Source organism: Salvelinus fontinalis, chromosome 17 (assembly GCF_029448725.1).
Source record: "Salvelinus fontinalis isolate EN_2023a chromosome 17, ASM2944872v1, whole genome shotgun sequence".
NCBI classification, from domain to species: Eukaryota; Metazoa; Chordata; class Actinopteri; order Salmoniformes; family Salmonidae; genus Salvelinus; species Salvelinus fontinalis.
In genome coordinates, this window is record NC_074681.1 from 25608381 (window position 1) to 25720991 (window position 112611).

Genomic DNA, 112611 nt, shown 5'->3' on the forward strand with positions numbered 1-112611 from the left:
AAATGCATGTTTTATGTTTCTGAACGATGCATCATGCTGTTTTGTTGACATTATGACCCGGTGATGGTCGATTTGACCCAGTGCTCCTCCCTCACCGTTTTTTTGCACAGTGAGGTGAGGAGCCATATCCCGGTTTACCCCGGTTCAGTCTAATAGAACTCCCACCTTGAGCTCATTATGTAGGTAGCCCAGGTTGAGTAGCTTCAAGGGATGACACTGAAACACTACGCCCTACTGAAAGATGGCATAGGATTGATGGTCATAGGAACAAGCATTAACAATTTCTTTATTCACTTTAAAAAAGTCACAAATTTGACTTTGAGTCAAGTAATGCTCTTGGGCTGATTACTAGCTATAGCCGATAGCTGTTTATGTTCTTTAAAATATGAGAAAAGGATATTTGATTTGTCTATAAATAAGCCTATTATTGTATCCAATGACAAAATAAAACGTCTCTATCGAAATAGCTTACAATTTACTTTAGTTAAAGGGGCAATGCAGTCAAAAATGTGATTTCCTGTGTTTTATATTTCCACACTATGAGGCTGGAATTATACTATGAAATTGTGAAAATTATGATAATACCCTTCAGTGTTTTCATTTTTTTTTAGCCCCTGCCTAATAGGACAACCACAGAGTAGGCACAACTTCCACAAATTGCCATTCTTTCACTTAAACAATGGGGATGAGCCAGAAAGATCTGTTTTAGGCTACACCTACTGGAATTCCTTACAGTTGTGTTGTTTGTAGTCAAAATAAATCACCTGGGACAACTTTAGAGAAGGCTCAACTTGTCCGACTGCTCAGTTCACTTGCCCCAGGCAATAAGGCAAACCTTACTAGGTTCCTGAGTTTTACCTGGTTACCATCAGGTGACCTGTGGTGCCACCTCTGCTGCCTGGTGATATCACTCAACCCATGCAAAACGAGCTAAAATTTCAGGCAGTATTTTCAAACAGCTCTTACAACCAAACTGCAAAGCATTCTAGTAGGGGCATTGCAAAAGACGTTGCTTTTTTTTAACCTGCTATGGTGAACTTCGATTGGTTACTCCTGCCACAATATCAGCTTTCCCAACTTTAGTCTCGGACTGTTCAGCTCCCTCACTCAGTCTCACATCCCAAAGCGTTCCCCCCTCCCATTCCACCATCTCTAGTGTGTAGTCCAGTCAGATGTGAGCTGCGCATTGAGATCTTGAAAATAGAACCAGAGCATCATTTTACACTTGAGTAGAGCAAGCCTCTAATGGACCCGGCGCACTCTGGCCAAGGTTTTGTTGCCATTAATAGTGGAGCCGGTGCGCTCACGCCCATGAATAGGAGCGGCTTGCACTCGGCAAAAGTTACACGCTGACTACACTGGCCACATTCGTGCTTTCGTGCGCGCCATCGCACACATGTTTTTTGGCTAGAGCTTTGTCGAATTTTGGTCCGGAGTCTACAAAATCGTGTTTCTCTACTCCGACTATTAACACTAGAAAAGCTAGGCATCTTCCAATCCATTTCTGAGCCAATTTATTATAACAATGTAATAAATACATTTCATATATGCTAATGCAAAAACTCATCAGTTGGTTGTGTTTGAGGGTTTTAGGTAGGCCTACCTTTAGAATACCAAGAAAAAAAACACCCCATGCTATATGTAAAAACTAAAAAACATAAAACACCACAATTCAAGTGTTAAGCACCATCACAAATAAATTCATTATTATTTTGTTAAGGCAGGTCTTTAGATTATGATTTTTCAGGGGGTGCTGCACCATCCTAAGCACCCCTACTTCCCGCTGCTATGGTTAGACCTACAGTTGATCAGACTGATACAGCATGTCAGATCCTAATATTTAGGTGAAGGGTTGCTACAACTTTTCTGTAAAGAGTTTTTGCTTGTGTCTGGAGTGAGTTATTTTCCCATTTGCTAAAATAATACTGGAAGAAAGTGGAAAGCATGCTCTGCTTTCTGTTGAGGTGCTCCATGCCCGACCCACACTACCTGTGATTTCCGTGAATCTGATTGGTCAACCCACACACGCACACACACACACACAACCTGCAGTACTCTGATGAGAAGGACTAATGCCACGTTCACATGATAGTCGGAATTAGGAAACTCCCAAATTTCTGACTTGCTAACTGTTTGAACGCGGCATGTGTATAACTACAACCAGTTAGCAAGTCGGAAATTTCGACTAGCACGTGAACGCGGCAATATTGCACAAGTTAACAAATTAGAAGGCAAGTTAGTCTAAAAAACAGTAGGCCTATTTTGTTCCTATTTTCAAAGCTTTTGCGTCCACATTTTTTATTAAACCAAATCAAAAGTGCGCTGCCTAGCTTTCAGGTTACACATCCCTCCCATTAGGCTCCATCAATTAGGTTCCTCACTCAGACCACTCCCAGACAGTCCTCGCTAAATTATTTCTAAGAAGCTATTTATGTTTCTTTTTGACCATTTTCATTGAAAACAAGGCAACTGTAAACATGTCAAGGATGCAGCGCCCCCCCACCCTTTGGCCAATTGAGGTATCACATTAAAGTTCAGTTAACTACTATAATTCTCACCTTGAGCCAATCAGTGTAATTGTGTAAATGCCAGATCTCTATGGCAAGACGCATCATTCACTCAAGTTTTGTCAAAATTGGCCCAGTGCTGTCTGAGATATTGCATGTGACTAATAAACATACAAACGAACGTACGGAAGGAGACAGATCCACTGTCCCTTCCCTGATTTCACAGTGGCGGACAACAGTCACAGTAAGGTACTTAATTGTTACCCAGAAATGATTTCATATTGAGATACAAACAGCTGCATTGGACCTTTTAAGAGGCATTTTAAAAGGGTGTTTCTATATGCAGAAACTCTGATGCAGGCATAGGTCAATTCAAAAGTATTTGTAATCTAAAATCAAATCCACTCCCATATGAGATTACTATGACCTTACCACAGATGAAAGTTATAATTATTAGTTATAATAATCTTTGACCGTAGTGTCAGTGGCTCTGCCACATGTGTCACAGTGTTCTCTAGTGGTAAAAGATAATGGCAGTTAACATATACTGGGGACATATCACTATTCTTTGACACTCATAAAACTAGTAGAAGAAAGTAGGTGCTTAACGAAGTGATTTTTTTATTGACATTCGTTAACAGTATATTTGCTTGAATTGAAAGCGCAGCCTGAGAATTACTGCATGTGAGCCCAACAGACAACCAAAGAAGACTGTCGGGCTAAAGACCATCTAGGAGGACATAGTGGGGACAGACAGTGAAACATATAGACCTCAGAGGGTTTCTGAGAACAAAATAATGGTTGTAAAACGTTCACTAGCTGCCATCTCTTAAAGAGGAAATATCATGTGAGATATTTTCAAAATAGGCAACAGATTGATGTTTGAAAATTGCATTGCTTGTTCTTCGCCACACAAAATGTGCATAGCATGAGACACATTTTCAACAGTAACGTAAACATACTGCATAAAAACATAGTGTAGAAAATAAATAAATAAAAATACATTAATAACTCCCTTCAATCTTGTACTGTATATCTGACATTTTGTCATTTCAAAATGATTTCAGGAACATCTTACTGAGTATATTATAAATTGTTATACATTTCCTGTATAGCCTTCCAATTTTATAATTGCAACTATAAATGCACTCACTATATATTCCAGAATCTTAATTGTCCAAGGAAAGGAACACAAGATAAAGTGAACAGATTGGATCAGAAACATAGGTCATGTAAGTACAGTAGTGTTTAATGTAAGTTTCTGGTGTCTCTCTTCTAATATCAAACTACTATAACGATGCACATGAAAAGATAGGACATATACAATTATTGAATTGGTCTGCAATCAACTCAGTTATAGGCTTATGTCTGTGTAACAGTGGCATGTTGTCATATACAGTGTTTTCATGTTAAGGCATGGCATTTGCAGACTATAACAGCTGTCATATCCTATTATGATAGTCGCTATAGCATATGTGCATTAAATGTCAACATGAGGGTAAATTAATAAAGCAACCCTGTGGGGTCTGTCCTAAAGGGTGTGGCATGGCAACCTGGAACTGACAAAAGACACTCCAACATGATGTCCATTTTGAGTCAATTACATTTTCATCATGTCATTGCACATATGGCTGTGGGCAAAGGTAGACATACAGGCATAAACTGAAACAAAATCAAACATGTTAACTCTGCTAAAAAACAAGCGGTGACAGGTCAACAGCATTGTATGCTACTGTATTTCTTTCAGCAAAAACTATATTTGCAAGTGGTGTTACATTTATAAACATTTAAAAATAGAATAGATTTTTGTTTGAATAGTGGTATACATATTTCAGGTGAGCTTACTAAGTGTTAACTCCTTACAAGTGCAACAGATATTCAGGAAGAATAAGATCCAGTACAATCTAAACACTATACCTGCAAATTTACTTCAAATTATCTCTCTCTTGGTGTTTGAAAATGATAACAAAAAACTTCAATATGTCCTGTTGTGTTTTCCATGCTTGAAAAATTCTTGTAAAAAACACATTAAAATATATATTTTTAAATTTCCAAAATAATGTGTGGTGTTATTCACAGTCTACCGTATACAGATGAAACAAATACAATTTGTGATAATGAAACATTCATAATATCCTGACTGAATTGTGTTGAAACAAGAGAAAATGCACCTCATGTAAACATCAAATGGTTTTCAAAATCAAGAGGGGAAAAATACGTTTTCACATGGAGCACATCAAAGCAGTTATTCTTCTGATCAGACATTGGTGATAAAGTGGGTTTCTTCACCTCCCTTCACTCTAATCACTTACAGTGAAACTGTGGTTTGTGTTAATTTCCCAATCAACATCAAGGTTTACATCAATTCCACATATTTAGCGATAACACATCGTTTTGACTTCAGTTACAGTGCAGTATAACAACTAATATCCTTAGAATCCTCGAACAGTCATTTTGCAATTGTGGGAGGGTCTTTGCTATATTTTTGAATCTCTCTTGATATATCACAATGTTCACAAAATCTTGGTAAAAATTATATTTATTTTAAGTTCTTTATGGACAATATGCTTTGGTTATTATTTTAGTAGTAATACCCTTCAGCAGCCATTTTGTCCTTGAGAGATGATGATGAGCCAGTCCTTTGCTGATGTCCTATCCTGGGATAATCCCAGTCACAGCAGTATTTGAAGTAGAATTGCTGAAGTTGGAACACAACGTTTTGATATAATGTTGGTTGTAGTGGTTCTTAACGTGACAGTTTTTGAGGCATTTTTCTCCCTCTTATAATGTGAATTGAGGCATTTCTTTAGTGATAATTGTGGTTGTGATAGATTATGTGACGATGCTAGCTGAGGCTGTTGGTGCAGAGATGGACTAGCTGATTCGTTGGTGTGATTTGTAGAGTCATGGCCCTGAGTACTGTTATAGGCTGAGGCCAAATAAGAGCTATTGCATACAGCTTGGTTACTTTATGCAATATCCCCTTAACAAAGGTACATTGTAACAGGTGAGTAATGCATGCGGTGGTGGTTGGCTTTTCCTTTTTCTTGTACACTGTACATAGATTGTTAAAAAAGAGAAACATACAGTCCTCTGGCTGTTGTATTGAAATGTACAGTAAAAAGGGAGTGTTGCATACAGTAGAATTCCCGGTCCTGAGGCACAGGATTCGACAGTAAGATCGTGACTGCTTTCCAAATGGAACCCTATTCCCTAGTGCAGGGTTCCGCACATGATTTTATTTACATGGACATAAAAGACTGTAAAAACACCAGCAAATCAGCTCCAAGTAATTTTAACTTTGGAAATCTGTTCCAAAGTATTCCCACGCATAATAGCGAGATATTGTGATCATATACAAATATAAGCAACATTTGAAGTGATTGTTTTAGTGAAATATTTATATCTGTTTGGGATTCTTGTGGTCAATTTGCAGTGTACTAATGATTTGTAATTACAGTATGTTCTGGCCCCCTGACCATCCCCTCAAGAAAAAATTGTCCCGCGCCTGAATCTAGTTGATGATCCCTGCCCTAGTGCAATACTAAGGGCACTATATAGGTAATAGGGTCCCATTTGGGATGCACAACGTCTTTCTCCTTCACTCAAGGCCAAAGGTGCTGGTCTCCTCCACAGCGATAAGCAGTTTATCATAGAGCATGGTGTAGGAAAGGTACGGAGGGAGATCCAGCCGGTTGAAGCATGTGTGTGCCCTGGAAGATAGATATACTGTAGATCATCAGCATTAGACAACCACATCAACTGAATAGTTTTTCGCCAAATGCGTTGTATGTGAAAGTTATGCAGGGGTTTGAAGGATAACATAATTAGGAAAGTTTGAATCCAAAGCATGTACAGACCTATAATAGCAGAATTGAATCATACGATTATAGTCTTGGGTAAAGAGTTTACTGTATATTACCTGGGTAGAGCGGTGATCTTGCCCCACTTCTCGATACAGAAGCGTCGCAGGCCATTGCTGCCCCGTAGCGCGGTGAAGCCCTCGTAGGGAACACTGGAGGTGCCCGTCACAAACTGCAGCAGACGCAACCTCTGCTCATTGTTGAAGCGCTCCACTGCCCCCCAGAACCACCGGATCACTATGTGGCTGTCATGGTAGCCTGCAATGGAGAAGGCCAACGGAGGTGGTAACTTGTCCCATACCGGATGTGCAGTAGCCAACTCCTTTATTGTTGCAATGCCATAGAAAAGTTGGCTACAGCATATACAGTTTAGGACCAGGGGCTACAGGGGGGCTGGTTCAACAAGGGAATGTGGCCTGTGTGTTCAGTCCATCTAACAAGATTGACAATTAAATGTGCACCTTATATCACATACAGTTGAAGTCGGATATTTACATACACTTAGGTTGGAGTCATTAAAACTCGTTTTTCAACCACTCCACAAATTTCTTGTTAACAAACTATAGTTTTGGCAAGTCGGTTAGGACATCTACTTTATGCATGACACAAGTTTTTTTTCCAACAATTGTTTACAGACAGATTATTTCACTTATAATTCACTGTATCCCAATTCCAGTGGGTCAGAAGTTTACATACACTAAGTTGACTGTGTTTTTAAACAGCTTGGAAAATTCCAGAAAATGATGACATGGCTTTAGAAGCTTCTGATAGGCTAATTGACATCATTTGAGTCAATTGGAGATGTACCTGTGGATGTATTTCTCAAGGCCTACCTTCAAACCCAGTGCCTCTTTGTGACATCATGGGAAAATCAAAAGAAATCAGCCAAGACCTCAGAAAAAAAATTGTAGACCTCCACAAGTCTGGTTCATCCTTGGGAGTAATTTCCAAATGCCTGAAGGTACCACGTTCATCTGTACCAACAATAGTATGCAAGTAATAACACTATGAGACCACGCAGCTGTCATACCGCTCAGGAAGGAGACGCGTTCTGTCTCCTAGAGATGAATGTACTTTGGTGCGAAAAGTGCAAATCAATCCCAGAACAATTCAAAGAACCTTGTGAAGATGCTGGAGGAAACAGGTACAAAATAATCTATATCCACAGTAAAACGAGTCCAATATCGACATTACCTGAAAGGCCGCTCAGCAAGGAAGAAGCCACTGTTCCAAAACCGCCATTAAAAAGCCACACTATGGTTTGCAACTGCACATGGGGACAAAGATCGAACACCATCCCAACCGTGAAGCACGGGAGTGGCAACGTCATGTTGTGGGGGTGCTTTGCTGCAGGGGGGACTGGTGCACTTCACAAAATAGATGGCATCAGGAGGAAGGAAAATTATGTGGATATATTGAAGCAACATCTCAAGACATCAGTCAGGAAGTTGACGCTTGGTTGCAAATGGGTCTTCCAAATGGACAATGACCCCAAGCATACTTCCAAAGTTGTGGCAAAATGGCTTAAGGACAACAAAGTCAAGGTATTGGAGTGGCAATCACAAAGCCCTGACCTCAATCCTATAGAAAATTTGTGGGCAGAACTGAAAAAGCATCAGGAGGAATGGGCCAAAATTCACCCAACTTATTGTGGGAAGCTTGTGGAAGGCTACCTGAAACGTTTGACCCAAGTTAAACAATTTAAAGGCAATGCTACCAAATACTAATTGAGTGTATGTAAACTTCTGACCCACTGGGAATGTGATGAAAAAAATAAAAGCTGAAATAAATCATTCTCTCTACTATTATTCTGACATTTCACATTCTTAAAATAAAGTAGTGATCCAAACTGACCTAAGACAGAGAATTTTTTGTAGGATTAAATGTCAGGAATTGTGAAAACGGAGTTTAAATGTATTTGGCTAAGGTGTTTGTAAACTTCACAAACACATATTACCCATAAAAACATGTTGGGCTAGATTCCCGTACCCACTACATTCACCATAGTCCTAGACTGTTTTACATTTTTTGTTATTCAACCTTTATTTAACTAGGCATGTTCATTGAAGATTCTCCATTAGCTAATGTCCAGTGATGTGCTTCACTGCAGTCTGCTCACCTCCTCTATACTCTGTGTTGTTCCTCCAGTCATTGAGGTCTATCTCAGCTGTCCCAGCAATGACCAGCTCCAACTCTCTGGCATCGAACACTGACACCAGCCGTGAGTCCACCACCTGGAGAAATATTGCAGGAACATAGAAAATTAAAAATGATGTAGGAGTGTACATACTGTATGTGACTCGTTTCAGGTAACTAGGCGTATGTCGCACATCACTACTTTACAGGAGAGGCATTTGAACATGAGAGAGAGAGAGACAGAGAGAGAGATTGCCACCCGGGCCTGCCTATGTAACTGCTAAACTGCTATCTGACTGTACACTGTTACGCATGATTGTAGCGGGTTTACTAACACGTTAGTTCTAGTAGCTATGTTGACTATGACGTGACAACGATGTAGGCTGTGTGTTAGCACGTCATGATATGAACGTTTGGTTTTCGCCTGGTCACAGACAGCTGATGTGTTGTGCACTGAAGTCAGTCCACAAGCGAAGGGATAAGGTGAGAGGAGGAGAGCGCGTAGATAGTTGCGAGAATGAATTATCTACTGTATATACAACGAGCAAAGTGGTCATGCTGTTTTTATGTGGCTGCTATGAAAGTGAACTGTTTGCATTTGATCAGGGGTGTATTTATTCTGCCGATTCTGTTGAAAAATGTTTCTTAAATGGAAGCAAACAGAATGAAATGGGGATTAAAAAAATACCAACATTTGTCCAATAGAAATTCACATTTGCAACTGTTGGACTAATGATTACACCCTAGATCAGCTAGATGCAGGCAAATCAAATCAAATGTATTTATATAGCCCTTCTTACATCAGCTGATATCTCAAAGTACTGTACAGAAACCCAGCCTAAAACCCCAAACAGCAAGCAATGCAGGTGTAGAAGCACGGTGGCTAGGAAAAACTCCCTAGAAAGGCCAAAACCTAGGAAGAAACCTAGAGAGGAACCAGGCTATGAGGGGTGTCCAGTCCTCTTCTGGCTGTGCCGGGTGGAGATTATAACAGAACATGGTCAAGATGTTCAAATGTTCATAAATGACCAGCATGGTCAAATAATAATCATCACAGTAGTTGTCGAGGGTGCAACAAGTCAGCACCTCAGGAGTAAATGTCAGTTGGCTTTTCATAGCCGATCAGTAGGCAAGAGTGTGCAAGGCGGTACTGAATGTGTCATTGTCTTTCACCTTGATTACTAAAGATTCTCTCGACCTGTGCACCTACATTGTAAACTTTAATTCATAGGCTACTGTAGATCAATAGCAACCTCATGATGGGTACAAGGAAAATGTGAGTATCATGTAGTAGCCTAAACCTATTGATGTTGCATTGAATTGGGCGAATGGAATATGAATGACAGTCATCCAATATGCTGTAATAGAAATAAGGCCATGCTAATAAAATAAATAATCATACTCCCTCGGCACTGGCCGCCACTCGTGTAGATAATACTTTCTACCGCGTCTTTTTTGAAAGATATCATGAAGAAGTACAAAAGCGTTGCTACTGCTCTCCACTTTCTGGAAGAAGATTGTGCCATGCTGACTCTCTGACTCTGAAAATGAATCAGATGATGAGGAAATCTCTGATGTCGGTAAAACATTTTCATTGAGTCAGATATTGTAGAGTCTTCTGATAACAGTGAGGGGGAAGAAAATCAGTGGAATGCCCGATGGAAACAGAGTATGATAGCGAAGGAGATGTTAAAAGTTCTGCTGTTCGATTGCAAATATGCGGAGGGAGTCGAAAAGAGAACACAGAAGGCTGTTGTATTTCATCTTCAAACTAAGGGCAACCATGGCATCTGTGACAGAGAGGGAAAAGCATTCATCCATGTATACAAGTAAGAGTCTAGCTAGCTACAATTTCAGATATTATATGTTTCTAATTTTGTCAGCAAGTTGTTTTCAGTGCAAGTTAAAGCTTACTGTTAGCTAGGTAGCTAACGTTAGCTGGCTGGCTGGCTCGATAGGTAACGTTACATGTATGATCTGTGTAGTAATATTATTCGCATCTCAGAAATCTATTTGTAATCTAGTTATAGCCTAATGTTAGCTAGCTATGCATAGTGGCTAGCTATGACAATCCGTATGGGTTGATATTATTTCCATATTCAAAACAACTGGGAACTCGGGAAATCTCAGACGTATAACTTCAGTGCGTTAAAGACAACTGGGAACTCAGAAAAAAACAAGCTCCAACTGGGAAAAATCATTTTGAACAGTCATCCAACACGGAATTCCATGTAGGGAACCCGGGCCTCTTTTTCTAGAGCCCAGACTTTCCGACCTGAAGATCACTAATGTCATGATTTGACCTTGTATTTTTCCAAGTTCCCAGTTGTCTTGAAAGCACCATCAGGTTCATTGTTTAGCTAGAAGCTATCAGGTAGCTAATGTTAGCTACCTGATAAGATGGCGCCGGAGAAGAAGGCTGACATTTAACGTGCCCCCAGCCGATTGTTTTCTTGTTCATTTATTCGCGTTGATTGTAACTTATTTTTTACTTATTTTGTTCATAATGTTGCCGCTACCGTCTCTTATGACCGAAAATAACTTCTAGACATCAGGACTGCGATTACTCACCACGGACTAGCAGAATCCTTTTTTTCCGTTCATGACTCTGACGAGTCCGAAGCGCAGGATATACTGCCGGCAGGATAAAACAGCGGCGTCTGGTAAGACAAGGGGCGGCGGACTATGTATTTTTGTAAACAACAGCTGGTCCACGATAACTAAGGAAGTCTTGAGCTATTGCTTGCCTGAGGTAGAGTATCTCATGATAAGCTGTAGACCACACTACCTACTGAGAAAGTTTTCATCTGTATTTTTCGTAGCTGTTTTACATACCACCACAGTCAGAGGTTGGCACTAAGACAGCATTGAATGAGCTGTATTCTGCCATAAGAAAACAAGAAAACGCTCACCCAGAGGCGATGGCACTCCTAGTAGCCAGGGGCTTTAATGACGGGAAACTTAAATCCGTTTTTACCAAATTTCTATCAGCATGTGGAACCAGTGGAAAAAGAACTCTGGACCACCTATACTCCACACACAGAGACACATACAAAGCTCTCCCTCACCCTCCATTTGGAAAACCTGACCATAATTATATCCTCCTGATTCCTGCTTACAAGCTAAAATTAAAGCAGGAAGCACCAGTGACTAGATCAATAAAAACGTGGTCAGAGGAAGCAGATGTTAAGCTACAGGACTGTTTTGCTAGCACAGACTGGAATATGTTCCAGGATTCCTCCGATGGCATTGAGGAGTACACCACGTCAGACATGACGTCGTCCCCACAGAGACCGTACGTACATACCCCGACCAGAAGCCATGGATTACAGGCAGTATCCGCACTGAGCTAAAAGCTAGAGCTGCAGCTTTCAAGGAGCGGAACTCTAACCTGGACGTTTATAAGAAATCCTGCTATGCCCTCCGACAAACCATCAAACATGCAAAGCATCAATACAGGACTAAGATCTAATCCTACTATGCCGGCTCTGACCCTCGTTGGTGTGGCAGGGCTTGCAAACCATTAGACTACAAAGGGAAGCACAGCCGAGAGCTGGCCAGTGACACCAGCCTACCAGACGAGCTAAACTACGTCTATGCTTGCTTCGAGGCAAACAACACTGAAACATGCATGAGAGCACCAGCTGTTCCGGAAGACTGTGTGATCAAGCTCGCCGCAGCAGATGTGGTGAGTAAGACCTTTAAACAGGTCAACATTCACAAGGCCGCAGGGCCAGACGGATTACCAGGACATGTACTGTGAGCATGCGCTGACCAACTGGTAAGTGTCTTCACTGACATTTTCAACCTCTCCCTGTCCGAGTCTGTAATACCAACTTGTTTTAACTTCTTTGGGCTGCAGGGGCAGTATTGAGTAGCTTGGATAAAAGGTGCCCATTTCAAACGGTCTCGTACTCAATTCTTGCTCGTACAATATGCATATTATTACTATTGGATAGAAAACACTCTCAAGTTTCTAAAACCGTTTGAATTATATCTGTGAGTAAAACAGAACTAATTTTGCAGCAAACATCCTGTCAGAAAGTGAAAAATCTTAAATCGAGGCTCTGTTCCAGGGCCTGCCTATAAATGTGCTTGATATCTATTAGTATATATTAGTAGAATTCTAACACGGCGATTGCATTAAGAACTAGTGTATCTATCATTTCCTATACAACATGTATTTTTTAGTAAAGTTTATGAATAGTTATTTGGTCAGAATAGGTGAGTGTCAGAAATATATCCGGACATTCTGGGAAAAAGATGCTAAGTTTTCACAATGTATAACCACGGATTTCAGCTCTAAATATGCACATTTTCGAACAAAACATAAGTGTATTGTATAACCTGATGTTATAGGACTGTCATCTGATGAAGTTTGTCCAGGTTAGTGAAAAATTATATATCTTTTGCTGTTTTCTTACGATCGCTAACTTTTGCTGCTGATAAATGGGTTGTGTTTTTGGTTATTGTGGTAAGCTAATATAATGCTATATTGTGTTTTCGCTGTAAAACACTTAAAGAATCGGAAATATTGGCTGGATTCACAAGATGTTTGTCTTTCATTTGCTGTACACCATGTATTTTTCATAAATGTTTTATGATGAGTATTTAGGTATTTCAATTTGGTCTCTGTAATTGTTCTAGCTGCTTCGGTGCTATTTCCGATTGTAGCTGCAATGTAAAACTATGATTTATACCTCAAATATGCACATTTTTCGAACAAAACATAGATTTATTGTATAACATGTTATAAGACTGTCATCTGATGAAGTTGTTTCTTGGTTGGTTCTTGGTTAGTTTGGTTGGTTTTGTGCATGCTACCTGTGCTGTGAAAAATGTCTGTCCTTTTTTGTATTTGGTGGTGAGCTAACATAAATATACGTGGTGTTTTCGCTGTAAAACATTAAAAAAATCGGACATGTTGGCTGGATTCACAAGATGTTTATCTTTCATTTGCTGTATTGGACTTGTTAATGTGTGAAAGTTAAATATTTCTAAAAAATATCTTTTGAATTTCGCGCCCTGCACTGACGGGCTGTTGTCATAAGTGTACCGACACCGGCCTGCAGCCATAACAGGTTAACTTCTTATGGCTGCAAGTCAAAGTGCTGAGTAGCCAGTGAAATCGTGCCCATTTCAAACGGCCTCCTACTCAAATCTTGCTCGTACAATATGAATATTATTATTCTTTTTGGATAGAAAACACTTTCTAGTTTCTAAAAGAGTTGGAATTATTTCTCTGAGTGAAACAGAAGTCCTTCTGCAGCACTTTTCCTGACCAGGAAGTGAAATGTCAGAAATCGATGCTCTTTTCAACTTGATGCCTATACATGGTCTTAACACTTAGGAGTCTGCTGACACTCTATACGCCTTCCTATTGGTGTAAAGAGGATGTCAGAGAATAATTTTTTTTGCTCCTCTTGGTCTGTGGTGGAAAAAAAACTATTTCTTTGACGTGACCGTCCACATCCGGTACTCTGAAGGAAGTGGGATTGACTTCTGTTTTGCCTTGGTAACGAACGGCTAACGTCTCCGGCGCGAATTTTTTTTGATACATGTGACCATATCATTGTAATGTATGTTTTTTCAATATAGTTTAATCAGATGATTGAAACTTTATTCCGGAGTTTTGCCGTGTTCCGTCCTCTGACTGTGTTTACGTTGGAGAAATTTATGTCACTCGGCTAGTGCCAATGCTAATTGAAGAGGGACATTTGCCCTTCTGAATCGAAACAACGACTCATCTGGACAGAGGACACGTTCTTCAACATTCTGATGAAAGATCAGCAAAAGTAAGACCCATTTTATGATGTTATTTCATATATCTGTCGTGCATGTGAACTGGCCGTGGGCGCCCAATTATTTCTGTCTATTGTAGCTACGCTAATATAGCAATACATTTTGTTTGCGCTGTAAAACATTTAATAAATCAGAAATATTGTTTGGAATCACAAGATGCCTGTCTTTCAATTGCTGCAGACTATGTATTTTTCAGAAATGTTTTATGATGAGTAATTAGCTATTTGACGTTGGTGTCTGTAAATATTATGGCTGCTTTCGGTGCAATTTCGGATTGTAGCTGAAATGTAAACTATGGTTTATACATGAAATATGCAAATTTTTCGAACAAAACATATGCTATACAATAAATATGTTATCAGACTGTCATCTGATGAATTTGTTTCTTGGTTAGTGGCTATTTATATCTTTATTTGGTCGAATTTGTGATAGCTCCTGATGGAGTAAGAAACTGATGGAGTTAGAAAAGTTGTGTCTTTTGCTAACGTGGTTAGCTAATAGATTTACATATTTTGTCTTCCCTGTAAAACATTTTAAAAATCGGACATGTTGGCTTGATTCACAAGATGTGCACCTTTCATCTGGTGTCTTGGACTTGTTAATGTGTGAAAGTTAAATATTTAAAAAAAATAGATTTTGAATTTTGCGCCCTGCACTTTGAGCTGGATGTTGTCATAAGTGTACCGGTGTCAGGCTGCCCCCGTAAAAGGTTAAAGGAAGTCCCCTGAATGCTCATTTATTTTCTGCACTATGCAATGATATGTGCAGCAACCATGTAACGCTTTTACAACATACAGAAGAAGTGCACTGGTTATCAAAGGGCCAAGTATTGACACGTTTAAAAAAAAATTGGAGCAAAATTATTGATTATTATTATTTGTGCCCTCGTCCTATAAGAGCTCTTTGTCACTTACCACGAGCCAGGTTGTGACAAAAACTCACACTCATTCTTATGTTTAATAAATGTATTGTATAGTGTGTGTGGCAGGTTTACAATGATGGCAAAAAACAGCATTTGAGAGTGCGCTGACCCTGGTGCTAGAGGGGGTACGCAGCTGAAGGTTGAATGTTTGGAGGGGTACGGAACTATTAAAAAGTTTGGGAACCACTGGTCTAGACAATAGTGACCCATCTACTTAGATAGATGTGGCTGGGGGATGGTTATAGCATTTCTTTCACACGACCCATCAATTTAGACAAGTGTGTCTGGGTAAGAATAATTTAATATTTATAAAATATTTATCTGGGCACTTTCTATTTTTGATATTGCTACTATGCAAATATGCAAGTAACCATTTCACTGTACCGTTTACACCTTCTGTATCCTGTGCATGTGACAAATAAACTTTGATTTTATTTGACATAGTCTGTTTTTGCCAGAGACGATAATGTGAAGAACAACATGACCTGCACCAAAATCAGATTAGGATATAGGCCAAGGAATAGATAGTGTATTTTTGCTACTTCTTTCACCACTTCTATTCTTGAAATCTTTGGTAGTTTACTACACTACCTTACTCACTCTGTTTAGCACATGGTCTCAAATGTGAATCCTTAAAGATATGGGTGGGGCTAAGGCTTAAGAGGGTGTGAAGAAGAGCTCTCCAGTAGGTGTACCAAAACATTCAAGGGCCATTTTCTCAAAAGTGGGGTTACAAGTTTATTAACTTTCAAAGCAGAATTACTTTCCCATTGTTCCTCAACTGCAGAGTATGACATACCATTTTCTAGCTCTGAGTTTCTACTTTTATCCAATATAAAAAACACAATTTCAAATAATTGTTTCAAATATGTAACCTGAGCCGGTCGGGTCACATACAGTATTTAGACACATTGCTCCCATCATTGATTTGTTGATTTCATTTGATAGTCATGTTCTATTGCATTCTAAGAAACTTTAAGAAATCATATTTGAAGTGCAAAGTGAAAACCCTCTTAAATCATAGCAAGGCTGGAAAAACAATAAACCAAATTGGAAATATTGGGGGGAAATCATGCCATGGCCAATGGTTGTTTCCCTGAGAGTGTTTGCTCTACCTCATAGAAGCCTCTGACCAGTGCCTCTGTCTGCTGGACCACTCCTCTCTCCACCCTCCATTTCACCATGCGGTCAATGTACTCCTTCTTATTCTTTTCTGTCACATTAATGTGGGCCCCTCCAGACTTCAGCTCTCTCTCTGTTACCTGCCCACAAAGAGAGTAATATCCATGTAACAATACAGACAAACTTTATAATGGAAAAGTCCCCATGAAAATGTACAGTATATTGAAAGATATACACTGTAAAAAAATAACATGTTATACAGTACTTCAGCTTGCTATGGGTTTATGTGTTTAGACACTGTACGTATTAGTACTTCACACATACCTGTCCGAAGACTTCCTCATTCACAGTGAAGGTAAGGTCCAGCACATCAGTGATGTCATTGTCTTTCATCCACTGTAGACTCTGATGGAACTCCTCATCTAGATACTCCAGATCACTCAGGTCAGTGGCTCTGCACAGGTAAACATATTTATCTCACACATGACCTTCTGTGGGGTTCACTAGCTATTACTGCACAAAGCAATCCATTGTCTTAAAGTAAATTAAGGGGAGTGATTACCTCACTCACTAGCCTGAGGTACATTTGCTTCGTGTGTAAATGTAAAGAATGCTGATTCCGTCAGTTGTTGTAGCCTATCATCATCAACATCCAATCTGGAGAGACTTTTCTTTAGTTATCACGCTAGAAAGTCAATCTGGCTTGACTGTGTTAAGTCTAAAACTACTGGCAACATTTATGCCTGATTGCGCACTAATCAATTCTGGATAATTTTTCTTTCGTGTACGTGGCAGAGACATTTTTCCATATAGAAGAATTGTAAAGGCCATTTCAGACAGACAGAGACAGAAACACAGACAGGCGGGCGTGCAGGCAGACAGACATAAACTCACAGTCTGAGGAGAGCCTTGTAAAAGGGCCGAGTGAAGAAGGCATCCAGGAGATACTGGTGGATCAACGCCAGTCCCAAAATACGCCCACTAAATCGGAACCTGCACAAAAACACACAGAGACAGGTCTCACACACAATTACAAATCCAATGCAATGAAAGTGTTTAGGTCTCATCACGAGACATAAAACCCATTCATTTTCTGTCTCCAATAAGTAAACAAAGAAGAACAAGCCCATGGTCATGTTCATTAGGACAATGGAAAACACTTGAAAACGCTTTGCAACAGAACACAAAAAAGAGTGTTTCTTATTTGACAAGTCAAGGTCGTCCCTCACAGTTAGTCAGTTTTCTTCCCTTTGGTGCCTAATGAACACAACCCAGGATTCATGAGTTTGAAATAAGTTCAAACACAGGACGAACAGATGTCCTCCTCACCATTCCAGATGGTTCTCTACGAAGGCGGACATGGGGCTGATCTGGACGGTGTACGTGTCGTTGGCTGAGTACTCAAACAGGCCGTAGTAGGGGTTGAACAGCTCCTGAGACAGCAGGAAGAAGAACTCTCTGGACGGCCCACTGTAGTCCAGCCTGACGGTGTGGGAAGAGAAGAGACCAGTTATCTGTCAGTAGCAGTCAGTGATGCTAGAAGAATGAAACAGACATGCACTATCCTCTATATAGCCCAAAAACTAGCAGTTCATTCTTTAAAAGATGAGAGGGGGTTCTTTCTTGACATATGCATTACTTTTTCAAGTAACTTAATTGAATTCCATAATTGTAAAGACATGCACTTTCATGCAATGGTTGAACTCCACAGATCAAAGTCCCTCTTTGTTGTAATGTCTGTGTTCAGGTCAATAGAAGCAGCTTTGGCTTACCCCTCCTCTCCTATGAAGGTGATGTAGAGCTTATTCCTCTGTAGTTCCTTGCGTGAGTAGGCCATGACCTGGTTAAAGGTACCCTCCAACAGGTGGTCTCTCCGGACAATAAGCCTGGAACACAACAACATCATAGGATGCTGAGCAACACAGACATGGATATACAATATGGTGCTAATTTGCACACACAACCCTAAAGTTTCTTAGAAACAGTAGGGTTGTATAGAGCTGTAACTATATTTGAAAAGGGTGTGAGTGATCATGTTGCTGGACAGTTTTCCTTACTTGATTTTTCCTGGGCCCTGGCCATAGCCTTTAGCCTCCAGTTTCCTGTAGAAGTTGCGTAGTTTGGCCTCAAAGTCTCTCCGGTACGGGGCAGGTGCTCTCGCTCTCGACATTCCTGTTGACAAGCGCATTCAACTCCATGACATGAGACACAGACCACACCAGGATAACCATCTGTGACGTTTTTATTTGACCAATTCTTGTGAATTAACCAAATGTTCTTGTGTGTACATTTTCAACCCACTATCTCTCCATTTGTCATTAGTGCAAACCCACCTGGAGAACTCTGTGGTGAAGACCCAGGTGAACAACGAGGAGAGAAGCTGAAGCCAGGATGGAAGGAGGGTGGAACATATGACATGATTTCCTCTTCAAACAAGCTGCATAGAGAACCAAAAAGTCACAAAAATGAAAATAATTACAATACTACAACACAAAAAAAAAAATCTGGGGTAATATGAACAGTAGCATCCTACCTCAATAGTATCACCAGGTCTGCATCACAAGCCAGTTTCTCCAGTCTTTGGGTGCCCTCTGTTCTGATGTAGTGGATCTTTTCCCTGCAAGCACACATTACATTATAATCTGGACTAGACTGGGTAGGTGTATTTTATCAAACCTGACATAGAATAGAATAACTTTATAATCCTTATTACTGTGTAACTATTCCTATAATTACAGTGTAACAAGTACTCATTATTACACCGTACTTAGGGTTACTTCAGGGTTAGGGTTGTGGTTGAGGCTGGGGTTAGGGTTGAACCAGGATGTGGACATGAAGCTAGGGTTAAGGTCAGGGTTAGGATTGAGGCTCGTGTTAGGGTTGAACCAGGATGTGGACATGAAGCTCGGTTTAGGGCTGTGGTTGAGGCTGGGGTTAGGGTTGAACCGAGATGTGGACATGAAGCTAGGGTTAAGGTTAGGGTTGAGGCTCGTGTTAGGGTTGAACCAGGATGTGGACATGAAACTAGGTTTAGGGTTGTGGTTGAGGCTGGGGTTAGGGTTGTACCGGGATGTGCACATGAAGCTAGGGTTATGGTTAGGGTTGAGGCTTGGGTTAGGGTTAAACCAGGATGTGGACGTAACGCTAGGGGTTAGGGGTAAGGTTAGGGTTACTGCTATAAGTAATAATGAGTAATTACAAGACTTGTTACACTGTAATTACATGAGTAGTTACACATTAATAAGGGCACTAATGTAAGGCGTTACCCTTTATTTTCCCCAAAGGAACCAATACAGTGGTGAGTGAGAAATATTCACATTCTCTGAATCTACAAGGTCCTTATTTGAAAAACAAATCCAATTCATCCCCTAGTGTTAATCTACCTCAGGGAATGGTTCCTGGACAGGGCTGGCTGGCGCTCTGTTAGAACTTCTAGTATTCCAGGCTGACGCAGGAAGACCACTATCTTCTCATTATAAGCTGTGAGTGGAATTGAGTTCAGAAGACAGACTTACACAACAGAAACTATATGGTAAATGTGAATTATGACTGTGTTCTTTGTGTATGTACAGTACACACCTTGTGGCACTGGGTCTGGGGGATGCTGACTCCGTATTGCTGCCACCACACTGTTCCCTGGCCGTGACAACAAGGCCACACCTCGACTACGGGAGACCTCAGAGGCCTGAAAAAATACATATGAAAAAAGGATCAATTATAAACAAGCAAATACATAAATTCAATTCCATATTTCCATCATTCTAATACATGATTGGCCCCAATTAAACAGTTACTACACTTAAAAACAAGGAAATGTCTTCTGTGTGCTGTTTGACTCTCCTGACCTCTCCTGCGCTGTAGCTGCGTAGTCTCTGCAGGTGCTGCCTGTGGGTCAGGTGGTTGGGCAGGCAACCGTTCTGCAGGGGGATTCTGGGGTCGATGAACGTGGTCGCCCGGCTGTTGTGGTCCACAAAGAAGTTCTGGACCAAAGAGAAGATGTTACAGGTAAAAACTTACCAAAGTTAGAAACACAAATCTAAACACTGCTGGATCTGAAGGCAAATACCAAATCAATAGAATCATTAGTATACTTATTCAGCCCACCCCACCCCCTCATTTTCCCCACATATTTTCCATCTTTCAACCAAGGCACAATCAGCCCTTATGTGAATAGGTGGGTGAGTTATCTGTGGATGAAGTGAGGATCTTTGTCTCTGCACCTTGCCCTGAGGGTCAGTCTTGATCTCCCAGCCCCGGGGCAGTTCCAGCTGGGCGTCAGCGAAGCGGTTGAGGAAGGTGACCAGGTCTCTGTTGTGCTGGTACCTCTCAAGGTTACGAGCATCTCTACGAATCTTCAGGATCATGTGCTTCAGGCACGTACTGCTGGTGAACATGCGATAGGCCCCCTGAGAAGAGAAGAAGAGCTCGGCATGACCATGGGAACTAGAAACACCATATGCAACCAATCTGAACCAAAATGGAAGAATATTCAACATCTGTTACTAAAGACTACAATATGTTACTAAGCATTGATATTGCTGTTCAAAGGGAAATTATGATTATTTGTCAGGTGAGTCATGCTGACTGTGTAGAGTTATAAATGTCCACTGGGGAGACAGGTACTCACATAGTTGGCGTGGAGGACAGTGAAGAACTCTGGGTGTGTGATGAACTTCACCGCTGGGCTCTGTAGCAGAGCTGTGATTTTCTGACTGTTGACTGGAGATGATGATGATGAGGAGGAGCTGTCTCTTCTCAGCTCTACACACACACACCAGGAGAAACAAAGGAAAAATTCACTGAATGGTGACTGTTATGTACAATGTTGTATGTATGTAGTACTTTAAGTCTCTCACTAAACAGGATCTGTGTAGACCCATTAGTTCTACAAAGCAAGACTACACTTAAATAGCATATCAGCTTATTGCGTTCTGTAATTGTGACATTGTGGTGTGGTTCTACTCACCATTAGCCATTGGAGGAGAGTCAGGCTCACTGCTGTTGTTGTTCAGGCTTGTTCTCTCACTCCTGCTTCTGCTTCCTTCATTCTCACTCCTGTCTGTGGCCATGGTCCTCTGGATGCTCTGGTACCTGACAAACACACCAGCACACATTTACCAAACATCCAGAAATCAGAGCAGCGCTGCCTGCATATAGACCAATTATTTAAGAGTGCAAGAAACTACTGAACATGATTTATACTATACTATACTCATATACTATACTCATATACTATCTCTTATCTGAGTACGTTTACATGCACAGTAATAGTTTGATTCTAAACTGACTATGGCAGTAGGCAGATTACGCAGTAAACATGTAAACACCTTACTCTGCTTATCTTAATTGGCGTAAGGTCAACATCGAAGTAAACACAGGCAGATTAAAACAACTTGTTTTCAGAGCAGTCTTTCAAATTATTAGAACATGTAAACACCTTAATCGGTGTTCCAGCGGTGTATTTGATCTGTGTATGTGCTAGCACCAGCCGAGCGAGCCTCCCTCTTTACACCGAGCGAGCCTCTTTAGCCGAGCGAGCCTCCCTCTTTTGATTTCGAAACAACTGAATGTATGCGTCTTAGAAGTAGTTTTCACATACAAACTTTATATGTCTGAACTCAAAAATAACATGGACGCTGTGGTAGAACGTTTATTTTGATTGGTGATTTTCTGCATTTATCAGAGTGCATTCAGTAGCCTGATTTCAGATCTGTCCATGTAAACAGGATTATTAAGGAAATTGTTCTTCTTACAAAGCATGTATAAACATTTTAATCAAACTATTATATTAATCTGACTTTCAACAATAATTGCATTATTGTGTGCATGTAACTGTCAAATCCAGCTTGAAAGGTCCTAATTTGTCTGGCAGTAATATTTAGTGCAGATTCTTAATTGCTCATAGGGATAAAATACAGTTGTATTCCATTGAATATTGACTTTTGTTATTGAATTCAATGTTAATTCATCCAGAGAAGAGGGGCAGAACTCAAGCTTGTCTCTCTGCCATTTTGTTCAAGCTTATACACAAAGCCCCAGAGAGAGGAATTGAATTTGAGACCATTGATCAATGGATTATACCACCATAATAGTCTTCTACACATGTAAAGTCTGACAATGAAAAATATCTCTGACACAGCCCCGACACTGTCCACTGCTCATGCTTCCAATTGGACACGCTTCTCATTCCAGACACACACAGCGAATTCCACCAGCGCAGCAATAACCATTTAAATGAATTTCTCCTCCCTCGCTTCCTGTCTCCCCAATCCCGTTAAGAGATTTCATGCACTGCAGTTGTATAATAACACTTATGCAATAACACTTATTCACAGCCTGTTCTGCACATTTCTCATTTGATTTTTACTGTCAAGTAATTCTTTCTCCATCCAAAATATCTCAGGCATTTGATGGAGAGTTCTTATAGTAATGGCTCTAATTTAAGCCCCCCAAAAAATCACACCTTACATAGCAAGCAGCCACAGCACATACCAAATGTTCAGCACACAAAATACTTTGGTATCAAAGAGATTCAATCATTTTATCTTAATACAAAACTCCCCAATACTCATAAATAACTGAACCATTTCTATGAAAATCATCCAAAAAAAGAGATGCTTTACATTCTTCCTACAACCACCAAATGGCCCTTCTTAGTTGTGCTTTTTGAACATAAAATGAAGAAACAATCCCAAAGGTATCGTAGTGACTACAACATGACTACAGAACTGTGTTTTGCACACTGTCTCCCTAGCTCTCTTCTCTTTCTTACCCTCTACCCCTTCACTCACCTTCTATTGAGCTGTTCCATCTGCTGAACGGATCCGGACCTCCTCATGCCGTCGGGCGTGGCTGCTGAGGTGGGTCTCTGCCACGTGGTGGTCCTGTTGATGTGGTCCACATAGAACACACGACCATGGCTGTCCACACGTGCCTCCCAGTCTACACACACACACACACACACACACACACATAAGCAAACAAGAAAATGCACATCCAGAGGCGGCACTCCTAGTGGCCAGTGATTTTAATGCAAGGAAACTAAAATGGGACTTGCCTAAATCTTACCAGCATGTCACCTAGAGGTGAAACAACTCTAGATCACCTTTACTTCACACATAGAAACGGATACTAGACTAGACTAACCCTCGCCCTCCATTTGGCAAATCTGACCATAACTCTATCCTCCTGATTCCTGCTTGCAAGCAAAAACTCAAACAGGAAGTATCAGTGATGCGCTCAATACAGAAGTGGTCCAATGAAGCAGATGCTTAGCTACAGGACTGTTTCGCTAGCACAGATGGGAATATGTTCCGGGATTCGTCCAATAACAATGAGGAGTTTACTACATCAGTCACCGGCTACGTAAATAAGTGCATCGACAAAATCATCCCACAGTGACTGTGTGTACAATATTAGTTAAAAGTTTGTACACGCCTACTCATTTCAGGGTTTTTCTTTATTTCTCTATTTTATACATTTTAGAATAATAGTGAATACATCAAAACTATGAAATAACACATATGGAATCATGTAGTAACGAAAAAATATATTTTATATTTGAGATTCTTCAAAGTAGCCAAGCTTTGCCTTTGCACACTCTTGGCATTCTCTTAAACAGCTTAATGAGATAGTCACCCGGAATGCATTTCAATTAACAGGTGTGTCTTGTTCAGTTCATTTGTGATATTTCTTTCCTTCTTAATGTGTTTGAGCCAATCAGTTGTGCTGTGACAAGGTAGGGGTAGTACAGTTGTGGCCAAAAGTTTTGAGAATGACACAAATATACATTTTCACAAAGTCTGCTGCCTGAGTTTGTATGATGGCAATTTGTATATACTCCAGAATGTTATGAAGAGTGATCAGATGAATTGCAATTAATTACAAAGTCCCTCTTTGCCATGCAAATGAACTGAATACAAAAAAAAATCCACTGCATTTCAGCCTTGCCACAAAAGGACCAGCTGACATCATGTCAGTGATTCTCTCATTAACACAGGTGTGAGTGTTGACGAGGACAAGGCTAGAGATCACTCTGTCATGCTGATTGAGTTCGAATAACAGACTGGAAGCTTCAAAAGGAGGGTGGTGCTTGGAATCATTGTTCTTCCTCTGTAAAATATGGTCACCTGCAAGGAAACACGTGCCGTCATCATTGCTTTGCACAAAAAGGGTAAGTAAGATTCCACCTAAATCAACCATTTATCGGATCATCAAGAACTTCAAGGAGAGCGGTTCAATTGTTGTGAAGAAGGCTTCAGGGCGCCCAAGAAAGTCCAGCAAGCGCCAGGACCGTCTCCTAAAGTTGATTCAGCTGCGGGATCGGGGCACCACCAGTACAGAGCTTGCTCAGGAATGGCAGCAGGCAGGTGTGAGTGCATCTGCACTCACAGTGAGGCGAAGACTTTTGGAGGATGGCCTGGTGTCAAGAAGGGCAGCAAAGAAGCCACTTCTCTCCAGGAAAAACATCAGGGACAGACTGATATTCTGCAAAAGGTACAGGGATTGGACTGCTGACTACTGGGGTAAAGTAATTTTCTCTGATGAATCCCCTATCCAATTGTTTGGGGCATCCAGAAAAAAGCTTGTCTGGAGAAGACAAGGTGAGCGCTACCATCAGTCCTGTGTCATGCCAACAGTAAAGCATCCTGAGACCATTCATGTGTGGGTTTGCTTCTCAGCCAAGGGAGTCGGCTCACTCACAATTTTGCCTAAGAACACAGCCATGAATAAAGAATGGTACCAACACATCTACCGAGAGCAACTTTTCCCAACCATCCAGGAACAGTTTGGTGACGAACAATGCCTTTTCTAGCATGATGGAGCACCTTGCCATTAAGGTAAAAGTGATAACTAAGTGGCTCGGGGAACAAAACATATATTTTGGGTCCATGGCCAGGAAACTCCCCAGACCTTAATCCCATTGAGAACTTGTGGTCAATCCTCAAGAGGCGGGTGGACAAACAAAAACCCACAAATTCTGACAAACTCCAAGCATTGATTATGCAAGAATGGGCTGCCATCAGTCAGGATGTGGCCCAGAAGTTAATTGACAGCATGCCAGGGCGGATTGCAGAGGTCTTGAAAAAGAAGCGTCAACACTGCAAATTTTGACTCTTTGCATCAACTTCATGTAATTGTCAATAAAAGCCTTTGACACTTATGAAATGCTTGTAATTATACTTCAGTATTCCATAGTAACATCTGACAAAAATATCTAAAGACACTGAGGCAGCAGACTTTGTGAAAATATATATTTGTCATTCTCAAAACTTTTGGCCACGACTGTATACAGAAGATCAGGAAACAGACTACAGTGTCAAATCTGTTGAATTGGAGAATTGCTTCTTGAGTCGGGGCTACAGCGTTCAGGTCCTGGAAGATGCAGGTATAAGGGCTGGAATACTTGACAGAGAGAACTTGTTGCAAAGGTGAGTGCCTCGTGATACATCAGAGAGAGTCTATTTTGTTACAAAATACAACACTGAAGCAGAGAACATTAAAAGAATCATAAAAAATAATTGGGGACTCATCCAAAGTGATATGCTACTACGCCAAGTCTTCCCTAAGCCACCAGTCATAAGCTTTAAGAGATGTCCTACCCTAAATGACAAATTAGTCCACAGCTCTCTTCCTGGTGACTCTCAAAAAACGTGGCTTAACCACAAACCCAAGGGCTCTTTTTAAATGTAACCATTGCAACCATTACAGAAATATTGAACAGAAAAAGTATTTTGTTGACACAGCTTATAAAATGGAGTATTACATCAAGCATTTCATTAACTGCAAAACCACTCATGTCATCTATAGATTGGAATGTCCACAGTGCATTGTCTTAAACAGTTAAACAGTTAAACCAAAGGGAAAGGTTTTGGATTTAGAAACTACAGGCCACTAAGTACCCTGGTTTAAATGAAGATATGGATTTACAAACTACAGGCCACTAAGTACCCTCTTTTAAATGAAGATATGGAATTCTCACCCTTCCTGTAGGGTCGTGATAGGTCCATTTGCTCTCATCTAGTGGACATTTTGCTAAATTGCCCTCAGCTATGTTTAGACTGTTGTTGTTCATGTTTGCTGTGTTCTAGTGTACTATGGAATATATTGATCTCTTATTCTTGACACTTCTCCCAGTCATATTTAAGGTTAGAACTACCTTTCTAGGGGTTCTGATACTTCTAGCTTGGAGTTTAATTTTTTGATAACATAGCTACAGTATTTCACTTTTTAATGTGTATAGTATTGCTTACTAGGTGTGTCCAATCAATTTTGTAACCAGTCCCTCTTCAAATTAGGGCTAATTGGAAAAGCTGTTCAAAAGAGGACATTGTATTATTTCTTTGTACCCCCTGACGAAGGCCATGCAGCTGAAATGCGTCAGATTTTTAAAACTTTGTTTCTATTGAACATGCCATACAAATAAAGGCATTTTAATTAATTATATGAAGAGTGCCTTGGTCCTCCTTCCTTTCTTTGGTCCTCCTTTCTTTTTAACACTTGTTAACTGACATGCATTCCAGGTGACTACCTCAAAGCTGGTTAAGAGAATGCCAACCGTATGCAAAGCTGTCATCAAGGCAAAGGGTGGCTACTTTGAAGAACCTCAAATATAAAATATATTTTGATATTGTTTTGGTTGATACATGATTCCATATGTGTTATGTAATAGTTTTGATGTCTTCACTATTATTCTAAAATGTGGAAAATAGTAAAAATAAAGAAAAACCCTGAAATGAGTAGGTGTGTCCAAACTTTTGACTGATACTGTACATATCCCAGCCAGAAGCCACTGATTACATGCAACATCCCCACTGAGCTAAAGTCTAGAGCTGCCGCTTTCAAGGAGCGGGAAACTAATCCAGACACTTATAAGAAATCCCGCTACGATCTTTGACAAGCCATTAAACCCTCAAATATCAGTACAGGACTAAGATCGAATCCTACTACAATGCCTCTGATGCTTGTTAGATGTGTCAAGGCTTGCAAATATCACTGATTACAAAGGGAAACCCTGCCACGAGCTGCCCGGTAACACAAGCCTATCAGATGAGCTAAATCCCTTCTATAACAACTATGGTTATTATTTGACCTTGCTGGTCATTTATGAATGTTTGACCATCTTGAAAAACAATCTAGCCGTGTACTCTTATAATCTCCATCGGGACAGCCAGAAGAAGACTGGACAACCCTCAGAGCCTGGTTCCTCTCTAGGTGTCTTCCTAGGTTCCTTCTACATCTGCATTGCTTGCTTTTGGGGGTTTTAGGCTGGGTTTCTGTATAAGCACTTTGTGACATCTGATGATGTAAAAATGGCTTCATAAATACATTTGATTGATATGCTTGCATCGAGGCAAGCGACACTGAACCATGCATGAGAGCACCAGCTGTTCTGGATGACTGTGTTCTCTTGCTCTCCGTAGCAGGGCAATTTGTGACTTGTTTTGGTAATCAGTGGCTGTATCAGAGGAGGAGTGGTTTCATTTATTTCCTGAGTGTATTTCACCAGCTTCTCAGGTTCCATCTCCGAGTGCTTCATTCTGTAGCTAGAGGACTCCTGATATCTCTAGGAGTGGTAAGTATAATTTATTTTGTCTTTATCTGTTGTGGTCCAGTACTGTCTTTTTGCTAGCTAGGGCCATCTACTTTAAGTGCTGCCTGTCTTTCCAGTGGCATACTTGGTGTGTGAACTGCTGACTGCTCATAATTTACAGATAGTTATGATACATCAACCAGGATCAAAGGGCAAGGCAATTTGTGACTTGTTTTGGTAATCAGTGGCTGTATTGGATGGGGAGTTGTTTCACCTCTTCTAGGCAATCAGCAATTACTACAGGGAGGTGTGCTCTCCACCTCTGCTAGGCAATTAACAATTAGTGTTAGTTCTTCAGTTTCCCCTGATTTTTCAGTGGCAACTGTAAGCGACGGTCATGTCAGTGGCAGTTTTGTCGTGAAACTAAGACCGTCGCCAAAACAAAGACTGTTCTGCAGAGTTATTCAAGGAAGGCTCCACACCACTCTCTCACTTGAGTATCTTACCCAGTTATTTACAGATTATCCCATTTCTCTTTTGTATCTTTGTCAACAATGTGTGTGTTTTCTATACCTGTTCACACCTCTCCCTGTAGGCTTTACAGATGTTCTCCACACCTTGGCTGCAACCCTTCTAATTTAGTGTACCCTGCACGCACAACCCATGTGGAATTCAGGGTCCCTGGCAGCATTTGAAACTGCCGATCTGCGGTCAAGAATGACAAGTTCATCTCAGCCTACGCTGCCATTCAGTCCCTTGACGTTTTGGCCCTGACGGAGACATGGATCACCCCAGAGAACACAACAGATGCTCTTTCTTCATCTGACTATGTTTTCTCTCATAGTCCGAGAGCATATGGTCGCCGTGGTGGTGGCACAGGTTTTCCCATGTCTCCTAAGTGGGGATTTTCTTTTTTCTCCCTTTCTCACCTGTCCATCTCCTCATTTGAATCCCATGCTGTCACTGTCACTTGTCCACTCAAGCTTAACATTATTGTCATCTATTGCCCAACAAGTGCCGTTGGAAAGTTCCTCAATGAGCTTGACACCTTGATAAGCTAATTTCCTGACGATGGCGTCTGCCTTCAATTAATTTCTGTCCAACTCTCTCTTTCCCCCTTGCCTCTTTTGACCTCACCCTTTCCCAATCCTCTCCAACTCACAAGGCAGGCAATACGCTTGACCTCATCTTTACTAGAGGCTGCTCGCCTACTAATCTCACTGCAACCCCCCCCCCCCCCCCCCCCGTTATCTGATCACTACTTTGTTTACTTTTCTGTCTCCCTTTCCTCCAACCCTAAACACTCAGCCGCTACCTAGATGGTCATGCGCTGTCGCAGTCTTCGCTCTCTCTTTCCCACTACTCTCTCCTCTTATATTCTACCATCTCTCCCTTCTGATAAAAATCCTTCTCACTCCTGTCTCCTGAGTCTGCCTCTTCAACCCAACTCTCCTCCGTTTCCGTATCCTATGACACGCACTGTTCCCTTTCCTCCCATTTGGCTGGGCCTCCCCGCCTGCTCCATGGCTGAGTGACTCATTGCGAGCTTATAGAACAGGGCTGCCAGAGGACCTATCATCCTTTCACTCCCTCTTCTCTACCTTCTCTTCCTCTGTATCCGCTGCTAAAGCCTCTTTCTACCACTAAAAATGTCAAGCTTCTACCTCTAACCCTAGGGAACTCTTTTCCACCTTCTCCTCCCTTCTTAATCCTCCATCCCTCCCCCTCCACCCTCTGCGGACGACTTTGTCACCACTTTGAAAAAAAGATTGACAACATCTGCTACCCTATTGACTCCACTGGTCACACAGAACTACCCTACGCCTTGAACTCTTTCTCCCCTCTCTCTCCGGATGACATCTTGCAACTAGTGAGGTCTGGCCGCCCGAAAACCTGCCCGCTTGACCCCATCCCTTCCTTCCTTCTCCAGACTTCTGGATCTCAGATCTCTGGAGACCTTCTCCCATTCCTCATGCATATTCCTTGTTTATCAACAAGGAATATGCATGATTTGACTCAGACAACATTTAAACCAAATGCTTACTTGGTGGCAGTGGTTCATCGATAGTGGGGTAGTGATGGGAATCAGGACGCAGAGCAGGAAGCTGGCTAACTGGAGGATGACTGGAAGGTAAGGGACAATCTCCTATGGGACGACAAAAACAGGTCAGTCTACCCTAAGTTATCCAAACTACATCTCCATATCTCAAGTTAGTATTCAGTGAGGAACTAAACTGACGTCCTATCCTCCCACTGGGCCGAGCCACGGGTGACTCTCCATTTCCCATGAAGCTCTGGGGGCTCTGGACCTGCGTGGATGGGGCCTCTTGCCATTGGGGCATCCCATCTCCTGGCTCCCTGCTCTCTGCTCCGTTCACCTCCATGTCCTCATCCTCTTGGGAGGAGAAAGCACTGCTCCCCTCAGATGTCCTGCTTGCAGCCAGTAGAGGTGCCCGGGTGTGGCATACTCGGCCCTCGTAGCATGAGTTACTACAGCAGGGCTGCATGTCATCCTCGTCCGACACTCTCTGGTGACCCCTGACCTGGCCCTGGGGGTGGCGGCCCTCGCTGTCCAGCAGCAAGGCCAGGTCGGACAGACGCTCGATGGACAGGCTGCGGGGCAGGGTCCTCCTTGGGCCAGGGGTCAGTGGCTCGGCCTTCTCATCCTCTTCTGAGCCATCCTGGTCCCTGGGGCTTAGCTGGTCAGGGCCTGGGTCTGGGTCTGGATCTGGGTCTGAGTCAGGCTCCATCTCAGCCTGCTCTCCCTCCCCGTCCTCCTGGGTCTCTGGCTGGGCAGAGGGCAAGCTATGGAGGAGGTGGTGGATGCGGATGTAGTGTGAGCGAGGGGTTTCAGGCTCCCCGCAAGCCGAGGCGATGACTGTCTCCAGCTCGGACACAGGCAGGGAGCAGGGCCGGTTCTTACGCCTAGGGGTGGTCCTGACGCGCAGGGAGCAGCAGTCTTCGTCCCCCTCTTCCTGCCCCACTGCCTGGTGTTCTGCTGGTCCTCGAGAGACTCCAAACGCTGCACTCTCCATGTCCTGCACTACAGCAGAGTGTACTGCAGAGCTGAACTGACCCTCTACTGGGGCACTGTCCACCCCCTCTGCCCACTCAGCCTCCTGCCCAATAGCCCTCTGCTCCTCTGGGACAGCAGCCTGAGGACTAGTGGGGGTCTGCTGGTCCCCTTCCTCACTGTTCTCCTCTACCGTGGGTAGCTTCTCTGCAGAAACAGCTACAGCCACAACTGCCTCCCCGTGAGCACCATGGACTTCTGGTTTGCTTGGTTCTGTTTTTTTGGCCTCAGCTCTGGAACAGCCAGGCCCTGAGTCTTCATCTCCATCTGTGGGCTGCTTTGAACTCGAAGGCCTTACTGGATCCCCCTCCATGGGAGTGTCAGTATCTGTATCCCCTCCAATAGGGAGTTCTGGAGCTCCAGTATATTCCTCGTCATCCATGGGGAGTTCAGGAGCCCCCGGACCCAGGCTCATGGTGTCCTCTGCCTGGCCTTGGGCCTGGGAGGACTGGCCTTCCCCTTGGTTCTCCTGCACAGCGGCACACTCAGGCTCCGTGCTGAGAGACATGTCCTCATCATCTGCAGGGGGAGAACAGAGCTCATTACCTCACAGTCAGGGGCCTGGCTACCACACAGTGGGGCATATCCACATTAACTCACACTCTTTTAACTCTTAATAGACTATTCTGTTTCTGCTATGGTATGTCAATAAATATAAAATCTTGTATAAATCAAAGCAGCATGACAATATGGCACATGACAATACCAGAATAATCAATGCTTAATATCTGCCTGTCCAAACCTAGATATGACAGTTGATATTTACAGACATACAGTAGATATTATATATTCTAATTGTCCTACCTCTGTATTAAGAAACAGACTAATTGAATCTAAATGAGAGGAAGAAGACAAACAGGATGTGAACAAACCTGGGTTCAAATACTATGTGTTTCTGTTCAAAAACTTTGAGTGTTTGATTGAGCCTGCTGAGAGAACCAGATGGGTGGGGTTTGTGGGACTATTCCCTTAGCTCCATTACGCCACGCAAGTTTGATCAAGTGCAGCTAAAGTGTTTGAAGGAAAACTAGTACTATTTGAACCCGGGGTCTGGACGTGTGTGAGATGATGTGTGTGAAAGAGGAACCTGGATGAATGGAGGAAGTGATCTCAAATCTGAACTGCAGCTGTCCACTGACATGTTCCGTCGGCAGCCTTCGGCCCAGTGTGTAGCTGACCACACGGTCACTATGGAGGAGGAAAGAAAGAGGGGAGGGACGGGGAGGGAGAGAGGAGAGGTGAGAGATAGAGATAAAGAGAGGGGGTGAGAGTGAGAAAAGTGGGGTGAGAGAGGGAGAAAGGAAGAGAAAGCGAGGGAGTTGAAAAGAGGGTGAGCGATGAGGGAGAAGGGGGGGAATTCAAGAGAGAGACATGTTACTTTATGATTCAACCCCCCCCCCCCCCCCCCACCACACGTTTTGGTGTTTGCCCTGCTTTAGAGGGCTCTTGTAAAGGGTTTCCAAAATATCAATTCATAAGCATTTGATTATCCTGATAATCCTATGAGCGTCCTGTTTATTCCTGAGCCGTACCCAATAGCATGCTTCTCCAGTAGCCGCTGCACAGGCATGGACAGCTTGCCCAGGAAACGTTTGATGATGGGACGACTCTTGGCAAACTTATCTTTCACCTCGATCTCCAGAACGTCCGTGGGCAGAGACACAAAGTTGAAGCGCTGAGGAGAGAGAGAAAGACATAGAATCTTTTTTAAATGCCTGTATAGGGGCTGTGTGTAAGTATGCGTGTAGTGTTAGAGATGCGTGTCACTGTGAGACGCTTGTGTAGTTATTAGTAGTACTGAAAACACTTGCAGCTACAGGAAACAAAGAGGGAGCTATCCATGGTGCTGAACTCAAAGTAAGACTAAGTATAACTTTGGAATGGAGGGAATAATACATATGAAACAATGCATTACCCAACCCTGTGTAACCTCAAATGACAGTGATGCCAAAATGTAAAGGTAAAGAAAAAATGAAACCTCTGTAAATTGGACATTTTAATTTAAATCATTTTTTTTATTCACCCTGTGATCTCTATGACAGATGAGCTATGAACTGGCATCCCTCCAGGTATTTTTCTATCTCTACATGAACTGACCTCTATGGTTGTAGCTTACTGTACTGTTCTGTAGTGTACTGTTCTGTTCTGCACTGTTCTGTTCTGTGCTGTTCTGTTCTGTACTTGTAACAGAACATGAGTGGATCAGATATCACTGGCTCAGTATTACAGTATATACAATATATGTATGCAGTTAACCCCCTGCCTGCCAAAAGCATACAGCGAGCATCTTTGCATACTTTTTAAAATCATTGTTCTAAATTGCAGGTCATATAGTAAAGGGATGTAAAAGTAATCCATAATGTATACATACATTAGATATAGGATCTATGGTAGTGGTAGTAGCAATAGTAGAAGAGGCAGTAGCAGTGGAGGCTCCTCAGAGGAGGAAAGGGAAGCCCATCCTCAGTGAATTTCATAAAAATAAAAATAGTGAAACATTAAAAAAGTTTTAGATTAAACTACACTAAATATATTCACGTCACCAAATAATTGATTAAAACCCACTGTTTTGAATTAAGGTCTACAGTAGCCTCAAAAGCACTCTGTAGGGTAGCACCATGGTGTAGCCGGAGGACAACTAGTTCCCATCCTCCTCTGGGTACATTGACTTCAATACAAAACCTAGGAGGCTCGTGGTTCTCACCTCCTTCCATAGACTTCAACGTAATTATTACAACTTCCGGAGGACGTCCTCCAACCTTATCAGAGCTATTGCAGCATGAACTGACATGTCCACCCAATCAAAGGATCAGAGAATTAATCTAGTACTGAAAGCATAAGCTACAGCTAGGTAGCACTGCAGTGCATAAAATGTGATGCGTAGTTGAGAGAGAGAAAGACAAAAGTGGAACAGTTTTTAACAAATACAATTCCTCAAAAATTAAGCAGAAGCAAGAGAAAGAGAGAGATTTTTTAACTTTTACCTAGCTAGCAAATGCAGCTAGCTAGCTAGTTTAGCCTACTCAAACAGAGAGGGATGCTACAGTATGTTACCTAGCTATCCAACACTGGAGCTCTTCCAAGTCAAGGTAAGTTTTACATTTTATTAATTTATTGCCACCAGGGCCCGCCGGTAAAGCTGCTAAACCGCTTGCAAACTGTACTGCATGATTGTAGCGGGTTTACTAACGCGTTAGTTCTAGTAGCTATGTTGTTGACTTGATGCCAGCTAATATGGTGACAATGATGTAGGCTGTGTGTGGAGGTTATGATATGAAGGTTTGGCTTGGAAAGGTTTTAATGCCTGGACACAAACAACTGACGTGTTGTGCACTGAAGTCTACAAGCGAAGCGAAAAGGTGAGAGGAGGAGAGAGCGTAGATGCAAGAAGGAATTTTACAACAATCTGGCTGCTATGAAAGTGAACTGTGTTTGCATGTGATCAGGGGTGTATTCATTCCACAGATTCTGTTGAAAAACGTTTCTTAAAAGGAAGCAAACGGAAAGAAACGGAGATAAACATTCCTGAATTTGTCCAATAGAAACTTGTTTGCAACTGTTGGACAAATGATTCCACCCTAAATCAGCTAGATGCAGGCAAGATTGTGCAAGGCGGTATTGAATATGTCCATGTCTGTCACCTTCATTACTCAAATTTCTCTGCACCTACATTGTAAACTTTGATTCATAGGCTAGGTTGTAGAAACCTCATGATGGGTATAGGGAAAATGTAAGTATCATGTAGTAAGTAGCCTAAACCTATCCATGTTACATTAAGCTGGGTAAATGGAATATGAATGAGTCATCCAATATGCTGTAATAGAAATAAGACCATGCTCATAAAAAATGTATCATCCGCCTCATCTTAAACGGCACGACCGCCACTGGGCGGTAGTCATACTAATCATGGATTATACCACCACTCTCCTAGTTACTACTGTGTTAGTGTGTTTCTCATGGTCCCGTGTGGCTCAGTTGGTAGAGCATGGCGCTTGCAACGCCAGGGTTGTGGGTTCAATTCCCACGGGGGGACCAGGGTTCAATTCCCACGGGGGGAGCGGGATGAATATGTATGAGCTTTCCAATTTGTAAGTCGCTCTGGATAAGAGCGTCTGCTAAATGACTAAAAAAAAAAAAAAATGTAAAAAAAAAAAATGTGATGATTCAAGGTCAGTGTGTTCTGAACCTGCAGCTCGCAGCATCATCACAAGCAGAGAGGCCTAGCTGTATGTGCCAATGACTGTAGGGGAATGGGCCTGTGTTAGTTATTATCAGGATGATTAACTTTCACTTTTACTGTAGGCCACAGGCTGTAATGTAATGGCTGGGTGAGTCGAGACTAATTGTTCAACCCAAACAATGAGTCACAAGTGAAGAGAGATTCCTTAATTTAACCCCTAGAGTCGGTGTCCGCACCCCCGCGGATATCAAATCAGCATAATAAAAAACTCCCAATAAACGTCTGTTTTAAAACTAGAGATATCTGGCTCTCATAAACACACAAATAACCTGGGCAAAGTGTCAAAAACATGAAAGGCTAATAGTAAAATGTTAAAGTAAATCAACAGATCTGTCAACAGATAGTAGACCAATCAGGCAAATCTTAGTCATAAGACATATTGGGACAAGAGAGGTTTGTCTCAGTGACTTTATGTGCTAGCTAACATAAATTGATGTCCATGTTCTGCAGATAGTATGTACGTGCATACAGTGCCTTCGGAAAGTATTAGGCCCCTTGACTTTTTCCACATTTTGTTACAACCTTAATCCAAAATGTATGAAATTGTTTTTTTCCTCATTAATCTACACACAATACCCCACACATTTTTTTTGCTGATTTATAAAAAATAAAAACGTATTTTCACAAGTATTCCGACCCTTTACTCAGTACTTTATTGAAGCACCTTTGGCAGCGATTACAGCCTTGAGTCTTCTTGGGTATGACGCTACACGCTTGGCACACCTGTATTTGAGGAGTTTCTCCCATTCTTCTCCAAAGATCCTCACAAGCTCTGTCAGGTTGGATGGGGAGCATTGCTGCACAGCTATTTTCAGGTCTCTCCAGAGATGTTCGATCAGGTTCCAGTTCGGGCTCTGGCTGGGCCACATAAGGACATTCAGAGACTTATTTTCTGAAGCCACTCCTGCGTTGTCTTGGCTGTGTGCTTAGGGTCGTTGTCCTGTTGGAAGGTTAACCTTTGCCCCAGTCTGAGGTCCTGAGTGCTCTGGAGCAGGTTTTAATCAAGGATCTCTCTGTACTTTTCTCCGTTCATCTTTGCCTCGATCCTGACTAGTTTCGCAGTCCCTGCTGCTGAACAACATCCCCACAGCATGATGTTGCCACCACCATGCTTCACCATAGGGATGGTGCCAGAATTCCACCAAACGTGATGCTTGGCATTCAGGCCAAAGAGTTCAATCTTGGTTTCATCAGACCAGAGAATCTTGTTTCTCATGGTCTGAGAGTTCTTTAGGTGCCTTTTGACAAACTCCAAATGGGCTGTCATGTTCCTTTTTACTAAGGAGTGGCTTCCGTCTGGCCACTCTACCATAAAGCCCTGATTGATGGAGTGCTGCAGAGATGGTTGTCATTCTGGAAGGTTCTCCCATCTCCACAGAGGAACTCTAGAGCTCTGTCAGAGTGACCATCAGGTTCTTGGACACCTACCTGACCAAGGTCCTTTTCCCCCGATTGCTCAGTTTGGCTGGGTGGCCAGCTCTAGGAAGAGTCTTGGTGGTTCCCAACTTCTTCCATTTAAGAATGATGGAGGCCACTGTGTTCTTGATGACCTTCAATGCTGCAGACATTTTTTTCTACCCTTCCCCAAATCAGTACCTCGACACAATCCTGTCTCTGAGTTCTACGGACAATTTCTTCGACTTCATGGCTTGGTTTTTGCTCTGACATGCACTGTCAACTGTGGGACCTTATATAGACAGGTGTGTGCCTTTCCAAATCATGTCCAATCAATTGAATTTACCACAGGTGGATCAAGTTGTAGAAGCATCTCAAGGATGATGAATTTCGAGTCAATTTCGAGTCTCATAGCAAAGGGTCGGAATATTTACAGTATGTACAATTGAAGTCGGACGTTTAAATACACCAAAAACATTTAAACTCAGTTTTTCACAATTCCTGACATTAATACCAGTAAAAATTCCCTGTCTTAGGTCAGTTAGGCTCATCACCTTTTATTTTAAGAATGTGAAATGTCAGAATAATAGAGTGATTTATTTCAGCTTTTATTTCTTTCATCACATTCCCAGTGGGTCAGAAGTTTACATACACTCAATTAGTATTTGGTAGCATTGCTTTTAAATAGTTTAACTTGGATCAAACGTTTTGGATAGCCTTCCACAAGCTTCCCACAATAAGTTGTGAATTTTGGCAAATTCCTCCTGACAGAGCTGGTGTAACTGAGTCAGGTTTGTAGGCCTCCTTGCTCGCACACTATTTTTCATTTCTGCCCACAAATTTTCTATAGGATTGAGGTCAGGGCTTTGTGATGGCTACTCCAATACCTTGACTTTGTTGTCCAGATTATTAGTTTATTTTTTTATTTTTTTATATAGCCCTTCGTACATCAGCTAATATCTCGAAGTGCTGTACAGAGACCCAGCCTAAAACCCCAAACAGCTAGAATGCAGGTGTAGAAGCACGGTGGCTAGGAAAAACTCTTAGTCCTTTCTGGACTACCCATCCCGGATCCGGGATCATTCTCATCAGAAACGCTAACTAGCATAGCCTAGCCTAGAGAGTCACGTAATCTAACAGAAAAACTCATCATAAACTTTGCTGAAAAATACATGTTGTACATATTAAAGATACACTGGTTCTTAATGCAACCGCTGTGTTAGATTTAAAAAAATAACTTTAGTATAAAGTACAGCATGCAATAATCTGAGACAGCGCTCAGCCATTCTCCGCCATGTTGAAGTCAACAGAGTCAACAAAAATACGAAATAACATCATAAATATTCCCTTACCTTTGATGAACTTTCATCAGAATGCAGTGCCAGGAATCCTAGTTCCACAATAAATTGTTGTTTTGTTTTAGAATGTCCATTTCTTCTGTTGAATTAGCAACTTTGGCTAGCATGTGTAGCTCACGTGTCCATGAAGATTTGACGCATGAACGAAAAGTGATAATAAAAGTCGAATAAACTGGTCAAACTCAGTGGAAAATCCATCTTTAGGATGTTTTTCTCATATATATCCAATAACGTCCCAGACGAAGCATTTCTTCGTGTCTACCTAACGCATTGCAGACAAAGATATGACACACCCAAGTGCGTAGCCAAATACTGCCAATATGGCTGACCTCTCACTCCAAGGACTCTCATCCGGTCCCACAGAAGGCTAGACACTTCATTCCACGTTCTACTGCCTGTTGACATCTAGTGGAAGGCGTATGAAGTGCATACAGATCCATAAATACAAGGCAATTGAATAGGCGATGCCTTTCACAGAGACCCATTTCAGAATTTTCACTTCCTGTTTGGAAGTTTGCTTGCCAAATGAGTTCTGTTTTACTCACAGATATAATTCAAACAGTTTTAGACACTTCCGAGTGTTTTCTATCCAATAGTAATAATAATATGCATATCATATGATCTAGGACAGAGTACGAGGCTGTTTAAATTGGGCACAATTTTATCCAAAAGTGAAATTTCCATTAAGCCATTTTGCCACAACTTTGGAAGTATGCTTGGCCTCAATGTCCATTTGGAAGACCCATTTGCGATCAAGCTTTTACTTCCTGACTGATGTCTTGAGATGCTGCTTCAATGTATCCACATAATTTTCCTTCCTCATGATGTCATCTATTTTGTGAAGTGCACCAGTCCCTCCTGCCACAAAGCACCCCCACAACATGATGCTGCCACCCCCGTGCTTCACGGATGGGATGGTGTTTTTTTTATGGCAGTTTTGGAGCAGAGGCTTCTTCCTTGCTGAGCGGCCTTTCAGGTTATGTCGATATAGGACTCGTTTTACTGTGGATATAGATACTTTTCTAGCTGTTTCCTCCAGCATCGCCACAAGGTCCTTTGCTGATGCTCTGGGATTGATTTGCACTTTTTGCACCAAAGTATGTTCATCTCTATGAGACAGAGCGTGTCTCCTTCCTGAGTGGTATGACGGCTGCGTGGTCCCATGGTGTTGATACTTTGCTTACTATTGTTTGTACAGATGAACGTGGTACCTTCAGGCATTTGGAAAGTGTTCCCAAGGATGAACCAGACTTGTGGAGGTCTACAGCTTTTTTTCCTGAGGTCTTGGCTGATTTCTTTTGATTTTCCCATGATGTCAAGCAAAGAGGCACTGAGTTTGAAGGTAGACCTTAAAATACATCCACAGGTACACCTTCAATTGACTCAAATGATGTCAATTAGCCTATCAGAAGCTTCTAAAGCCATAACATCCTTTTCTGGAATTTTCCAAGCTGTTTAAAGGCACAGTCAACTTAGTGTATGTAAACTTCTGACCCACTGTAATTGTGAAACAGTGAATTATAAGTGAAATAATCTGTCTGTAAACAATTGTTGGAAAAATTACTTGTGTCATGCACAAAGAAGATTACGTAACCGATTTGACAAAACTATAGTTTGTTAACAAGAAATTTGTGGAGTGGTTGAAAAACGAGTTTGAATGACTCCAGCCTAGGTGCAGGTAATCTTCCAACTTCAACGGTAAATAAATTTGCAAAAAATGTGCTAAAAATATCTAAATACCTGTTTTCGCTTTGTCATTATGGGCTATTGAGTGTAGATTGCTGAGAATTACTATTTTTTTCAATCCATTTTAGAATAAGGCTGTAACGTAACAAAATGTGGAAAAAGTCAAGGGGTCTGAATACTTCCCGAAGGCACTGTATGTGTCTGGATGGAACACAGCACATGTTATAAAGAGGCCTTAATAATGGATCAATTAATCGAAGCGCCACAGCCGGTAACCATCGTTAACCTTTGGAAACGAAGGTTGCCTCGTGCTGCTGCCCCATGAACAACACCCAGAAATAAAACTCAGCTTCAGAATTATGTTTATGCAAGAAAGAAGAATGGTATGAGAAATAAATATGAATTTGTGATTGCAGCATAGCACATGTGATGTGATTCTGGAGCCCTATAGGAAGATAGTGTCTACATCCAAAATAGTACCCTAGTCCCTATATAGTGCACTACTTTTGATCAGAGTGGGCCGTGGTAAAAATAAGTGCACTATAAAGGGAATAGGGTGCTATTTGGGAGACAAAGAGGGAGATCTATTATTGAAAAGTGTTTCAGCTGCTGAGAATAGAACATGACGATGGTGTGAGGCTGTCTGCATCCCAAATGGCACCCTATTCCTTATATAGTAGATGGGCGCTGGTCAAAAGTAGTGCACTAGGGAATAAGGTGCCATTTGGGATGCACAGAGTCTGAGAGGCAGAAAGCTGGTGGTGGTGGTGGGGTGCTGTGGTTTATATATAACCCTGGCCTGTACTGGTGTGTGCCCTTACCTGTACTCCCATGACTCTCTGTCAGGGAGTCTTGAGGGAGCGAAGGAAGGCTGCGCCTGATCTGAATATCAAACAGGGGAGGGTGAGGGAGTAGGGTGCACTTTTCCGCTGCCTTCAGCCTTCCTCACAGAAGCCCTGGATAATTTCAAGGTACAAGAGGGAGACACGAAGAGGGAGGAACCTACTCTATTAGCTAAACTCTTCATTATACAGTCAGATCCAGCATGAAGCCTGCAGAAACCATCACCGCAGGTGTCATACCTCCCCTTATCCATACTGATAATTTCCAAGAACACAGAGTGGCACCGCTATTTCCTTCCCCTCAATATACTGAAGGGGTGTTGATACTGTACCAAAGCAGAGCTGGGTCTGTGACACATTTCCTGCCCTTTCAGGGCGACACCACATAATTGAACCATTAGCTAAATGAGTACCGTTAACCCAGTAATAGCCTATTATAGGGAGAGAGAGGTGATTTTTACCAGCCTGGTAATAAAAGAGGATTATCACATGAGGAAACTCTGAGTCATGGTGTAAATGTATAATTCATACATTATAAATTATAATGCATTTTGACTGTTCTTGTCCTTGAAATAGCTTTCGAAACCAAAGCCCCTGAATCAGAAGGAGACACTGTCTGCTGAGTAGAAGAAGTGGAAGGAGGGTAATGATGAAGAATATAAAGAGGCAGGGAAGGAGGGAGGGTGTACTGCTGTGTTCAGGAGGAGGAGATACAGCCAGGGAGGGAGGGGGGGAGTACTGCTGTGTTCAGGAAGAGGAGATACAGCCAGAGAGGGGAATATCCCTCCCTAAACAAGTCAAATGTTAATAAGCCTACTGCCTGCCAGTCCCTCAATCGTCTTTTCCCTTCCCTCTCTCCAAAAGACATGTAAAATAAAATTCCTCCTCTTTCCCACTATCCTCCTACCCCCTCTACCTTCCTCTACTCTCTCTCTCTCGCTCCCTTTCTGTCTATCTCTGCCTGCATGCCTGCCTGTTTGACCCATTTTCCGACTGTCTGTCCTCCAAAGCACTCTCCTCATTAGCAGTGTAAATGCAAATCCCCCCATGATGATGAGGAGGAACACAGCGCATGGATTTAATGAGATCTCAGCATCCCGTGCAATACACATTGTTCCTCAAGTTAATATCGCTCACCAAACAACACTGTCACATTCATACACACTCACTGAGTGTACCAAATATTAGGAACACCTTCCTAATATTAGGTTCCTTTTTTTGCCATCAGAACATTCTCAATTCGTCAGGCATGGACTCTACAAGGTGTGAACGCGTTCCACAGGGATGCTGGCCCATGTTGACTCCAACGATTCCCGCCCATGTTGACTCCAACGCTTCCTGCACATGTTGACTCCAACGCTTCCTGCACATGTTGACTCCAACGATTCCTGCACATGTTGACTCCAACGATTCCCGCCCATGTTGACTCCAACGCTTCCTGCACATGTTGACTCCAAAGCTTCCACAGTTGTGTCAAGTTGGCTGGATGTCCTTTGGGTGGTGGCCTATTCTTGATACACACGGGAAACTGCTGAGCGTGAAAAACCCAGCAGCATTGCAGTTCTTGACATACTCAAACCAGTGCGCCTGGCACCTACTACCATACCCTGTTCAAAAGCACTTAAATATTTTGTCTTGCCCATTCACCCTCTGAATGGCAATCATACACAATTCATGTCTCAATTGTCTCAAGGCTTAAAACTCCTTCTTTAAGCTGTCTCCTCCCCTTCATCTACACTGTTTGAAGTGGATTTAACAGGTGACATCATTAATTTACATTTTTATGTATTATATTTAACCTTTATTTAACTAGACAAGTCAATAAGAGATAATAGCTTTCACCTGAGCTGTGTTCGAATACTCATACTAAACGCACTAACCGTACTATTTGTGACGTGAATTGAGTATATATTGAATTGAGTATATAGTTATTGGTCATAGGATGGATATAGTTAGTATGCCAAAAGTTCCCAGATGTCTTACTAAATTTGCCAGAATACGAAGTATACAAGCAATGGACACTATTTCAGTGCTTTTAGGAACAATAATGCAATTCTTCAGAAAATGAGCATGGCTTCACAACGTTTTCAGATTTATAGAAAATGGCAGAAAATGTGCAGCCGAAGCAAAAAAGTCCAACGAGAGCGGATACAAACTCATTGCTTTAACTAATTATGTCAAATATTAAGAAAATGTTGAGCAATGTAATAAAGTAATGACTTTCAAATAAGTTACATTGCATGCTATGTTGGTTGACAATTTGTTAGCTATGCTATCCTTATGAACCCCATTGCATTACAGCAGCATCTACCGGTATGTTAGCTGGTTACCTAATGTTAGTTGGCTACTAATAGATCGAACTTGCCAGGCAGATATGAACTAATCTGCTATTTAACTAACTACCCAACGTTTATTGACTTGATTATTCACACAATTCTTAGCTAAGTGGTATAGTCATTTTGCGTTTAAATGGACATTGTTAATTCTGGCTATCTACTCAGATTTCAGAGGACTCTCCCGCAGAATAACTGATACATTTACAAATGCTTAACACCCGTTGAATATGGCTGGGGTCAGTAAACTTCGGCAAAAAAAAAAGCAATTACATTTTTGACAGCAGCACAGTCACCAACGCTATGGATAACATGAAAACAGCCTAACCAGCTCTGCTAGGGCGGGTAAAATGGTTAGAGTGAGGTGTTTTCTCATTTGTTTCTGGAAGTATATAGTCAACGTTAGCCAGTTAATTTGGCTGCTTGACTGCAATTGAACGGTCCAAGAGCGAAACGCTCTACGTTTACGAACAGACAATCTGACAATGCTCTGGATTTACAAACACCCAGAGTGCACTCTGCCACTCCAGATTGAATTTACAAACACACCGAAAATCATAAAATATTTAGCTAGTCATTTGTTATACTAACAAGCTAGCAAGAGGTTGCATAGCAACAGCATCAACTTCCGGTAGACAGGCGAAGCTCTAGTACGCTCAATTGAAACAATACAGTATACTAAAATGAACTAATAGTATGTAGTATACAGTATGGGTATTCGAACACAGCCCTGGATTCACCTGGTCAGTCTACGTCATGGAAAGAGTGGGTGTTCCTAATGTTTTGTGCACTCAGTGTATATTTTAAAAAGTATACAGTGCCTTCGGAAAGTATTCACACCCCTTGACATTTTCTAAAATGGATTGAGTAAAAAATGTCCTCAGCAATCTACACACAATACCCCATAATGACAAAGCGAAAACAGCTTTTTAGACATTTTTGCTAATGTATTCAGACCCTTTGCTATGAGAATCGAAATTGAGCTCACTTACATCCTGTTTCCATTGATCATCTTTTAGATATTTCTACAACTTGATTGGGGTCTACCTGTGGTAAATTCAATTGATTGGACATTTATTTGGAAATGCACACACATGTCTATATAAGATCCCACATTTGACAGTGAATGTCAGAGCAAAAACCAAGCCATGAGGTCGAAAGAATTGTCCGTAGAGCACCGAGAAAGGATTGTGTCGAGGCACTGATCTGGGAAAGGGTACGAGAAAATGTCTGCAGCATTGAAGGTCCCCAAGAACACAGTGGCCTCCATCATTCTTAAATGGAAGAAGTTTGGAACCACCAAGACTCTTCCTAGAGCTGGCCGCCCTGCCAAACAATCAGGGGAAAAGGACCTTGGTCAGGTAGGTGACCAAGAACCCGATGGTCACTCTGACAGAGCTCTAGAGTTCCTCTGTGGAGATGGGAGAAACTTCCAGAATGACAACCATCTCTGCAGCACTCCACCAATCAGGCCTTTATGGTAGAGTGGCCAGATGGAAGCCACTCCTCAGTAAAGGGCACATGACAGCCCACTTGAAGTTTGTCAAAAGGCACCTAAATACTCTCAGACCATGAGAAACAAGATTCTCTGGTCTGACGAAACCAAGATTGAACTCTTTGGCCTGAATGCCAAGCGTCAGGTCTGGAGGAAACCAGGCACCACCATTTTTCAGCGGCAGGGACTGGGAGTCTAGTCAGCAAAGATGAACGGAGCAAAGTACAGAGAGATCCTTGATGAAAACCTGCTCCAGAGTGCTCAGGACCTCAGACTGGGCCCTAAACACAGACAGCCAAGACAACGCAGGAGTGGCCTCGGGACATGTCTCTGAATGTCCTTGAGTGGCCCAGCCAGAGCCCGGACTTGAACATCTCTGGAGAGACCTGAAAATATCTGTGCAGCAACGCTCCACATCCAACCTGACAGAGTTTGAGAGGATCTGCAGAGAAGAATGGGAGAAACTCCCCAAATACAGATGTGCCAAGCTTGTAGTGTCATACCCAAGAAGACTGGAGGCTGTAATCGCTGCCTACGGTGCTTCAACAAAGTACTGAGTAAAGGGTCTGAATACTTATGTAAATGTGATATTTAAAGAAAAACAAGTCTAAAAACCTGTTTTTGCTTTGTCATTATGGGGTACTGTGTTTAGATTGATGAGGAAAAAAATCAAATATAATAGGGTCTGAATACTTCCTGAATGCACTGTATATTGCAGGGATAGTGCTATCAACTCATCACATCCAAACCACATCTGTTGTAACCCATTTTCAGCACTTGTTCTCTTGAGCAAAAACAAGAAAACCAACTTTGGTTACACTAGTGTAAATTCTGTACATCCCAGTTAGTGTTTCAACATGGTTCCAGGTCAACAGTACCTGTATAACATATTGTATAAAGCTCCCTAAGACTGTCACTCTGCCTGACTTTATTGCCCTGTTACAGAGAGCATACTCAAGGTTGCTCGCTTTTTCATAGTCCTTCGAGCCAGATAGCAGCAATTGTCCTGGAACACATAGAATATAAAGCCTTGTCAGGGCCCTCCTCTCACCTCTCTCTGCCAGCGGGGGTTGATGGTGTTACAGACGATGCCTGAGCGTTTCTCCTGGCCGTGGTGTGGCAGCGCTGGAAAGATGCTGTTCCTGCCGGGATGGATGGCGATCTTCAGGTAGGGGTCAGGGTTGAAGAACATCCCTTTCTTCAGCCCCGTGGCGTGGAAATCTACCAGAGACGATAAGAGTATAGAGGAGGAGACGATGAGGATAAAAGGCTTTAAAATTACACCTTTAACGGCTTAAGAAAATCCCAAACTCCTGACAAAGAGGAGCAGAGTGCAGGCAGCATGAATGTCCTTGAGAAAGAGAATGTTCCTTTTAGTTCTGCAAATCAATTCAGTTGAATATCCTGTGTTGCCACAGTATGCTGTACTTCTACAATAGTAATAATATGTTCTACTATAGCAGAGCAGAGACAGAATAACTCACCCTGAAAAATACATCTAGACAGAATTATTATTTTGCATAGCGTTGCATTTAACTTGAACTTCTCTCCAACTCTGCTCTGTAATATTTGTGACAGCCATGTCATACAGTAGCATAGCCTTCCAGTGATCTGGGACCAGACAGGGACTACTACAGTCAGTATGTTTGTTCAGTATTTGTAAGCCTGTGTTGATCAAAGCTGAAGACGAAGGGGGAAGAGCTGCTGTCTGAAATCCCATCTCCCTCCCCCTGACATCTCCCATGCAGCCGTGGGTGGAGAGAATCGTTTGGATACACAATTTAGCAAGCTGTCACACCCACCTTTCATCTGCACTACCTCACTGTGAATCAGGTGGAACTGGATCATACCGCCTCTACTGCTGCTGCTGCATCCCTCACAGTTGGGAATCCAACTCAACTCAGGACTGTCAGAACCACTTAGCACAATAGACTCACTGTGCTTTTCCTATGATGAGTCAGAGCCTCACTTGTTAGGATGTTTTTGTGACATTTCTACAGATGTGATGTATTTCTTCATGCAGCGTTTGGGAATGAAACAGCCGCATTTAAGTATGGAAGTGTTAGGAGAAAGGAATCATTTTCATCACCGTCATGTAAGTGTGGGTTTGTCAATATTTCTCTAACTGCTAGCATTCTGTATCATGCCAGTTGGCACAGAACATTCCTTCCTGTAATGCACATGATGTACTCCAGATGGATGATAGTACTGTATCTGAATCCTGGGATGAGTTGCTATGGAGACACAAGCTGTGTGTTGCCCTTTGCCACAGTGATGCTGGCACGTGTGCTGGCCCAACCCTGTAGAGACGCGTTGCCAAGGTAACGTGGTAGTAGGGGCTGGGGGGGGCATGCTCACCTGAGAGGGAGAAGCTAATGAGTCTTCTGCTGCCTGTGCTCTGGGGGACTTCTTCATTGGTGACGGGCTTAAACACCTACAGAGAGAGAGGGTGAGAAAGAGAGAGCGAAAGAAAGAGAGGGTTAGAGAGAGAGAGAGCAAGAGAGGGTTAGAGAGAGAGAAAGAGAGCACAAGAAAGAGAGAGAGAGAGAGAGAGAGAGAGAGAGAGAGAGAGAGAGAGAGAGAGAGAGAGAGAGAGAGAGAGAGAGAGAAAGAAAGAAAGAGTCACATCAGCGCCCGCCTTTAAAGCACCTCTCCTCCCTGTTCCTCCTCCACAGGTGTAAGCCTGCCTAAGAGTCTTTATAGCAGGCTGGATTTGTGGAAAATAGCCACTGAGAGATGATGGAGGGCCACTGAGAGATGGAGGGCCACTGAGAGATGGGGGTGGAGGAGAAGGGTCATATGCAAACGCACGCACACACACCATCACAGCAGTAACAATACAATGGCATTTTGACAGGCTGTGACATTGATGTGTTTCTCTGAGATTGTTCCTCTGGGTGTGATCTCTAGGAGGACTAGTGACTAGTCATTATAGCAGTGTGGGGGTATGTAGGCTGTGGGGGCAGGGCCTGCATAGGCCTGGGCTAATGCATTTCACTCCCTGGCTGCAGTGGGCCTACAGCAGACAGCTGGAGTGCCCACAGGGGACCTCTACTACAGTATATTCCACAGGGACAACACAAGGATATTATCTGATTCCCCTCTCTGTTCACCTCTGGCTGTGGCGTATCTGTCTGTCTATCTCTCAGACTGCTGTCTGTCTGTGCGTGATCTCTCTCAAGACAGGCAATGTCATCCAGCCAATAAGCATATAATAATTTACACTTAGCACCACTTTCAATTTCAGGATTTTCTTTTCCAGTCAATGAGAAAAGAAGGGTAAACCAATCTAATGGATTGCTAAACCCATTATATCTGCCCTTTAAATCACGTCTGATAACCCCTAGTAATCCAGGTAACACGACAACAGATGACATGCTAACCCCTTTCTGGAACAGTCAGGATTTTTTTTCTTACTTTTCTTACCACTCTAGGCTCTAAAGTGGTAAGAAAAGCTTCAACCCAGACAATGGAAAAATATATCCTTTAGATGGAAAGACATACAGTAGATCCGTTGTAAATCACCACCTCTTCCCTTCAGTGCCCCTTGAGAAGCCCATATGAACACATAGAGCCCATGTACAGTAGCACTAATACCAGGTTGGGACTAAGTAGTCCTACACGCTCACCGGAACTGAGGGGTTCTTCACAGTCAAACTGGGGGTGGTGGCACGCAGTGCCCCGCTCACACCATGATAGTATTTAAAACAGATCTTGGTTTCCACTGAGGAAAAAAGAGACAAATGACAGAAGAGAGGACAGAAGTTAGTTTAAGAACAGGAGAGAGATTGTTCTATCTTTTTAAAATTACCTACTGCTTGCATTATACACTATTTCTCTGTTTATTGGCACCTTTATCAGGTTTCACAGTTGGAAAGCTCTCAAAAACAGGCCAGAGACACACCAGCGTGACCTAAGGAAGCTGTTGTGAGCAGCATGCCAATAAACTGGGGGAGAGAGAGCAGACGGTCCTCAGCTACATGGTTATTAGCAGCGGAGTCTGACACAGAGAGATAATACTATCCCTTTAATTACACAGAGAGATAATACTATCCATGTAATTACACTGAGAGATAATACTATCTCTTTAATTACACAGAGAGATAATACTATCCCTTTAATTACATCGAGATATAATACTATCCCTTTAATTACACAGAGAGATAAGAATCTCAGTGGCTGCTTTCCAAGCTGCTAATCTACTGTGGTAGCTAAATGGAGATGCTTGAGAATCAACACCACTGAGCCTACAGGGTGGCACACAGGCATCAGCGAATGGTATTGGCCAAAAGATTGATTGCTGTCTCTGTCTGGCCGGTTCCCTTCTCTCCACTGGGATTCTCTGCATCTAACCCTATAACGGGGGCTGAGTCACTGGCATACTGGTGCTTTTCCACGCCGTCCCTAGGAGGGGTGCGTCACTTGAGTGGGTTGAGTCACTGACGTGATCTTCCTGTCCGGGTTGTCATGGGGGAAGTCTTTGTGGGCTATACTCGGCCTTGTCTCAGGGTAGTAAGTTGGTGGTTGAAGATATCCCTCTAGTGGTGTGGGGGCTGTGCCTTGGCAAAGTGGGTGATGTTATATCCTGTCTGTTTGACCCTGTCCGGGTATTTATGCTGCAGTAGTTTATGTGTCGGGGGCAAGGGTGAGTCTGTTATATCTGGAGCATGTTTCATGTCTTATCCGGTGTCCTGTGTGAATTTAACTATGCTCTCTCTAATTCTCTCTCTCTCTCTCTTTCTCTTTCTCTCGGAGGACCTGAGCCCTAGGACCATGCCTCAGGAATACCTGGCCTGATGACTCCTTGCTGTCCCCAGTCCACCTGGTCATGCTGCTGCTCCAGTTTCAACTGTTCTGCCTGCGGCTATGGAACCCTGACCTGTTCACTGGACGTGCTACCTTGTCCCGGACCCGCTGTTTTGGACGCTCTCTACTGCACCTGCTGTCTCTAACTCTGAATGATCGGCTACGAAAAGCCAACTGACATTTACTGCTGAGGTGCTGACCTGTTGTACCCTCTACAACCACTGTGATTATTATTATCTGACCCCGCTGGTCATCTATGAACATTTTAACATCTTGGCCATGTTCTGTTATAATCTACAACCAGCACAGCCAGAAGAGGACTGGCCACCCCTCAGAGCCTGGTTCCTCTCTAGGTTTCTTCCTAGGTTCTGGCCTTTTTAGGGAGTTTTTCTTAGCCACCGTACTTCTACATCTGCATTGCTTGCTGTTTAGGGTTTTAGGCTGGGTTTCTTTTATATCGGCTGATGTTAAAAGGGCTTTATAAATAAATGTGATTGATTGATTGATTGATTGATAGATATCTGATTCTTGCGAATGAGCTGTCCCTACTGATGAGGTGGGAGGAGCTCTTTGAGGGATGAGTCTTACTTTAGGTAAATAAACAATAAGCAGTGTTAGCTAAATAACAAAATCACCCACAGATGACAACGTATTACGTTACAGAACCAGATGAGAGGAGGATAGCACTATGGTAGTTACTCAAAGCTGCACTTTGTGTCTAAGCAGAGCTGTCCACACCGGGGCCTACTGTACTGTACAGTCAGTGTCGGTTCTCTAGTCGAGAGGAACTAATGGGATAATTTGGCTGTATAAATTATGTCAATTATTTTATTCATGGGAATCTCTTCCAAATAGACTTGCTTTAATCTGTGCAGAGTAAGAAGGATTTGTGATTCTAAAGGGAAATCCTGAAACTTATGGAAGTCTGAAGATACAAAATGGTCACAATGGTAATGAGAAACAAAATAGTTATGAGATAGTTTCAGTGTTATGTAAAGATTTACAATATGCACTGACGAAGCAGTGTCCTGTTCTGAGTGCTAGATGCTACATCCGTTATAAAACAGCTCTCTCAGTGTGTGGAGGATGTAGTGTACTGTAATGTAGCTGGTTTTGGATGTATTTCCAGAAATACACTTACGCTCCACAAAATAGGAGTTGGCCTCAATTTTCCACACTATCTGGCCCTTATGCGAACCATTTACTCCGCGGCTCTTGTAGTCTAGAAAGTTCTCAGACGAAACTTCTTCTGAGAGAGACGAAAGAGAGGGAGGTAAGGTGAGATACAACGTCCCATTACATTATCACCCAAGCATTGTCAGTTACCTGTGGATATGTAACATTAACTGTGCCTGAGCACCACAACACCACCTTTAGATTACCTCAAATGATAAGGGAAGGCAGACTGGACATGACCTGACCTAACATGCCCTGAGTCATCGCATTGCTCTCTATGTAGTGTACACACAGTCCCTTTCAAATACTGTAGACTTGAATGAACACATTCTAGTTCTTGTCCTACACACCTCTCCCTCTTCCACAAAAGCTAACTTCAAAGAAGATCACATGCATGTGTAACAGTTTACAAGATTGGAAATAAGCTGCTCTTCATCTCACTGTCTCTAGCTGCCTCACTATCATCTACTATTACGTATTGCTTTGGTCCCTTCTATGAAAATCACTGTTATGGCAGTGCTCACCGATGAGGTACATGCCGATCCAGTCCCCAGCGTCCACCTCCTCCTTGATGTTCCAGCAGATGAGGATGTCCTGGGTCTGACCAATGGCATAGAGCGAGGTGCTGACGGTGAGCGTTGAACGGCTGTGTGATGTCACCAGGTCTGTGTCGCTGGTCGAGCGGTGCATAGTCGCCACGACCTCGGGAAAGCCGTTCTGGAAGTTGACGTTAGGGAACTGCTCGGGATTGTAGCTGTGGCGGATCGGGTGCTTACAGCGCCGGCGGTTCTGGGACGAACGTGACGGGGATGCCATTGTTGCTAGTCCGAGTCCGAGAAACCTGTTCTGGTACAAGTTCTGGAGAAGAGGAGAGGAAAGAAGGGGATAAACTGTGAATGTGGAGGATGGAGAGCTAGTACTGGAGAGAGTTTAGGGAGGCCAAATGTTAGCATTGTTATTTCTGCATTTTTGAGATACATACTGTAGATGAAGTCCAATCAAAACTTTCATCACCATGTTTAAGAACATTGCAGGTGTGTTTTTCTGTTGGTTTATTCTGGCAGAATAAGAGGTAGTGATTTGTACCATCCTGCAGAGAAAGTGGAGCTACAGTGGGAATATTACCAGCAGGAAATATAATCCTAAAATCTTTTGGAAGTTTCTCCACTATGTAGCAATAACTTATGAGTGGGAGGAGAGACAACAATGCCTAGTTAATGAAGAGGGAGAAGCACAGTGCTATGAGTGAGAGATGAGTGAAAATAAAGGTGCGGTTCACTCGAGGGCCCTGTCCTGCTCTGACTGTTCAGAGGGGACTGAGTGTGCTGCCTTTCTCTCTCATATGTTTACATTGCCAAAGCAAGTGAAATAGCTAATAAACAAAAGTTAAATAAACAATAAAATAATGCACAGTAAACATTATACTCACAAAGTTTCAAAGGAATGGAGTGTTCAAAACAGTCTGAATGGATTTAATGAAGCCTATGGATTGAGTAGAATATAATATAACTTTATTGCGACAAGGATGCATGTAGTTACATGTAGTTATTACCAAGCATGAGATTCCCACATTGTAGCCTGTAGATTGAATGTATTCACTGATCATGTACTCTACCTTTGCAAATAAAGGTGCGGTTCAGGTATGAATGTCATCCGCATGGTCCTAAAGCACACCGTTGCCTCGTTTTCTAATACTATTCCAATGATAAAAATGTGGAGGGGGCGGACAAAAATGCAATTTCAGAAAGTAAAAGTTGCACCCCTAAATTATACACTTCAACAGTGTTTACCAATCCTGCCCATGGGACAGCAATGTTTACACATTATAACTACGGAATAGACTAGAAACATGATTTAACTAGTGAAAGGCTGATTTGTAACTGATACACAGAAACAGATTTTAAAAACAGTACACTACACTTCCTATGCATTATGTAAATACTCTAAAACAGGTTCATCTCAATATTTACTTTCCTTCATCTGCACTGATCTGAGGACACAGGATAGATGTAGTATTTCATCAAATGAGAGACTTCATTTCAACTAGGAGAGAATGTGAAACGCTTTATTGAAAGAAGTTCATTATCCAAGTGTTATAAATACATAATACATGCATTCTAATTGTAATCTTATATTATAAATAGAAGGTCAATCTGTGGTTCAATGCACATCTGGTGTGCATGATAAAAACAGAGGAATAAAGAGGAGGTGAGGAGAGAGGTGTGAGAGAGTGTAAAAAACAGAAAGGAAAAGAGGAGCAGGGATGACCGCATATGATTCATGGATTACAGTGCGACTAAACGTAATATTCTCTCAGTTCATCACAATTGCATAATAGTGTCTCTCGTGGTATCTCCCCAGTTGGGTTGAGCGGTTGAGGTGGCAATGACGGGACTGGGGGTTGACATCCTCTCTTACATCAAAACATACCTGCAGACGAGAGACAGATGGAGAGAGAGATAAAATACAAAAAACACAAGGCTTAATCATGCTGAGACTGTCAGTCATCATAATCATCAGGTGGTAAAATGCTAAACTGTCCTTGGATCATTAACTCTGGGACTACTACATCTCTAGCTGTATTTCAATGTAAAGCATCTTTTTAATAATACTTCCTGTTGACCCGACCAAGTGACCTCTCACCTCTGATCATACTGTGCCCTCTATGTAGCCACTTCAGATGCGGGAGGGGTTCACCGACACAGCTGATATAACCTAGAGGATTTAGGCAGAAGGGGGGAAGAGGGAGGAAGTGAAGGAGAGAGACTGTTATTGAGAAAATAAGGTAGTTGAAGAGACAGTGTTCAACAGGAATCTGTGTCGCCTCACCCGTTGTCCACACTAAGTGGCTGAAGAGTACTTTATACTGAAAAACATACAGACACACGATGACAAACAATATAGCGTTTTCTACATTATTTTCTACATAAATAGAAATAATGAACGTGTCTTACTATTCTCCATGGTTGGCCCTCTTGCCTGTTCTTTGAAGGTGGAAGGAGCCACAGTTATACACCTGAGCCTGCTTACTGCACAACACAATCCATCAATCAGATTGATACACGAGTGTGTAGCTGTGGGTTATAGGGTGTCTAATTGTTCTTCATTTTTCAATATGGGTGACTCTTAAAGGAGCCTGTTCTGTTTTTGTACAGACATTACCCTTACCTAAACTGTGAATTGAATAAATGCAGTTGACATAGCGAAGTAAATGGAAGAATACACTTATTGCAATGTGGATGGCTCTTAAGAGCCTTTGCTTGTGCATAGTCTAGTCTATGGTGTTGCCAGGGAACAGCACCCTCTTGGAACAAGTAGGAGTTGAAGATCTCCCGCACACAGATTGCCTCCTGTGCTGCATTGTTAGCGCCCATCCTTGAAAAATCCTGCAGAGAAGCAGACCTCTCCTCTGGCACATGGTAGCGAGCTGCAGATCCCCTCCTGGTCCTCATGTACATCCTCATGAAGTAATGCAGGACACAGGTAGGCAGTCCCAGATGGCCCTGGCCACCCAACCGTGCAGTGCCCTACACAGAAACTGTAGGCAATCGTTTTGAAGGAATCTCCAGTTGCAAGGTATCTGTAGGAATATGGAAGATAGTCATTATTAGAATTTTAAATCACCAGGTCATTGTGGATTTCTAAAGAATAATATCTCTTATAACAAATCATGATAACATTGGAAGGACAGATGCATGTGGGCATGTGTAGCACGTGACAATAGCAGGATCATATCAAAGATAGCATCACAAATAATAATAATACAGTTGAAGTCGGAAGTTTACATACACCTTAGCCAAATACATTTAAACTCCGTTTTTCACAATTCCTGACATTTAATCCTAGTAAAAATTCCCCGTCTTAGGTCAGTTTGGATCACCACTTTATTTTAAGATTGTGAAATGTCAGAATTAAAGTAGAGAGAAAGATTTATTTCAGCTTTTAATTCTTTCATCACATTCCCAGTGGGACAGACGTTTACATACACTCAATTAGTATTTGGTAGCATTGCTTTTAAATTGTTTAACTTGGGTCAAACATTTTGGGTAGCCTCCACGAGCTTCCCACAATAAGTTGGGTGAATTTTGGCCTATTCCTCCTGACAGAGCTGGTGTAACGGAGTCAGGTTTGTAGGCCTCGTTCACGCTTTTTCAGTCTGCCCACAAATTTTCTATGGAATTGAGGTCAGGGCTTTGTGTTGGCCAATCCAATACCTTGACTTTGTTGTCCTTAAGCCATTTTGCCACAACTTTGGAAGTATGCTTGGCGTCATTGTCCATTTGGAAGACCCATTTGTGACCAAGCTTTAACTTCCTGACTGATGTCTTGAGATGTTGCTTCAATATATCCACATACTTTCCTCACTCATGGTGCCATCTATTTTGTGAAGTGCACCAGTCCCTCCTGCAGCAAAGTACTCCCACAACATGATGCTGCCACCCCCATGCTTCACGGTTGGGATGGTGTTCTCCGGGTTGCAAGCCTCCCCCTTTTTCCTGAAAACATAACAATGGTCATTATGGACAAACAGTTCTATTTTTGTTTCATCAGACCAGAGGACATTTCTCCAAAAAGTACGATCTTTGTCCCCATGTACAGTTGCAAACCGTAGTCTGGCTTTTTTATGGCAGTTTCGGAGCAGTGGCTTCTTCCTTGCTGAGCGGCCTTTCAGGTTGTGTCGATATAGGACTCGTTTTACTGTGGATATAGATACTTTTCTACCCGTTTCCTCCAGCATCTCCACAAGGTCCTTTGCTGTTGTTCTGGGATTGATTTGCACTTTTGCACCAAAGTACGTTCATCTCTAGGAGACAGAACGTGTCTCTTTCCTGAGTGGTATGACGACTGCGTGGTCCCATGGTGTTGATACTTGCGTACTATTGCTTGTACAGATGAATGTGGTACCTTCAGGTGTTTGGAAACTGCTCCCAAGGATGAACCAGACTTGTGGAGGTCTACATTTTTTTTTTCCTGAGGTCTTGGCTAATTTCTTTTGATTTTCCCATGATGTCAAGCAAAGAGGCACTGAGTTTGAAGGTAGGCCTTGAAATACATGCACAGGTGCACCTCCAATTGACTCAAATGATGTCAATTAGCCTATCAGAAGCTTCTAAAGCCATGACATAATTTTCTGGAATTTTCCAAGCTGTTTAAAGGCACAGTCAACTTTGTGTATGTAAACTTCTGAATTGTGATACAGTAAATTATAAGCGAAATTATCTGTCTGTAAACAATTGTTGGGAAAATGACTTGTGTCATGCACAAAGTAAATGTCCTAACCGACTTGCCAAAACTATAGTTTGTTACCAAGGAATTTGTGGAGTGGTTGAAAAATGAGTTTTAATGACTCCAACCTAAGTATATGCAAACTTCCGACTTCAACTGTACATAAACACCACTTGAAGCTTGATGATGAGTTGATCATTTGAATCAGCTGTGTAGTGCTAAGGCAAAAACAAAAATGTGCACCCCTTTGAGTCCCCAGGACCAGGACTAAGAACCACTGCTCTTCATTGGGACCTCTTCATCTGCAAACAGAGCTTTCAAAGCTCTCTGTATCTGAGGGCATAAAACATTACAATAAACAGACTTCATTTTACTCAAATTAGACAGCACTGAAAATTATGTTACTATATCTCTGTTCTCACTTCTAGGGACTGTAACTACACAAAAGTACCTGCCCTATCCAGAATAGCCTATTCTTTGACAGTTTGACAGTTGGGGCTGCTGTCCTTTCACCTTTCTCAATGGCTGTTACCTAGCTACCTACAAATGCATTAGGAGTTTGTTTTTACAATGATAAATACATCTTGACACCTAGCTAAAATTAAGTTAGGTAGCTGGTGATATTTAATTAACTTAGCTACACAGTATGTAAAGTTGGCTAGATAGCTAATAGCTAACTGCTACGTTAGCAGTTCATTTGAGTTAGCTTGCACTATAGCTAGTTAGCTAATAATACATTGTTTACATTTTTTTTTTACTGTATTTACTTACTTGAATAGGTTCTCCCAGCCATGTGAACGATTGGAAACAGGGCAGCAAAGTTTGTTTGTCACAATAGCGGTTTAGAGCATATTACTATTTACCTGTGAATAAATTCATGAAATAAAGAATGGATGAAACTATTTACTAACCAGACCTTCATACAAACTTGCTATGCTGAATTCTTGACGCACAGTCGAACGTGCTGCTATATGCTGCCAGCACACCCAAAAGTGAGCCACTCTGGGCGGCCGGAGCGGCAAGCGGCACCGAGTACTAATGTACACAAGCCATTATTGTTATTTTATTGTGTTAATAGTTCGTTTTTTCTTTTCTTACTTTTTAATTCTGCATTGCTGGGAAAGGGCTCGTAAGTAAGTATTTCACAGTAAAGTCTACACCTGTTGTATTTGTGTGACAAATACAATTTTATTTGATGTAGGCTAAATTTGGACTCAGGATCAGGAGTGTCGAAATATGATTTCTTTCAGCATCTTGAGAGAATGCTAATGCACAGTTAGATAGGTTCTGTAGAGGTGTTATCTTTATCAGCATCATAAAAGCTGATAGTATTTCAATCACATCAAATATGCATTCAAGCCAAACTGAAATATTATCAGAAACATGTTGGGTTGTTTTCACAGCTTTCTATTTCTTACAAATGGTCAAACTGATGTCATTTGGAAATGTTGCACAGAAAAACTCCAGTATTTTTGTCCTTGCATTTTCTCCCCGTTTCCTAAACGTCTTTGCTATGTGAAAGAAGCAGAGATGACAAAGAAAACTTTACCAATGTCAACTAGATTGACGCATTCATTCTATCAATTTATTACATTATTCTGGTGAGCAAGAGTTTATTTAGTGTTCTAGGGCAACATATAATGACAGAAGAGAAGCTCCATATACAGTATCTAATTATAGACAAGTTGACTGCCATCTCTGACTGTAGCCTACAGCGCATTTTCTATATTAGCGCGTTAGGGTCGGGTGCAGGCCTCAGATTTTCACTTTATCACATACAGGAAAGTATTCAGACCCCTTAACTTTTTCCACATTTTGTTACCTTACAGCCTTAATTACAAAGCAAAAACAGGTTTAGACAATTTTGGAAATATATTAAAAATAAAAACAGAAATACCTTATTTACATAAGTATACAGACCCTTTGCTATGAGAGTCGAAATTGAGCTCCGGTGCATCCTGTTTCCATTGATCATCCTTGAGATGTTTCTACAACTTGATTGGAGTCCACCTGTGGTAAATTCAATTGAATGGACATGATTTGGAAACGCACACACCTGTCTATATAAAGGTCCTACAGTTCACAGTGCATGTCAGAGCAAAAACCAAGCTATGAGGTCAAAGGAATTGTCCGTAGAGGCACTGACCTGGGGAAGGGTACCAAAGCATTTCTGCAGCATTGAAGGTCCCCAAGAACACAGTGACCTCCATCATTCTGAAATGGAAGAAGTATGGAACCACCAATAATTCCTAGAGCTGAACAATTGGGGGAGAAGAACCTTGGTCAGGGAGGTGACCAAGAACCCGATGGTCACTTTGACAGAGCTCTAGAGTTCCTCTGTGGAGGTGGGATAACCTTCCAGAAGGACAACCATCTCTGCAGCACTTCACCAATCAGGGCTTTATTGGTAGAGTGGCCAGACGGAAGCCACTCCTCAGTAAAAGGCACATGACAGCATGCTTGGAGTTTGCCAAAAGGCACTTAAAGACTACCAGACCATGAGAAAAAAATATACTCTGGTCTGACGAAACCAAGATTGAACTCTTTGGCCTGAATGCCAAGCGTCATGTCTGGAAGAAACCTGGCACCATCCCTACGGTGAAGCATGGTGGTGGCAACATCATGCGGTGGGGATGTTTTTTAGTGTCACAGACTGGGAGACTAGTCATGATTGAGGAAAAAATGAACGGAGGAAAGTACAGACAGATCCTTGATGAAAACCTGCTCCAGAGCGCTCAGGACCTCAAACTGGGGTGACGGTTCACCTTCCAAGAGGACAACAAACCTAAGCACACAGCCAAGACAACGCAGGAGTGTCTTCCGGACAAGTCTCTGAATGTCCTTGAGTGGCCTAGCCAGAGCCCCGGACTTGAACCCGATCGAACATCTCTGGAGAGACTTGAAAATAGCTGTGCAGCAAAGCTCCCCATCCAACCTGACAGAGCTTCAGAGGATCTGCAGAGAAGAATGGGATAAACTCCGCAAATACAGATGTGCCAAGCTTGTAGCATCATACCCAAGAAGTCTCGAGGCTGTAATCACTACAAAAAGGTGCTTCAACAAAGTACTGAGTAAAAGGGTCTGAATACCTACGTAAATGTGAGATTTCATTTATTTTTATTTTTTTATTGGCAACATTTTCTAAAAACCTGTTTTTGCTTTGTCATTGTGGGACAATTTTACTTGTCAATCTCTGCTGTGTGTGCAGGTTAATTGATGATATATATATATTTTTAATCAATTATTGAAAAAGTCTAGGAGTCTGAATACTTTCTGAAGGCACTGTATTTCGGGCAGGTGCGGTTGAACAAACCACTAGTGCACACACACATTCACACACACACACACACACACACACACACACACACACACACACACACACACACACACACACACACACACACACACACACACACACACATTGTCTCTATTCAGTCACTACTCAGTCAATGCTGGCCAAGTGAAAGATGAAGATATGTCTGTTAGTCTGCCCGGGCATCTGGCCAACACAATAGACAAGACCCCCATTCCGCGCTGAGAACAATCCACCAACACAATGACCCCTCAATAGCCTGTCTCATTATAGCCACTTTCTGGCCCTCCAGTGTGGAAGTACATGCAGCTGCCAAGCATCCTCTTCAACAACTCTGCCACTGTTCTTCAGCAACAAGGTCACTTGTCTGCCTTGATACAACCTCTGTATGGATGGAATGCCACTATACACAACACACACTGTTTAAGAAATATTTGAGCGGAAGTAAAAAATAAAGGAAGAGCAGGGAAGAATGTGACAATTTTACTTGTCAATCTCTGCTGTGTGTGCAGGTTAAGTAGAATAATTGGGTAGATAGAATAGTTGAGTAGATAAAATAGGTTAAGGTATACAGTAAAAGCTTCATATTAAAACACCAGACAGAGAAAATACTACAGTACAATGGTTTATTCTCTGTCTATCTCTGAGTTGGCCTATTACTTAACTGCTTTTAGGAGCCATATGAGATAACTTGGCTCAGTAATCATCAGTTTCCCTGTACTATCTGCACTGTGCAGCAATTGAAGACATTAGTCCACTTACATAATACAGTAGGCCAGGCCTACATAGCTCTTCTTTCACATGAGCTCCCAACCAATTAATACATGCAGGGATGCAGACAGTAAAATTACCCTCTTTATCACCTTTAAAGGCTGCCATTATAACAATATCACTATACTAGTAGAATGAAGGAGAGTTGTAAATCCCTTGTGATTAAATACAGTAAAAAGGTTGAGTGAAATACAAAGAAGTTTTGTGGAGAAGTCTTGCTGTAAAAAGAAAAGATGCCTCTACAAAGTTGGATAGTTGCCAGCATGATGCATGGAAATGCCCCACTGTAATGAATCCCATACTGTAGGCCTACTACCTCCACATAAAGCTCATGATTTTAATCTAATTGGATTTACTCACTGAGACGAATCTGAAGAATAGGACCTGGTGCACTATCATCCCGGCATCACAAATTACACTACAGCGAATCAGCAGCGTGAGGCTAAACAAACCACATAGCTGATCGCAGTGTGCAGTGTGCAACCATGGGAACGCAGCTAGGACAATATGGCTGAATTTAGACAGGCAGCCCAATTCTGATGTTTTTTTCAATAATTGGCCTTTTGACCAATCAGACCAACTCTGAAAAATATCTGATGTGAAAAGATCTGATGTGATTGGTCAAAAGACAAATTAGTGGAAAAAAATATCAGAAAAAGGCTGCCTGTCTAAAAGCAGTCTATATAGCATTCGGTTGCATCCAGATACTGAGATCCTGATACTGAGTGTCTTATTCACGGCACTAGATTAGCAGCAACATCATAAATATCCTTCCAGTCAAAGGAGCAATGTTCAGTCCTCCTAATGCAGCTCTGCACTGGGGCTGCCTTGCTGGTTGGTTAGATGACTCACTCAATGCATTTTTAAACTATGTATTGAGCGGTGGCTCAGCATTCTTCTTCCTTCTGCTCATTTAAATCCACAGGGCTAAACCAAGCAGGGCTGGAGCAGGGAGGTGCATTTTGGGGGATTTTGTAAAAGTGCTCTCCCCTCTCTCATCCATTTTTGGAGCTCTACTGTTACTACTCCATGCCCAGAGACTTGAGGAAGACAATAGATACATCTTGATTAAATGTGCTCAGTAAGGTGTATCAAATAGATCAAATTCAAATTCATGACAGTATAGTAGGCCTAATATATACCAGCCACTAAGAGGTGGCAGGGGTGATGAATTAGGCCCTCAAATCCATACCAAATGTAAGTGTATAATGGCTGCAGACAGTTGGCAGGCAAGGGAATACAATCCCTCTCCAACTTTTATGAGGCTGGGAGATAAGTGAGTATTGGAGGCAGCAGAGAACAGAGAGTTTACAAGTGGATCCTGACTAGACAAAAGCCTGAAGGAGCTTGAGGAACAAACAAAGAAATAGTTCAAATTAGTGTGAATTGCTACAAATCCACATGGAGAGTTTAACCAGAAGTTCGAAGATATGGAGAGATAAGAGGTAGGATAAAACAGGGTATTCTGTGGTTATGTCTCCTTGTTGTTTTAATAAATCAGCAACTCCGGTCAGTGTCTCTGTCATAATTTGCCCCAGGCAGTTTTACTATATTTTCTTTACACTGAACTATTCCACTTGACTTACATTGAGTAAAACCAAGTAAAGAAAATGCTGTATAAACGCCTAGCAGCATTGCCAGTTCATAAAAGATTGTCTATGGGGGCAACCCACACATGCCAAATAAAATGTATTACATTTTCCTTTCCTTGATCGACAATATGACAGACACTGAAACTGTAGCAGGAATATTATCTTGATTTTCCATATACCTTTCTTGTATTCATAGACCTTTCACTGTGAACAAGCTGTCTCCTCCACAGTGGGGATTTTAACATGGATCAATAGACTGCGGGTCCCCCTTCTACATGGAAGCTTGAGTCTTTGGCAGTTACAGATGAATCAATAGTAATCTGGTCAATCTCTCTGCTACTGATCAGGATTACTGCTATTACTGCTACTTGATCAGGATTACTGCTATTACTGCTACTCTGAGCACTGACTGCCTTTTATGATGAAAACAGTCTCTATCTCCCTGTGCTGTGTTGAACGGGCAGGAACAGCCTGTGTGTTGTAGGCGGCCTATGGTAATAGCAGTACTATGGTAGCAGTAGTACTTTAGTAAATTACAAATATTGCCTTCCTCCTTATCTCACCACTCCATTCTATGTAGTGTTGTATTTTAGATTCAAACACAGACACAGAGCAAGAGACTCTCTCTCGCTCTCTCATATTATGGTGGGGCATCCCTATAGGATTGACCTACTCTGACTTGGTTATACAGACTCGATCAAAACACACCCTGCGAATGGAATGCCTAAATCAATACTCACTTTCTAATATCAACAAACACTGCTAGACCTTTCATATTCAGGCATAGTAGTAAGCTACAGTACAGGGGTGAATTTTAGTCGTTGGCCATTATTTAGAGCATCCATGGAAACAATCTCGTTGTTTGAGAAAATACGAGGCGTCAACCTCAGTCAGTATTATTTTGTAGCACATAGAACTCGTGATCCCATGCATCAAAATTAACTAGAGATCGATTCAGACACGAGCACGTATCAATTTAGCCACGACTATCTTATTCACAGATGGACAACTAAATGTATCTAAACGTACCTGGGTCAGTGTCACCTGCCTTTGAATCATACTAGATGAAACTTCAAATTCTTATGGCATTTCTGCTGTTTGGTTGTTCTAAGAATAATATATCGCATATCCTCCGTTGGGCCATGTTCCAGCTTTGTCGGACGATTTTCTGAACATTCGTACGGCGATGCTGCTGTGCAGTGGTCTTTCTCTTGGGTACCACAATGCTTCGACCAATAGCGGACCATTTTGCATCAATTTAGCCTCTGTTTCGCTGCCCCCGCCCATGCACGCATCAAGCACAAATTAAAGGTCTGCGCTTTGCAAGGCACTCGCACGCATATCAAAATTACGTATTTATACTGAACAAAAATATAAATGCAACATGCAACATTTTACAGTTCATATAAGAACATCAATCATTTGAAATACATTAATTATTCCCTAATCTATGGATTTCACATGACTGGGCAGGGGTGCAGGCCCACTAGGGAGCCAGGACCAGCCAATCAGAATGAGTTTTTTCCCACGAAAGGCTTTTATGACAGACAGAAATACTCCTCAGTAAAATTTGAGGAAAATAAGCTTTCGTGCTATGAAAAATGTATGTGATTTTCTATTTTAGCTCATGAAACATGGGACCAAGACTTTACATTTATATATTTGTTCAGTGTATATAAACTCAGCAAAAAAATAAACATCCTCTCACTGTCAACTGCGTTTATTTTCAGCAAACTTAACATGTGTACATATTTGTATGAACATAACAAAATTCAACAACTGAGACATAAACTGAACATGTTCCACAGACATGTGACTAACAGAAATGGAATAATGTGTTCCTAAACAAAGGGGGGGTCAAAATCAAAAGTAACAGTCAGTATCTGGTGTGGCCACCAGCTGCATTAAGTACTTCAGTGCATCTCCTCCTCATGGACTGTACCAGATTTGCCAGTTCTTGCTGTGAGAATTTGCTAGTTCTTGCTGTGAGATGTCATCCCACTCTTCCACCAAGGCACCTGCACGTTCCCAGACATTTCTGGGGGGAATGGCCCTAGCCCTCACCCTCTGATCCAACAGCTCCCAGACGTGCTCAATGGGATTTAGATCCGGGCTCTTCACTGGCCATAGCAGAATACTGACATTCCTGTCTTGCAGGAAATCACGCACAGAATGAGCAGTATGGCTGGTGGCATTGTCATGCTGAAGGGTCATGTCAGGATGAGCCTGCAGAAAGGGTACCACAGGAGGGAGGAGGATGTCTTCCCCGTAACGCACAGTGTTGAGATTGCCTGCAATGACAACAAGCTCAGCCCGATGATGCTGTGATACACTGCCCCAGACCATGACGGACCCTCCACCTCCAAATCAATTCCGCTCCAGAGTACAGGCCTCGGTGTAACGCTCATTCCTTCGACGATAAACACGAATCCGACCATCACCCCTGGTGAGACAAAACCGCGACTCGCCAATGAAGAGCACTTTTTGCCAGTCCTGTCTGGTCCAGCGACAGTGGCTTTGTGTCCATAGGCGACGTTGTTGCCGGTGATGTCTGGTGAGGACCTGCCTTACAACAGGCCTACAAGCCCTCAGTCCAGCCCTCTCAGCCTATTGCGGACAGTCTGAGCACTGATGGAGGGATTGTGCGTTCCTGGTGTAACTCGGGAAGTTGTTGTTGACATCCTGTACCTGTCCTGCAGGTGTGATGTTCCGATGTACCGATTCTGTGCAGCTGTTGTTACACGTGGTTTGCCAATGCGAGGACGATCAGACGATGCTGTCTCCCTGTAGCGCTGTCTTAGGCGTCTCACAGTACGGATATTGCAATTTATTGCCCTGGCCACATCTGCAGTCCTCATGCCTCCTTGCAGCATGCCTAAGGCACGTTCACGCAGATGAGCAGGGACCCTGGGCATCTTCTTTTGATGTTTTTCAGAGCCAGTAGAAAGTCCTATTTAGTGTCCTAAGTTTTCATAACTGTGACCTTAATTGCCTACCGTCTGCAAGCTGTAAGTGTCTTAACAATCGTTCCACAGGTGCATGTTCATTAATTGTTTGGTTAATGGTTCATTGAACAAGCATGGGAAATAGTGTTTAAACCCTTTACAATGAAGATCTGTGAAGTTATTTTGATTTTTACGAATTATCTTTGAAAGACAGGGTCCTGAGTTTATTTCACAAATGTACAGTATGTCCATAGTATGGAAACCCATTCCACCACCACCTTTTTTCTTCTCAAAATGTAAATATTATCTAAAAATGTTAAGATACTACATAAGTAAACATTTCAAGATATTATTTCAACATTTCGAGATTCTATCTCAAAATGTTGGGATACTATCTCAAATATTCAAGATACTAAGTCAAAATTTCAAGATACTAACTCGAAGAGATACTAACTTGAAATATCGAGATAGTAGAACATTCATATAGGATATGTTTCTTCATTTGTAGCATTTCCTGGCAATTTCCATCTATCCACCTTGCAAAGTTCAGCACAGCACTGCAAACGTGTGGACAGCTGGTATTTGCCCCAACAATTTAGATTTGGTTGAATAAAAAAAATATTGACACAAAGTGTTAAAAAAGGGACAATACTGTTGTTTAGATTGATTTGCCTCATGATTTGTCAACTCATGCACAATTAATCTGTGCTTCAGTCTAATCGAAATGTCGGTATAGGGACAAAGTGGAGTCGCAATTCAATAGCTCAGACACGAGAGGTATGTGGCAGGGTCTACAGTCAATTGCGGACTACAAAAAGAAAACCAGCCACGTCACGGACACCGACATATTGCGTGCAGACAAACTAAACACCTCCTTTGCCCGCTTTGAGGATAATACAGTGCCACGTGAGTAAGACATTTAAAAGTGTTAACCCTCGAAAGGCTGCTGGCCCAGACGGCATCCATAACCGTTTTCTCAAAGCATGCGTAGACCAGCTGGCTGGTATGTTTACGGACATGTTCAATCATTCCCTATCCCAGTCTGCTGTCCCCACATGTTTCAAGATGGCCACCATTGTTCCTGTACCCAAGAAGTCAAAGATAACTGAACTAAATGACTATCGCCCAGTAACACTTACTTCTGTCATCATGAAGTGCTTTGAGAGACTAGTCAAGGATCATATCATCTCCACCTTACCTGCCACCCTAAACCCACTTCAGTTTGCATACCGCCCCAACAGGTCCACAGACGATGCAATTTCCATCACACTGCACACTGCCCTATCCCATCTGGACAAGAGGAATACCTATGTATGAATAATGTTCATTGACTACAGCTCAGCATTCGTTTAAAACCATAGTACCATCCAAGCTCATCATTAAGCTGGAGGCCCTGGGTCTCAACGCCGTCCTGTGCAATTGGGTCCTGGACTTTCTGACGAGCCGCCCCCAGGTGGTGAAGGTAGGAAACAACATCCCCACTTCGCTGACCCGCAACACTGTGGCCCCACAAGGGTGCGTGCTCACCCCCCTCCTGTACTCCCTGTTCACCCATAACTGCGTGGCTATGCACGCCTCCAACTCAATCATCAAGTTTGCAGACGACACGACAGTACTGGGCTTGATTACCAACAATGATGAGACAGCCTCCAGGGAGTGTGGTGTCAGGAAAACAACCTCTCACTCAACGTCAAGAAAACAAAGGAGATTATCATGGACTTCAGCAAACAGCAGAGTGAGCACCCCCCTATCCACATCGACGGGACAGTAGTGGAGAAGGTGGAAAGTTTTAAGTTCCTCGGCATACACATCACAGACAGTGTGGTGAAGAAGGCACAACAAATAAAATAAAATAAAATAAAATAAAATTTTATTTGTCACATGTGCCAAATACAACAGGGAAATGCTTACTTTTAAGCCCTTAACCAACAATGCTTTACCCCTCCTGTTGTGTTCGTTTCATGTTCATTCATTCTGTGTTCCCGGTCCAAAATGACCGCCCCATTATAGCTGATTATAAATCCATAATAACACATATATTATCACCTAATATTGTGTTAGATCTTTTTATCAACTTAAGTTCTTGTGAACATTACAAGTTTTGAACTTCTATTTGCTATTTATGGCCTGTAGGGCTCATTGACCTGAGCTCATACAAATCGTTTTTGAGTTCAAATTGTTTTATTTTGACTATAACAAATACTCAGAGGAGATATATTGTGCTATTTATCAGAGACTACTTCACCGTCAGTTTCCTGGCCTCTCTCCTCCTCACCAGTGTCATGATCAAAGATATGATCAAGAGCCTCACATACAGTATATTGTTTGGTCATTGTGCTGCAACAGAATGAATTGTGAGCAAGGCCTCACAAAAGCTCTATATACCAGAGCTGCAAGAAAAGTTCTATATATTATTGAAGCAATGTTGCTATTGTTTGTGAGAATGCCAACAGGTGTGGTTCCCATGGGGGAAAGAATCTGTTGGGGAAAGGTTTCCGTGGGGGTTGCCATGGAAGCCAAGAAGGGGAGTGAGGTGTGTGTGTGTGTGTGTGTGTGTGTGTGTGTGTGTGTGTGTGTGTGTGTGTGTGTGTGTGTGTGTGTGTGTGTGTGTGTGTGTGTGTGTGTGTGTGTGTGTGCTCAAACACACATGCATGTGGGGCTCTGGAGCGGAATTGTTTCCATCTGATGAATGTGCCTGAACTCAATTTTATACACTAATTGTAGTCTCACCCATTCATTTCTAATGACTGGTCATTTTTGACCGGGAACACAACAGGTGTACAAAAGTTAAATAAAACACCCAAAATGTAATGAAAATCATTTAAATGTATTTTGTGTGTTCAGATGCCCTGTGTGTACAAAGTAATGGAACTCTATGACAATCAGATTAAATTAACTACATTTTTCAGAGAGAAAACGTGTCAATCGGTCCAATTCGACCAGAACTATCACGTTCCTGACCTGTTTGCTGTTGTTTTTGTATGTGTTTAGTTGGTCAGGGCGTGAGTTGGGGTGGGCATTCTATGTTATGTGTTTCTATGTTGGGTTAAATGTGTTGCCTGATATGGTTCTCAACTAGAGGCAGGTGTTTGACGTTTCCTCTGATTGAGAACCATATTAAGGTAGGCTGTTCTCACTGTTTGTTTGTGGGTGATTGTTGCTGTGTCTGTGTTTGTGCACGGTACTGGTACTGTTTCGTTATGTTTAGTCTGTTCGTGCGTTCTTCGTTTTATGTTAGTTCGCATGTTCAGGTCTGTTGACGTCGTTTGTTGTTTTGTAGTTTGTCTTGTATTTTCGTATTCGTTATTATAATTAAATTCATTATGTCTACATACCTCGCTGCGTGTTGGTCCGATCCATGCTCCTCCTCGTCTGAGGAGGAGAACGACTTCGACAGCCGTTACAGAATCACCCACAAACAAAGGATCAAGCAGCGGGGTAACGGGCAGCAGCAACAGCAGTAGCGGTACAAGGAGGAATGGACATGGGAGGAAATCCTAGACGGAGAAGGACCCTGGGCAGAGCCAGAGGAGTGCCGCCGCCCCAAAGCGGAGCTGGAGGCAGAGAAAGCGGAGAGGCGGCATTATGAGGCGCTAGCAAGGCAGAGCGGCTGGAAGCCCGAGAGGCTCACCAAAAATTTCTTGGGTGGGGCTAAAAGGGAGTGTAGCTGGGTCAAGTAGGAGACTTGAGCGAGCCTCACCAAAAATTTCTTGCGGGGGGGGCTAAAAGGGAGTGTAGCTGGGTCAAGTAGGAGACTTGAGCCAACTCCTCCTGCTTACCATAAGGAGTCAAGGTTGGAACCAGAGCCGGTGAGGGCGGTATTGGAGGTGAGAGAAGTAGAGACTGTAAAGGATCTAATGGGGAAATTGGAAGAGAGAGAAATGAGGGATTTGCTGGTTTGGTGCATGAGGCACGGCATCCGCCCGACGGAGTGTGTTGGGGATTTGATGTCGCCTGAGTCAGCTCTCCATACTCGTCCTGAGGTGCGTGCTAGCCGTCTGGTGAAGACTGTGCCAGCACCACGCACCAGGCCTCCTGTGCGCCTCCCTAGCCCTGCACGTCCTGTGCCAGCTCAGCGCACCAGCTCTCCTGTGGCAGCCCCATGCACCAGCTCTCCGGTGCCGGCGCCACGTACCAGGCCTCCATTTCCAGCACCCCGCACTCGCTTTGAGGTGCGTGCCCTCAGCCCAGTACCTCCAGTTCCGGTATATCCGGCGCCACCTTCCCGCCCCAGCCCAATACCACCAGTGCCTACACCAAGCAACAGGCTTCCTGTGCGTCTCCAGAGCCCTGTTCCTCCTCCACACACTAGCCCTGTGGTGCGTGTCTCCATCCCAGTACCTCCAGTTCCGGCACCACGCACCAAGCCTCCTGTGCGTCTCCAGAGTCCTGTACGCACTGTTCCTTCTCCCCGCACTCGCCCTGAGGTGCGTGCCCTCAGTCCGGTACCACCAGTCTCGGCACCACGCACCAGGCCTATAGTGCGCTTTGAGAAACCAGTGTGCCCTGTTGCTGCTCCCCGCACTAGCCTTGAGGTGCATGTCTCCAGTCCGGTACCACCAGTTCCGGCACCACGCACCAGGCCAACTGTGCGCCTCAGCAGGTCAGAGTCGGCCGTCTGCCCAACGCCGCCTGCACTGCTCGTCGGCCCAGCGCCGTCTGAGCTGCCTGCACAGCTCGTCTGCCCAGCTCCGTCTGAGCTGCCTGCCTGCCCAGCGCCATCTGAGCCATCCGTCTGCCCAGCGCCATCTGAGCCATACGTCTGCCCAGCGCCATCTGAGCCATCCGTCTGCCACGAGCCTTCAGAGCCGCCCGTCTGTCCCGAGCCATTAAAGCCGTCCGTCAGTCAGGAGCTGCCAGAGCCGCCAGCCAGTCAGGAGCTGCCAGAGCCGCCAGCCAGTCAGGAGCTGCCAGAGCCGCCAGCCAGTCAGGAGCTGCCAGAGCCGCCAGCCAGTCAGGAGCTGCCAGAGCCGCCAGCCAGTTAGGAGCTGCCAGAGCCGTCCTTCAGTCATGAGCTGCCCTTCAGTCATGAGCTGCCCTCCAGTCATGAGCTGCCCTCCAGTCATGAGCTGCACTCCAGTCATGAGCTGCCCTCCAGTCATGAGCTGCACTCCAGTCATGAGCTGCCCTCCAGTCATGAGCTGCTCTCCAGTCATGAGCTGCACTCCAGTCATGAGCTGCCCTCCAGTCATGAGCTGCCCTCCAGTCATGAGCTGCACTCCAGTCATGAGCTGCCCTCCAGTCATGAGCTGCCCTCCAGTCATGAGCTGCCCTTCAGTCATGACCTGCCCTCCAGTCATGAGCTGCCCTCCAGTCATGAGCTGCCCTCCAGTCATAAGCTGCCATATAGTCCGGAGCTGCATCTAGTCCGGAGCAACCATTCAGTCCAGAGCTGCCTCTCTGTCCGGAGTTGTCCTTCAGTCCGGAGTTGCCTCTCTGTCCTGAGCTGCCCCTCTGTCCTGAGCTGCCCCTCTGTCCTGAGCTGCCCCTCTGTTCTGAGCTACCCCTCTGTCCTGAGCTACCTCTCTGTCCTGGGCTACCTCTCTGCCCTGGGCTACCTCTCTGTGCTGAGTTGTCTCCTCTCTTTAGGAGGGGCCTTGGTGAAGGTTCCTGGACCAGGGTCGGGGTCGAGGGTCGCCGCTCAAGGGACGCTAAGGAGGGGGACAAAGACAACGGTGGAGTGGTGTCCTCGTCCTGCGCCGGAGCCGCCACCGCGGACAGATGCCCACCCAGACCCTCCCCTTGAGTTTTAGGGGTGCGCCCGGAGTTCGGACCTTGAGGGGGGGTTCTGTCACGTTCCTGACCTGTTTGCTGTTGTTTTTGTATGTGTTTAGTTGGTCAGGGCATGAGTTGGGGTGGGCATTCTATGTTATGTGTTTCTATGTTGGGTTAAATGTGTTGCCTGATATGGTTCTCAATCAGAGGCAGGTGTTTGACGTTTCCTCTGCTTGAGAACCATATTAAGGTAGGCTGTTCTCACTGTTTGTTTGTGGGTGATTGTTGCTGTGTCTGTATTTGTGCACCACACGGTACTGTTTCGTTATGTTTAGTCTGTTTGTGCGTTCTTCGTTTTATGTTAGTTCGCATGTTCAGGTCTGTTGACGTCGTTTGTTGTTTTGTAGTTTGTCTTGTATTTTCGTATTCGTTATTATAATTAAAATCATTATGTCTACATACCTCGCTGCGTGTTGGTCCGATCCATGCTCCTCCTCGTCTGAGGAGGAGAACGACTTCGACAGCCGTTACAAGAACACAACAGGAGGGTTAAGAAGTTAAGGGAAAAAAAGTGTTAAGTAAAAAATAGATGAATAGAAAATAGAAAATAAAAGTAACAAATAATTCAACAGCAGCAGTAAAATAACAAGCAAGGCTATATACAGGTGCAACCGGTACAGAGTCAATGTGCGGGGGCACAGGTTAGTTGAGGTAATTGAGGTAATATGTACACTACCGGTCAAAAGTTTTAGAACACCTACTCATTCAAAGGTTTTTCTTTATTTTTTTACTATTTTATATTTGAGATTCTTCAAAGTAGCCATCCTATGCCTTGATGACAGCTGTCACGCCCTGACCTTATTTCCTTTTTTATGTCTCTATTTTGGTTTGGTCAGGGCGTGAGTTGGGGTGGGCATTCTATGTTTTGTGTTCTATGTTTTCTATTTCTGTGTGTTTGGCCGGGTGTGGTTCTCAATCAGAGGCAGCTGTCTATCGTTGTCTCTGATTGAGAACCATACTTAGGTAGCCTTTTCCCACCTGTGTTTTGAGGGTAGTTGTTTTCTGTCTGTACCAGACAGGACTGTTTCGTTTCGTTCTCTTTGTTATTTTGTTTAGTGTTCTGTTTTTTTAAATAAATGAACATGAACACTTACCGCGCTGCGCTTTGGTCCGACTACTCTTCATCTGACGACGAAAAGCGCTACAGAACTACCCACCACCAAAGGACCAAGCAGCGTGGTAACGAGGAGCAGAGGGTTCACACGGGGAGATTGGCGGAGTCAGGCGATAGACCTGAGCCAACTCCCCGTGCTTACCGGAAGCAGCGTGGTACTGGTCAGGCACCGTGTTATGCGGTGAAGTGCACGGTGTCGCCAATGTGCGCTCATAGCCCGGAGCGCTATAGGCCAGCCCCCCACAAGTGCCATGCGAGAGTGGACATCCAGCCAGGGCGGATTGTGCCAGCTCAGCGTGTTTGGTCTCCGGTGCGCCGGCTCTGCGTACTGTGTCTCCGGGGCGCTGGGAGGGTGCTACTTAGGTAGTCTTTTCCCACCTGTGTTTTCAAATCAAATGTATTTATATAGCCCTTCTTGCATCAGCTGATGTCTCAAAGTGCTGTACAGAAACCTAGCCTAAAACCCCAAACAGCAAGCAATGTAGGTGTAGAAGCACGGTGGCTAGGAAAAACTCCCTAGAAAGGCCAAAACCTAGGAAGAAATCTAGAGAGGAACCAGGCTATGAGGGGTGTCCTCTTCTGGCTGTGCCGGGTGGAGATTATAGCAGAACATGGCCAAGATGTTCAAATGTTCATAAATGACCAGCATGGTCAAATAATAATAATCACAGTAGTTGTCGAGGGTGCAGCAAGTCAGCACCTCAGAAGTAAATGTCAGTTGGCTTTTCATAGCCGATCATTAAGAGTATCTCTACCGCTCCTGCGGTCTCTAGAGAGTTGAAAACAGCAGGTCTGGGACAGGTAGCACGTCCGGTGAACAGGTCAGGGTTCCATAGCCGCAGGCAGAACAGTTGAAACTGGAGCAGCAGCACGGCCAGGTGGACTGGGGACAGCAAGGAGTCATCATGCCAGGTAGTCCTGAGGCATGGTCCTAGGGCTCAGGTCCTCCGAGAGAGAGAAAGAAAGAGAGAAAGAGAGAATTAGAGAGAGCATACTTAAATTCACACAGGACACCGGATATGACAGGAGAAGTACTCCAGATATAACAAACTGACCCTAGCCCCCCGACACATAAACTACTGCAGCATAAATACTGGAGGCTGAGACAGGAGGGGTCAGGAGACACTGTTGCCCCATCCGATGATACCCCCGGACAGGGCCAAACAGGAAGTGTACAACCCCACCCACTTTGCCAAAGCACAACCCCCACACCACTAGAGGGATATCTTCAACCACCAACTTACCATCCTGAGACAAGGCCGAGTATAGCCCACAAAGATCTCCGCCTAGGCACAACCCAAGGGGGGGCGCCAACCCAGACAGGAAGATCATGTTTTGTGGGTAGTTGTTTTCTGTCTTTGTGTCTGTACCAGACAGGACTGTTTTGTTTTGTTCTCTTTGTTATTTTGTTTAGTATTCTGTTTTTTTAAATAAATGAACACGAACACTTACCACGATGCGCTTTGGTCCGACTACTCTTCATCTGACGACGAAAAGCGTTACAACAGCTTTGCATAGTCTTGGCATTTTCTAAACCAGCTTCATGAGGTAGTCATCTGGAATGCACAAGGTGTACCTTGTTAAAAATTAATTTGTGGAATTTCTTTCCTTCTTAATGTGTTTGAGCCAATCAGTTGTGTTGTGACAAAGTAGTGGGGGTATACAGAAGATAGCCCTATTTGGAAAAATACCAAGTCCATATTATGGCAAGAACAGCTCAAATAAGCAAAAAGAAATAACAGTCATTACTTTAAGACATGAAGGTCAGTAAATATGGAACATTTCAAGAACTTTGAAAGTTTCTTCAAGTGCAGTCGCAAAAACTATCAAGCGCTATGATGAAACCGGATCTCATGAGGACCGCCACAGGAATGGAAGACCCAGAGTTACCTCTGCTGCAGAGGATAAGTTAATTAGATTTACCAGCCTCAGAAATTTCAGCCCAAATAAATTATACAGACACAGTAAGTCACAGACACATCTCAACATCAACTGTTCAGATGAGACTTTGTGAATCAGGCCTTCATGGTTGAATTGCTGTAAAGAAACCACTACTAAAGGACACTAATAATAATAAGAGACTTACTTTGGCCAAGAAACACGAGCAATGGACATTAGACCGGTGGAAATGTGTCCTTTGGTCTGGAGTCCAAATTGGAGATAATTGGATCCAACCGCTGTGTCTTTGTGAGACAAGTTGTGGGTGAACGGATGCTCTCTGCATGTGTATTTCCCACTGTAAAGCATGGAAGAGGAGGTGTTATCGTGTGGGGGTGCTTTGCTGATGACACTGTCTGTGATTTACTTAAAATTCAAGGCACACTTAACCAGCATGGCTACCACAGAATTCTGCAGCGTTACGCCATCCCATCTGGTTTGGGCTTAGTGGGACTACCATTTGTTTTTCAACAGGACAATGACCCAATACACCTCCTGGCTGTGTAAGGGCCTATTTTACCAAGAAGGAGAGTGATTGAGTGTTGCATCAGATGACCTGGCCTCCACAATCCCCCGACCACAACCAAATTGAGATGTTTTGTGAGTCTAACTGCAGAGTGAAGGAAAAGCAGCCACCAAGTGCTCAGCATATGTGGGAACTGCTTCAAGACTGTTGGAAAAGCATTCCAGGTGAAGCTGGTTGAGAGAATGCCAAGAGTGTGCAAAGCTGTCATCAAGGCAAAGGGTGGCTATTTGAAGAATCTGAAATCTAAAATATATTTTGATTTGTTTAACACTTTTTTGGTTACTACATGATTCCATATGTGTTATTTCATAGTTTTGATGTCTTCACTATTTTTTACAATGTAGAAAATAGTAAAAATAAAGAAAAACTCTTGAATGAGTAGGTGTTCTAAAACTTTTGACTGGTAGTGTACATGTAGGTAGAGTTAAAGTGACAATGCATATATTATAAACAGAGAGTAGTAGCAGCGTAAAAGAGGGGTCTGCGTAGCACTTTGATTAGCTGTTCAGGAGTCTTAAGGCTTGGGGGTAGAAGCTGTTAAGAAGCCTTTTTGGACCTCGACTTTGCGCTCTGGTACCGTTTGCCATGTGGTATTAGTGAGAACAGTCTATGACTAGGGTGGCTGGGATCTTTGACAATTTTTAGGGCCTTCCTCTGACACCGCCTGATATAGAGGTCGTAGATGGCAGGAAGCTTGGCCCCAGTGATGTATTGGGCCGTACGCACTACCCTCTGTAGTGCCTTGTGGTCGGAGGCTGAGCAGTTGCCATACCAGGCAGTCAGGATGCTCTCGGTGGTGCAGCTGTAGAACCTTTTGAGGATCTGAGGACCCATGCCAAGTCTTTTCAGTCTCCTGAGGGGGAATAGGCTTTGTCGTGCCCTCTTCACGACTGTCTTAGTGTGTTTGGACCATGATAGTTTGTTGATGATGTGGACACCAAGGTACTTGAAGCTCTCAACCTGCTCCACTGCAGCCCCATCGATGAGAATGGGGGCCTCCTCGGTCCTCCTTTTCCTGTAGTCCACAATCATCTCCTTTGTCTTGATCACGTTGAGGGAGAGGTTGTTTCCCTGGCACCACACGACCAGGTATCTGACCTCCTCCCTATAGGCTGTCTCATCATTGTCGGTGATCAGGCCTACCACCGTCGTGTCATCGGCAAACGTGATGATGGTGTTGGAGTCGTGCCTGGCCATGTAGTCATGGGTAGTCATGGACGGCCCCTCAGGAAGTCCAGGATCCAGTTGCAGAGGGAGGTGTTTAGTCCCAGGGTCCTTAGATTAGTGATGAGCTTTGAGGGCACTATGGGGGGCTGTAGTCAATAAATAGCATTCTCCATTGGTGTTCCTTTTGTCCAAGTGGGAAAGGGCAGTGTTGAGTGCAATAGAGATTGCATCATCTGTGGATTTGTTGGTGCGGCATGCAAATTGGAGTGGGTCTGGGGTTTCTGGGATAATGGTGTTGATGTGAGCCATGACTAGCCTTTCAAAGCACTTCATGGCTACAGACGTGAGTGCTACGGGTCGGTAGTCATTTAGGCTATGTTACCTTAGTGTTCTTGGGGACAGTGACTATGGTGGTCGGCTTGAAATATGTAGGTATTACAGACTCAGTCAGGGATCATTTGAAAATGTCAGTGAAGACACTTGCCAGTTGGTCAGCGCATGCTCGGAGTACACGTCCTGGTAATCCGTCTGGCCCTGCGACACTGTGAATGTTGACCTGTTTAAAGGTCTTAAGCACATCTTCTACGGAGAGCGTGATCACACAGTCATCCGGAACAGCTGGTGCTCTTATGCAACAGCGCCACTTCAACCTCAGAAGGCTGAAGAAATTTGGCTTGTCACCAAAAACCCTGACAAACTTTTACAGATGCACAATTGAGAGCATCCTGTTGGGCTGTATCATTGCCTGGTATGGCAACTGCACCGCCCTCAACCGCAAGGCTCTCCAGAGGGTGGTGTGCAATGCATCACCGGGGGCAAACTACCTGCCCTCCAGGATACCTACAGCACCCGATGTCACAGTAAGGCCAAAAAGATCATCAAGGACAACAACTGCCCGAGCCACTGCCTGTTCACACCGCTAACATCCAGAAGGCGTGGTCAGTACAGATGCATCAAAGCTGGGACCGAGAGACTGAAAAACAGCTTCTATCTCAAGGTCATCAGACTGCTTAACAGCAATCACTAACTCAGAGAGGCTGCTGCCTGCATAGAGACTCACTAGTCAGATTAAACAATGCCACTTTAATAAAGTTTACATATCTTACATTACTCATGTCATATTTAAATAGTGTATCTTCTACCATCTATTGCATCTTGCCTATGCCGATTGGCCATCGCTCATCCATATGTCTATATTAACATATTCTTATTCCATCCCTTTAGATTTGTCTGTATTAGGTAGTTGTTGGGGAATTGTTAGATTACTTGTTAGATATTACTGCACTGTCGGAACTAGAAGCACAAGCATTTTGCTACACTTTTCGCTAACCATGTGTATGCGACCAATAGAATTTGATTTGATCAACTGTAGCCTACTGCTAACAACTACAGCTGCAGGTAGCCTAGAGAAGACTACGCGCTCTGATCCTCTCTGGCCAGGGGAAACGAAGAGGTAATGTCGTGTATTTATAGCCTAAAATAGGCCTATTTATTTGTGTTAAGAGAAAATGTGTGGTTGTGTGGTTTTATATTCAAACTTTGGATGGCTAGGCAAAATTAATGATTGTAATTAATCAATCAAGACAATAGTGATGACATACTGTGTGAGTCACTTCTTAATACAAATGCAAAGGCCTACCTGATGCAACCCTGCATAAAGCTAACTCAGCCCTTTAAGTACTATTGTCCAATTGCAGTTGTTGCCCATTTTATTTTAAACCATATGACCTGATTAAAAAAACTCTGGTCCCATCGTAGCCCATATAAAACCATTTTACAGCTGATTTATTACTGTGTCAGACCCTCCAACTAGGGTCCAGATTTTACCTGGTTAGGTTAGCCCAGTGGTTCTCAAACCTCTCCTCAGGGACCCCCAGACGTTTCAAAATGCAATTTTAGCCCTGAACTACTTCACCTGATTCACCTAATCAAGGATTAGTTGACAAGTTGAATCTGGTGTGCTAGTTTTGGAATATATCAAATACATGAACCGGCTGGGAGTCCCCAAAGAGTGGTTTGAGAACCACTGGGTTAGCCTACCAGATCAGGAAAAACTCTGGGTCCCAGGAAAACGTAGTATATCAGTAACTCAAAATGTTTACTTACTTATCTAAAAATGTCAACTTAGTGTCTAGATATTTTTAGATAGTTTCTTGAAATTGTGACTTGCGTATCTCGACATTTTTAGATAGTATCTCGAAATATTTTGCATCATTTAAAAAAATTCTTGGCGGGAATGGGCTTCCATATCTTCGAGTATGAATTATAGACCATGGGCTACTAGAGATTGTGAAACCTTGGAGACTGAAATCTTAACTAAATTTAGTTAACTAAATTAACTAAATGTTAAGTAAAGTGAAATATAAATAATAGGATGACTAACAGGATGCTCTCCAACCAGTTTCTGAGAAGAGAAGTGTGAGTAGGGGAGGTCTGAGTAATACCAAGAACAGGCTGCTCTGAAAATAGCTATATTGACCATAGTTATGGCAACTAGAATATGGTATGATAGGCCTACAGTACATAGAGTATGATAGAGCATATAATATGTGTAGCGTGGTTCGTTCTGCGTTGTGTAATTCTTAATGAAGACGCTGCCACAACTGATGGTCTGCTCGTTGAAATCTTTTTATTTGCCCTGCACACGAAGAGACAACACACACGTTACCCTTGGTGCAGTCACAGCTATCCGGCACCTTGCTAGCCGAGTGTCAGGCAAAAGAGCGCGCCAAAAGGAATTAACAGGTGCTGCGTGCACACTCGCTGCACAACAGCATATACAAGTAAAACTATACAGAACATAATTCTGACAAAATAAAAGACATACCTGCACACGAAGAGACAACACACACGTTACCCTTGGTGCAGTCACAGCTATCCGGCACCTGCGCGAGCACATGTACACTCACTCAACCACTGTCACAAGTACTTAGAAGTTACAACAGATACCCCAGTCAGTGAGCTCTGTGAAACTTGTTAACATAAATTCCTACACTGTCCACACTATAACAAACGTATGGTTGCAAAACAGTACATTGTATAACCTTATGACGGTTTTATATTAAACAGTTTCGGAGCCAAGGACAACATACCTTGCTAGCCGAGTGTCAGGCAAAAGAGAATGATAAAGTGGTATGGGGATACAGATAACCCGCGATGGGCCAGACCAAAATATACAAAACTTTTACAATCACTTGTATGTACAATATTGGTATGAAAAAGTGTTTGTACACCAAATAAAAACATTAGCTATGCAGCTGTAATTAAATAAAAAAATACACTGAATTATTATTATTATTACCAGATTATTAACATCCCCTCTTGACCTGGCCTATTTGAATTGGTCCTTGTGTGCAATTTGGTGCGTAATCTAGGGGAACAACATCACACTGCTACATTCACCCCCACTGTTTTACACTAGATTATAGACCCAAAACAAAACACATTACCTCAAAGGTAACAAAGCAAAGAAAGAAAAAAAATTCACACCCACAGGGCGACAGAGTAACCCAGTGTAGTCCCTTAATTCTAGACCCACAAATGGTCGATCAGCTGAAAAGCTATCCCGCGAAGGATTAGGAAAAATAAGGGGTAGCTAATCCCTTATTCAACCGTATACGAAAAATGCCATATACATTTTATGCCGATGGACTACACACAAAGTTACATGAATTGTCAAATATATTAGACAAACCCACAAATCATTCTAAGACATGCTTAGATTTCCTACATTCCTACAAAAGAAAAGGTAGGCAATATCCTACCGTCACTGAGAAAACAAGAACTGTTTCATTTCCTGTGTAGACATAGTTTGGATTAACCTATCCACTGGCTTAATAAGTCTACCCAGTCTAGTCCGAACACCCTCACCCACAAACCTAGCAGGAATGTCACAGACAGCACTAACCCTGCTCAGAGGTCTAACCTCAGGATGGGGAGTACTACAGATCCGCATCTCCGGAGCCAGCACACTTTCAGTTACCGACTCAACACTAGTAGTGTCAGACGACTGATCAGAATCCTGGTAGATTGTCACAGACCACACTGACGAAGCATCTTCAACCAAGGTAACATCATCCACACTGAATGGAGTTTCGCAATCAGAACTCTTGTAGGCTTCGGGGATATCTCTCTGGTCCACTTCTGCTGAGCACACCTCACTTAAGGGGACTTCATACGGTTGTTCCACCTCACTTCCATCAGCCGGGACTTCACCATCCTCTTGGAGTATCCTCCCAGAAGACTCAGGAAGGCCTGCTACCCAGTGGACAGTCCTGGCGTCACTCCCATCCATTTGGCTGGACATTGCAGACATCTCAGAGATCACGTCACCACTCGATAGAGATCCGTGACCCTCAGGTTCCTCCCACGAAGGTAAAGGCAGAAAGTTGACTGGCATAATCAGGTTCCTATGCACAGTTTTGATGCGTCCAGTGGTAGGGTGTTGGATACGATATGTGTTCAGTGAGCTGTTCTTTGCAACCACTATGTACACCACACTCTCCCAGCGGTCAGCCAGTTTCTTCTTGCCCCTCTCCCCCTTGTTAGCAAGTAGAACTCTATCTCCCTTCTGCACCGAGTGACCCTTAGACCGTCTGTTGTAGACCTCGGCTTGTCTCTTTTGTTGCTTACTGGCATGCTGCTGGGCCAATGTCATGGCCTCTCTCAGATCCTCACCCAGAGACTGGACATACTTATCCACATCTACTGTGTCCCCATCCAACAGCACACTTTCAAACATAACATCTACCGGCAACCTAGGGGTGCGTCCGAACATCAAGAAGAAGGGTGGAAACCCAGTAGTCTCATGAACAGTGCAGTTATAGGAGAATGTCAATGTGTTCAACATCTGAGGCCATTTAGCCTTAGACCTAGCTGGCAGAGCTCTAATCATCCCACCTAGTGTGCGATTCAGACGTTCTGCTTGACCGTTACCCATGGGATGATAAGGTGTGGTGTGGGACTTTTCAACACCAGATAACTGAAGTAATTCTGCAATAAGTAAACTCTCGAAGTTTGCACCCCTGTCAGAATGGATGCAATCAGCGAACCCATAAATGCAGAAGAAATTATTCCAGAGAACACGAGCAACAGTCTTAGCAGACTGGTTTGGACATGGATACGCACAGGCCAGCTTAGTAAAGTGATCAGTCACTACTAACACATCAATAGACTTGTTGTTTGAATCTTCGGCAGTCCAGAAATCAATACACACAAGTTCTAAAGGTGCCGTTGTCACAATGGAGACAAGTGGGGCTCTCGCTTCAGGCTCAGGTGCTTTACTCAACACACATCTCTTACAGTGGGCCACATATTCCTTGACATCCTTCTCCATAGATTCCCAGTAAAACCGCTGTCTCGTGAGCCACAATGTGCGCTGCTGACCCTGATGACCAGCATCATCATGAACTCCCTTCAACACAAGGCCTCTCAAAGACACAGGTACGACATACTGGAATATTTTCTTCTTACTCACTGGGTGTTTTGAGACACGATACAGAATCCCTAACCGCGTGGTGAGTTTCCCCCACTGTCTTAGAGTATAAACTGTTTCTTTAGCTTCAAAGACTCGCTCTCTCCTAGATGGGCGCCGGCCTCTATCTACAAAGAACATTACTCTGCTGATGATAGGATCCAGTGACTGGTTATCATACAGCTCCTTGTGTGTAAGGACAGGTAAAGGGCTCTGACCCATGGACATCAACTTCTCAAGGTGCTGCACATGTGAAACGGACCTCACTGTGGCACCATCATCCCATCGGCGATGTGTTTGAAGGACAGCAGACACCTCCTCACAGGAAACCAACCCACTGACATCGTCTCCAGCTCTACTCAACTCACTCCCAGGAGCCATAGACGTTCCACAGCCAGCCTCGGGCTGCTCACAGGAGAGACGGAACATGTCTTGTACATCATCCAGTCGAAGACCTCTGGCTTCCTCCAGCAGGACATCATATGGAATTCTTGTCAGTCGGTGCAGAACTTTGGGGCGGACAAATGGCTCTCTGCTCAAAGCATCAGCAACGACATTCTTGGGCCCTGGTATGTACTGGATATCAAAATCAAAAGGTGCCAGCTTTGCAACCCATCTCTGCTCACATGCATCAAGTCTCGGCTTTGTAAGAATATATTTGAGTGGATTGTTGTCGGTCCACACCGTAAACTTATGCCCTCGCAGCCAATGGCTGAACTTATCATGAATGGCCCATTTCATGGCTAGAAATTCCAGCCGGTGAGCAGGATACTTGGATTGTGCATGATTAAGAGATTTACTAGCAAAAGCTATTGGCCTGGCTATGGCCTTCCCATCTTGCACTTGGGATAGTACCGCTCCCAAACCACTAGTAGATGCATCAACAGAAAGCAAAAATGGCTGAGAAAAATCTGGATGAGCCAGCAGTGCCTGGTCAACTAGTGCTGCTTTCAAAGCTTCAAAAGCGAGTTGACACTCGGCAGTCCAGTCTGCAGCAGTGAGCCTGCGAGAGGGACCAGGCCTCTTTCTGCCCTTGCCTCTCCTAGGCTTCTTCTGACCTGTAGTCAGCTGAAACAATGGCCTAGCAACCATGGAACAATTCTCAATGTAGTGTTGATAGTATACTACCATACCAAGGAAAGAACGGATTTTGCTAGGAGACGGAGTGACACCATCAGCTTCCATCATCTCACTCTCAGTCACATTCAAAATGGTTTGAATCTTAGCAGGATCAGTGGCTACGCCCTCCTGAGAAATGATGTGGCCCAAAAACTTAACAGACCTCCTCAAAAACTTGCACTTAGACGGAGACAGTTTAAGATTGTGCTCCTGCAACCGCTGGAAAACCATCTCAAGTCTCTGCAGACTCTCTTCCTCCGTCTTAGCAAAAACCATCAGATCATCCAAATAGCAAAGGAGACTTAGAAAGTTTTGGTCCCCAAAGATGGTCAGCATCATTCTCATAAACGTAGCCGGGCTGTTGCAAAGGCCCTGAGGCAAACGATTGTACTCGTGCAGACCTAAAGGAGAGGAAAAGGCAGTGTATTTCTTATCCTCTTCATGCAGTGGCACATTGTAGTACCCTGATGTCAAGTCCATTGTGCTGAAGAAGGCATTACCTCCCAGCGCCGCCAGTACATCAGCCTGATGAGGCAGGGGATGAGCATCCTTCACTGTGCGGGCGTTTAACCACCTAAAGTCAGTACATAGACGCAAGTCCCCATTCTTTTTCCATACCAGCACCAATGGTGAGGCATACTCGCTGCTGGATTTTCTGACGATTTCCTTTTCCTCCATATCATCCAGTGTTTCCCTGAGTTTTTGGTAATCAGCTGGAGAAAGCCTACGATAAGGTAATCGAAATGGGCGGTCATCAGTCAGCCGTATGCGATGGCAGAACTCTTTTGCCTCTCCACAATCCAGGCTATGTCTAGAGAACACCGTGTCATACTTCTCAATTAAACCGACAAGTTTGTCTTTCCAGAACTGTGAGACTGGACACTCCTCAACCGACAGGCCTTGAAGTCCAAGATTGCTCAGTGTACTGTTTCCATTAACTACACTGCCATCAACTGAACTCTTGGCTGTAAGACTGCCATGTGAGCTGTCACATTGTGCTTTTGCCACGTTCTGGTAAGCAGCTTTCTGCTTGACATCATCAAAATCCTCCAATGCAATACAAGGGTACACATCTGCCACTTTAGCATTTCGTCTCAGGGTAACTGGCGAAGTTGTTGGATTCACAATCTTCACAGGGAGCCATCCATCCCCCCACAGAGGCGTAACTACTCTCCCTACTAGTATGTGTCGATTCACACAACGAGACGTGCTGGGTTCGACAACAACAGTACTGCCCACAGAGAGTTTTGTCTTTGGGGGTAAGCGGCCCCACACAAGATGCTCACTCATGGGTTGGAGCGTTACTGCCCTCTTCAACTTAATGGTGCCCACTTTATCTGGGATGGAGTCTCCTCTCCATCTCTCCAGATTTGATAGGAGACGCAGGAACTGGCTGTCCTCACACTGTCCAGAGGGACCTGGCGTACCCACCACCTGCCAGTAGCTGTCATTTGATTTGAACTGTCTAATCAGAGACTTCAACACGTTAGTGCCAACAATGAGTTCATCAACCTGCCCATCTACAATCAGCACTGGGACTACATAACTGAAGCCATAAAGCTGTAGTTTCAAGTCACACATGCCCACTGGGCTAGTTTGCGTCCCACCACAACCCACCAGTATGATGTCTGAAGGAGCTAGAAAGTTCCCCTCTACCACTCCTGCCTCCCTCAACCGAGGTACAATATCTGCGCGCAGAGTAGTAGCCATGGACCCACTATCTAACATCCCCTTCAGCTCAACTTTATCCTGTACTAGCACGGTGGTGTAAAACAAACTGTCATTCTGAGAAATTCTCATTGTGTTCTGAAAAATTACTGTGTTGTTCTTGGGTACTGACTCACAAAAATAAGAATAAACAGATTGGATATCATCATCAGTGGAGGAAAAATTAGACTGCCTCACATTGCCCTCCTCAGAATGGAGACTTTCTAGTTTTCCTGAGACCTGCCAGTCTGCCCACATACAGGGCTCTTTCGCTTCCCAGTCTCACTACAGTCAAAGCTCATGTGGCCAGGAGAGAAGCACTTGAAACACAGCTGGTGCATCTGACAGTGAGCTTTGGTCCAGTGATTAGTGCTTCCACAGACAGCGCACTCACGCTCACGTTTGGGGAACTGTTTACGGGGCCCTCTGTTCACAGACTGAGTATTGCTGACAAGAGCCTTCTCTAGCATACTCAAAACCTTCTCTAATGTCCCACCCTCAGATACAGATTGGGCCTGTTCTGGTTCACGGCCACATCGAGAAAAAGATGACACATTAGGTCTGCTCTCAGGATCCACTTCCTCCTGGGGGGAGTCGAAGACAGCAGCCACCTGCTGTGAAAGTTGTGTTCTACATGCTTTACGCTCCCTTAACAGTTCATCCAAACGATCCTGTACCTCACTGGCTGTCCAGTCACGAAGGGGTTTGCATTTGAACACTTGGGCCAACTCTTTATCAGGACAGTTACGTACAAACATGACTGCCAACTCTGAGCACTGATTGGGCAAGGTTCTACCCTCACTTACAAGGTACTGTTCAGCTGCTTCTGCAGCTTTGTTAAGCCTAATCCAGAAATCTAGTGGACCCTCATTAGCATATGGTCTCATTGAATAGAAGTCAGCTAATGGCATACCTGAGTAGACAGTATCCCCAAAGTGTTGCTTGAGAACACTGAACACTGCCTTAACATCTGTGACAACAGGGTTGTTACGCATCCAGACTTTGGTCACATCCCGTGCCCTCCCCATGAGCCTAGACATCACCTCCCCAACATTCTCAGACCCAGTGTAACCCCTCTTCTCTAGGTAGACTCCCATTAGCTCCTCCCACTCCAGGACAGAGTACTTATCTGAGCCATCACCCCTGAAGAAAGGTGGAGCACTAACCTCTGACTTCACAACCAGATTCAGCTTGGACGCATCAATTAAAGTTGACCCACATTGTTGAGGCAGGGGAAACTGCTGGGATTGGTCAGGGGAATGGGCAGGAGAAAGACTTGAAGCCCAAGGCTGCAGTAAACTCGCTCTGATAGATTCTCCTATCTCTGAACCAATCTGCTTAATAAGGTCACTAAGCTGACTCGGTGTCCCATTATTACTGAGGACTGGGGACAATGGTACATCAAGAGACAGAGGTGGGATACCCTGGTCAGGTGGAGTAAACAGCCTACCCCTCCCAGTGCTTGTAAACTCAGGACTAGCAGCCACTCTACTCCCAGGAGCTGACTGTACCAATGGTGTAAATGCATGGACACCCCTCCCTCTACCCACACTAACCACACCAAAATCGCCAGCATAACTCATCTTATGGACTTGAGAGTCTTCCATGGCTCAATAGAGAACTAAACTACAATGTAATTTACTGCATACAAATACAAAAAAAATGCAATAAACAAATTCCCTCAAAACATGCAAATAAACGCCAATACAATTATCTAGTGAATATGCTACATTCACCTTCACTATTTACAGTATACATTCACTTATAGCAAACCATCAACAAGTGCGCATGCGCGGGTCGCGCATCTCCTCCACATGCACAGCTCCGGTGGTCAGCTTGAGCTAACCAGTCGGCAGGTCGCGGCACCAGTTTGTAGCGTGGTTCGTTCTGCGTTGTGTAATTCTTAATGAAGACGCTGCCACAACTGATGGTCTGCTCGTTGAAATCTTTTTATTTGCCCTGCACACGAAGAGACAACACACACGTTACCCTTGGTGCAGTCACAGCTATCCGGCACCTTGCTAGCCGAGTGTCAGGCAAAAGAGCGCGCCAAAAGGAATTAACAGGTGCTGCGTGCACACTCGCTGCACAACAGCATATACAAGTAAAACTATACAGAACATAATTCTGACAAAATAAAAGACATACCTGCACACGAAGAGACAACACACACGTTACCCTTGGTGCAGTCACAGCTATCCGGCACCTGCGCGAGCACATGTACACTCACTCAACCACTGTCACAAGTACTTAGAAGTTACAACAGATACCCCAGTCAGTGAGCTCTGTGAAACTTGTTAACATAAATTCCTACACTGTCCACACTATAACAAACGTATGGTTGCAAAACAGTACATTGTATAACCTTATGACGGTTTTATATTAAACAGTTTCGGAGCCAAGGACAACATACCTTGCTAGCCGAGTGTCAGGCAAAAGAGAATGATAAAGTGGTATGGGGATACAGATAACCCGCGATGGGCCAGACCAAAATATACAAAACTTTTACAATCACTTGTATGTACAATATTGGTATGAAAAAGTGTTTGTACACCAAATAAAAACATTAGCTATGCAGCTGTAATTAAATAAAAAAATACACTGAATTATTATTATTATTACCAGATTATTAACATCCCCTCTTGACCTGGCCTATTTGAATTGGTCCTTGTGTGCAATTTGGTGCGTAATCTAGGGGAACAACATCACACTGCTACATATGCATCTCTCTCAACAGGTAGACCGATATTCAGTTGCTCAACATTCAGAGCCACAAGGCACAAATATATTTTTTATTTTATCAACAATTTAATGCAGATAGTAACATCTCAAGTTCCTGAAGCAAATAAAATGTACACTTTATTTTATAGAATCAAATGATTTAAAATGTAATTTGTATTGTAACTTACAATTTAGCAACAAATGTTGAGTACATCAAGTCAGAAGCAAAACTACACATAATTGTAATTGCATGTACACATTGAGTTGTGCTGAAATTCCCTGAGAACATTAACATAAAACCCTTCTCAAAGCATGCAAACAAAGCTAAACATCATGGAAAACATATACCTTATCAGGCATCTTGTACATCATTTACAAACCATATCAACAGTTTGTCCTCTGTAGCTCAACCTGGTAGAGCATGACACTTCCAACGCCAGGATTGTGGATTCAACTTCTGGGACCACCCATATGTGAAATGTATGCAAGCATGACTGTAAGTCACTTTGGATAAAAGTGTCTGCTAAATGGCATGTTTTTGACCTGGCAGGAGCTCACCAGAGCTACTGTAAGTACTGGCATCTAAAATGTTCTACTGCTTGAGCTCCTGTTCCTCTTATAGAATATTAACTCAAGGGGCCTCCTGAGTGATGCAGCCATATAAGGCATTGCATCGCAATGCTTCAGGCGTCACTACAGCCCTGGGTTTGATCGCAGGCTGTGTCACAACCGGCCCTGACCGGTTGTGGGCGGCGCACAAGGGCGCACAATTGGCCATCTGATTTAGGGGAGATATTGGCTGGGATCTTCAGATGAGCTGTGTTTCCTCCGACATATTGGTACAGCCGGGTTAAGGAGCGCAGTTTGGCGGGTCATGTTTCGGAGGAGGCATGACTCGACCTTCGCCTCTCCCGAGCCCGTTGGGGAGTTGCAGCAAGGAGACAAGATTGTAATTAAAAAGGGGGTAAAAAAAAGAATATTAGCTCAAAAGTATTGTGGCGATCCTGCACCTAAATTTAAACAGTACCGGCACCCAAAATGGGTACCGGAACCTATACTCTGGTTTGAAGACCAGTTCCTTTCTCATATTCATACATGGTATGTGGACTTTTCTGAGAAGTTCTTCTACTGTTGCTACTTTGGCTAGTCAGTATATGTCTCTTCAGACATGGGATGCGCTTTGCAAGTAGTTTCCTGAAATGACTCTGAAACTTTTTCCCAACAAACGTGTAAAAGACAGGGCTCACACAACAGTAGAGGTATGCTATATTCCTAGTGACATACAGAGCGTAGTTAAGCGCTTCAGAACACGGCTCAGAATCATCACTGGTGGAGATCTGGAGGGCTATCAATAGATTTACAACATTGTATGGGGTCCAGCACACAAAAAACGTGAATATAATCACGAAAATCAGCTTGACTGCCCTGCACTTCCCTCTCATCTGGGTTGACATGATTCGGACCATGATTCTAACATAGCAGTACATGATCATAGCCAAGGGAAACAGGAAGAAGATCACAAACTGCTGATAGTAACCAACCAGCTGCCAACCAGCTGGCAGCTGCCAACCAGCTGCCTCACAAAGGTGTCCGTCAAGAGGATCCTTCCGGACATTGTATAGAACCAACTCCTTGACACTGGCCAGCAGGCTGATACACCACACGACTGCCGAGGAGACACAGGCATAGATCTTCCTCCTCCATTTGGCAGCGTTGATGGCATGGACCACAGCCAGGTACCGGTCAAAGGTCATGAGAGTGAGGAAGAGGATGGAGCTGTTGAATCCTATGAAGTACACGCTACCCACTAGCTTGCACATGACCGGGCCAAAGATCCACCCATAGAAGTAGTACACGGCCCAGAAGGGCAAACTGGAGGCGAACAGCAGGTCAGAGATGACCAGGTTGAGGAGGAAGATGTTGGTGATGGAAGTGAGCTTCTCGTATTTGTAAATAATGCACAGAACCAGCCCATTCCCAGTGATGCTCAGCAGGAAATTGATGGTGTACAATATTGGAGTGAACTGGGCTCCAAATTTGTTCACATCAGCTGTGGCACAAAGATTCACCAGTTTATCCACAACATAGATGGGGTCTGTGTAGTTATAATCCATGTCATTTTCATCGTTGAGCAAAGCCAAGAAGTCTTTGTACTCCGCCATGGTTGTCAGTCTCTTAACCTGTTTAAAGGTTGTAAATATGTTTTATTTTCTGGTCTGCTATTATTAGTATTTGCAGATTGCAAGATAAACAGGTAGTTACACACTATTTAGCTTTCATTTCTTTAATAAAATTAAGTAAATACCAGAAACTACTCATTTTAACTACTTAACTTCTCAGTAAATACCCTAAAATCTGCAAGTGGACTGTATACTTAAAGCGAGCGATACTTTAACAACTTACCAGTGTGACTTTTCTAGGTCCTGGTATTGTGATTGTCAGAAAGGAAGTGTGGTTTTCCTGTTAAAGTGTCAATGCTAGTATAGTAGGTTGAAGCTTTGTGTGCGAGAGGTGTTGGTCCTGCTAGAGACATGTGATCTACTCCAGCCTAAGAGCCTCCCAAACAAAGGGCTGTCTTGACACTGTTCAATAGAGGAACCATATTCATCGTAATCATAAAAAAGGTTGTAACATGGGATTCAACTACAAGACTACAACAAAAGTTTATTCAAAAAAGACTTCACAGTCAACAGTGCTTTCTCTGATAAGAAAATACATGGAGAAATGTATACATTTGTTTTGAAATGTGGAAATCAAAATAAGAAAGTCAATTGTAACAAGACAACAATATTTAAAAAGTATACTACAAACTGTATCAAAATAGCCCATTTGATATATTAAAACATATTGTGGGGAAGAATAAAAATTGAACTCAAAAAAGATTTTCAAAATAAGATAGATGGAAGTTAAATCAGGTAAAAGTGTTCATGGTTACTACAGACAGACGACGCATACTGACAGTAGACATGCTAGTTTCCTTCCAGCAGGAGGTTCTCTGAACACTGAGGGGAAAATGCAGAAGTTGTGTAACAATAAACATATCTATGATGACTAGGACAATAAATATGTTTATACCCGTAGAAGTGAAGCAAATGAATGACTAACAAGCTTGATTGAAAAGGAAAATAAATGAATTAAAAAAGTAATTTCTACATATAAAAAATATAGTACTTACTTAAAAATACATTGTAGTGAAGAGCTAGTAGTTTTAAAGTGAAAGACTTCTGATGCAGAGTCGTATGTTCCTAGTGTTGCTCTTGAACATACAGTAAATCATTTGGGAGAAAACTTTTTCACAATTGCTACCTGTCACTCCAGATCGTGTTTAATGCTTTGGATCCAACAAAGAGGTAGTTTAACTAAGGCAGTGCAATTCTCATTGTAAGTTTCTATACCTCCTTGACACTGATAGACAGTAAAAACAACATTGTCACTCGGATGTTATGAGCCAGTGATGGGTAATAATATCCCTAATCACCACTTGTCCTCATCACTTCTGCCTGTTCGCTGAATTACCCCTGGCCTGAAGACAGTGTTAAACAACCCTGTTTGGCTGGATACCAATTTGCGTCACTTTGTTGCCCTATATCCTCTGTTTCTTTATCTCAAGTCTGAGTGGATCATCCCACATGAAACAAAGGGTTAACTCACTCACTCCAGCAGCCCTTGATTTTTCAGTGAGCAGTCCTTGACTTTGTTAGTCTCAAAATGTCAAATTAAAATGTCCTGCTTTCCTTGTGAGACCTAGAAGTTGGGTCCTTTGCTGTAGCGTTCCTCTCTGAGAATAGCCTGGTAGCAGGAGGTGGGGTCACATACGCCATTGACCCCAGGAGGGCCACGCTTCCCTGGGCTGCCGGGAATTCCTGACTTCCCTGGTTCACCTGGAGGCCCTGAGACACCGTGTCCGTCACTGCCTCTGGGCCCCTGGAGACCTGCAGAGGTGGAAGATAAAGACACGAAGAGTGGAATTGTTTATCACATATCCCTGACAGCCACAGGGACAATCTACAGACTCCTACACATGTTAATCAATTGGTCAGACAGTATGTTGGTCAGTATTCAATTGTAGATGACAGGTATAAATTTGTTTGTGAAAACATGAATAGCATCACTCAACATTCCTACAAGAAGTGGGGGATTGTTACCTGCTGGGCCGGGAGGACCTGTCAACCCTGTGTCTCCATCTCCTTTGGACCCCTTTAACCCCATTGGTCCAATATCACCTGCACATAAAAGCATAGCAAAAACAGTCAGCAAGGTTGCTTAATCCCAAAACCATGGAATTGCAATTTACATCAACAGCACTACATAGACTGAAGTCAAATTCTTTGACCGTCAATCCCTGTGTTACCTTTGTGCCCATGAGGTCCCATCCGGCCTGGCTGTCCTGGGTAACCCTGTAAACCGGGCGTGCCAGGGTACCCTGGCGTTCCACTGGGGCCCTTGGGGCCGGCAGGGCCTGGCTCACCAGGTGGCCCCTTCACTGTCTCACACTGCCCACATTGACTTTTTGATGCCAACATCGCCAGGAGCTGCGGCAGCTGATCTGGATAGGGGAAATTAGCATTTGTTCTGTATGCAGCACACAATACTAGCTAGTCTTGTTTCTGTATTGACATAGGCTTACTGAACATTGCAACAATGTACTCTATGACATTTCTTTAGTTGGGAGCGAGATCCTAATTTTCATGGCTACTGTCAGTATGTTATTGTGTAATCTCTCCAAGAGTGTTACGTGTCAAAAATAGCAACTTGTTCTGACTCATGCCCAGACAGGGATTATGAAACCATGCACATATCAGAGGATGCGCTTTGTCACCAAATTGCAGAAATGAAATCTGCATTGGTTCACTAGATAGAGGCGTGCTGCTGTACACATAGTTCAACAGGATACTACTGTATGCATAGACCTACAGTTACCAACATAGTTACTATTTTGAAACGGCATGGATATGTGCACTTGGTGAAAAAACAAAACAATGGATGATTGCCTAAATTCCTAGCAAGCATTTTGAAGTTTATCATTTTTAACAGCCAAAAATCTTCAAGAATCCATACAACAGATAATGGTCATGCTTATGCATAAAATAAAATAGCAGGAAACATACTCCGAAGAACATTAGCGCAAAGCATCATCAAGTGGTCATCAGTTGGTGGCTTCCCCTGAAAGGCAATACATTCACATCAGTATGCTGGTAGTTAATGAGCTGGTAATGACTCTATTGACATTTTCGGGCAAATGGCTTTGACTCGAGTCTAGAGGAACAGATGTGGTCAACTTACAGGTTTGCCTGGGTATCCCAGCTCTCCTGGTTGCCCTGGTAACCCATCTTGTCCAGGAGAGCCGCGAGGCCCAGCAGCTCCCATCAGACCCACGTCCCCCTTCTTCCCCTCCGGCCCTCTGGCTCCAGTATCTCCTGATAGGCCTTTCTGGTGGGGGACAACATCACAGCTAATTCAGTTGGTGTATTGTTGTATGTTTGCAAACATACGAGTATGCAAACAATTAAACAGAGAGCAGTCTGTTGAATTCACTTGACTATTGAAAGCAATGTCTGCATAGGATGGTGTCATTCTGTTCAACATCTTTTTTATTTAATTAAATATGTTCAATGTGAAGACGGAGGGGGAATTTCCAAACCACATACACTACCATTCAAAAGTTTGGGGTCACTTAGAAATGTCCTTGTTTTCAATGAAAACATACATGAAATTAGTTGCAAAATGAATAGGAAATATGGTCAAGATGATAAGTTTATAAATAATGATTTTTAATTGAAATAATAATTGTGTCCTTCAAACTTTGCTTTCGTCCCAAAAAATCCTTTATTTGCACAAATTACAGCCTTGCAGACCTTTGGCATTCTAGTTGTCAATTTGTTGAGGTAATCTGAAGAGATTTCACCCCATGTTTCCTAAGCACCTCCCACAAGTTGGATTGGCTTGATGGGCACTTACGTACCATACGGTCAAGCTGCTCCCACAACTGCTCAATAGGGTTGAGAGCCGGTGACTGTGCTGGCCACTCCATTATAGACAGAATACCAGTTTACTGCTTCTTCCCTAAATAGTTTTTGCACAGTTTGAAGCTGTACTTTGGGTCATTGTCCTGTTGTGGGAGGAAATTGGCTCCAATTAAGCACCGTCCACAGGGTATGGCATGGCGTTGCAAAATGGAGTGATAGCCTTCCTTCTTTGAGATCCCTTTTACCCTGTACAATTCTCCCACTTTACCACCACCAAAGCACCCCCAGACCATCACATTGCCTCCACCATGCTTGACAGATGGCGTCGGGCACTCCTCCAGCATATTTTTATTTTTTCTGCGTCTCACAAATGTTCTTCTTTGTGATCCGAACAACTCAAACTTCGATTCGTCTGTCCATAACACTTTTTCCCAATCTTCCTCTGTACAGTGTCTGTGTTCTTTTGCCCATCTTAATATTTAATTTTTATTGACCAGTCTGAGATATGGCTTTGTCTTTGCAACTCTGCCTAGAAGGCCAGCATCCCGGAGTCGCCTCTTCACTGTTGATGTTGAGACTGGTGTTTTGAGGGTATTATTTAATGTAGCTGCCAGTTGAGGACTTGTGAGGCGTCTGTTTCTCAAACTAGATACTCTAATGTACTTAGTCTTCTTGCTCAGTTGTGCACCGGGGCCTCCCACTCTTTCTATTCTGGTTAGAGACAGTTTGTTCTGTGAAGGGAGTAGTACACAGCGTTGTACCAGATCTTCAGTTTCTTGGCAATTTCTCACATGGTATAGCGTTCATTTCTCGGAAGAATAGACTGACGAGTTTCAGAAGAAAGGTCTTTATTTCTGACCAATTTGAGGCTGTAATCGAACCCACAAATGCTGATGCTATAGATACTCAGCTAGTTTAATGAAGGCCAGTTTTATTGCTTCTTTAAATCAGAACAACAGTTTTCAGCTGTGCTAACATAATTGCAAAAGGGTTTTCTAATGATCAATTAGCCTTTTAAAATGATAAACTTGGATTAGCTAACACAACGTGCCATTGGAACACAGGAGTGATGGTTGCTGATAATGGGCCTCTGTACGCCTATGTAGATATTCCATATATATATATTTTTTTTTTATAAAATAAAATCAGCCGTTTCCATCTACAATAGTAATTTACAACATTAACAATGTCTACACTATATTTCTGATCAATTTGATGTTATTTTAAATGGACAAAGAAAGAAATGGATTTTCTTTCAAAAACAAGGACACTTCTAAGTGACCCCAAACTTTTGAACAGTAGTGTATGTCTGTTTGTTTTCATAGACCATGAGGTTCTCATGAGAGAGTAGAGAATGCAGAGCTGACTACTAGATACATTTCCCTTCCCTTCATCAGAATTTGTTTCTATATGTTAGCATGATTGGACAAATCGTCTTCTAAATACACCTTCTGTACTATAGGTGTACTTTTCAATTACTCAGTGTACAACTGAGAAGTTACACTTGTAAATTGAACTTCGACCTATGTCAAATGAAAGGATAAAGTAGAACATCAACTCTAAGATGAAATTAATCAGATCAAACTAATTAAACTCACCTCTCCTTTGCTTCCTTTGAGTCCAGCTTCTCCCTGCAGTGGCAATCATACATAACATGAGGATAAAAACACTGAAATAAATGGATGGTCTAAAAGGCAGTATGAATATCCTTTAGTTACAGTATCATTGATGCATGCCTCCTAAACAGAGTTAAGAGGTGAAAGGTTAAATGTTACATACGTTTGCCCCAGTGTTCCCAGGAACTCCATTGTTGCCTCTCTCACCCTGGAGAAACAGGAGGGTAAGGGTAGGGATGAAAAACACCATTCAATGCTGTTGCTCATAATATAACATACATTTCAGATTTATTGCATTATACCTGGCTTCCTTTTGGACCAGGTTCACCAGTTTCCCCCTGAAAACAATGACAGACATGTTATCTCGAGTCAGTCATATGATTTTTTTTATTAGATATATATTTTTTACAAATCAAACCTTTATTTAACTAGCCAAGTCAGTTAAGAACAAATTCTTATTTCACAATGACCCGGACATAAACCCGGATGACGCTGGGCCAATTTTGCGCTGCCCTATGGGACTCTCAATCACGGCCGGTTGTGATACAGCTTGGATTTGAACCAGGGTGTCTGTAGTGACGCCTCTAGCACTGAGATGCAGGGCTTGTAAGTAAGCATTTCACTGTAAAATGTGCACATGTGACAAATACAATTTGATTTGATTTAGACCGCTGCGCCAATTGATAACAGTTAATAAACCAATAAGCCATACTCTACTCTAGTTAAGTTACTTTTGTAATGTAGTTTATACGAAAGTACTTACTGAATCAAGCATATGTGAACGTGTTTATCATTTTGTAATTCATTACCTTGTGACCTTTGAACCCTGGCAGTCCTCGGTCACCAGGTAACCCTTGAATCCCCTGCTCTCCCTCCACTCCCTGGAGAATCAACAGGAAACCCATTCTTCATAATGGCTTCAACAAAATATAACAATTCCACTACTGTATAACAATCATACATGTACAGCGGCTTGCGAAAGTATTCCCCCTTAGCATTTTTCCATTATTTTGTGTATGTCCATTACATGAAATCCAAATGAAAATCCTTTTAAATTACAGGTTGTAATGAAACAAAATAGCAAAAATGGCAAGGGGGATGAATACTTTTGCAAGGCACTGTACATTCAAGTAGGTAGATTCCGTCTTTGTGACAGAGGGCAAAATGAGCCACACACACAGAACATTACTTATTTCCTTTCCATGTACAGTAGTGCAATTGGTATTTTATTCTCGGGGGACTTCTACTTGTTAGTACTGAATGGCGCAAGGTCAAAAGCACATGAACCATAGGTCTACAGCAGTTAAACATAATGATGTGTATTGTGAGTTATAATGATGCTGAGAGATATATCCCAATTCGAAGTCTTCTGCCTGAGGTGGATCCTGTATGGAAAAACCCCATTTGCAGCCACCAGTACTAAAATACTGTATATAGAGTTGAAGTCAGAAGTTCACATACACTTAGGTTGGAGTCATTAAAATTAATTTTTAACCACTCCACAAATGTATTGTTAACAAACTCAGTTAGGACATATACTTTCTGCATGACACAAGTAATTTTTCCAACAATTGTTTACAGACAGATTATTTCACTGTATCACAATTCCAGTCGGTCAGAAGTTTACATTCACTAAGTTGACTGTGCCTTTAAACAGCTTGGAAAATTCCAGAAAATGATGTCATGGCTTTAGAAGCTTCTGATAGGCTAATTGACATCATTTGAGTCAATTGGAGGTGTACCTGTGGATGTATTTCAAAGCCTGCTTTCAAACCCAGTGCCTCTTTGCTACAAATTGTAGACCTTAACAAGTCTGGTTCATCCTTAAGGAGCAATTTCCAAATGCCTAAAAGGTACCACGTTCATCTGTACAAACAATAGTACGCAAGTATAAACACCATGGGACCACACAGCCGCCATACCGCTCAGGAAGGAGACACGTTCTGTCTCCTAGAGATGAACATATTTTGGTGCAAAAAGTGCAAATCAATCCCAGAACAACAGCAAAGGACCTTGTGAAGATGCTGGAGGAAAAAGGTACAAAAGTATCTATATCCACAGTAAAACGAGTCGACATAACCTGAAAGCCCGCCACAGCTCCAAAACCGTCATAAAACAGCCAGACTACGGTTTGCAACTGCACATGTGGACAAAGATCGTACTTTCTGGAGAAATGTCCTCTGGTCTGATGAAACAAAAATAGAACTGTTTGGCCATAATGACAATCGTTATGTTTGGAGGAAAAAGGGGAGGCTTGCAAGCCGAAGAACACCATCCCAACCGTGAAGCACGGGGGTGGCAGCATCAAGTTGTGGGGTGCTTTGCTGCAGGAGGGACTGGTGCACTTCATAAAATAGATGGCATCAGGAGGAAGGAAAATTATGTGGATATATTGAAGCAACATCTCAAGACATCAGTCAGGAAGTTAAAGCTTGGTTGCAAATGGGTCTTCCAAATGGACAATGACCCAAAGCATACTTCCAAAGTTGTGGCAAAATGGCTTAAGGACAACAAAGTCAAGGTATTGGAGTGGCCATCACAAAGCCCTGACCTCAATCCCATAGAAAATTTGTGGGCAGAACTGAAAAAGCATGTGCGAGCAAGGAGGCCTATAAAACTGATTCAGTTACACCAGCTCTGTCAGGAGGAATGGGCCAAAATTCACCCAACTTATTGTGGGAAGCTTGTGGAAGGCTACCCAAAACGTTTGACCCAAGTTAAATAATTTAAAGGCAATGCTACCAAATACTAATTGAGTGTATGTAAACCTCTGACCCACTGGGAATGTGATGAAATAAATAAAAGCTGAAATAAATAATTCTCTCTGCTATTATTCTGACATTTCACATTCTTAAAATAAAGTGGTGATCCTAACTGACCTAAGACAGGGAGTTTTACTGAGTTTAAATGTATTTTGGCTAAGGCGTATTTAAACTTCCGACTTCAACTGTATAGCATCTTTCACCTATCCCCAAACAGCTGAAAAATACCTACATTCAGTCCAGGTGTCCCAGGATGTCCTTCTGATCCACGCGCACCTTTGGCCCCCTACACATGTAGAGATGTGTTAACACACACATTAACACTCCCAGAACACACACAAACTACATCACGAAAAGCACATGTACATAAGAGAATACATACACAGACAAAGTATATGCAGCTCACACACACACACACACGCACGCGCACGCACACACACACACACACACACACACACACACACACACACACACACACACACACACACACACACACACACACACACACACACACACACACACACACACACACACACACACACACACACACACACACACACACACACACACACACACACACACACACTCACACACTCACACACTCACTAAGGATAGGGGAAATGCAGTAGCGGCAAGAGTTCACTAGTTACCTTTGAACCTTCAATTCCATAAGTTCCAGGTGGACCAATCGGACCCTGAAGACCCTGTACATGAGTGAAAATTCCGTTTTTAAAACAATGGCTTAATCATCTGTAAGGCAAAATGAAATTAACTTCATGAAAATAATGTGATTTTTTTTCTGAGGACTAGACTTTATTATAGATCAAAAGTAAGGCAAATAGTTACTTTTATCACACCAAATGATATAGGGACAAAAACAAATTGAAAGATACACAGAAAACAATTGGTGAATAAAATGGTGAGAATGATTTGAAATCACATGACAATACAATTGCCTCTGTCCTCATTGGCTTTTCAGTTCTTCTAAAGTTGTCATGTAAGCCACAAGTCTGATAGAAGAACCTCAGTTAAATTCAACCACAGAGTTGCAATATCTTGACATTCCAATTGAGGGCAGCAAAGTTGAGGTTCAGCAATGACACTTGAATGTGAAGTACAGTTCCTACTTACATGTACATTCCTATTTTGTGAAGGATCTCACTCTGAATTTTGCAGAGGAGCATTATGGAGCAGCAAAATAATTATTTCATTTTCAAAAGGGTGAAAAGAAAAGAGAAGAAAATATGTAATGAACATCAAGCATACTGTACTTTCAGGTCCGATCCGTCACCTACCTGAGGTCCTTTTGGTCCAACCAGGCCCTCTTGTCCGGGTGGGCCTCTCTCCCCCTTGTAAAAACAAGGTCAAATCAAATGTATTAAAAGTGCATTTTACATTGTTTTCAACACACAAGGTTTTGCAGTTACTCTTTCACTGAATATTTAATTTGTCATTTGCTGTCTTAGGAGGCAAAGAGAATGTCATGATGACACAGAGGGTGAGCCAACCAAGTTATTGATTGCGCCATGGCCAACTACTGGATTATATTGTCTAAGTTTGATCTGTTTATTACCCGAGGTCCAGCAGGCCCCATCTGCCCGGGAAGGCCTCGGATTCCCTATGAAGTTCATGAAAAAACAGAGATATCACACTCAGGAGAACTATGAAAAAACAAAGGCAAATATCTACAGTACCAGTCAAAAGTTTGGACACACCTATTCATTCAAGGGTTTTTCTTTATTTTTACTATTTTCTACATTGTAGAATAATGGTGAAGACACCTAAACTATGAAATAACACATATGGAATCATGTAGTAACCAAAAAAGTGTTAAACAAATCTAAATATATTTGATATATTTGAGATTCTTCAAAGTAGCCACCCTTTGCCTTAATGACAGCATTGCACACTCTTGGCATTCTTTCAACCAGCATCACCTGGAATGCTTTTCCAACAGTCTTGAAGCAGTTCCCACATATGCTGAACACTTATTGACTGCTTTTCTTTCACTCTTCAGTCCAACTTATCCCAAACCATCTCAATTGGGTTGAGGTTGGGTGATTGTGGAGGTAATCTAATGCATCACTCTCCTTCTTGGTCAAATAGCCCTTGCACAGCCTGTAGGTGTGTTGGGTCATTGTCCTGTTGAAAAACAAATGATAGTCCCACTCAGCCCAAATCTGATGGGACGGTGTATCGCTGCAGAATTCTGTGGTAGCCATGCTGTGTAAGTGTACCTTGAATTCTAAATAAATCACCAACAGTGTGATTGTGTGACACCTCCACACCATCACAGCTCCCCCTCCAAGCTTCACGGTGGGAACCACAGATGTGGAGATCATCCATTCACCTACTCTGCGTCTCACAAAGACACTGCTGTTGGGAACCAAAAATCTCAAATTTGGATTCATCAGATCGAAGGACAAATTTCCACCGGTCTAATGTCCATTGCTCTTATCTTCTTATCTTCTTCTTATTGGTGTCCTTTAGTAGTTGTTTTTTTGCAGCAATTAAACCATGAAGGCCTGATTCACAAAGTCTCCTCTGAACAGTTGATATGTGTCTGTTACTTGAACTCTGTGAAGCGTTTATTTGGGCTGCAATTTCTGAGGCTGGTAACTCTAATGAACTTATCCCCTGCAGCAGAGGTAACTCTGGGTCTTCCATTCCTGTGGCGGTCCTCATGAGAGCCAGTTTCATCATATCGCTTGATGTTTTTTGCGACTACACTTGAAGAAACGTTCAAAGTTCTTTACATTTTCCGGATTGACTGACATTCATGTCCTAAAGTAATGATGTACTGTCATTTCTCTTTGCTTATTTGAGCTGTTCTTGCCATAATATGGACTTGGTCTTTCACCAAATTGGGCTATCTTCTGTATACTTCCCCTAGCTCGTCACAGCACAACTGATTGGCTCAAATGCATTAAGGAAAGAAATTCCACAAATGAACTTTTAACAAGGCACACCTGGTAATTGTAATGCATTCCAGGTGACTATCACATGAAGCTGGTTGAGAGAATGCCAAGAGTGTACAACGCTGTCATCAAAGCAAAGGGTGTTTACTTTGAAGAATCTTAAATATAAAATATATTTTGATTTGTTTAACACTTTTTTCATTACTACATGATTCCATTTGTGTTATTTAATAGTTTTGATGTCTTCACTATTATTCTACAATGTAGAAAATAGTAAAAATAAAGAAAACCCTGTGATGAGTAGGTGTGTCAACTTTTGACTGGTACTGTATATCAATAAACATGTACAGTATAATTTCTACAGCTCTATTTCAGCACAGCTGAGGGTCTCTTACTGCTCTTGAAATATCCTGGAAACTGGAAGAAAGCTGTATCATGATGATGATGATGATGATATTGTGCACATGAAATTAGAGGCCCACTTTCTATTTCCAGTTCCCATGTTTACCCGGCTGGCGGTGACCACAATATCAACCTAGTTTACAGCCAGTCAGAGCTTTCACCCATTATCTACAGTACGTAATGACACTCATGGGACTTAGGGAGGGAGCCATGATGATGATTAAAGTTAGCAGAGAGGACAACATAAACTGTTAGTTCTACTCCTCGTGATGCATTGCAGGATTTTAAGTCACAGTTGTAGGATGGCTTGGCTGACTGGCTCATTAGGACTTTCATTCATTTTTCAACACAGTTAGATTTTACTTGATTTCCCCATAAACAGGAACATTGTAATTATGGGCAAAGTGGCACAGCAGAATGGCATCTGAGGGCACTGGCCACCACACCTAAGTTCAAATAGTATTTGTTTTCTTTCAAATACTTTGAGCTTGATTGGAAAATGGCATGCGAGGGCACTGGCTACATTAGCTACATGTCGAGCCATAGGGTTTCATGTTGTGCGAGAGCCAGACTACAGACTCGTACATTTTTGGGGGGGGTCAATATTTCTTGGTATAATATTTATCAAACTCCTCTTGCTATTTTTGGTAAGAACATTAGTTGCTGTATCCATGTTCAAACAGACCAGCTTAAATTGCAATGTTGTCTGTGAAATGCTCTAAAAAAACAAGGCTTGCATTGCATTAGACAGAGACCAGATAGACAAATACAGTTGTCAATATAATCGTCTGTCTCCACCTGGTGGCCTTTTAGTGGTCTCTTTAAATAGGTTGAAAACAGGAAAGAACGTCCCAATGTTTACCTCATCCACCTCACTGAGGTGAGAACTGGTAGTTACTAAAGTATTTTCGATTAGCCTCTAGGACTAGGTGTACTATTGCATTAGTCATTCATTTGATCTCACATACACCTTGTTTACTCAATGGAGCAGTGGAGGCTGGTGGGAGGAGCTATTGGATGACGGGTTCATTGTGATGGCTGGAATGGAAAAAATGGAACGGAGTCCTCCCTGACCAAGGCCCTTCTCCCCCGATTACTCAGTTTGGCCAGGCAGCCAGCTCTAGGAAGAGTCTTGGTGGTTCCATACTTCTTCAATTTAAGAATGATGGAGGTCACTGTGTTCCTGGGGACCTTCAATGCTGCAGAAATGTTTTGGTACCCTCCCCCAGATCATTGCCTTGACACAATCCTGTCTCGGAGCTCTACGGACAATTCCTTTGACCTCATGGCTTGGTGTTTGCTCTGACATGCACTGTCAACTGTAGGACCTTATATAGACAGGTATGTGCCTTCCCAAATCATGTCCAATCAATTGAATTTACCACAGGTGGACTCCATTCAAGTTGTAGAAACATCTCAGTGACGATCAATGGAAACAGGTTGCACCTGAGCTCAATTTCGAGTCTCATAGCAAACGGTCTGAATACTTAAGTAAATAAGGTAATCTCAGTTTTTCTTTTTATACATTTACAAAAATAAATAAAAATGTTTTTGCTTTGTCATTATAGGTTATTGTGTGTAGATTGATGAGGGGGGGAAAAACGATTTAGTCCATTTTAGAATAAGGCTGTAACGTAACAAAACGTGGAAAAAGTCAAGGGGTCTGAATACTTTCCGAAGGCACTGTACGCAGTATTTCCAAAGACTATGAAAGAGGAGACTGATTATTACATCATAGTGGTTCTCATAATATTTCTATGGTTTGAAAAAAGGAAATGAAGGTTGTTAGAGATCAAAAAATGTATCTTCTTTAGTAGAAACAAGGTAGTTTGTGGATGTAGGCTACATATGGATTACACACAGATGCTATCAGGTCTTTTTAGCAATTGGTCAAAATTATTTTTAGTGAAAGGTTTAACCCAAAGACCCTACGCAGATGGGGGTGGTTATTGGTGCTTCCTCAGCCAGCTGGTTCAGATTCTGGCCAGGGGCCACAGTACCACACTAAAACATTCGCTGTATATATTACTCAAGGTTTTCATGCTCCTATTGTGGACAAGGAGGAAATGTGGCTTAAAATTATTTTTTTTGTGGACAGGGTAGGGAGAATGATTTAACACATAAAATAAGAACAATCTGTATTTTAATTTTTCTGTCAGATGATAAGCATAGACAAATAAGCTTAGACATGTTCTTATGTTTAATCATATAAATAGTTTTCTATACACCAAGTGTGGATCATGGGGTCATATATACACCAAGTCTGGATCCTGGTTGGATAATCCATCTGTAGTTGCTATACAGATGGGCATACTATCAACAAACCACCTGCTGATAAGCAACTGACTATCTGTTGATAAGCAATTGCTTGCTAAGTTTACGGTTAGGGTAAAGTTTAGAATAAAGGTTAGGGCAAGAGGGTTAAGTTTAGGGTTAGAGCTAGAGCTAGGGATAGTGGATAGTTAGTTGAAATGTTACTGATACTCTACAGACTATCTACAGATGGACTATCCAAAAAAAGTGTCAACATAGTTGACATGACCGATCCTGGAGTTAGCAAACACTGTGGTTGGATGAACACCACATTTGGAGAAAAATCTACGCAAACTCCATGACTATTTTGAGTTAAAAGTCCTTAATGTCATTTTAGGTGACTTTATAAATGATCCATGGTTTTAATGTATATTGGAAAAACATAGTTGACATGATCGTTTAAAGGGAGCAGGTAGTAGAATACATAGGAGTGGATGAGGATGAGGATGATGAGTAAATGGACCGGCTTAGTGAATGTGTCCAGCTTTTATTAAGAAATAACGTTTCATTTGAACAATGAAGACTCACCGGAACTCCAATCTGTCCACCACCACCATGAACCCCAAAGTCTCCTTTCTCACCCTAAACATAATAAAACAGAACTATGATATTCACATACTTGATATACTCTGAAATAGCTACTGTAACATGTGAAAATATCCATTGAGCTTTGAGACAGATGATCGCCTCAAGTTGGGGGTTTCCATACCCCGTCAGTGAGGTTTAAAACTATCACTCTTAACAAAAGTCCCTCTTAACAAAAAATGTGTTTTAAATCCTCACTAACACAACATACACACTATTCATTTTCCAAGGTGAGTGTAGACTGCAGGAGTAGAACAGAGTGCACGAGAGAAGAGACGATCCTTCTCAAACACTCATACACCTCCAACATAGGTTTATAATATAAACCACAGACCACAGTACACGCTGCTCAGTCAAGATTTCAATGATAAAGGAGGTAAGCAGGGAAAGCTGTGGGTTTATAGGTCCTGACACACGGAGGGCTGCTTTTGAAGTGCTTTGCCTTCCTGAACATCTAACAGGCACACGTGCGACAAAGAGCCTATCATTAGCAACATAAGAGGTCTGTATGATCTTATAAAAATACATGTTAAAACTGTAATGGCTGTAAATATTGAGGATGACAAGTGTTGATTATGGCTTTCAAAATGTGCAACCAACACAGTGTGGGAGATGTTATCTAGAAAAGGAGTTAGTATCTACTGTCAAACTTATTGAATGCTCTTCAGTTTTAGCCACGCTAACTACAATTAGTCTATTTAGTGTTCTACATCTTTGCAACAATGCACGTTCAATTACATAAAAGCTCAGAAATTAAAACTGCAACCAAGGCAGGAAATCAAGAAAAACCCTGTTATCAAAATCTCAAATTACATAGCACCCAAAAATGCTATAATGAATACTGTATACTATATCACAATTACTCATGCGATTCACCAAATTACAAGACATTAGTTACATTTTTAAGACCCTGGAATCCTATTTTGGAACATTCTTAGTAAAAAGGGTGTTGGATGTTGAATTGTGTTCTTGTTGAATTGTGTTTTAAATATAGCATTGATTACTGTACTCACATACAGAATGAACATGTTCTGTAATCAGCTGTGTTTTAATTGTGTAACCTTAAATGTGTGTTAATTGCAAAGTTCACACAAGTCAGTCATCAACTTAACCTTTCATGTCGATACACAGAATCTATCTATTTTAATGTAAAAAGTTGGTTATGCAAAATGAAAGTCTGAAAGAGTGTTGAAAATGCCAATGTATATCACATCAATCACACATCATGGTCAAAACTTGATTGAGCATGAGTCACTTAGGTACTTCTTCCAAGATTTCTCTCTTCAAAGTATTGTGATTTTTCATGCACAGGAAGGAACAATGTTGCTCCCCGTGTGGAATGAAGCATTCTATTTGACATGGATGTTTAGGCAAGATTGTGCAAAAATTAGTATTCTTCTCTTGCTTTTGAGGCTGTGCCTTACTCTAAAGCAGGGCTCTCTAGCCATGTTCCTGGAGAGCTAGCCTCTTGTAGGTTTTCAATCCAACCCTAATCTAGCGCACTTGATTCCACAGATTATCCATTATATTAACCAGATACCCCAGTGACCGCTCTAACAATTTAAACAAATATCTTCAAAAATGGAAAGCAGTCGGGAGGAGGCAAGACCATTCTAGCAAATGAGAGGGCAGAGACGCGCGTGAACAACAGGCACAACTCCGATAAAGTGTTTTTTCTCAAAGTTGCCAGATGTCACGTGACCTACTTATATCAGTATACTCATAACAACCTAAGCATTACGCAACTTCTATTCAATCAAATAAGCCACACGTAGCAAATAAACCATTACATTTTTTGTTAACCAAATTCAACACTCTCTCATTGAACTCCGTACAAAAACTCCTTGAGTGAAACAAAGAAACTGCACCTGCTGGAGAAAACATATGTTGGGCCCAGTTATCCCTGTCGCCTTGCCTCTTCCTCTCTGCTGATTCTAATAATTAGCTGGTTGATAATCTGAATCATGTTAGTTACAACTGGGGTTAGATTGAAAACCTATAGGAGGGCTAGCTCTCCAGGGACAGGATTGAAGTTGCCATGCTTTAGAGTAAGGCACAGCCTCAAAAGCAAGAGCAGAATAGTCATCCTGCTTGGAACACTCCATTCCACATGCGGCAGAACATTGTTCCTTCCCGTGCATGAAAAATCACGAGAACTTATTTGATACAGGACCTCACACCAAGCTGTTTTCTGAATTACAACAGGAATCCTTTGTAACTTAAAACTAGGAAATGATTTCCACACAACCATTTTTACTCATCTAGGATAGCAATTACCCAAAACTTTATGAGACTTCATCTGACATGTAACTTTCATTCAAGTTTACATTGAATTTTATGCATGCGTCTCAAAACATTCCTGTGCATTTTGATCCAAGTGTAGCCTGGTACTGATAGACTTTTTTTCCTATTGTTGTCAAGGCAAGTTCGCTGGTTAAACCAAACCTCTCCGACATATAAAGTATGGTGTGGCTGGTTTTTACAGCTGCTGTGTCCTGTGAGCTTCAGGGCCGTGATTACAGAGTGCAGCAGCCAAGCCCGCTGCAGCGCCATGCCGCACTGTGAAAACCCAACCCAATGAACAGGCTTTCATCTGGGCCACCACATCAAACCAGTCGGTTAGTTAATCATGCACTGGATCCAGACCAGCAGGCTGGGGATGGGGAGCTGGGCTGGAAAAGCTGGGGTTTTGCTTGAAGAATTATTTGGGGACCTTGGCTTCTAATCCAAAATGAGAGGGAAGGTTGGGATTTTTTTTAAATAAAAAAATACATATTTAGGACACATTTAGCTGATAATAAGCCAAGGAGTTCCAAAAAAAGTATTTATTCAATGAATTTGAGTGAGAGGATCACCATTAGCCATGACAGTGACTCACTGCAATTACAAACTACACTCAAAATAATCTGTCACTCCAACAAGATAAATATTATCTGTGTACAGGAGATTTTTACAGTTAAATCAAATGGTGGCATCCCTGGTGTTTTACAATTTCAGCAAACCAGTTTGAGGTTTCACTTGTACTTTTCATGGTTACAATGCGCAAATGTCACATCCCTCACAAAACCGTTCCTTCTCCAATTGCAAGATGACAACAAACATCTTACTAAGCCAAGACCTTTATCAAAGCTACTTTACGGGTAAGTGTGCATAGTTTAATAAACCGGTAAATGGTAGGGTGTCACTAATTTCCACCACTCCAAAAGGAAGGGACATGTTCCCTGGGCGATAAACAGATGCTGGGGCAGATGCAGAGCTCTGAAAATAGATTGCAGGAACAGAAGCCACGCTCCGCTCTGCAGCGCTCACCCCTCATTATAGAACACCAAACTCACGCCAGGCAGCGAGCCAGGTTACACATACTACTACTGGAAGCTGAAACGATCCTTTGTGTCCCTGGATCTCCTAGATCCACTACAGATCCAGCGCACACACCACAAAGTTCCCTCAGGAAAAATAAACCTCTTAAGTCTAAGGCTAGTTTACTAGGTACTGATCGGCATATGAGTATTCATTAAATATAGCCTGCATTACAGTATGTAGTTGAAAGCATCATCAGTTCAACATCTAATTAAACAGGGTTATAGGGTGTAGCTAAAAAAGTAATTATCCACAAATGGGGTAATGAAATTATCCCCATTCATTAAAAAAAAAAAAAAAAAAGAACTGAACATATATACAGTTCAAATCTGGGTAACCTGCTTCCTGTTCTTTCCAACCAAAGCAAAGAACATCAAATATACTTTAGTCAATGTTTACAAGTGAACTAACAATGTTCCTACCTCCTGCACCCACCATCTCAACTCTAGAAATAGCTTATGTAGACTTTCCGCCACCTAGACTAGCTTGTGGAAGTGTCTTAATATAGAACTATGAGTGAAACTCTAACATTTCAAACCTCCTCCTATGGAACCACCAACTCTAAAGGAAAAGGAAAGATTAACCACAAATATTCCCTCTGAAACCCCCTCCCCCAAAACCCACAGATGTTCCAAGATAGAAGATCATCTCGAACAAGATGTCACTGAGCTCACAGTCCCTTGCTTGTCACATCTGCCATCGCCTACAGACGTATCACTTGTTTATGAAAGTATGTGAAATGAAATCTCAGCTCACCTTCACTCCAGCTGGTCCAACAAAACCATCCTTTCCTACTGGCCCTGTGTCCCCCTGCACAGAAAAACAACATAATTTCAGTTATAAAATGCTGTATAGTAACCCTGGACTTCCCTCTGACCAACAAGCAAACTGATACTGTACTGTTGTCATTGGATGTTTTGTTGGAGAGAATAGGGTTGGGCCAACATGATTAAATCAAATATTGTGATATTTTATATTGGCGTTAAGTGCAAGACTACTCTATTTGAACTTTACAAATAAAAAAACTGTTCAGTTTTAGGGTGTATCTACAGTATATGTTGAAAATTAACACTAAATGAATCAACTAAGCGTAATTTTTTTCACCATACTGAGGTTATTTAATGAGAATGTGACTTTAATATAAAAAATAAGCACAAAAATTGCAGTCTGGAAGTATCTAGTCATTAACGGTGCAAAATTATTACATCGGATATCACAATATATCGTAGAAGAGGTCTCCTTAGATATCGCCCAACCCTAGTACAGGATAAATAGCACTTCTCATACAGTGATGAAGAAAATGCTGTTGATTACCAGACAGTTCCACACCTTACACAGATATGAACATGAAGGTCAGCATACATAATAGGTGTATACAAGCTTACATGTGGTCCATGCTCCCCTGGTGGTCCCTGAGCTCCTGCTTCACCTGGACTTCCCTGTACATATGAAAATGTCTGAATTAAAGAGTCAACAAAATATAGCACTACATTCAATTGCCATAAAATATTTCTGAAAAAGTTTGTCTCTTACCTTTTCTCCTGGAATTCCTGTGGCCTCCAATTTAAGCTGTCTCTCAGGTCCCTACAATGGAAACAGTCTTTTAAAACCCTTGTCCATTGGCACCACCACCATTACATGGTCTTTGAGACCTGACTACCTCTGAGTATGTAGTGTGTTATTAAGGTAGTCTGAGAATACGTCTATCGTCTACAAGCACTAAATTAAACTGGATATTGGCATTTTGTTTTTATCATTCATGTCTACACTACTTGCACCTGCTTGGTAGTCTGCCTATTACGCTGGGCTGCTCCCACAGCCGTGTGTGTGTGTGTGTCTCTATAATTACACTTCATTAAAGGGTCATGACTCACCGTAGGTCCTGGAGGGCCAGGTCTGCCTTCAAGGCCTGGTGCTCCCGTGTCACCCTGCAGCCAGGATGAATCAGCTCAATCACAAAGACATGACCTGAATTCAAAACTACAGTAACATGGTTTAGGCCTGGGGCCTTTAGATCTAATAGCAAGATCAAATAAAATGTAATTTGTCACATACACATGGTTAGCAGATGTTAATGCGAGTGTAGAGAAATGCTTGTGCTTCTAGTTCCGACCATGCAGTAATATCTAACAAGTAATCTAACCTAACATGATGAGCCATACAAAGAGTTATGTGATATGAAAATGATTTGTTACAGTATATTGTGAACCTATCTCATGATGCTTACTTTGGCCCCATTAAGTCCTGCTTCGCCCTTATGCCCTGGTATGCCCGCTTTGCCCTAAGTTGAATAATGAAACCAACATTACAAACACAGTGGCAGTAAGTATAATCAGCAAAATGCAGAAATTGTAGTGACATATATTTCACTCACATTGTTCCCATTCTTCCCGGGTTCTCCTGGTATTCCACGTTCACCTGGCTTCCCCTTCACAAAGAAAATGAGCAACAATTCATCAGAATCACCATACTGTATGATTGATCCTCGTGTTTTGAAATTAGATATATTTAAGATAGATAGCCAGTACTCACAGGCTTACCGTCAGGGCCAGGTGGCCCCTCCCTCCCTTTCTCACCTCGGAAGCCCTACAGGGTTCAAATTGACAAGCTATGAACTAGAGATTTACATAAAGTCATCCATCTGATGGAGTTGGCATTTTGTCTGTACAGCTGTTTGGTCATACATCTCTCAATCAATTTATGGTTGAATTATTTATGATTTAATTATCACCATAGGCCCAGGAAGACCAGGAGACCCAGGTTTCCCCTGAGGGCAGTGACAGCTCTCCACTGCTGCAGGTTGTCTGTCCAGAGGACACTGGGAGCAGAAAACCATTTAATATAACAGGAACAACCCAACAAGTCTACAAATGTAATGTAATAATTACAATGTAATGTAAAGATAGACAACCAACAAGCATACTCACCCTGTCATCCTCCTGTATAGAAATAAACATAGAGAGATAATGATATGAAGATTAAATTATCGTTGGCCCCCCCCGCTTTCAACAGAAACCTTCAGTGACATGTGGAAGTAAATTATGACAGTATCATTACACTCACCACAGAGTATATTTCACACGCTGTCTCATTCTCACTTTGCTCGGGATTGCAGTAAAGCCTCAGTTTTTGTATCTCGATCTAAAGAAGGATTACAAGACGAACATAGTTATGTTACTGTGTCATTATAGTAAAAAAGTTCATCCAAATATAGAAGCTCCTTTAAAATGAAAGCAAACCATTATTTGTACATATATGGTTGTTGCATTTCTTCAAGTTTGCCCAACACCCATTGTTACTCACAGGAACAGTTGCTTCCATCTTGACCTTCTTGGCGACCTGTATCTTTCCTTTGATGTAGATGGGAAATACAGGTTCTAGTAGCTGCTCCTCTATCTGCATGTCGTCCAGGTAACAGATGATACGTCTGGGTTTAACAAGCAGCTTCAACTGGTGCCACTCTGAGTCAAAGAGTCTCTGTAGAAAAAGTAAAACTTGCTGAGTAGGTAACTACCATTTCAAAACATAAAGAGCTGGTTTCCCCAGACACATTTAACATGCGTTTTAGTCCAGCACTAGGATTAATATGTGTCCAGGAAACCAGTCCAAAGGTGTTGGGGGTCGTTATGTCAGTGTGTTTCTATAGACCTTAATTCCTCTGTCATTGAAAATGACACACTGTTCTTTCTTGTTGATACTGGTGGTTGTGCTGGTGAAGGTGACAGACTTGTCCAGTCCATTGAGGGTCACAGCGAACTGTTTCAGCCCGTCCTGAGAGAGCACTCTGATCAGGTCCAACTTCACATGGTTGGTGGGGCTCTTCAGGCGTAGAGTGGCCACAAACACATAGGAGGGAGGCAGACCCTCAGGGAAGATGGCCCTAGAGGATCAATAAAAAGGGGTTATACTTTATGTAGAAGTGTGTTACAGAAATCTCATGTGAGCTGTAAGGAGTTTACTGTCAGAGTGTGTGTGTGTGTGTGTGTGTGTGTGTGTGTGTGTGTGTGTGTGTGTGTGTGTGTGTGTATATAAACGGTCAGTCCCCCTACCTGGTGCTGTCGGTGAGGTCCAGTCGGGGGCTAAGCAAGTAGGAAGTCTCTGACATCAGCGAGCCCTGGACTTTCTTTGCTTTCATGTCGATCTGCATTCTAGACAGCAGCTCAAATCCCTTTACATTGGCTGTTCCAGGGATCTGCATTGGGCACACAGACTCTGAGAGAGAGAGACAGACAGACATAGAGAGCAAGTTAGTTTAGACCACTGTTATTTCATCTTGGAGGTTCATGACACATGCTGCATTATGGAAAAGTCTCAAAATAAGCTATCTAAGCTATCATTAGCCTCAGGATCCCAGACTCACCCTCACACAGCTTCTGCTCCATGGCGTCTCGGATGTTAGCGATGGAGCTGTAGTCCTCAGCGTAGAGAACATATGTAGAGGGGGGCTTGTTGGCCATGGACACCAGCTCGGAGTTGGTGATCTCGTTGCCCACGCCCACAGCGAACAGGATAATATTCTGGGCCTTGGCTTCCACGGCCGCGTCCACCACGTCGTCCTGGCTACGGCCATCCGTCAGCACCACAGCAATGCGGTTCCTGGCAGGCTGCGTGCGGTTGGAGAACGGGAAGACGTGCTGCGTGGCAAATTTGATGGCCCTGCCCGTCTGGGTGTTGCCCCCCAGGTAGCCGATGGTGTTTATGGCGCCGACCAGTTCCTGGCTGCTCAGGTGTTTTCCCAGCGGAATCTCCAGACGGGGCGTATCGCTGTACTGGACCACGCCCACCTGGGTGTGACGAGAGCTCACGTCAAAGCCTCTGGTGATATTGACCAGCCATCGTTTGGCCAAGTCAAAGTCTGGAGTGCCCACACTGGAGGAACCGTCGATTATGTAAACCAGGTCGTTTGATGCTGTGCTACAGCCTGGAATCAAGGAAAGAAGAAATATTACCCACCACGTGATTCACCTCGCTGGCTACCGACATCAAAACCAGTCTTTATAAATCTGCATTAATATGACAATATTGACATTATAGGCCTGTGTACAGTAGTAATATTAGTCAGAAATTGCAGGCAATGTTGATAATTATCATTAATTGCAATACATAAAAATGTATAAAATGTATTTACCCGCTTGAACGTCAACATCTTCCACTAAATTATCTCCCCTCAGATGTGGAAGGAACATCCATGTTAATACTGATCCTAATATCCATTTCTTCATTGTTGATCAACAGTACTGCAAAGTCCTTCTTGAATTAAAATGAAGATGGAGGATACAAACTAAATGGCAAAATGCATATTTTAGTAAATATGTAATAAGCTAGCAAAACATGATTAAGACAATAATAGCAAAACCTGTCAAATTACTTTCAAAGTTCTATGCGATAAATAAATGTTGTGTACCCAATGTACCCAAAACGGCACATTGAATGTACATGTTTTACAGGAATATCGATTTGACTTTTGCCCATTACTTCATTACATTTTTAGGAGAAACTTTAACAATTGTTAAGACAGTTCTCTTACCTTCACTCTTTACTCATCAGCTGCCAATATACCACTCATCAATGTAAATGCAAACAGTCCTGCAGTAACACAGGCGTCTAGATTTACTGAAACAGGCTACTTACTCCCTGCTGTACAAGATGGCAGGCTGTAACATAGCTAGCAGACATGAATAGATGTTCCTGGAAGCCTTTTTATACCAAACCAAACTGTGACGTGGACCTGAGACTTCCCAATGAGGACCTAGTGGCTTTGGGTTGGGATGTGGATTATAGGGGAGTGGTTACACCCAGCCTCTGAAGCATGCTTGTCTGCAGCCACCTGCGAGAGGTACTGTAGCGTCAAATCTGTTGCTGAAATCAAATGCTGCTTTACAGGTCAAACATACTTGCTTGTTTATCTGGTTCCATTTTGTGGAACAGACGGTCAAAAGCCCTTGCTGCTGAATCCAAAGCTCCCATTTTACATTGTGGTAGTTTAGCAGACGCTCTTATACAGAGCGACTTACAGTAGTGAGTGCATACATTTTCGTACTGCAGTTAGTAGATCATACATAACTTCAAATTATGATTCATATAACATTACAACAATACCTTAGCATTAGCAACCCGCTTCTACCCTCACAACCTGCTGCTGGTATACCCAACTGGGCCATCATTGAGGTGTGAATCCCATCTGTAAAATATTTGTTTTAGTTCAAAAGTCTATATAAAGTCTATCCACTCTATCCACTATCCAAATCAAATTTTATTGGTCACATACAGTACAGGTGAATAGCGGATGTTATTGTGGGTGTAGCGAAATGCTTGTGCTTCTAGCTCAGACAGTGCAGTAATTTCTAACAAGTAATATGTAACAAATTACTGTCACGTTCCTGACCTGTTTTATGTTATTTTTGTATGTGTTTAGTTGGTCAGGGCGTGAGTTGGGGTGGGCATTCTATGTTTTGTGTTTCTATGTTTAGGTCACTTGTAATTAGCCTTATATGGTTCTCAATCAGGGACAGGTGTTTGACGTTTTCCTCTGATTGAGAACCATATATAGGTTGGCTGTTCACACTGTTTGTTTGTGGGTGATTGTCTTCCGAGTCTGTGTACCACACGGGGCTGTTTCGGTTTGTTCGTTCATGTATGTAGTCTGTTCCTGTTCGTGCGTTCTTCGTCTATTCTAAGTTCTCAAGTCAGGTCTGTCTACATCGTTTATTTTGTTTCTTCAAGTGTTTTTCGTGTTTTCGTCTTTGTCTGTAAATAAATCTATATGGATTCCACATACGCTGCGTTTTGGTCAAATCCCTACTCCTCCTCTTCGTCTGAAGAGGAGGAGGACACCCGTTACAATTACACAACATATACACAATACACACAAATCTAAGTAGGAATGAATTAAGACTATATACAGTCGTGGCCAAAAGTTTTGAGAATGACACAAATATTAACTTCCACAAAGTTTGCTGCTTCAGTGTCTTTATAAATTTTTGTCAGATGTTACGATGGAATACTGAAGTATA

At 42.7% G+C, this 112611-nt stretch overlaps 3 protein-coding genes across 5 annotated transcripts; all 3 read right to left on the reverse strand.

Annotated features, from left to right (window-relative positions):
* Positions 1-3104: 3104 nt before the first annotated feature.
* LOC129814041 (E3 ubiquitin-protein ligase HECW1-like) lies at positions 3105-62549 on the reverse strand. 3 transcript variants are annotated; one of them, XM_055866802.1, is made up of 29 exons: positions 62221-62547; positions 51719-51771; positions 50814-51147; positions 50255-50362; positions 47937-48031; positions 46666-46741; positions 45359-45528; positions 32491-32633; positions 32046-32146; positions 30125-31477; positions 29930-30031; positions 23144-23294; positions 21319-21443; positions 20980-21113; positions 20573-20758; positions 20198-20332; positions 19932-20037; positions 19736-19832; positions 18886-18969; positions 18686-18789; positions 18410-18524; positions 18125-18238; positions 17682-17834; positions 17247-17345; positions 16677-16806; positions 16346-16492; positions 8490-8604; positions 6430-6628; positions 3105-6220 (listed from the first exon to the last, which is right to left on the reverse strand). In XM_055866802.1, exons 3-29 carry the CDS (start codon positions 51103-51105, stop codon positions 6109-6111), a joined length of 4746 nt encoding a protein of 1581 aa, XP_055722777.1. In that variant the 5' UTR covers positions 51106-51147; positions 51719-51771; positions 62221-62547; the 3' UTR covers positions 3105-6108. The 3 variants fall into 3 exon arrangements, with proteins under 3 accessions (XP_055722777.1, XP_055722776.1, XP_055722775.1); XM_055866801.1 differs by lacking the exon at positions 51719-51771 and having other exon boundaries at positions 50255-50359; positions 62221-62549; XM_055866800.1 differs by lacking the exon at positions 51719-51771.
* A 22336-nt stretch (positions 62550-84885) lies between these two features.
* Positions 84886-88195, reverse strand: LOC129814042 (C-C chemokine receptor type 3-like). Its single transcript, XM_055866803.1, has 2 exons — positions 88080-88195; positions 84886-87856 (listed from the first exon to the last, which is right to left on the reverse strand). The coding sequence occupies exon 2, from the start codon at positions 87836-87838 to the stop codon at positions 86729-86731; it is 1110 nt and encodes a 369-aa protein (XP_055722778.1). The 5' UTR covers positions 87839-87856; positions 88080-88195; the 3' UTR covers positions 84886-86728.
* Positions 88196-88374: 179 nt separating this feature from the next.
* On the reverse strand, positions 88375-112244 carry si:ch211-106n13.3 (vWFA and Collagen domain-containing protein). Its single transcript, XM_055866804.1, has 29 exons — positions 110727-112244; positions 109959-110519; positions 109648-109810; positions 109247-109478; positions 108902-109075; positions 108662-108739; positions 108526-108537; positions 108330-108416; positions 108131-108184; positions 107973-108026; positions 107826-107879; positions 107473-107526; positions 107132-107182; positions 106984-107037; positions 106355-106408; positions 102182-102235; positions 97594-97638; positions 97316-97369; positions 96671-96724; positions 96253-96306; positions 94068-94139; positions 93561-93596; positions 93422-93466; positions 93241-93273; positions 90960-91106; positions 90785-90839; positions 90028-90222; positions 89822-89899; positions 88375-89608 (listed from the first exon to the last, which is right to left on the reverse strand). The coding sequence occupies exons 1-29, from the start codon at positions 110818-110820 to the stop codon at positions 89421-89423; spliced, it is 2886 nt and encodes a 961-aa protein (XP_055722779.1). The 5' UTR covers positions 110821-112244; the 3' UTR covers positions 88375-89420.
* Positions 112245-112611: the final 367 nt, after the last annotated feature.

Excerpts from the sequence above, each read along its gene's own strand:
- LOC129814041 (XM_055866800.1), bottom strand. The coding sequence starts at position 62,250 with ATGATTCAAAGGCAGGTGACACTGACCCAG. Across the intron at positions 16,807-17,246 it reads TACAAGGCTCTCCTCAGACT|AGCCACTGACCTGAGTGATC; the intron begins GTGAGTTTATGT and ends TTACCTGTGCAG. Across the intron at positions 8,605-16,345 it reads TGGTCAGAGGCTTCTATGAG|GTGGTGGACTCACGGCTGGT; the intron begins GTAGAGCAAACA and ends ATATTTCTCCAG.
- LOC129814042 (XM_055866803.1), bottom strand. The coding sequence starts at position 87,838 with ATGGCGGAGTACAAAGACTTCTTGGCTTTGCTCAACGATGAAAATGAC.
- si:ch211-106n13.3 (XM_055866804.1), bottom strand. The coding sequence starts at position 110,820 with ATGAAGAAATGGATATTAGGATCAGTATTAACATGGATGTTCCTTCCA. Across the intron at positions 108,185-108,329 it reads CTGGTCTTCCTGGGCCTATG|GGCTTCCGAGGTGAGAAAGG; the intron begins GTGATAATTAAA and ends TGAACCCTGTAG. Across the intron at positions 89,609-89,821 it reads AGGTCCTCCCGGCCCAGCAG|GTCTCCAGGGGCCCAGAGGC; the intron begins GTAACAATCCCC and ends CCACCTCTGCAG.